This window comes from Sciurus carolinensis, chromosome 1 (genome assembly GCF_902686445.1).
Source record: "Sciurus carolinensis chromosome 1, mSciCar1.2, whole genome shotgun sequence".
NCBI classification, from domain to species: domain Eukaryota; kingdom Metazoa; phylum Chordata; class Mammalia; order Rodentia; family Sciuridae; genus Sciurus; species Sciurus carolinensis.
Window position 1 is genome coordinate 116,632,362 of NC_062213.1, and position 144,179 is coordinate 116,776,540.

Consider the following 144,179-nt stretch of genomic DNA (forward strand, 5'->3'; position numbering starts at 1 on the left):
AGAATAAACTTCAGGCAACCATACAACTAAAAGAGAATTTAATAATTGAATGTGGCAGAAAAGGAAATAACTGGTTATAAGATGTGATGGAAAGGATCTCAAAAATGCAGCACAGAAATGTTGAGTGATCCATAATAAGGAAAAGAAACTAAGAGACATGGAAGATGAATGAATGAATGAATGAATGAATGAATGAATGAATGAATGAATAATTACAACGTATGTCTAACAAAGAAGATATCATGACATTGTGCGGGAGGGGTGAGGGCAAGGGAGATATACCCAGAATCAACCAAGATATTTTATGCAACCAGGAAAAAATTATACAGGTTGAAATTTTTCATTACAGATAATATAATAAGTTTTTAATGAATATCTAGACACGTCATAGAAAAATGCCAGATAAAAAGTAAAGAAAATACCATAAATCATCAGAAAATAAAGGTAGATGCCATGATAAAGGTGCTGAGGATAGAACTACATGTGAAAAAATACTTACATATTATATAATTATGAGTATATTAAAAGACATTTTAACACATTTAGAATCCAAAGTCATCCTTTTAACACAAAGAAAACTAAAGCCAGACAGATTTAACCAGCAACCGTGACAAAATAATTAAAATAATTCATTAAAATATAGTAGTGAGAAACATGATTAAAAAATAAAATCAACACATTCAAGAGAAACAAAAAAAAAAGGATTTTGAAAAGAAAAATTAAATTGACAAACCACATAAAAGACTAAAATTAAAATAGAATGCTAAATGAAATAATATTAGTAATAAAAAGATATAACTGCACATATAAAAGAGTTGTACATATTTAGACAATTAAAAGTATAGATGAGAAAAAAAATGTATTTTTCCAGAAAAACAACATCACTATAGACACAATAAGAAATAATAACTCTGGATAGATTCAACGCAGTAAAGGAACTGGAGCACGTTTAAATTACACTCCAAAAATTGAGGCGCAAGAAGACCATTTTATTTAATTCCTCATTGATTACCTTTATAGTGTTCTTCCTCTTGCCCCTTGGTGCATGTGAGAAAGGGATTAGGAAATTATATTCTTGAATTATAAAATGAGAAAGATAAAGTCTGGATCTTGTTTACCTTTTGAATCTTTAAACGCACTCCAATTACTAGAAATTAAAAATGTTACGAAGTCAAAGTGGAAGTAAAAATAGTTTTAAAACGACACTTATAATTAGAGTCATAAGGAAAACTTATTAGTCTCTAACCAAAGTTCAAAATTAAGCTGTGTTCTAGTATGCAAAAATAATTTGTATATTTTATAGCTCATGAAAAAATAACTATTCTCCTTAGGGAACCATTCAGTTCATCAATCAATATCCAACATTTCCTTGTAATAGTTTCCTAGAAAAATGAGAAAATTGATCACTATTAATTTGTACCACTTACTTGCACTTAAAAAAAATAACTCACAAACAGCAATTTATATTTGAAAAGTATATAGTTATACTATTAAATCTTAAGTTTTAAAATGTGCTTTCTATCTATAAAGAACTCAAAAAACTCTACACCAAGAATGCAAATAACCCAATAAACAAATGGGCTAAGGAAATGAACAGACACTTCACAGAAGAGGATCTACAAACAATCAACAGATATATGAAAAAATGTTCAACATCTCTAGTAATAAGAGAAATGCAAATCAAAACCACCCTAAGATTCCATCTCACCCCAATTAGAATGGTGATTATTAAGAATACAAGCAACAACAGGTGTTGGTGAGGATGTGGGGAGAAAGGTACACTCATATATTGCTGGTGGGGCTGCAAATTAGTGCAGCCACTCTGGAAAGCAGTGTGGAGATTCCTCAGAAAACTTGAAATGGAAACACCATTTGACCCAGCTATCCCACTCCTTGGCCTATACCCAAAGGACTTAAAATCAGCATACTACAGAGATGCAGCCACATCAATGTTCATAGCTGCTCAATTCACAATAACCAGATTGTGGAACCAACCTAGATGCCCTTCAATTGATGAATGGACAAAGAAAATGTGGTATATATATACAATGGGATATTACTCAGTCATAAAGAATGATAAAATTATGGCATTTTCAGACAAATGGATGAAATTGGAGAATATCATGCTAAGTGAGATAAGCCAATCTCAAAAAACCAAAGGACGAATGATCTTGCTGATAAGTGGATGATGACACATAATGGAGGGTGGGAGGGGTTAGTGTTAGGGTTAGTGTTAGGGTTAGGGAGGGGGGCAAGAATGGAGGAAGGAAGGACTGTATAGAGGGAAAAGAGGGGTGGGAGGGGTGGGGGGAAGGGAAAAAATGGCAGAATGAATCAAACATTACCCTATGTAAATTTATGATTACACAAATGGTATGCTTTTACTCCATGTACAAACAGATAAACAACATGTATCACATTTGTTTACAATAAAAAATAAATAAATAAATAAATTCCAAATTTCAAAAACAAAACAAAAAATAAATAAAATAAAATGTGTTTTCTATATAACACCATATACCTCTAAAATTGTTTAATAGAATTAACATTACCTATGATTTTTGAAAGTATCGATGTTCCAATATTTCAATTGTTAAATATATTTCATAAGTGGTATTCCACATCTGGAAAAAATTGACAGATCAGATGTTATATTGATATGGAGTAGGGGCTCACTGTCTGACATGCATAGAAACTAATGCTGCAGCACCAGTTTGCAATAAGAAAAGAGCTCAGATCTCCTTGATAGATGAGTTGGTAGAGTGAGAATTTATAGGACGATAGGAAGGAGAAGCTGCATGTTGATTGGTTAGTGAGAAAGGGTAGTCAGTAGTTGTTTTCATGCAGAGATAAATGGTCATCATACCTCTTCAGAAACTGGTTGTTTCTTATTCGGGGGGATTTACTGTGCTTTTCATGGGTGATTTTGAGCTTATGACTTCAGTTAGATCATTGTCCTGATAGACTGGATTCTTCTGTGTATGTCTATTTTGTTGTTGTTGTTGTTGTTGTTGTTGTTTTCAAACCATCCTTGAATGAATTATGGGGGAATTTCTCTGAAAAAATCTTAAACACTTTTTTTTTTTTATGCCATTGTGTTCACACTATCAGTATTAATACTTGTTTTTTTCTGTTCTTGTGTTTCATGTATTCCTACCTAAAAGCATTTCTAACACAGCAACAATTAATGTTTTATCTTTGATAATGGATGTTATCAGAAATCACTTCTTTTGTCCAAGCCAAAGGCATCTAATCTGGTTGATCTCTTGAACATATTGATTGTATGCTTATCACAATTTTGTCTCTAATCCAAAACTTTACAGATCTGGGTATGTATATCATCTTCCAACCAGAATTTCTCAAAATAAGAACTCTTTTCAGACCCTGGTTTCCAACAACCTTTTGTGACTTTGGCGCCATGTCACTTCAGTGTTCAAGTCTTCCCTGTTTGGACTATTTGGTTGTCTTCCACAAGAGCTTTCCTCATGAAACAGCAGGTGGCCTGTTAGTCCACTACTCTAATGGGGTTCAGATTTCAGCATCTGCAGTTTAAAAGTGAGCTGAGGATTTCATGAAGAATCTTAAGGGGTTCGTTTTCCTGTGTCCAGTGTTTACTGTTTCTCTGCTGTTCCCCTTTGCATTCTTCCTATCAGAATGGCATGGCTTTATTTATCTGCTCTGCCATACATTTCTACAACTGCATTTGCCTTTCAGGCCAAACAAGAGGACAGCAAAACAAGAAAACACCAGCAGCGGCTTGCCCTCACCTTTGGAACCACAGTACCACTGATCAGTGTGCATGTTTGGCGTCTTTGAAATTTTGGATCCTCAGGATTGCTGTCGCCACAGATGGCTTGGGGCTTAGAATGTGAGAGAACTGAGAAAATGAGAGTGGATAAATGGAGATTTCCCATACTCCTTGAATTAGAAGCGTGTGCTTTTGGATCTCTTTTTATCTAGTGCCCTCTGTCTCAGGGTCCACAACTATACTTCAGATTGCATTGGAGTTAAGACCAGGTGATAGGAGAGCAAAAAGGGAACTTACTTCATGTTCCAAATTTGGATCTTCCTCCTCAAACTACCTGCTACTCTTTCTTGTCAGATCCTCAAATAGTTGCTGCACACTTTCTCTTTAGGTTTTACAGATGCATTCAGCAGTAGAGAAGGGTGAAGTGGGCTTACTCCATCTGACTCAGAAAGTGAACCTCTGCAAGAAACTTAGAAAAATAAGTTATACAAATAATAGTTCACAGCACTGCAATTATCTCAAGGTCACAAATAGCATTCCTCTTCCTCTTCCTATAAAACCAATTCTAGTTTTCCCTTCCCCTCAACTACCTCATTTTCTGATCTTTGTTTTTTTCCCTGATAATCTGGGATAAGGGATATGCGCACACAGTAAGTTTTTTTTCATAGTTTGGTTGCCACAGTGGTCTATTTCCCATCAAAATTGGGTAGGGGGAAACCAAGAAGTGTTCATATGGATCACATGGGTAATAAGAAAATTTCTCCTTAACTCAAAGTGTGACAGTCTCATTGCCTCCTCCACTCAATGGGAGTCAATTATAATTGTCGAGCTATCATTACTAATTTTTCTTGAGGGTATTACTTTGAGGGATGTGCTATGGTTTGGAAATGATTCAAGTATATCCCCCAAGTTTTCTGTGCTAAAGGTTTGTTCCCAGCGTAATGACAGTGGTAGAGCCTTTAAATGGTAAGTCCTTGTGGAAGGTGGTTAGGTCACTGAAGCCTCCATTCTTGGGAGTGATGTAGTTCTCACGGGAACTGTATTAGTTGTGTGGAAGAAGGTTGTTATAAAAGAGTATGTCTGGCCCCTGAATCTCAATTGCTTCCTGTCTTACTCTGTGACCTTCTGCACATGCTTCCACCACTGTGATGCCATCTGCAGTGAGACCCTTAACCAGATGATGAACAAACAGGCCTGCCCAGTCTTGGACTGTCAGTCTCCAAAATTCTGAGCTATATAAAGATTTTTTTTCAGTTACAGTTCTCAGACTCAGGCATTTTGTTATAGCAATGGAAAATGTGCTAATACAAAAGGTTACTCCATTATCAACAATTCAGAATGAAAGCAAATAGTGGACTTACTGATCAGAAAAGCCAGTACTCAAAAGCAGGTTACTAATTTGTCACTTTTGTATATTTTTAATGCATCTGATAATGGTTTTGCCAACTATAAACTAGGCATAAAAATAGAACCTGACTATATGGGGTAGTATTTGGATTATATGATTTGACATATGGAAAGTAGTTATCACAGTGTCTGACACATGTAAGTCCATTTAAAATGTTTTCTATTATTTTAATTCACCAGGACACATAACTAGTATAGCTAAAAGAACCCATTTTTCTAAGATGCCCATACTTAGTATACTTAACAATAGTAGTCCTTTTCATTTTGAAAATTATCTAATTGTATATTAATATTTTATGCTTACTACTGCCCTTACAATTAAAGAGAGGGAGAAAGTGATGGATTTTATAAATGTTAACTACCTCCTTAACATGTTAAATGTTAAATGTTAACCACCTCCTTAACATTTATAAAATCCATCACTTTCTCCCTATCTTTTTTTTCTTTGCTTCTGTGAAATTGCTTGGAATAGTTTGCCTGGATTACTGTTATAGCATTTTAGCTAGTCCTATTCCCTTCTATTTTGCTCCTTTGATCCTGCTGCAACACTGACAGCAGAACAAACTTTCTGCATTCAAATAAATTCATATATCACTAAGGTGATTCAAAGACTTTTCCAGGGATGACTTTATACAAATTTTCTATCATGTAAGAAGCAACTTATTAGAATCTAAATTCTGCCTGCACCTTCTCTCAACTGCTCACTGCATGGAAGCCCTGTCTTCTGACCATGATAAAGTAAAGGCATTGACTTTTCTAGGTAACCCAGGTAATCCTTTATCCCAAATTAAACACTCTATGAGAATGCCAACTCCGATGCCATTCCTTATTGGGAAAAATTTAAAAAAAAAAATGAAGAGCTACTTATCCAGCTAAAATTTCTCACTAATTTCTTGAAATTATAACTAAAGCATTAAAAAATTCTTAGATTCATAGCAATTGATAGTGTTAGAAGGTACGATGTTTAAAATGTCTACATCTCATCACTAACCAATTAAAATATTTATTAACAAACCATCAGAGCGCTGCGTACTCCGGCACGCAAGCAGCTTCAGGGACCAGGATAGGGCAGCCAGAGACTTCCGCAACTAGCCTGGACCCCTGCGGTGGGAGGTGCCTTTCAAGGCTAGCTTCTCGGACCAGACCGCCCAGTGAGAGGTTTTCTACATAGAACCAGCCACAAGTCCCCGAACCAACAGAGAGCTTCAATCCGCAAGCTGCCTCTGGGATCAGGGCAGGGCAGCCAGAGATCTCTTCAGGCGGCTCTGCCCACTCCGGCCGCAGGCACTTTTCATGGGGCGATCCAAGATGGCAGCCTAGAGGGTGACTGCATCCCAGTCACTCCAGAACCCAGGAGTTAAGAAGGGGGGGCATTGAGAGACTCGGACTGAAATAGAGCCACGGGTGAGTCTGCCCACTGGGTAAAGATCGGCCCAGGTGGCAGGCACAGATAGGGGTGGCTATCAGAGCAGGGCAGGGCAGCTAGAGTCTTCCCCAGGTAGCCTTCCACACTCCAGCAGTGGGCTCCTCCCACACGGCCAGCTGCATGGTGCAGGCCCCCAGTGAGAGCCTTTCCGCACAGAGCCAGCTCCAAACCCTGGAACCAGTAGGGGGCTAGGGGCAGCTTTCTTCGGATGCACTGCATTATCAAATTTCTCCAAGACATCAGGCTACTGAAGGCTGGGAGGTGATACACTGGAAATCTACAGGGACACTATAAGCCAATAGCGGAAATCTGCAATATCTCAGGGTCCCACTGACGGCTGACCAATATGAGAAAACAAGGGAAGAAAATGTCCCAAACAAACCTAGATACGACATCAATAAAACCCAATGACAGCACAGCAGAAGAAATGTCAGAAAGGAAGTTCAGAATGTACGTAATTAAAATGATCAGGGAAGCAAATGAGGAGTGAAAGAGCAAATGCAGGCATTAAATGATCACACCAATCAACAGTTAAAAGACCAAATATGGGAAGCAAGAGATCATTTCAATAAAGAGTTAGAGATATTGAAAAAAAACCAAACTGAAATACTTGAAATGAAGGAAACAATAAACCAAGTAAAAACTCCATAGAAAGCATAACCAATAGGATAGAACACCTGGAAGACAGAACCACAGACATTGAAGACATATTATTTAATCTTGAAAACAAAGTTGGCCAAACAGAGAAGATGGTAAGAAATCATGAACAGAATCTACAAGAATTATGGGATATCATGAAAAGGACAAATTTAAGAATTATTGGGATTGAGGAAGGCTTAGAGAAACAAACCAAAGGAATGAACAATCTATTCAATGAAATAATATCAGAAAATTTCCCAAATCTGAAGAATGAAATGGAAAACCAAGTACAAGAGGCTTATAGAACTCCAAACATACAAAATTACAACAGACCCACACCAAGGCACATTATTATGAAAATACCTAACATACAAAATAAAGAGAATTTTAAAGGCCGCGAGAGAAAAAAATCAAATTACATTCAGAGGGAAACCAATAAGAATATCAGCAGATTTTTCAATCCAGACCCTAAAAGCTAGAAGGGCCTGGAACAACATATACCAAGCCCTGAAAGAAAACGGATGCCAACCAAGAATCTTATACCCAGCAAAACTTACCTTCAAATTTGACGATGAAATAAGATCCTTCCATGATAAACAAAAGCTAAAGGAATTTACAAAAAGAAAGCCAGCATTACAGAACATGCTCAGCAAAATATTCCATGAGGAAGAGATGAAAAACAACGATGCAAATCAGCAACAGGAGGCGCTAGCCTAAAGGAATAGCCAAATAAAGGAGAAACCAAATCATGTCAAAAACAAATATGAGTCAATTGACTGGGAATACAAATCATATCACAATAATAACTGTGAATGTTAATGGCCTGAACTCATTAATGAAAAGACATAGACTGGCAGATTGGATTAAAAAGAAAGATCCAACAATATGCTGCCTGCAAGAGACTCATCTCATAGAAAGAGATACCCATAGACTAAAGGTGAAAGGATGGGGAAAAACATATCATGCACATGGACACAGCAAAAAAGCTGGAGTATCCATCCTCATTTCAGATAATGTGGACGTCAAACCAGAACTAGTCAGAAGAGATAAAGAAGGACATTACATACTGCTTAAGGGAAGCATAAATCAGCAAGACATAACAATCATAAATATCTATGCCCTGAATATTGGCTCATCCACGTACGTCAAACAAATCCTTCTCAATTCCAGAAATCAAATAGACCACAACACAATAATACTAGGCGATTTTAACACACCTCTCTCACCACTGGATAGATCTTCCAAACAAAAATTGAATAAAGAAACTATAGATCTCAATAACACAATCAACAATTTAGACTTAACAGACATATATAGAATATACCATCCAACAAAGAACGAATACACTTTCTTCTCAGCAGCACCTGGATTCTCCTATAAAATAGACCATATTTTATGCCACAAAGCTACTGTTAGCAAATACAAGAAGATAGAGATACTACCTTGTATTCTATCAGATCATAATGGATTGAAATTAGAAATAAATGACAGAATAAAAAACAGAAACTTCTCCAATACCTGGAGATTAAATAATACACTATTGTATGATGAATGGATAACAGAAGACATCAGGAGGGAAATAAAAAAATTCTTAGAACTAAATGAGAACAAAGACATATCATATCAGAATCTCTGGGAAATTATGAAAGCAATACTTAGAGGAAGATTTATTTCATGGGGCGCATTCAAAAAAAGAAGTAGAAATCAACAAATAAACGACTTAACACTACAGCTCAAAGCCCTAGAAAAAGAAGAGCAGACCAATACCAAAAGTAGTAGAAGACAGGAAATAGTTAAAATCAGAGCCGAAAACAACGAAATTGAAACAAAAGAAACAATTGGAAAAATTAACAAAATAAACAGTTGGTTCTTTGCAAAAATAATAAAATTGATAAAACCTTAGCCACACTAACAAAGAGAAAGAGGGAGAAAACTCAAATTACTAAAATTCGGAATGAACAAGGAAACATCACAACAGACACGAGTAAAATACAAAACATAATTAGAAGCTATTTTGAAAATCTATACTCCAACAAAACAGAAAACCTCGAAGGCATCAACAAATTTCTAGAGACATATGAATTACCTAAGCTGAACGAGGAGGACATACACAACTTAAATAAACCAATTTCAAGCAATGAAATAGAAGAGGTCATCAAAAGCCTACCAACAAAGAAAAGTCCAGGACCAGATGGGTTCTCAGCCCAGTTCTACAAAATCTTTAAAGAAGAGCTCATTCAAATATTCCTCAAAGTATTCCATGAAATAGAAGAGGAGGGAACCCTCCCAAACTCGTTCTATGAAGCCAATATCACCCTGATACCTAAATCAGACAGAGACACATCGAGGAAAAAAATTTCAGACCAATATCCTTAATGAACATCGATGCAAAAATTCTCAACAAAATTTTAGCAAATCGCATACAAATATACATTAAAAAGATAGTGCACCACGATCAAGTGGGTTTTATCCCAGGGATGCAAGGTTGGTTCAACATTCGGAAATCAATAAAAGTCATTCACCATATCAACATACTTAAAGTTAAGAATCACATGATTATTTCAATAGATGCAGAAAAAGCATTTGATAAAATACAGCATCCCTTCATGCTCAAAACACTAGAAAAAATTGGGGTAGTGGGAACATTCCTTAACATTATAAAGGCCATCTATGCTAAGCCCATGGCTATTATCATTCTAAATGGTGAAAAACTGAAAGCTTTCCCCCTAAAAACTGGAACAAGGCAGGGATGTCCTCTTTCACCACTTCTATTCAACATCGTCCTTGAGACTCTAGCCAGAGCAATTAGACAAACCAAAGAAATTAAAGGGATACGAATAGGAAAAGAAGAACTCAAACTATCCCTATTTGCTGATGACATGATTATATATTTAGAGGAACCTGGAAATTCCACCAGAAAACTTTTAGAACTCATAAGTGAATTCAGTAAAGTAGCAGGCTACAAGATCAATGCTCATAAATCCAATGCATTTTTATACATAAGTGATGAATCTTCAGAAAGAGAAATTAGGAAAACTACCCCATTCACATTAGCATCGAAAAAAATAAAATACTTGGGAATCAATCTCACAAAAGAGTTGAAAAACCTCTACAATGAGAACTACAGAACACTAAAGAAAGAAATTAAAGAAAACCTTAGAAGATGGAAACATCTCACATGTTCCTGGATAAGCAGAATTAATATTGTCAAAATGGCCATACTACCTAAAGTGCTATACAGATTCAATGTAATTCCAATTAAAATCCCAATGATGTACCTTGCAGAAATAGAGCAAGCAATTATGAAATTCATCTGGAAGAATAAAAAACCTAGAATAGCTAAAGCAATCCTCAGTAGCAAGAGCGAAGCAGAGGGTATTGCAATACCAGATCTTCAACTCTACTACAAAGCAATAGTAACAAAAACGGCATGGTATTGGTACCAAAATAGACAGGTAGATCAATGGTACAGAATAGAGGACATGGACACAAACCCAAATAAATACAATTTTCTCATACTAGACAAAGGAGCCAAAAATATGCAATGGAGAAAAGATAGCCTCTTCAACAAATGGTGCTGGGAAAACTGGAAAACCATATGCAATAGAATGAAATTAAACCCCTATCTCTCACCCTACACAAAACTCAACTCAAAATAGATCAAGGACCTCGGAATTAGACCAGAGATCCTGCATCTTATAGAAGAAAAAGTAGGTCCAAATCTTCAACTTGTTGGCTTAGGATCAGACTTCCTTAACAGGACTCCCATAGCTCAAGAAATAAAAGCAAGAATCAACAACTGGGATAGATTCAAACTAAAAAGCTTTCTCTCAGCAAAGGAAACTATCAGTAATGTGAAGAGAGAGCCTACAGAGTGGGAGAATATCTTTGCCAACCATACTTCAGATAGAGCGCTAATTTCCAGAATGTATAAGAACTCAAAAAACTCGAAGAATACAAATAATCCAATCAACAAATGGGCTAAGGAAATGAACAGACACTTCACAGAAGATGTACAAGTAATCAACAGACATATGAAAAAATGTTTAACATCCCTAGTAATAAGGGAAATGCAAATCAAAACTACCCTAAGATTTCATCTCACCCCAATTAGAATGGCGATTATCAAGAATACAAGCAACAATAGGTGTTGGCGAGGATGTGGTGAAAAAGGAACTCTCATACATTGCTGCTGGGGTTGCAAATTAGTGCAGCCACTCTGGAAAGCAGTGTGGAGATTCCTCAGAAAACTTGAAATGGAAACACCATTTGACCCAGCTATCCCACTCCTTGGCCTATACCCAAAGGACTTAAAATCAGCATACTACAGAGATGCAGCCACATCAGTGTTCATTGCTGCTCAATTCACCATAGCCAGATTGTGGAACCAACCTAGATGCCCTTCAGTTGATGAATGGATAAAGAAACTGTGGTATATATATACAATGTAATATTACTCCTCAATGAAGAATGATAAAATTATGGCATTTACAGGCAAATGGATGAAATTGGAGAATATCATGCTAAGTGAGATAAGCCAATCTCGAAAAACTAAAGGACGAATGATCTCGCTGATAAGCGGATAATGACACATAATGGGGGGTGGGAGGGGTTAGCATTAGGTTTAGGGTTAGGTTTAGGGTTCGGGATAAGGAGAGCAGTAACAATGAAGGAAAGAAGGACTGTATAGAGGGAAAAGAGGAGTGGGAGGGGTGGGGGGGAAGGAAAAAAAATAATCAAACATCATTGCCCTTTGTAAACGTATGATTACACAAATGGTATGCCTTGACTGTATGTACAAATAGAGAAACAGCATGTATCCCATTTGTATATAATAATAAAAATAAATAAATTAATTAAAAAAAAACAACAAAAAAAACAAACCATCAATTTTTACTCAGTAGCATGTACTATTTGTAGAGCAGGCCATAACCATTGAAATTTACAATAATTTCAAGGCAGAACACACATAAGCAAATGTATCTTTATTAGATCAAAGTAAATAAAAATGTTCAATAAATAAGCAAAACAATTCTCCAAAAATAACATACTCTAAAGTGAGAAGGAAAATTGATGCTTGAAAATAGTTGAGAAGGTTTGAAGCAGGCACAATCTGTCACTGGTTCTGAGAACTTATGATGAGGGCACAATTTCAGGCCAATCAGTCGATTCAGAGGATCTGAGAGTCTCCATTATTTTGCCACATGTGCGAGGACTCTAGGATGGGAAACCTCAGGGAATACTCTGCACAAGTGTTCAATGCTCTTGCAAAAAAAAAAAAAAATTATTGCAAAATGCTTCTGTACTCATATTCTTGTCAGAAATTTTCTTTGTATGGTGTTATGTTGCTTCAGTTTTATCACTTGTTACCTTCTGTATAAATTTTCTTATAATATTTTAACCTTTTAATTTTTGTGACTGGCATAACTCTAGGCAAAAACAAAAGTTGAAAGTGAAAGACACATACTCAGGACAACAAAGTACACAAAGAAAGGCCTAGATCTGGTGTGGGGATGTGGTACCTCTTGCAGCACCAGTAGCAATGGAGACATGTCCACGTTGCGGACATGCAATGTGACTTAAAATCCTCTACGTGTGAATCTGACAGCCTACCAATTGTTTTGGAATATAACTAGAGACTTCTCACACATTGTTTAGGTTTGAGAGCATAAATACAAGTTTTGTTTGTATAAATTTTAACCAAATTTTTTAACTGATAACTATATTTGTTCAGTGAAGTTTATATAGAAAATAAACAGAGGTAATTTATTGGGAAATCATTAACATGAAAATTATTCTGCAGAGAAGACTGTATATGTTCTGCTCCAAATATATTCTAGTTTTCTTTGCTTCTATTCCTGTGAATAATCTCTCTTTGCATATTACCATATTTTTATTCTAGTAAAATATATTTCCATTTTACAAACTATATCTTAGCTTTCATACATATATACCTGAAAATTCAAATATCTGCTTTAATGTGGGTTATATGTATATCCTTTATTCTCTTTTTATCATTCTCTTGTCTATGGCACCACAGTATTTAGTTCTCTGTTTATTTTATTCCATATATTCCTCAAATTCTCTTAGGGTAAAAACTATAGACAGTTCATTTCTAAATACCCATGTCCAGCAGAGTGCCTAGCATGTGGTAGCACTCAAAAAAGTTCTATGAGCTAAGGAAGGGAGGAATCCAACCGAGTAATTATCTATAACAAGCTCAGGAAACAAACTGTAGCTACTGATACATATTTATAAATCTGTTTATAGAGAAGGTGGTTGAAGCCTTTATGAGTGGATAAGATCAGCAGGAAATATATATCAGTTTTTTTCAAATTTGGTAACACTTTAAAATTACCTTAGGAAATTTAAAGAGTGAGAAAGACATCCAGAAATTTTGAAACATCATGGGTGAAGCCAGGCAGTTACATTTTGTAAAAGCTCACCGGGTGCTTATAACATGAACTGAGTGTTAAGAAACAATGGGTGAAATTTAAAAAAAAAAAAAAATCAGTCACCTAATGCAAAAGTCTTTACAATACAAACCTCCAGGATCAGGATAAGGAGTAACCAAAAATAAATAAATACAACAGAAAAAGAAAAGATGAAGGTAAAAAGAAAGGGAGGAAGAAGGGGAAAAATAGGAAGCAAGGAAGGAGGGAGGTAGAGGGAAGGAAAGAAGAAAGAAAAGGAAGAAAGAAGGGAAGGAGAAGGGAGGAGGAAGGAGGAAAGACAACTCCACAAAGTAGGAGCATCTGAGACTGTAGGATCACAAAAACAGGGCAAAGAAGAGGTAAGCAGCAAAGCATAAAATGTCACACAGGCTTCCTGGACGGCGGAAACCAAAATAAAAGCAGCAGCAGAGAGAATTTGGAGGTCACTGGCAACTTTATTAAGAGCTGTGTTATGTGCTAGATAACCAAGAAAAGAGTTGAAGTTACAGAAAATTAAAGAATTCCCCAAAAACCATTAGAAATACTTGTTATAAAATATAGTCAAGAAATTAATTCAATGTTTATCTTTTCTTTAAGATACATTTTTATTATTTCTTAATGTTTTGTATAAATTATCACAGTAAAATGTACTAATATAATCCTAAAAATATAATGTAATCCCCTAAATCATATGAAAACCTTTATAATCAGAAAATAATTTGCTGTGAATCATAAGCATATAAGCAGATATAGAGCTGTGGGAACACAGAAAAAGGAATTAATCTACTTATTAGTTCACTGGGTAACACAAAAGCTAATTTTCATGCATATTTATCAGATAAAGATTATCATCTTACTTTGCCATTACATCAATAGTAAATACTGGGATATTCCTGATCAGAATATCTCATTGATATTATTCTCCAAAACTATGATAGTGTAGATCAAATAATGCAGAAAATTGGGAACACCTCCCAACTGATAAAAAACAGTATCACTAAATAAATCAATATACACTCTGAATTAATTTGTCTCCTGCAGGAAATAGGAGTTTTCAGCCCAGTAAAACTCTATTCAAATAATCTTGAAAGCCTATGTTAAGCCACGACATGCAAATTCTAATTAATTGTTAATATATTTTTATTTGTGTACATTGCTTTGTATAAAATTGAAACTCAAAGAGTATGATTGAAGTTTTTAAATTAATCAGGTATCTGGAAAAGGAAAAGATATGCATATTTTATGGCTATAAATTGTGATTCCCAATCTTTCCAGTTTGAAGCTCATCTGTATATTTTTACTTACATCACACATTTTGGTGCGACACTTTCATTTATTGATCTGAAAACAATGGAATGTTTGTACTATATTTTGTGGTACTGTTATGTAAACACCCAGATCTGGTGGTTTGCAGATTAGGAAACTGCATCAGAAACCCAGGTTTAATTTTCTAATTATTGGTCTCTGAAAGAATATTTTGTTTCAAAAGCACAGAAATAAGATGGAAACCTTTAAGTAATTTAACTAAAAATTTTAATCAAGTAGCTGCATTTCTGGAATTTTCTAAGAGAACATAGCCTCTAATTTCTTGTGATTTTTTCAATATGAATCTTCATCTTCTCAGTTTCAGCTGCTGAGAATGGAAATTCAGGTATATGTGCAAAACTATCCCTTTATAAAAATCAAGAATATGAATAAATAGGTAGTAAATAGACAGAATCAACTCCGTGGGCTTTGAGTGAAAACATTCTCCTTCTTGGGGAAAAATCACACATCTTTCTATCCCTTATCCCTCTATAAACACCACTCCTTTCTTTCTTCTCCTTTGCAGTATTGCTACCTCCTATGCATCCTTTCCTACTATCTTTGAAGTACCTCCAAGAGGATTTCAGTCTGCCTACAAGACTAAAGAAAGACTTGTCAAGATTATTGGTAACAACATACTCTGGAAAGCAGTATGGAGATTCCTCAGAAAACTTGGAATGGAACCACCACTTGACCCAGTTATCCCACTCCTTAGTGTATACACAAAGGACTCAAAATTGGCATTCTGTAGTGATGCAGCCACATTAATGTTTAGAGCAGCTCAATTCACAATAGCTAAGCTATGGTACCAACCTAGGTGCCCTTCAACAGATGAATGGATAATGAAAATGTTGTACATATACACAATGGGATATTACTTAGTCATAAAGAAGAATGAAGTTATGGCATCAACCAGTAAATGGATAGAACTGAAGACTGTCATGCTAAGTGAAATAAGTCAATCCCAAAAAACCAAAGGACAAATTTTCTCTCTGATACACATGCTAAAACACAATAAGAGTGGTGATTAGACAACGGGAAATGAAAGGAATGGAGGGACAATGGGAACAGGAAAGAGAGTAGAATGAACTGAGCATAACTTTCCTCGATCATGTATGAAGACACAACCAGTGAAACTCCACATCATATACAACCACAAGAATTGGGAGTTTCACTCTACGTATTTATAATATGTCAAAATGCACTCCACTATCATGTATATCTAAAAAAATAAAATACAAAATAAAATAAAATTTTAAAAAAGAGATTATTGGTGACAACAATGTGACCAAGTCCAATGTTCATAATTCAGTGCTCCTGGAACTCAGCCTGTCAGCAGAATTTGCTCGTTCCATTGTCTTGGCTCACTTCCTATAATTGCTATTAAGACAACACACTGTCTGAATTCTCCTACTTTACATATTCCTCTTTCCCAATTTCCCTTCTGATTCAACATCATCGTTTTTGTATCTTGAAACTTCAGAAATACAAAGTTTGGCATGTTGAATTGCCTAATCGACATCTCTCTGTATGTTTAATTTGATTTGAAACTTAACCAGGTCCAAGACCAATCTCTTGATTCGCACAATCATTGATAAAAGCAAATTTAAATAGTGTTCCTAAAATCTTGCCACTGCTTCAGGAGTTCAAACATTCTCATCTCATTCTTGAGGGATCTTTCTCTCATACCTCCCAACCAATTCAGAAGCCAATTTATGTTGACTCTGTCCTCAAAACATACCCTTTTCTGATCCCTCTGCTTCAACTCTTAAGACATTACTACAATTCAAGTACCAACATTTCTTGCCTTCATTATTACTTTGTCTTTTTATTATCCTTCTATTTATTATTTCCTCCAACACTTTTAAAATCTCTTATTTATTCAAATTCCTACAGCCTTCTCATATAAGATAAAGTCTTATCTCTTTGAAATCTATGAAATCTAAAATGCATTTGTTCACTAAATGACAACAGAAACCTTTTCTATTTGGCAAGATGTTTTTCAGTCTTGTCCAGATTTCCAGATTATGGAACAACACCATACTTTGTTCCTTATACAATATTTGGCACTACCTGGATCGATAAAATAATCTCTTATTTGAAATTCATAGAATCTCTGAATAAAACTATCCAACCAAAAATGAGATATACAGTGACAAAACAAATCCTATTCTGGCAGCCACCCTAAAAGATGGTCCCCAATTATTCCCTCCTGGTAGTTGCACCATAGTGTCATCCTCTCCCACAGTGTATTACTTTGGTCTGTGTGACTGATACAACATGACAGAAGGGAAGGCATGTGACTTATGAGGCCAAGGTACAGCAGAAATGGTGGCTTCTGCCTGTCTTCTTCTCTTAGATCACTCACTCTGGGGAAAGCTAAGGGTGGGTCATGAGGATACACAGGTAGTCCTACATGGCAGTGAATGGCTGCTTCCTGTCAACCGCCAAGTGACTGGGCCATCTTGTGGTCCTCCACCTCCTGTCAAGCCAGCAGGTGACTAAAGCCCCACCCGGGTCCCTCATAAGACACGGTTAGCGAGAACCACTTGGCAAATCTGTTGATGACCACCTGACCCAGAAAAACTGTAGATGCTTAATAATTATTATTTTATTTATTCACACTTGGCATTAACTTGTTATTTAGTATTAGGTAACAAACACACTTTTCAAAATTAATGTTATATGCTTGCTTAGTGTACCTCTGAATAACCTTCCAGGATGAGACTGCAGCATATGTCTAGGTGATTGCCTCCTGCTATAAATGCCAGAAAGGACAGGTACTCATTATTCCAACAGCTTTCAACACCCAAAATTGCAGGGACTGTAGTAACTTCAGATATCCTGGTGTGCTAGTAGCAACAGAGCCAGCAGCAGTTCCCAGTGTTGAATGCCAGCAGCAATCAAAGTTACAATTTCTCGTGTTCAGCTGTAAAAACGGAAGTGTCATCCCCCTCCTGATTCATCGATGTGATCTGGCTGTCATTTTGACCTTTATCTTTTCATTGTTGCTGCCAGTTTTCCAGTCTGATCAGATGAAATTCCAGCAAATCTGTGGAGGTACCAGTTACTGTAACTATGGCTGCTGTAATAAATCAACTCTAATTTTTAGTTGATTACAACATAGATGTTTATTTCTCATGAATCAACACCTTAGAGGGTGTCTGGGTCCGTAGATGGCTCGGACTGTTTCTGCCTTAAAACTATGCCACCTTCCAGATTTGATCAACAGAAGAACAAGAGAAAAGAGGGAATAGAAGTTACCCCATTTTACCCAGGCACATCGGCACATGCCTGTAATGTCAGCGACTGGGGGAGCTGGTGCAGGGGAATCAAGAATTTGAGGCCAGACTCAGCAATTTAGTAAGACCCTGAGCAACTTAGAAAGACCCTGTCTCAAAAAAAATAAATAAATAAAAATAAAAAGGACTGGATCTGTAACTCTGTGGTGAAGTGCTTCTGGGTTCAATCTCCAGTACAAAACAGATAAATAGACAGATAAATAAATGGACAAATAAAACAAAATCCTTTAGGTGATAAAATGGACTTTGCAATAATGAATATAACACTTTAAAATCTTCATTTTTAAGAAGTGGAATAATTAATGCCTTCACTTGTTAGGGCTAATACAATAGCCTTGGATTAAGTCACAAAGTCAAGAATAGTTTATTTATAGCTTAGAGATGATAAGGGATTCACTACATTTGCCAAGGATAGTTCAATCAGAATATATACTATCAATTAACCAATAAATAATTGTAGAAACTTTTCAAGCTTAAAATAAAGCTCACATACAGAAAAAATACAAGTATCACTTCTGATTAATTTTTGAATTTTTTATTGATTCTTAAAAAAATCAATTATCTTTTTATCTAAGAATAACCATCTCAAAAAGAGAATACTTGAATCTAAAATAATCTATGCCTAGGAATTTTTTCACTCAATAATTAATACAATTATTAAACAAATATTTACCAGTCCCCTAATATGTATGAGACTCTCTACTAGTCACTAGAAAGTTAACATGAAGATAAACACAATGGCAGTCATTGTAGAATTTAAACACTGGTTGAAAGAGTTATAATTCCTCTTTATAAATGACTCATAGATCTGGTTGTGAGACACATGCTTATAACCCCAGCAACTCAGGAGGCTGAGGCAGGAGGATTGCAAGTTAGAAGTCGCCCTCAGCAACTTAGCGGGATCCTAAGCAACTTAGTGAGAACTTGTCTCAAATTTTTAAAAATAAAATAAAATAAAGAGGGCTGAGGATGTGACTCAGTGGAACCCCTGGGTTCATTCCCTGGTACCAAAAAAAAAAAAAAAAAAAAAAAAAAAAAGAAAAGAAAAGAAAAAGAAAAAGAATCTCAGATTTTATCTCTATCAGGAAGAATCAGGTTTAAAGTAACAGGAAGAGCCCAGATAGAGTGACACAATGTACAAGGCTTATTTATCTCATGCATTCCAGGTACAAATAATTGCTGATGTTGCTGATGTTTCCTCTGTACAGTAAAGGTGGGCCTATCACTTTGAGATTTTCTTCAGCTTTCCCAGTGAGTGTTGCCTATGATTGTAAGATGCCTGCTCTATCAATTAATTATCAATGCATAATAATGTACTCATTTTAATGGAAGACTAAGAAAAGGAAAAAAGTCTTTACATGAAAAGAGAAAAATTCCATAGGAAATCCACAGCATACTTTATTTACATTTAATTAGCCTATACCTGGTTTTTATTGTCATTATTGATGGAAACATAACTAAGAAGGGTTGTGTGAGTCAAATAAAAGACTTTTCATGGTTAAGACTAGGCAATTATTGTGTTGTTTTGCAGAGCAACTGACCAGCAGAGAACTTCAGACCAGTCTGCAAAGAACATTTATAGGTAATTCTCCATTTTGACAAGAAAAAAAAAGCATTAAGCGATAAAGAATTAAGAAATATTAATACTAATATTTTTGAAAGTATTTTTAAGATACAATGGTACAATGGAGATTACATATGTACAATGAAGATATAGATACATATATATACATATATGTGTATGTATAACATGTAATGACAACTCTATATTGGTTGTACATTAGATACATATAAATAAATATGAATAAATAAAGATTACTAGATTCTTTAATTACCTCACAGTACAGCGTAAGAGACAGATACATAGGCAGACAGTTACAAGACAGTATTCTGTTCAACATTGAATATTCCAGCAAAATGTGATGTCTCTAAAGTTCTTATACATTCTCAGATACTATTTGAATACTATGCAACATTTTTTAAAGATAGTGCTGGTGTTGTTCCATAATCTGGAAATCTGGACAAGACTGAAAAACATCTTGCTAAATAGAAAAGGTTTCTGTTGTCATTTAGTGAACAAATGCATGTCCTTGAAATGGCTATTAGATTACTTATAATCTTCTGAAAGAAGTACTATTTGTGGGGAGAAGGGAAGTAATTGGAGCCCAATTTCACAAGTTTTCAGATGCTAATACATGAAGGGAAATTATTGTTCTAAAATTTATAAGAATACACATATTTTCAGAGACTTTTTTTCATTCTCTCATCGTTATAATAATGTCTTCAACTTAAGAAATCGTTCCAAGTTGAAGGAGGCTAGGTAGACATAAAAACCACATGCAATAAATAATCTTGAATCACATCTCAGGATAAGTCATGATATTTAATACATCAGAATTATTTTTTGGTTTAGACAATTATATTGTGGTAATCAAAGACATTAACATTTTGAGGAGCTCAGCTTCAGGTACATAAAAATTCTATAATAATTTTTTTAACATTTTATAACTTCTATTTTAAAATAAAGAATTTAAAAATCACAGATGGTAAAAATATGCTACAATTGACATAACTATTTTAATAATGTATTTTCTGTTTCTCTAATTGAATAGTATTTTTAATCACTATAAATTTCATAGTTGGCATATATATATATATATATATATTTCCTTTATACTGCGTATTTTAAATTGTAGAACAATATGAAAGAAAACTTAGACAATTTTTAATTTTATTTGAAGTTTCTGATAGAAAGTCCTATTCTTATAAGTCCCATCACTGTGGTAGTGTTTTTCTGAGGAATCACAATTAACTTTATTTGAATTATTGACCCAATAAAAAATTCTAGACTCTCAATCCAGTCCTGATACCTTTTGGGTGCTAGGGATTGAACCCAGGGGCACTTGACCATTAAGATACATCCTCAGTCCTTTTTTTTCTGTTGTTTTTTATTTTTAAATAGTGTCTTGCTAAATTGTTGAGGTTCTCACTAAGTTGTTTGAGGCAGGCCTCAAGCTTAGGATCCTCCTATCTCAGCCTCCCCAGTTCTGGAATTACAGGAATATGCCACTACTCCAGGCTACCTCTGTTACAGTCTGGTGATTTTTTCCCGTTTCATATAGTGTCTATATTAGTATATAGTAAGTTGTAGAAACTCACGGAACTATTCACATTAAATTGCCTGGATGAACTGTTTAGTGAATCTCTGAAAAAAGAGGTCAACTAGGGCTGTTAAACCTGACATAAAAACATAAGCAGTGGCATATGCTGATGATTGATATATTATCTGAGACCACCCACTGGGATGCACAAACACTATGAAATTCCTCTCTTTCATCTTTTGATGGCAGATAAAAATATGAAAAAAAAAACAAAATTTGTATAAGCAATAGTCCTAAAACATTATTTTTCAATGTTCCCTTAAGAAGGGAGGCAATTTTATTTGCTTTACACAAATCCAAAAAAAGTTAATATTTTGAAAAATTCTTTACTGAAAAAAATGTTTAGCCATCTTAGTGCAATTCCACATTACAATATGGAAACTCTAGTTCATTTATACACATTAACTTCTAAGAGTTGAAAGGTCTAACTTAGATCAGTGAATTTGGTAGTTCTTTGTTGAATATCTATGATTTTCATGAAAATCAAGGGTTGATGCTTTTGATTAAAGAATACAATAAATTATTTGCCATTCCCTTTATTAAGAAGTAGCATCTATTTCTGCATTTCTCCTTGGATGGCCTAATTATTTGTATTGCTCAACACAAACTGACAAGTGATGCTATGCAACTTCTCATGCTGTGCCCAAAGAGATTTGTTATTTATATACACTTGAAATACTCCGTTTTGGAACCTGTCATGCATTAAAACATCCAAGCTTAAGGAAGAGGCTATACACATAATTATAGCACCTTGATCAACAGTCTCAACTGAGTTCTTCCTAGCCAACGTTTATTAGGAAACTTTCGGATATGTAAGTGAATCATCTTAGACATTCCATCTCAGTGAAGCTTAAACATGATTGGCTTTCAGTCAATGTCACTTGGAAGAGAAGATACATTCAGATGATCTCAGAAAAACCACAGAACCTTCAAAGACAATAAAAGGCTTTGTTTTCCATTTCGAGGTTTGTCTTCAAATGAAGATAACTGAAATAAAGAATGTGTATATGAGCTTTTTCATCACAGGGTGCAATTCATGGGATCACAAGGCTGTTACCAATTCACTTTGGTTTTTTGTTTGTTTGTTTGTTTGTTTGTTTTGTACTGGGGACTGAACCCAGGGTACTCTACCACAGAGCCACATCCCCATTCCTGTTTTTTTTTTTTTGAAACAGGGTCTTGCTAAGTTACTTAGAGACTCACTAAATTGCTGAGCTTAGCCTAGAACTTGCAATCTTCCTGTCTGAGCCTCCCAAACCACTGAGATTATGGTGTATGCTACCAAGCCCAGGTGCTATGTCAACTTTTATTCTGCTTCAGCATTAAAGCATTTTCATAAAGTAATAGTAACTATTTTTCTAAGATGAAAATGCATTTTTTAAAGTTTTCCTTAATTTCATTAAAAATATGTGGTGGATTTTATGCTTATCTTTCAGTTTGGTGAAATAGGAAATAATCAAAATATTTTAAGACTGTCTACCATTGAGAACTTTATTAATATTATGGAGACAATTGTGTGTGTGTGTGTGTGTGTGCATGTGTGTGTATAAAAACAATTAAGCAGTAAGAGTGTGTGTGTGTGTGTGTGTGTGCATGTGTGTGTATAAAAACAATTAAGCAGTAAGAAAGAGACTATTTGTAGGTACAAAGGAACATAGAAATTTAAGTGGTACTGAAATGTTTCTGGAAAGCTTTTTTGAAGTGGAAAGCAAGTGTTGAATTCCCCAAATTATGGAGAATTTGAAAAACAGAAGAGGCATGAGTGTGTTCTACATTGAGAGAAAATCATATGCAAATAATGGAGACTCATGAAGGCAAAGAAAACAAAGTTCACTAAAGCAAACTACAAATTTCAGAAAATAGTGAAGAAAAATAATTACAATTCAATTAATTTATGTAAAGGCATATATGAGTTTTGACTTGTTTCAGTGTCGTTTTTGTTCATTATTAAATACCTTTTTGAACATGCTTAAAGAGAAACATGGTTGTTGGCCATCATCACAAATTTTCTCATGTGCAAATAAGCATGCCAATTTTTGCATTTAAAATTCAGGAAGCATAAGTTCATCATTTCAAACAAATCCGAGTTTTCAATGGCACAGATTCCTAACAGCCCAAACAGAGATGGATATTTTGAAATAAATAGAAATTGAAGCATGTAAGTGATCATGAAATGTACATATGCTGAAATATTATTGCATAGCTTTCTTCTTTCTTTTAAACTTCATTTTATATATCTTTTACTGAAAGATATTTTATCTTAATCAGGAAAAGTTATCCTCCAGTGTTTTGTGGCAAAGCAAAAGGAGTACCCACAGAACACCAGTGAAGGACATACACACTCATGAGCCAACCAGACCACTGTTAGTGGTGGGAAATGTGGAAGAAGTCTCAGCTAAATCACTCTTATGCGCATTTAATTGTGACATCACTGCCCCTTTCAATCTTGGTGAAGAATGCTAGCTACTCCAGGAAAATACAATTCACATATGAATTGTATGTATTTGCATACTTTTCTTTTATTGTATGCAAAAAAATGGCATGAAGAATGAGAAGTAATCTTCATTTAAACAAATTAGCTAATTACATGATCAGTTTGGTAATAAAATCATTGGAGTATACATTTTATACTTGATATTTAAAGCTCTTTCAGCAATTTCAAATTTTGATCCCATATTATCTGTCAATACTAAAAGTGTTTCATTTTCATAGTCATGAACGAACACCTCAATCCTATTTCTACTCACTATTCCTTGACTTATTCAAATATTATTAAATATTTACTACAATTATTATAGATACTACAGCACAAAGATAAATGAGATATAGTTGTATGTGTATGTGTATGTGTGTGTGAGTTATGCCACACAGTATGTTTGTAATAGTGCAGATCTATCTCTTAAGAATTAAGTAATATTATCACATTCACTTTTTGATGCAAATTGTTAGCACATAAGTCTTAGGTTGTCTTAATCCTGCAAAAACTATAATCAAAAGGCTCCTATATTTAGAAAATTTGCTTCACATGCATTTATTCTTTCTTTCAACATACATTTACCTAGTATTTATTTCCCAAACAAAGTGCAAAATACTTAAAAGATAAAGATGAGATGTGCAACAAAGCAAAACTTTACAGAAAAAGACTGTCATTGAAGGGAGAGTCAAAGTCAGAGAATGTTTCTATGAAAAGATGAGGGTTGATCTGAGTTTTAAAAACTGATAATACATAAAACATGGAAACAAACATGATAGAGGCCTCAAGAGTCAAAATATGTTACCATCGGAATGACTCAGATTGCTTTTATAAGACGAGAAAAACTTAAATAGTGTTGTAATGTATATCCAAAGTATGACTCAGATATGCTTTGGTGACTTATTTTCCTACAGGATTTTTATTAGTCCTAAGTTTTTTTTGTTTTTTGTTTTTTTTTGTTTTTTTTTTTTTTTTTTTGGATTTTGGGTACTGGGGAATGAATCCCAGGTATTCTACCACTGACCTACATCCTGGCCCTTTTTATTTTTTAGAGTCAGGGTCTCCCTAAATTTTCCAGGCTGGCTTTGAATTTAAGATTCTCCTTCCTTGGTCTCCTGAGTCACTGTGATTACTGGCATGTGCCACTGCACCTGTCTTGTAGTGTGTAAAATAATTCCACTCTTTGATGTAAATCTTTTATCTTCACACAATTTCATATTTGTAAAATAGTGATCAGGTCACCTACTTCCCTAAGTGATTTTTAAAACTTGTTAGAAAGAATGTAATTTTCTTTTGTTCTGAATATTTGTGTAATTGATTTTTAAAGAGAAAAATATATGGAGATACCTGAATAAAAATTTCATTACGTAGAACTCCACTAGTGACCTGGACATTGAGAACACTGTTCAAAAAATAAATGTAATGTATTAATCAGTGTTCTCTAGAGGAACAGAATCAACAGGAAGTATGACTACAAGAAAGGTACTTATGAGATTGGCTTACATGACCAGAAGCTGGATAGTCCACAATGACCTTCTGCAAATGGACAGCTAGAAGAACCAGCAGCTGTGCTGTCCAAGACTCAGAAGCACCAGAAAAAGAAAGGGCAACAGTGCTACACTAGTCCCAGACCAAGGCTTCTGGAAACTCCCTGGAGAATCACTGGCAGAGTCCGCTTTAGAAGAATGAAGAAATGAGAGTCCTCTGATATCCTCAGAGGATTGAAGTAGCAATCAAGAACCTGTTCAAGAAGAATCAAACTTGCATCTGTATCTGCTTCCTTGTTCTTCCAACTTTTATTCCATCCTATTGGGCAGTGCTGCACATGCTCAGGGAGGGTCTCCACTTCAGTTCACTATCCCACATTCCAATCAATTCTAGATATACCCTCAATGACACATCCAGAAGCCTCTTAATCATGGGCATCTCTTAATCCAATCAAGTCAACAATTTAAATTAACCATTACATATAATGATGACAGATGTTCCCATCAAGTCATTGGAAGGTGTAATTAGAGAATCAAAAACAGCACTTATGTCACCAGGTATTTTTATACCAATGCACATGCTCTAGATATTAGAGATGAAATTGTAAAAACTGTAACAATAGCATCATAGGTACTTCGATGGGTTTCAAAAGTAAACAAAAATAACAAAAAGTAATGCCTAATTTAAAAGAAAGGTATGCATTAGCAAGAGAACTAGTTCTAGTGTTATGTAAAAAGAGAGTGTGTTCATCAGTAAAAAAGGATGAAAAGAATAATTAAGGTAAAAAAGAATATATTTGGATGAAATAAAAGAAAAAGTAGCAATTGTACTTTTGCAAAATTATGCTAGACAACATATTTTTATAAAAATACACTATGAAATCAGGTGAAAGAGCTCATACTTTGCATACAACTGCTAAAGAAACAAAATACTGAAGGGGATTCCACCAGTAAAATACCTATTTGGCTTATCATTTGGCATGTCTTTTGATGAACATTTAGCTTGACTTCATGAAAATTTTCCCTCTTAGATAGTGGTCTATTCAAGAAGGAGTGATATGTCAGTTCACATTTCTTCATTTTAAACCGATGTGTAGATTAGTAAATATTTCTCATTGTCCTCTCTTACTAGGGAAGGGCTACCATAAGGATCCCACAGACTGGCTGGCTTACAATAGAAATGTATTTTCTCATAATTCTGGAGTCTAGAAGTCTCAGGCATGTGGTCTTGCCTCATTCTGTACTTGTTGTCTGTGTTAGTCAGTTTTCTATAGCTGTGACAAAATGCCTGAAAAATCAATATAAGAGGAGGAATGGTTTGTTTTGGCTCATGGTTTCAGTTCATGATTGATTGGCTATGTTGCTACTAACAGGGTGCCCTGGAGCTCTTTTCAAATAAAAAGTTTACACTTTTCATAGTTTTGAGTATACCATGAATAGGGTCTTGCAAATTCCTAAAATGACTTCTAGGCATCTTTCAAATTTTCCTGGAGCAAAGCTCTTGGCTTCTTTTAATGGTACTAGTTTCCATACCACCCTTGGCGACAATTTGAAACATTCTCCCTTTTTTGACCCAACTAAGAGTTTTTTCAAATCATTCTGCTCTGATTTGGGGTGCCAATTCTCACTTTAAATCTGAGAAAAAGCACTAACACCCTTGCCATAGCCAGAATTCTGTGCTATCTTGAAATTTTCTCCACCATATTCATTAGTCTGTCACCTTTAAACTTAGTATTCCACAAAGTCTCAGGGCATGGACAAAGGGTAGACAAGTCCTCTGCCAGAATGTAGCACAGTTGACCCCTAATCTGATTCCCAATAGAGTGGTCATTTTCATCTGAATCTTTGTCAGTCCAGCCTTTTACTATCAACATTTCTATCAGAATTTCTCATGAAGTCATGCTTAGAGCATTCTAGGCTTTCTGTACCTTGCTTCTACAAACTTTTTAAAATTCCTTCCACAAACCATTTCCAAGGACTTCTAACCCACATTGTCAGGTACAGTTGCAACAATGACCCTATTTCTTGAAATTTGCTTCCTATGTTAGGAAGCTTTTCATCACTGTAATAAAATACCTGAGAAAATTAGCTTAAAAATTTTAATGACTTATTTTGGTTCTCTCTGTAGTTTTTGGATTTGTTATTAGGCAGGACATCTTTGTGGGGAATATAAAAAAAACAAAGTTGCTTATCTCCCAATGGTTAAGAAGGATGAGAGAGAGGAAGGGACAAGAAACCCAATGTCATTTCTAAGGCAAATCCTCAGAGACCTAAATTCCTCCCACTAGTCTCTAAAATTGATGGAGCCCCTTAATGATTCCACTATTTTCCAATAGTACCACATGCTGACAACCAAGTCTTCAGCATACAGATCTTTGGGAAAAACTGAAAATCCAAACTGTAATCATTCTCTATGTCCAAATCTTATTAGCACAGTAGTCAAACTGACTTAAGGCCAAACCTACCACTGCTATTTTAATATAGTTACCTTTTTAAATGATCTATCTCCAAACAGAATCACGTGCTGAGGTACTGAGGGTAAGGGCTTTTACACATAATGCTTGAGGGGACACAGTTTATCCTCCAGCCCCCATCTTAAGAAATGGGTTGAGAATATGAAATAATATCACCAAAGTGCCCAAATATTAAACTTAGAAATTTGTTTTATTTTTTGAAAGCTCTCCCTGTGGTTCTACTGTCAATGATAATGTTGATCAAAATTTGTGTTGGTTTAAATGCAAAGTGTGGAGAGCAGTGATTTGAATCATGGTCTTTCTGACTCTCTTGTGGCTGTTTTTACTGTGAATTTCCTGTGCAAAGGTACAGGTCAAGATGGTACAGTTGCTATAGTGACACTGGCCAGAGAAGGCTACATGCAAGGGTGCATAGCTGTATAAGTCTAGATCTTGAGCTCAGACACCAACCCACAGAGATAGAAAAGTCTAAACATAACAAGATAACCTTAATGTCTTGCCAGTTCTGTGTCCTTACCAGATTACATGTTTTGCAGAAACTCCCCCACCAATAACCTTTTGATGACAAAACCTATGTAATAAATGTGCTGAGCTAGGGGGTCAGTCAAACTCCATCAGAGCTTGGCCTTCCACTTGGTCCCAGATTTTTCTATGTGTGTCTGTTTGTCTTTTCTTCATCCCCTATTGCCCCTCGCTGGTTTCTGAATTAATGGAATTAATGGTCATGCTGGTTGTAGCAGCAAAGATTCAACTACTATGGGCAGGAGTTTAACCCAAGTTCATGTGATATCTTTTCTAGGCACTTTACTTGCTTATTTCATGTTACTATCATTATTACAACTCTAAAGATTTGAAATAAAGGAAAGTAATTTGGGGTCAGATGCTCACTTCAGTTGGTAATGTCTGTCTGAAAAACTGTGTTAAGAGTTGAGAGATCATATCCAGGCTCCGTGGGAAAGGGTCATAATGTATTAACCTATCTTTGTCCTGGAAAAGAGAGAAAGGGCTAGCTTTGCAGGTGGTCTGTATGCACTTTCCTTGTAATAGCCAATCTTTGATTCCAAGGAAAACATCAGTTCCAAATGTATAACACCCTGGAGCAATTTTGGACTTTACTAGAAATTTTCATATTACCATCTTAGCTAAAACAATGCCCACATTAAAAATGTGACCGCCTGGAAAACAATCAGGATCCAAGATGGCAGACTAGAGGGTGACTGCATCTCCTGTCACTCCAGAACCCAGGATTCAAGAAGGGGAGGCATTGAGAGATTCGGACTGACATAGAGCCACGGGGTGAGTCTCCCCCACTGGGTGAAGCTCGGTCCAGGTGGCAGGCACGGATAGGGGTGGCTTCTCAGAGCAGGATAGGGCAGCTAGAGTCTTCCCCAGGCAGCCCTGCTCCCTCTGGCGCGGGCTCCTTCCCATGGCCAGCTTCTCGGAGCAGGTGGCCGAGTGAGAGCCTTTCTGCACAGAGCCAGCTCCAAGTCCTGGAGCCAGCAGAGAGCTCCGGCCCGCAGGCAGCCTCTGGGACCAGGGTAGGGTAGCCAGAGACGTCTCCAAGAAGCCCTGCTCCCTCCGGCGGCAGGCTCCTTCCACTGGCAATCCAAGATGGTGGACTAGAGGGTGACTGTATCTCCTGTTGCTCCAGAACCCAGGAATCAAAAGGGGAGGCATTGAGAGACTCGAACTAACATAGAGCCATGGGGCAAGTCTCCCCCACCGGGTGAAGCTCAGCCTGGGCAGCAGGCCCAGACAGGGGCGGCTTCTCAGAGAAAGGTAGGGCAGCTAGAGTCTTCCCCAGGCAGTCCTGCTTACTCCTGCGGCGTGTTCCTTCCAAAGCAGGCTTCTCGAAGCAGACCGCCCAGTGAGAGCCTTTCTGCACAGAGCCAGCTCCAAGCCCCGGAACCAGTAGCGGGCTAGGGACAGCTTTCTTAGGAAGCACTGCATTATCAAGTTCCTCCAAGACTTCAGGCTACTGAAGGCTAGGAGGTGATACACTGGAAATCTACAGGAACACTATAAGCGAATAGAGGAAATCTGCAATATCTCAGAGTCCCACTGATATCTGACCAATATGAGAAAACAAGGGAAGAAAATGTCCCAAACAAACCTAGATACTATATCAATAAAACCCAATGACAGCACAGCAGAAGAAAAGTCAGAAAGGGAGATCAGAATGTACATAATTAAAACAATCAGGGAAGCAAACGAGGAGTGAAAGAGCAAATGCAGGCATTAAAGGAGGAGATGAAAGAGCAAATGCAGGCACTAAATGAGCGCACCAATCAACAGTTAAAAGAGCAAATGCGGGAAGCAAGAAATCATTTCATTAAAGAGTTAGAGATACTGAAAAAAAAACAAACAAACTGAAATCCTGGAAATGAAGGAAACAATAAACCAAGTTAAAAACTCCATAGAAAGCATAACCAATAGGATAGAACACCTGAAAGACAGAACCTCAGACATTGAAGACAAAATATTTAACCTTGAAAGCAAAGTTGAACAAACAGAGAAGATGGTAATAAATCATGAACAGAATCTACAAGAATTATGGGATATCATGAAAAGGCCAAATTTAAGAATTATTGGGATTGAGGAAGTCTTAGAGAAACAAACCAAAGGAATGTACAATCTATTCAATGAAATAATATCAGAAAATTTCCCAAATCTGAAGAATTAAATGGAAAACCAAATACAAGAGACTTATAGGACTCCAAATATACAAAATTGCAACAGACCCACACCAAGGCACATTATGAAAGTACCCAACATACGAAATAAAGAAAGAATTTTAAAGGTCACGAGAGGAAAGAATCAAATTACATTCAGGGGGAAAACAATAAGAATATCAGCAGATTTTTCAATCCAGACCCTAAAAACTAGAAGGGCCTGGAACAACATTTACTAAGCACTGAAAGAAAATGGATGCCTACCAAGAATCTTATACCCAGGAAAACTTACCTTCAAATTTGACGACAAAATAAGATCCTTCCATGATAAAAAAGAGTTAAAGGAATGTACAAAAAGAAAGCCAGCATTACAGAACATTCTCAGCAAAATATTCCATGAGGAAGAGATGAAAAACAATGATGTAAATCAGCAACGGGAGGAACTATAATAAAGGAATAGCCAAATAAAGGAGAAACCAAATCATGTCAAAAAACAAAAATGAGTCAAATGACTGGGAATACAAATCTTATCACAATAATAACCCTGAATGTTAATGGCCTGAACTCATCAATCAACAGAAATAGACAGGCAGATTGGATTAAAAAGAAAAATCCAACAATATGCTGCCTGCAAGAGACTCATCTCATAGAAAGAGATACCCATAGACTAAAGGTGAAAGGATGGGAGAAAACATACCATGCACATGGACAAAGCAAAAAAGTTGGAGTATCCATCCTCATTTCAGACAATGTGGACTTCAAGCCAAAACTAGTCAGAAGGGATAAAGAAGGACATTACATACTGCTTAAAGGAAGCATAAATCCAGCAAGACATAACAATCATAAATATCTATGCCCCGAACATTGGCTCATTCATGTACGTCAAACAAATCCTTCTTAATTCTAGAAATCAAATAGACCACAACACAATAATACTAGGTGATTTTAACACACCTCCCTCACCACTGGATAGATCATCCAAACAAAAAGTGAATAAAGAAACCATAGATCTCAATAACACAATCAGCAATTTAGACTTAACAGACATATATAGAATATACCATCCAACAAAGAACAAATACACTTTCTTCTCAGCAGCACATGGATCCTTCTCTAAAATAGACCATATTTTATGCCACAAAGCTAATGTTAGCAAATACAAGAAGATAGAGACACTACCTTGTATTCTATCAGATCATAATGTATTGAAATTAGAAATAAATGACAGAATAAAAAACATATCATGCACATGGACACAGCAAAAAAGCTGGAGTTTCCATCCTCATTTCAGACAATGTGAACTTCAAGCCAAAACTAGTCAGAAGGGATAAAGAAGGACATTACACACTGCTTAAGGGAAGCATAAATCAGCAAGACATAACAATCATAAATATCTATGCCCCGAACATTGGCTCATTCATGTAGGTCAAACAAATCCTTCTCCAATACTTGGAGATTAAACAATATACTATTATATGATGAATGGATAACAGAAGACATCAGGAGGGAAATAAAAAAATTCTTAGAAGTAAATGAGAACAAAGACACATCATATCAGAATCTCTGGGACACTATGAAAACAGTACTTAGAGGAAGATTTATTTCATGGGGCGCATTCAAAAGAAGTAGAAATCAACAAATAAACTACTTAACATTACAGCTCAAAGTCCTAGAAAAAGAATAGCACACCAACACCAAGGTAGTAGAACACAGGAAATAGTTAAAATCAGAGCCGAAATCAATGAAATTGAAACAAAAGAAACAATCGGAAAAATTAACAAAATAAATAATTGGTTCTTTGAAAAGAAAAACAAAATTGATAAACCCTTAGGCACACTAACAAAGAGAAAGAGGGAGAAAACTCAAATTACTAAAATTCAGAATGAACAAGGAAATAGCACAAGAGACACGAGTGAAATACAACGCGTAATGAGAAGCTATTTTGAAAATCTATATTCCAATAAAACAGAAAATCTCAAAGACATCAACAAGTTTCTAGAGACATATGAAGTACCTAAACTGAACGAGGAGGATATACACAACTTAAATAAATCAATTTCAAGCAATGAAATAGAAGAGGTCATCAAAAGCCTACCAACAAAGAAAAGTCCAGAACCAGATGGGTTCTCAGCCGAGTTCTACAAAACCTTTAAAGAAGAGCTCATTCCAATACTCCTCAAAGTATTCCATGAAATAGAAGAGGAGGGAACCCTCCCAAACTCATTCTGAAGCCAATATTACCCTGATACCTAAACCAGACAGAGACACATCGAGGAAAGAAAATTTCAGACCAATATCCTTAATGAACATCGACGCAGAAATTCTCAACAAAATTTTAGCAAATCGCATACAAATATATATTTAAAAGATAGTGCACCATGATCAAGTGGGTTTTATCCCAGGGATGCAAAGTTGGTTCAACATCCAGAAATCAATAAATGTCATTCACCATATCAACAGACTTAAAGTTAAGAACCGCATGATTATTTCGATAGATGCAGAAAAAGCATTTGATAAAATACAGCATCCCTTCATACTCAAAACACTAGAAAAAATAGGGATAGTGGGAACATTCCTTAACATTGTAAAGGCCATCTAAGCTAAGTCCATGGCCAATATTCTAAAGGGTGAAAAACTGAAAGCATTCCCCCTAAAAACTGGAACAAGGCAGGGCTGTCCTCTTTCACCACTTCTATTCACATCGCCCTTGAAACTCTAGCCAGAGCAATTAGACAAACCAAAGAAATTAAAAGGGATATGAATTGGAAAAGAAGAACTCAAACTATCCCTGTTCGCTGATGACATAATTATATATTTAGAGGAACCAGGAAATTCCACCAGAAAACTTTTAGAGCTCCTAAGTGAATTCAGTAAAGTAGCAGGTTACAAGATCAATGCTCATAAATCCAATGCATTTTTATACATAAGTGATGAATCTTCAGAAAGAAATTAGGAAAACTACCCCATTCACAATAGCATCATAAAAAAATAAAATACTTTGGAATCAATCTCACAAAAGAGGTGAAAGACCTCTACAATGAGAACTACAGAACACTAAAGAAAGAAATTCAAGAAAACCTTAGAAGATGGAAAGATCTCCCATGTTCTTGGATAGGCAGAATTAATATTGTCAAAATGGCCATACTACCAAAAGTGCTATACAGATTCAATGCAATTCCAATTAAAATCCCAATGACATACCTTACAGAAATAGAGCAAGCAATTATGAAATTCACCTAAAGAATAAGAAACGCAGAATAGCTAAAGCAATCCTCAATAGAAAGAGTGAAGCAGGGGGTTTTGCAATACCAGATCTTCAACTCTACTACAAAGCAATAGTAAGAAAAACGGCATGGTATTTGTACCAAAATAGACAGGTAGATCAATGGTACAGAATAGAGGACACGGACACTAACCCAAATAAATACAATTTTCTCATACTAGACAAAGGAGTCAAAAATATGCAATGGAGAAAAGATAGCCTCTTCAACAAATGGTGCTGGGAAAACTGGAAAACCATATGCAATAGAATGAAATTAAACCCCTATCTCTCACTCTGCACAAAACTCAACTCAAAGTGGATCAAGGACCTCGGAATCAGACCAGAGACCCTTCATTTTATAGAAGAAAAAGTAGGTCCAAATCTTCAACATGTTGACTTAGGATCAGACTTCCTTAACAGGACTCCCATAGCTCAAGAAATAAAAGCAAGAATCAGCAACTGGGATAGATTCAAACTAAAAAGCTTTCTCTTAGCAAAGGAAACTATCAGTAATGTGAAGAGAGAGCCTACAGAGTGGGAGAATATCTTTGCCACTCATACTTCAGATAGAGCGCTAATTTCCAGAATATATAAAGAACTCAAAAAACTCTACACCAAGAATACAAATAATCTAATCAACAAATGGGCTAAAGAAATGAACAGACACTTCACAGAAGAAGATGTAGAAGCAATTAACAGATATATGAAAAAATGTTCCACTTTTCTAGTAATAAGAGAAATGCAAATCAAAACTACCCTAAGATTCTATCTCCCCCCAATTAGAATGGTGATTATCAAGAACACAAGCAACAATAGGTGTTGGGCAAGGTGTGGGGAAAAAGGTACACTCATACATTGCTGGTGGGGTTGCAAATTAGTGCAGCCACTCTGGAAAGCAGTATGGAGATTCCTCAGAAAGCTTGGATTGGAACCACCATTTGACCCAGCTATCCCACTACTTGGCCTAAACCCAAAGGACTTAAAATCAGCATACTACAGAGATACAGCCACATCAATGTTCATTGCTGCTCAATTCACCATAGCCAGATTGTGGAACCAACATAGATGTCCTTCAATTGATGAATGGATAAAGAAACTGTGGTATATATACGATGGAATATTACTCAGTCATAAAGAATGATAAAATCTTGGCATTTTCAGGCAAATGGATGAAATTGGAGAATATGCTAAGTGAGATAAGCCAATCTCAAAAAACCAAAGGAGGAATTATCTCGCTGATAAGCGGATGATGACACATAATGGGAGGTGGGAGGGTTTAGCGTTAGTGTTAGGGTTAGGGTTAGTGTTAGGGTTAAGGTGGGTGGCAAGAATGGAGGAAGGAAGGACTGTATAGAGGGAAAAGAGGGGTGGGAGGGGTGGGGGGAAGGAAAAAAATAACAGAATGAATCAAACAACATTACCCTATGTAAATTTATGATTACACAAATGGTATGCCTTGACTCCATGTACAGAAAAATAGCATGATGTATCCCATTTGTTTACAATGAAAAAAATAAAAAGAATCAAGTCATTTATAAAAAAAAAAAAAAAATGTGACCGATATTTCCTTCCCAGTTCCTCTAGCACTTTCTTTCCAGGTTCTTCCACTTATTTTTTTTTTATTTTATGGACACATAATTAGCTTTCCCCATTATTCTTCAGACTAAAATCCTCCCCGTTCTTTGAATTAACCCAATCCTTATTGTCATGCCTTCTGTCATGATGCCTTCTCCATCTCCTTTCACAGAGCAATCCACTCTGCTTTCTTAGGCTCTCCCTTTCTGCTCCATCCCTTCTTATTCCTTCTTTAAATTTCACTGTATAATTCACACTAATTTGGGGGCACAGATAAACATTTAACACAAATTTTCATGACATCTAATAGATTTTCATTAAATAATCACACAGATTTCTAAGAGTAATTTGGGGCATTAGGAAGAATGTTTAAATATTTTCATTTAAAAGATATTTGGCTTACCAAATTATAAAAATTCTATTTTTGTAGTAAACACTATGTTTGAAAATAGCAGAAGCATTTATAAAATGATAAGATAAATACTTGTTTAAGTTTAAGAATACATCTTCATGCTAAATTATGGATTTGAAGAAGAAATTAATTTTCTTTCAAGATATTATGGTTTAATTTGTTATTGTGCACCCATGGACTATGTACAGATTAAATTGAAGGGAATTTGACCAAAGCAAATATTTTTAATTCACTCAAGTTGAGAAGACATAAATTAAAAAAAAAATAATGTGTTGCATCTTATAGTCCAGCAGTGACATTCAATACAGAACAGAAAAACAGAATAAGAAAGTAAGATTTTCATTAACTTTGCATTGAATAAGATAGCTACAAAAAAAAAAACACTTTTTAAATCAGACTTAAATCTTATAGTAATTTTTTTTTCACTTTGTAGAAAATTATTCTTGCAAATATTGTCCCTTTGTCTCTATAAATCATTAAAAAGAATTGCAATGTTTTGCTAAACTATAGTCTAATTCAGTTACTGCTTTTTGTGTAGAGAAGCATCACAAAACATTTTAGCAGACCAAACATCGAAGGTTTTGTTAAGAAAATATGTTCAATGCATATCTGCTTTATGTCACATGCGAAAGCAACCACTGAGCACTACTTTAGAACTTCAGTCTATGAGCATTTGTTCCAAAGTTGTAGGAGATAGATGCTAATCATATATCTTAATTAAAGATCCTTGTGACTGTGTATACCTGTAAGAAAGTTGATTAGGATTAAAAATGCAGTCAGTAGTGAAGGAAGAAAACAAAGCAAATAATTCCATTTCAAGACTAAACCCCTTATTCAGGGTGCTAAACAACTGATCTAACCAACATCCTCAAATGAGTTACAGAATGCTGTAATACATCATTAGATTAATATGATCATTGATAATCCAATGTAGCACAGACACTTTTAACTAAATATATCACAAAGTAATTTATTATTTTCTCATCCAAACTAATTTTCTCTTCTGTATTCTTGCTTTCAATAAATAACTTAGGGAAAAATATACAAAAGATAAAAACATAAACAAAGACACACTTGAGAGTAACAGGGGTCAATGCTTATAAGTATGTATAAAAGGGTGATTCAGAAAAACTTGAACTATCCCAGGAAAGCTGGGATGGTTGCTCAGACTATTTCTGAATACTTGAGTCATTCCTCAGCATCCATGGGGAATTAAGTGCAACACGGCAGCAGATCCAAAATCTGAATATGCCTATGTCCCTTATAGAAAATGATGCAATATTTGAATATAAGTTATGTGCATCATCTTACATAATTTAAAAAATCTCTATACTACTTATGATATCTAAATGGCTGTTACTATGTATTATTTAGAGAATAATAACAAGAAATAATTCTCTGTATGGTCAGTAGACACAATTTTTTCTCGATATTTTCCATGTGCAGTTGTTTGAATCCATGGATAAAGAACTCACAATATGGAGAGTTGACTATATAATCATCTATTACTTGACTAATCCAAAATAAGATGTGTCATTTCTTGTCCCATTTTCCCTCAACATAAATCAGTTAGAAATATCTGCTTATTTCACCTTCTATTTTTTTTTTTTTTTTAATTTTCCTTGGGTGAAGCTCTTTCATCATTCTTTTCTCACATAGGACTTTCAGCCTCTAAGTCATTCATTAACTACTACCAAAGTGATTGATTTGCAAATAAAAAATGTGATCTGATCATGAGATTGTCCCAGTTAAAACAAAAATAAAAATATAGGGAGCTATTCCTCTTTAAGAATAAAACTTCCAGATGAAGTTTTAAGACCTTCATGTAAGACCCTTTATGACCCCTTTCCTGTGAACAGTGCATACTGTTGCTGCACCCACATCATCTAATATTCGGTTTAACACTACATTCTACCTTCCAGCTTCCTCTGAGGCATCACCCTCTCAGATTCAGGTCCTAATTTTATTTGCACAAAGTATCTCTTTACATCACACACACTCACTCATGCACACATTCTACAATTAAAACAATAGATTTTTATTTCTCCTTTATATTACTTCATGTTTTTGCTCTGAATCCTTCTCTAAAAACACTTTCCATCCTTGAGGAAAATTAGTGATCTTACACTTCTAACTTATGGTTATAGGAAGGAATGATAATTATAGAAATAATTTCCTGGTCATTGTTGATTTCCTTGGTAGGCATACATTCCAAGCAATGTCCAGTAGTCTGTCTTCATAATTTTGTTGACATAGCTGAATGAAGAGACTCAGATCCTATTTTGATGACTTAAGCTATGCAACAGGAGGAATGTAGGCTGCCAGAAGCCAAGTTCCTAAAATGAAGCAATTTAAAAACTGCATCAACAATATGGAAAGGGTTTGTAATGTTAAATAGAACCTGAGCACTTAAAACATTCTTATTCCAAGTCCCACTTGTCTCTGAAGCCTATACTTCCCATGAATATATGAAATTTTAAATAAACAAAATAACATCAAGTAAAATAAATATATCTACTTTATTTGCTTTTGTATTTTCTGATTGCAAATAAGTGTTACCTAGTAAGAATCATCTGCCCTGGTTATCTCAAACTGAGGGAAGTTTACTCTAATCTTCCATTTTGTACAGCAATGGGGTTTATATTAAGTAAAAGCATCCACATATGATCATGAAGAAACTAAAAATATTAGCATTTAAAATGATGTGGACAATCATAATCAGTGAACACAGATCTTAATGAGTATGTGAGATCTGATTCTCCCTCATTTTCAGTATTTCTGTGTCTCTCGGTGTGGGGTATTTTTTTTTCTTCTGAATGTGATTCTTATTTTTTAATGCAAGATACAAGTTTTAAACTCAAAAGGTCTTAGAATAAATTCACAGCACCTTTATTGTGGTTTCTAAATGTCATTTGTCAATAAATTAACTGGAACTTCTTGGAGAAGTGATCACTTTTAGGACTAGGGTAAAGAATATACAAGATGTGCTTGGTTCCAGAAAGCAAGGAAATACTCTAAAACAATGAAGGCTTTTCAATTCTTTTTTTTTTTTATTGTAAACAAATGGGATACAAGTTGTTTCTCTGTTTGTACGTGGAGTAAAGGCATACCATTTGTGTAATCATAAATTTACATAGGGTAATGTTGTTTGATTCATTCTGCCATTTTTTTTACCTTCCCCCCACCCCTCCCACCCCTCTTTTCCCTCTATACAGTCCTTCCTTCCTCCATTCTTGTCCCCTTCCCTAACCCTAACACTAACCCTAACCCTAACACTAACCCCTCCCACCCCCCATTATGTGTCATCATCCGCTTATCAGCGAGATCATTTGTCCTATGGATTTTTGAGATTGGCTTATCTCACTTAGCATGATATTCTCCAGTTTCATCCATTTGCCTGAAAATGCCATAATTTTATCATTCTTTATGACTGAGTAATATTCCATCGTATATATATACCACAGTTTCTTTATCCATTCATCAATTGAAGGACATCTAGGTTGGTTCCAAAATCTGGCTATTGTGAATTGAGCAGCTATGAACATTGATATGGCTGCATCTCTGTAGTATGCTGATTTTAAGTTCTTTGGGTATAGGCCAAGGAGTGGGATAGCTGGGTCAAATGGTGGTTCCAATCCAAGCTTTCTGAGGAATCTCCATACTGCTTTCCAGAGTGGCTGCACTAATTTGCAACCCCACCAGCAATGTATGAATGTACCTTTTTCCCCACATCCTTGCCAACACCTATTGTTGCTTGTGTTCTTGATAATCGTCATTCTAATTGGGGGGAGATGGAATCTTAGGGTAGTTTTGATTTGCATTTCTCTTATTACTAGAGATGTTGAACATTTTTTCATATATCTGTTAATTGCTTCTACATCTTCTTCTGTGAAGTGTCTGTTCATTTCCTTAGCCCATTTGTTGATTAGATTATTTGTTGTCTGGTGTAGAATTTTTTGAGTTCTTTATATATTCTGGAAATAAGTGCTCTATCTGAAGTATGAATGGCAAAGATATTCTCCCACTCTGTAGGCTCTCTCTTCACATTACTGATAGTTTCCTTTGCTGAGAGAAAGCTTTTTAGTTTGAATCTATCCCAGTTGTTGATTCTTGCTTTTATTTATTCTGCTATGCAAGTCCTGTTAAGGAAGTCTGATCCTAAGTCGACATGTTGAAGGTTTGGACCTACTTTTTCTTCTATAAGATGAAAGGTCTCTGGTCTGATTCCGAGGTCCTTGATCCACTTTGAGTTGAGTTTTGTATAGGGTGAGAGATAGGGGTTTAATTTCATTCTGTTGCATATGGATTTCCAGTTTTCCCAGCACCATTTGTTGAAGAGGCTATCTTTTCTCCATTGCATATTTTTGGCACCTTTGTCTAGTATGAGAAAATTGTATTTATTTGGGTTTGTGTCCATGTCCTCTATTCTGTACCATTGATCTACCTGTCTATTTTGGTACCAATACCATGCCATTTTTGTTACTATTGCTTTGTAGTAGAGTTGAAGATCTGGTATTGCAAAACCCCGTGCTTCACTCTTTCTACTGAGGATTGCTTTAGCTATTCTGCATTTCTTATTCTTCAGATGAATTTCATAATTGCTTGCTCTATTTCTGTAAGGTATGTCATTGGGATTTTAATTGGAATTGCATTGAATCTGTATAGCACTTTTGGTAGTATGGCCATTTTGACAATATTAATTCTGCCTATCCAAGAACATGTGAGATGTTTCCATCTTCTAAGGTTTACTTTAATTTCTTTCTTTAGTGTTCTGTAGTTCTCATTGTAGAGGTCTTTCACCTCTTTTGGCAAATCACATTCAAAAATATATTAAAAAGATAGTGTACCACGATCAAGTGGGTTTTATCCCAGGGATGCAAGGTTGGTTCAACATCCAGAAATCAATAAATGTCATTCACCATATCAACAGACTTAAAGTTAAGAATCACATGATTATTTTGATAGATGCAGAAAAAGCATTTGATAAAATACAGCATCCCTTCATGCTCAAAACACTAGAAAAAATAGGGATAGTGGGAACATTCCTTAACATTGTAAAGGCCATCTATGCTAAGCCCATGACCAATATCATTCTAAAGGGTGAAAAACTGAAAGCATTCCCCCTAAAAACTTGAACAAGGCAGGGATACCATCTTTCACCACTTCTATTCAACATCATCCTTGAAACTCTAACCAGAGCAATTAGACAAACCAAAGAAATTAAAGGGATACGAATAGGAAAAGAAGAACTCAAACTATCCCTATTTGCTGATGACATGATTATATATTTAGAGGAACCTGGAAATTCCACCACAAAACTTTTAGAACTCATAAGTGAATTCAGTAAAGTAACAGGTTACAAGATCAATGCTCATAAATCCAATGCATTTTTATACATAAGTGATGAATTTTCAGAAAGAGAAGTTAGGAAAACTACCCCATTCACAATAGCCTCAAAAAAAAAAAAAAAAAAAAAAAACTTGGGAAGCAATTCTTTTAAATTGAAAACAATTAAACAGAAATGAAGTGAACTTTTCTCTAAGAAAGCATAGTAATCTTTCATAAGCGTTTGCCTAATATCAAAATATATGAACTAAAGAAAAGCAATAAAATTGAAAAGATAAATACATAAGTTCACTATTTTAGTTAGAGACTTCAACATCCCTCTATTAGTACATAGCCAGTAGGTATAGACATCAGTAACTATATAATTCAATTCAACAGCACCATTGATCAATTTGATAAAACTGGCACCTGTACCATTTCATCTGATGATAGCAAAATATGTATTCTTCTGAAAGTCACAAGGAACATTGACTAGGGATAGATCATTTCAAGGGAAGTAAAACACCTACATTCGTTTAGAATAACAGAAATCATATGAAATATGCTCTCAGGCCACAATGGAATTAAACTAGAAGGAACTAGCAAAAAGATGACTGGAAATCCCCCAAGTAATTGGAGATTTAATGACACACTTCAAATAACTACATAGGTCAATTACAAAATCTTGAGAAACTGTATAAAAATAAAAATGCAACTCACCAAAATTGTAAAATGTGGAAAAGCAGTGCAGAGATGGAAATTTGTGGAATTGAGAACATATATTTAAAAAGAGAAAGATCTAAAGTTAATAACTTAATCTTTCACATTAGGAAACTAGAAAATAAGAAAATAAATTTAAGGTAAGCAGGAGAAAAAATAATAAACAGCAGAAATCAATAAAATTGAAAGCAAAATTCACAACGAAAATCATGGAAATAATGACCTGCTTCTTTGAAAACATCAATAAAGTAAATAAACATCTAAGAAATTAAAAAGACACAATTTATTAATATAAAATATTGAAGAAGGCCCATAATGTCTGACATTATGGATAGCTAAAGGAAATTAAATTAATCTTTAACAAATCTGTACCTGCAAATTTAATAAATGAGAGAAAATTGGCTAGTTTCTTGAGACACAATCTACAAAAATCCATACTAAAGAAATGTATAATTTGAATATCACATGTTTTAATCATATTAAATCAATAATTAATAATTTCAAAATATAAAGAGCACACCCAGATCATTGAATTCTACCTAAAATTTAAGAATTTATACAAATTCTCTATAATAATTTAAAGAAGTTAAAAGCAGAAGGAATACTTTCTAATTCTTTCTATAAGACCAGTATTACTTTAATACCAAAACCAGATAAAATATTACAGTAAAAGAAAACTACAGACCAATGTTACTAATGAACATAGATGCAAAAATCCTCAACAAAAAATCTATAAGTTGAATCCAAAAATGTATAAAAATTATGTACCATAAGCAAATAATACATATGCCAGGTGTGCAAGACTAGTTCAACATTTGAAAAGCAATTATTGTAATCTATAACATAGACTTAAAGCAAAAGAGTCATATGGTAATATCCAATAAATGGAGAGAAAATATTTTTAAAATTCCATACACATTCATGATAAAAACTGTCATCAAACAAGGAACATAAGGAATTTCCTCAACTTGAGGGAAATTTTCCTTTACTTGATAAAAAAAAAACATTACAGACAATCTATAGCTAATAGAATACCTAGTGGTGATAAATGTAGGCTTTCCTCTAACATCAGAAATAAGGCAAGAATACCCCCTCCCATTATTCCTACGCAACATTACACTGAATACAATAAGACAATAAAAGTGAAAGTATCTGAATTTGGAAGTAAGAAATAAATTTGTCTTTGTTTGATATGACACGCTTATCTATGGAAAATCACAAAGAATCAACAAAAATCTGTTAGAACTAATAAGTGATTATATCAATGGTGTAAGATTAAAGTTCAGTATACCAAAGTCAATTACATTAAGATATACCAAGAATGAACATTTGAAATTATAAATGCAATATCACATGTTAGTACCCCCCAAAATGGAAAATATTTATGTATTAATTTTATAAATATATGTAAGATCAATATAAGGAAAACAATAAAAATCTACAAAAAAAATCAAAGAATGTCTAAATCAATGAGGAGACATCCCACGGTCATGGGTAGTAAGAATCAGTTTTCTCCAGACTCGTATAAATGTAATCAGTCTGCTGATCTTTGACAAGGAAGCAAATGAAATAATCTTCCCAACAAATAATTCTAGTTTAGATGATCTTGCATTTGGCAAAGACTTTTTAGATACAACACAAAAGATACGATCCATCAAAGAAATATTTGATAAACTGAATTTTATTTAAATTAAAATGTTCTTCTCTGCAAGAAATATCAAGAAAATGAAACAGATAATCTGCAGACTTAGAGAAAACTCCCAACTCATAAATCATTTACAGCTAATATACAAAAACAAAGCAAAACAAAATAAAATCTCTTAAAATCAGTACAAAATAACACAACAGAAAAAGTTCCAGTATCTGAGTATCTGAATAAATATCTTACCAAGAAAAATACATAGATGGAAAATAAGTATATAAAAAGATGTTTCAAACTCATATGGCATTGGACAATTGCAAGGTAATTTAGTATTACAATGGCTAAAATCCAAAATACTAACAATACTAAATGCTGGTGTTGCAACAACGAGATTAAAAAGGAATTCTGTTGCATTGCTGATAGGAATGTAAAATGGTCTAACCACTCTAAAATAGTTTGGCAGTTTCTTATAATCCTCTTCCTGTACAACCCAGCTTCTTAGGATTTATACAACAAACCTAAAATGTTATGTCCTCACAAGAAACTTGCATCTGGACATGTACAGCACTGTTAGTCAAAACTTGGCAATAACCAAGGTGTTCTTCAATAAGTGAATGAATAAACTATGGTATATCAGACAATGGAATATTATAATCTCAAAAAGAAATGAGCTTTCAAGTAATGAAAAGACTTGTGGAAAACAAGTGCATGTTACTAAAGAAAAAAGTAAATCTAAAAAGGCTACATGCTGTATGTTTTCGACCATATGACATTCTGCATGAGGTCAAATTACAAGGATAGTAAAAAATTAGTGGTTGCCAGAAGTTAAAGGGGCGAGACCAGTAGGAGGAAGACAAGAACTTTTAGTGTTAAAATACTTCGTATGATAGTATAATGGTGGATACATGTGATACATTTGCTCAGACCCTTAAAATGCACACAATAAATGCACACTAATATATACTACTGACTTTGTGTAATAATGAAGCATCAGTGTAGTTTCATCAATTGTAACAAATGCACTACTGCTGGTGTTTGTTATAATAAGGGAAGATACGTGAGGGTTGAGGTTACATCTGAAGTCTCTGTACCTTTTTCTAAATTTTGCTAACTACCAAATACCTCTCAAAAAATCATAAAATAGGAGCTTTTTACTATACAAAAAGTATACCTCCATAACGTTGACTTTAAGAATTTCAATGGCAATCATGATAAAATTTTATATACCCATAAATCCCATATACATCTTTACTTTCCCCTTTATCTCTTCACTAAATACCAATCCTAGTTAAATATAAATCCTTACCTACTCCCTGTATACATTTTTTCAACCAAATGTGGCTTAAAAAAAATCTTATGCTAACTATTCTCACTTCAAATATATCATTCTAACCATGTCCTCATTTCTTAAATCTCCAGTGCCTCTTTTGCATCTGATTTTCCTACTTCTCTAAGAAAATATGAGCAACGACGAGATAACTTTCACAAGCTCTCCCACTACGCCCATCCTTTCTCATGTATCTGACCCACACATCCTAATTCAATAGATAAATATTTAATAATAATGTGATTTTCCTTACTTACAAATGACATTTCCTAGTGGTCCATAGATAATTTACTTTTTATTATAATCTGGTAGTTTTGCCATAAGGTCTGTGTTTATTTTCCCATGCAAGTTTTCCCAGATGTATGGCATAGTCTTTCACTATTTCACACTGGATCTTTGTTTATAAGAAAAAAAATTAGAAATCATAATTTAAAATTTGTGAATTTGCATAAATTTATTTTATGTACATTAATTTTAAAATATTTGAATTTAAATTTTAGTACTTATTTGTGCTATGATTTTATTTACTTCCTTGGAGTCTCTAAACAGAATGTTTTTTTCACTTGTAATTGTAAATCAGTGTAAGTTGATCCAGAAATTATATGAAGTTTATACAAAATGGAATGAATCAAAATATTAAAGCCTGGAAATAACAGACCAAATATGATTTCTTTTCCAGTCTTTCTACTGAAACATTTTTATAAAACTCGCTAATGATTTGCTTGCCTTCATACCAGTAGCTTCTTTTGAATTATCATTCTACCTGAGTTCATCTCTGATGAATTTGTTTGCTGAATACTTTACATTCTTTGAGTGCACCCTCCTGATTCTTCTGTATTTCCCAATTTTTCCTTGTACTCTATTTCTCTAGCTCTTAAATGACTGACTCCCTAGGGTTCAGTCTTAATCATTTTTTTCTTTCTCATTACATGTATCCTATTGGGATGTCATCTGCTTCTAACTCTTTAGCTGCATTCTATCTGATGACTTTGTAACTTTTATTTCATGCTCTAATATGTAGTTTCATCTGTTTACTGAGCATTGTTATTCTAATAATAACACAAACTTAATATGTTGCTGATACATCTCATGTTCTCTCCCAAATTCCATACCTGCTTTTCATATGCTATTTACATCAGAGTTAATTTTGCAATTATCTAAGAATACTGGATTCCACCTTCCAATTAAGCTATGTCCAGTTTATTTCTTTAAAATCCTTCCTAAATGCATTCATTAAATCTATACTACCACTTCCTTTAATTGAGACTATTCAAATTCTCTTCTTCCTAAATGGCTTCCCTGCATAACACTATACTCTCTTCAAGCTACATCTTCTCCATATTATCATAAGAACAGCAATATAAAACATAATTCAGCATAGCATTCCCCTGCTTTGAAGTTCTTTGAAATTCCCCATTGTATACAGCAATGGCTATCAATTTATTTGCTAATTATTTTTTTTAAACAATGACTCTTTATTATTTGCTCTTCAGCGAACTCTAAAGATTTAGAAAGTTTCTCTGGTCAAAGCAGAAAGAGCATGATAGAGAATGGAGGGCATATTTTGCCTCCTGAATCTTCTGGTCCTTTGCATCCTGGAGCATCAACAATGAATTCAAGGAATTCAGAATGAAGGATCTGAACTTCTCTGGTCAAAAGCCTCACCCTTTCTAGCATGTTATTGATAACATTCAGTTTAAATATTTCAGCATGCTTTCGAAGAGGCTTCATAAGCTGGTTCTACCTAACTGCTCTTTCTTCCATTCTCACACCATTTATCTTAATTTTTTTGCAACACCCAACTGACTCACAATTCACTGACTATACTGTGTATTTTCATGACTATCCTACTATGCTTTTTCTTCTCTTTTCAATTTCTATGCTTACTAACTTCCTTTAAAGAGTAGTTTAAATATCTCCAATTCTTTAAAGCCTTCTCTCAAGAGCACTTTACACGAATGTTTCCCACAACACTGATTATCTTGTACTGCCATGTATTGTGCATAAATCTTAAGTAAAATGATACATATGAATACAGTCTTTGTTTTACTCAGTCTCATCTATACCTTCCCAAAGCTCCCATACCACTCCTGGGATGTATGCATAAGCTATTTATTAATATGGGCATAAGAACAGACAAGTATACAGAATTAAACATAAAATTTTTATTATGTATTCATGGTCTAGGAAATTTACACAGAAGTTAATTTTCATTCTATTTCCCACTCCTATCCAACCTCAGTGATCTTCTCACATGTCTGAAAGTTTCTTTCATATTCAATTTTGAGGCATATTGTATTTTCCAATGATGTCTGCAACAGTATATTACTGCCTGCAACTTCTTCTAAAATAGATATCAACAAACTATTGTCTGCAGACCAAATTCACATCCATGTGAATTTGTACTGCCTGTTTACCTGTTTATTCTCTCTCTTTTTTTTTTAGTTCATGAATTAAGAATTTTATTCTTTGTTTTTTGTTTTTGTTTGTTTGTTTTGTTTTGTTTTGTTTTTGGTGCTGGGGATTGAACCCAGGGCCTTGTGCTTATGAGACAAGCACTCTATCAATTGAGCTATCTCCCCAGTCCTCTACATTTTTAAATGGTTATAAAATAATGACAAATATGTGGCACATTTTTGAGACCCATAAAATCTAAAATATTTATTTTGTCTTTTGTAGAAATTTTGCCATTCTCTGTTCTAGATATCTGAGTCTCCTTAAACGAAGGAATCTCCTTTCCTTGCTCTGAAATCAGGTAGGTTTATGACTTCCTTGGAACCAATAAATTGTGATGAGTGTGGTGCTGCACAATCCCCAAGACTAAATAAGAAAAGACGGGTAATGCTGACCTTGTTCACGAAAGTACCCTGACTGAAGGCCAGAAGCTGCCACAATGAAAGGAATAGAAAATGTAAAAATTAGCCCCAACTAGATGGTGCTTTTTTAGATTATCTATTTAACAATGCAGTTGAGCATTGATTATCCATCTGTACCTTCTCAAATATTCTCAAATATTACCTGTTATTTTAAATATCCTTGCAAAATCTGATGGTTATAATATTGGAAGCCAGACAGAAAACAAATGGAATACTTTAGATTCCAGTTCTATAATTTTCAGGAAAGTAAAAATTATTTCTGTTGTTGTAACTCAGGATAACATTCCCCTTAAGAAGGGATACTGATGCAAAGAATATGTGAAAGGAACATCTGGGTTGCAGGGAATGATCTGTTTCTTAATCTGAGTTAAGTGCACATAGTCGTGCACTTGTGGAACTTCACTGAAACACATGCATATTATGTGTTTGCTACCATAGTTCAACTTTGAAAGTGTCTATTTTAAGGCACCAATTATCTGTAGTTCTGTATTTGTTAAGTGCAAAATGCCTACAGAACAAGAGGGATTAAAATTTACAAAAAGGTGAGAAAGAGAGAAGACATAAAAGATCATGTAATGCAATCACAACTTCATAAAAATAAACCACTTTCTATCTGAATTAAGCACCATATACAAAAGGCCTGGAGCAATTTAGGAGGTAGCTTAGTAGATTTTATGACCCCTAGTTTTATGGTAAATAAAAAAATGGTTTTTGTTATATTGCAGTAAGAAAATAATTTTAACAATTAATTTCTACTTCTATATAACAATATTTAAGATCTGAACATACTTATAACTCCTATATATGCTTCTAGCTTTCGTAAAAGCAGTCTTTTTCTGTTCACTGCTGACTCAGCAAGTTGCTGGAAGCTTGACCTCAGAAGACCCTTCTGATCGTAAAGACCTTGTAACTATCTGAACGTAAGAGATCCTGTAACTCTGCTGAAAAGTCATAGCCTCTTGGTTATTTCCATTAAAGAAGTGTAAAAGCTGAGATTTCAGTCTGTTCTCTCTCGGCAGGCACCAAGGCTTCATTAGGTATTTTTCCTAGTACATAAGCCAGGACTTCATCAAACTGCATCCCACTGGGTGCAAAGAATGTTCTTAAGTTTCTCTCTAGAGAAGTATCTTTTGCAATGATTCCTCTGTCCTTTTTCACATTTCTAGGTCACCTTTAAATTATGCTTTACAATACATGGAGATTAATCAGCTAGCTTTTCTAAGAGCCACGCTCTGTTAATCAGAACAGCTCTGCTGTGCTTTGGCTCTGTGGTTGTCTGTTAGCTGCTCACTATTCCTTTTGACTCGGTACCATTTCTTCTCATCAATAGGCCATTTAACATTTCATGATATTTTTACATTAAAACTTGGAAGTTTAATTTTTTCACTTTTATGGTTTTGATTTTTGTCCAAGAGTAACGTAGACCCAGTTTAAAAAATTGGGAAATAAAGAAATCATCATAATAACAATATCAGAACAATTATAATAGATAACATGTATTTACAGCATACAACAAAGTCATATTTGTAGTAATTTATTTACACATATTAATAACTACATATTTACGTCTTGTTTAGTTTTACCATATCCCATTGAGGCAGAAACAGATATGGTTAAAGCTGACAAAACTGAGGCATAAAAGCTAAATTATTTGCCTTGAAATTACATGACTAGAGAGTGACTGATCAGGGAATTGAGTCTAGATCATCTGAATACCAAGTGCACTTGCTCTCTTAAATTTCCTATTTAAAAATAAGCATTATTTTCATTTTAGTGATTTTCCTTCATGTAATAAACTCATATAACTCTTAAAAATAATTTTACATAATTGAAACCATTCAATATTAAACATCAAATCCTGCTGTTATCACTGAGAATTATAATTTTTTTTCATTTTATTGAAAGTTAAGATATTTGGAATTCGCTATTTTCTGAGTTGCAAGGTATTAAAACAGTTTTTTTTTTAATCTTAATATTTAACAACTCTATTTCTCATACACGTCAATGAGATTTTCTGTTCAATGGTGACTCTGTTGGGTTCTGCTTTGGATAAACTAAACTTAGCTCCATACGTCTTCCCAGTACAGAATTTGGGATGAAGGAAGTACTTCTATTTAGGAAAAGTGCTTGTGAGGGAGTGTTAAAGGGAAGGAATGCTAACAAAACCATTCAGCTGCAGTTAAACCATCTGCCAGATGTGTCAAAAGGCACAAACGTGCATATTGAATTGGCAAATGTATTCCTCATGACCAGCCCTGAAGTCAATAGTATGAGAAAGCATGACAAGGGTAAGGAAAGAGTGAATGTAAACCAACAATACAAACTGCATAGTACTCATCTGCATACTGCAAACAAAATATATACTTGCTCCCTCCTCAAGTCACTGAAATGGTTCACTTAATAATAAAAGCAGGTCCAAAGACCAGAACTTTAATCCAAATTATGTGTTGTGGGGCTGTTCTTGATGTGAAGTACTTTCAATTAAAAAGTCGAGCTACTTGCCATCTCCATATCTAACATACAGTAAGGAAAAGGGGACAAGGCAGCTATAATGAATATCTCCATAGGAGCAAAAGGAAATCCATATGTTCACAGAAAGCACTCATTCTTTAGAATTTCTTAAATCACACTGAGGAAATGTGGGGTTGCCTTTAACCTGGTACAGGATAGAATTCTTGATTAATTTCTTATTTAACCCATAAACAATTTTGTCCATGGTTCTCTAAGCATTTGGCTGCGTCTTTGGGAATATCCTCCTTAGTTTAGGAGGATAGGAGATGTGCCCTCCGTGTCACTAAACAAACTTTTGTCTTCTAATTACTTGCAGAAAGTTGGGTCCAAGAGATATTTTACACTAGAATAGAGTTTTTTTTAAAGTCAAGCTAGATAGCACTGCTGGTAATATATCTCTCAAAGGTTTTGCTAACATTTTGGCTTCTATTTTGTTTTGTTTTATTTATAGTCAGGTCTATGTGTCAATAGCTACACTAACATTTTTTTCTAAACATAACCTCTCTCACTCACTTTTTAGTTTAAATTATAATACTTTGAATTTATCAGGTGGATTGAACTGTGCTCACAACTAAATTCTTATGTTGAAACTCCAGTGAGACGGAATTTACAGATGGGGCAGTGGGGAGGTAATTAGATATAGAGGAGGTCACGAAAGTGGTGTCCTCATTTTGGGATCAGAGCCCTGAAGAGAGGAGTCACAAGTTGTCTGCTATCTGACTCTTTCCACTGTGTGAGGATTTAACAAGGTGAATTGCTATAAGCCAGAAACAGCCCTCATCAGATCTTGACTGCACCACAGTGATTCAGACTTCCTGCCTCCAGAATTGTGGAAAATGAGTTTTAAGCTACCCAGTCTATGTTATTTTGCTATGCAGCCAGAGCTGACAAATACCTTGGACTCCATGAGACCACACAGTGCACTCTCATGTTTAAGAAATTTTGTCCAAATGAAATTATTTACTAATGTTCCCTTAATACAGTCAGACTTTAGTAGAGTTTTGATCCCTATGTCTTTTATTTAGTCTTCATGTTCAAGTTATGCTTCTGCAGGCACATTTTTAGGTTGTTTTATCCCTTTAGATTTTACCTTAATTTGAGAATCTTTTACCAAGTGGAGATGAAGGAGAAATTCATGTTTTGATTCTGCCTGTCTGTGGTACAGTATTTTCCCTCCTCTACTTGAACATAGATTTTGGTTAGTTTCCCCTGAATTCATTTCTTGATTTAATTACCATTTTAAATGGAGGACATGATGGTTAACTCAGACTACCAATATTTTACTCAAAAGTATTTCATCAAAAGTTCAAATTTTAATAAGCACATATTCTCTCTTCCAAGTGATCATTTAACCCAATGTGTCACTCCCCTGGTTGGTCTAGACTCCTATTACTGTTCTCCTATTTATGTTCTCACTGCCTCCCTCCTGTCTCTTCAGCTAATACCACATACTCTGGCACTTGGTGATCACAGCACTCCATTCATAGACAGCCAATTCTACATTCAGTTTTCTCTAAGCTAAAATGAAGACGGAAACCCATAAATATCAAAGGCTTAAAATGATAGGTAATTATTTCTTTTTAACAAGGGGTGATGAGAGCTGCAAGTTCACCTGAGCTCTGATGGACAAAGAAGGAAGGGGAATAAGTGCTTTCAATTGTGCCTGAAAAGTGCCACTTCCTAGACTTTTAATGCATGTGAACTAATAAATTCTCTGATAGCTTTAGTCAGTTGGGCTTGACTTTTCTGTCACTTGTTCCTAAGAGAACTCAACTGATTCACTTTATTAAGGAATTTGACCTTTATCCTAAGAGCATAGCAGACATTGAAAGGTTTCCTTTAGAGAGAGAACATATGAACAGCATTTTGAAAAAGTCACTCTGCTGCAGTATGGAGGATGGAAAAGGGCACAAGTGGGCAGGGACAGACCAGTTTCTAGACCAATGGAAAAATCCAAATGACAGAGAATTTTAGCTTGAAGTTGAGTGGCAGCATGTGAGAAGGAGATGTGTTCAGATTAAAGATATTTAACAACTAAATGAGGCAAGAATTGGTGGTAAATTAGACATGTGGGAGAGGAAGAAATAAATATTATAGCTGACTGAAAGAACACAATTTTATTTATTTATTTATTTATTTATTTATTTATTTATTTATTTATTTATTTTTGGTAACTGGATGCATGGTTAGACCAGTTAATGTGATAAGGAACATTGGAACAGAAGATGTTTTACTAGAAAGAAAATAAAATAATAGTTACAGGGATGGTAGTGGGGGATTGGGGAAATGTAGACCAAAAGATACAACATAGCAAATATGTGGGATGAAAAAGAAAAGGATATACAACTTGAGAATTGTAGTGAAAGATAGAATATTATATTCAGAAGTCTTGCTAAAAGAATAAATTACAGGTGGTTTTGGCATGGGGGTGGGTGTGTTGTAAAGAATGGGTAATTAGGTGAGATGATCAATATATTAATTTATCCTAGATTAGCCATTTTAACATACTATATATGTATCATAATATTTATAACTTAAATATACATGATAAAAATTATTCAATTATTGTCTCAATTTTGAAAACATGAGTATTTAGTCATGTTGAATATTATATGCCTTTGAAACACTGAAGAGATATTACTGAAAAAGTATATAGAGTTGAATATTTGAAACGCAGAAAATAAGTTTTGGTTGGAAATATAAATTCGTGAGTCTTTATATTAAACTTGGAATGAATAAATTCTTAATGGCACTTAACCTGTTCTGTGATCATTTTAGAATCTCTTGGATAATAGAAAAGCTAGACTTAACAGCTATTCTATATATACAGACATTTACATATAAACAGAATATGGAATAATAAAAGAATATTCATATATACAGAATATAAACAAGAGTTTATAATCTCTTGGAGGACAGGAAATTGACTTCTAGTATCTAGAACAGTGACTTGCATTTGTTGAGGGGTTAATAGGATTTATTTCATGAGTAAAGATTGCAAATAATGTCATACATCTAGAATCTCAACCTGAGATCTTTTTCTGTTCTTTTTATTTTTTTTAAATTTTTTATTTGTTTTAGTTAGTTATACATGACAGTAGAATGCACTTTGATATATCATATATAATGGAGTATAATTTCTCATTTTCTGGCTATACATGAAACCCATTCATGGTATAGTTATACATGTACAATAATGTCTGTTTCACTCTACTATCCTTCGTATCCCTAGGCCCTCTCCTCTCCCTTCACTCACCTCTACCTAACTAAAGTAACTCTATTCTTCCCTAGCCGCCCCACATTGTGAATTAGCATCTGCATATCAGTGAAAACATTGGACTTGTGGTTTTTTGTGATTGACTTGTTTCGCTTAGCATGATATTCTCCAGCTCCATCCATTTACTGGCAAATGCCATCATTTCACTCTTCTTCAGACTGAGTAATATTAAATGTGATTTTTTAAAGTGTCTTTGTTCCAACTCTCTCCCATGTGTCTCCATCCTTTTTGCTTTGCTTTTATCTTATGTATATACTAATACAAATGGTCATTTATAATCAACTCTAGTTTCATCTTTCCCTACACATAACAAAAAAAATCAGAGTGTATTTATATAAATATTTTCCATTCAAAATTTTGTGGTTACTTTGAAGCAAAGCAGAGAAGCAGAAGATGGGAAAGATTCAACTTGCATGTGGATTTGGAAAAGAAATTTTTTAAAGTATTTTATTCCTCAGCTGACAGTACAGACTTTTCAGAAGAAAAGTATTAAGAATGGATTGTGTATGTGCAAAACGTGATCAATCCCGGGGGCTGTATTTCAATGTTCATGAATACTTCAAAGGAACTGGAGGAATATTAAGATGTGACCCACTTGAAGGTTTTACAGATAGTCTCTTCCATTTATATAGCAGAAGCATCTGCCAGATGACTAACATAAAGTGGATTTAATTCAAATAGTAGCAGCAACTACTTTGCTTGCCGTTTATTGCCACAACTGCAATGTGAACTGATATAGCAGGGCCTCTACCCCACAGATACACATAGAAGTCCAAAAGGAGCTAGCCAAGCAGACAGGAGTTACATTAAACTGGCCTCAGCTGCAAGCCCCTCCTGCATATCTTCCCACAGCAGAATGGACTTCACTGCCAAAACCCATGCAATCATTTGTCATGCAAATGCTACATTTCTGGATGCCAAAGACCAAAAAGACAATGACACCTGGAACCATAGCATACTCACCAAAGACCCATTATAAAATGAGATCATGTTGGAAAATATGCAGGTGTTGATCTCCAACAGCTTTATTTAGGGAAGTAAAATGATTGGGCATGGAGTCCCAGGTGCTCGGTTTAGCCTTTTCTTTTTTTGTGCTTTAACTGCCTACTAGCATATTAGTCTTGGATGGACTGTATTTTCATGGTTTCATTGCCTTAAAATCCTTTTTCATGGAACTAAAAATTGCAACACAATGGATTACTGGTCACACTAATATGGTAGGATAGAATTTACAAAATGGTGAATTTATTCACTTCCAACCTTTTGAAATAATCCTCATAGACATAGCAACGAATTTGTTCCCAGAATTATATCTTAACTCATGTGTAATTTGATTAAGAGTATGTTTTTGACATTTTATGACTGTAACTTCTCTTGATCATACCATTCCTACCCATTTGGGCTTCCCCAAGACATGGGGAGCCACAGAAGATGCTGACTAAACTCTCTAAACAGTTTCTCTCAACAGCCTCATCAAACTTCGGACATATTCCATGCCATCTCTTGTACTGCAGGTCAGTTAGGAGACTCAACTTTCAGAGGTGGTTTCAAAATTTCTTTGAATGTCTTCAGTAAGTCATCTGGCAAAGCATTCAGTCTATAAGGGCATACTGTACCCAGCAAATTAGCATTTGAAACATCTGCTGAAAATTTGAAATAAATGGGGAAATCGTGTGTTGCATGCTATTAGAGTCAATTTTTTTTCACCTTTGTTAGTATAACTCATTTTAGGAAGCAGTGTAAGAGGAGCAAGCTAACATGGGGTAAATTTGAACTCTGGAGAAAAGAGCAGTGATTGACAAAGTTTCTAAGTCCTTTCTTGCCACTTCTCTATTGTAACTCACTGAATAATATTTAAATTGCTGTTTTCTATTAGTGAAATGAAATTAAAATTTTATTTCTTGAGTCCCCTCCCTTTTTTTTCTTGTTGACAATTAAGAAGCAGATTATAGATGCTGGTGTATAGGACAAAGGAGAATTTTAAAAAAGAAAAGTCTGAACTGGGGCATTGAAATATTAGTAAAATATCTACATAAAATTAAGTTTTTGAGCAAATTGGTGATTTGTATTTGTTATTCATCAACTTTTTTTCTATTTTGTCTTTTGTAAAATCATTCTCACATCAAATTCCCCTTTTCAACCCATCACCACACACTAAAAAGATTAATGTAGGTGAAAGTCTTTAAAACTATCTCATCCAGATACCACATGGATCTCCTGCCTTGGAAGGTTTTAAATTTTTACTTAAAATATTGAAAATAGTAATAATTACATATCTCTCACGTTAGTAACTCAGCAGAAAATAAAAGCTATATGTGACAAAATAACAGATCATTTCATAAAAACTGTGGGAATATGTAAATCAAAAACCTACTTTCTTCTTTTGATGAAGAGATTGAGCTGTGCAGACCTCTATTAAACGTGGCAGAAAGAAAAATATTATGAGAATTATTCTCTTCACTCAAATATTTGCAAAAATAGAAGATCAAGATAAAAATCATATCCCAGTGTTCTCTATTTAGAGTGTACATTGAACTCGATGCTTAGACTTTAAAAGTATTACTCATACATAGCATGAACTCATTGTAAAAAAAATAAAAAAATAAATCTCTAAACTTTTCATTAGGTTGTTTTGGTTGGCTAAACTTCCAAAAGAGGAAGTAGTTATTATCAGATTATGGATTTAGAAACAAGGTTAAACATTTGCTGCATTTTTTTCTTTCCAGAGAGGTATCATTCTCACAGTAATCTAGTTAATGGCAACTGGTGAGCAAAAAAACATTGAGGCAATGCCCATCTGCAGAGAAAACCTGGTAGTAAATATAATGAAAACAGCAATTCACTGTTAGATAGTACTTTACAAAGCATTTTCACATTTTAATCTTGTATTTTCAAAGTAAGTTTTAAAGTAGACATTAACATCCTGACTTCACAGAAAAAAATAAATCAAGCTCAAAGTGAGACTGGGTCCTTGCCAGTGCCCCCTTTGTTCTCTCAAGAAATCCCATTCAACATGGAAAGGAAGACAGTTGTTTCTGTTTCATTTAGACCTTATTCCATCTGTACATAGCACTGATTTCCTTCTGTATCATGGTGTGTAACTATTGGTACTTTATCTCATCAAATTCTCTTTCTTTCTGCTAGCATCAAATTTCTTTGAGGTTGGGGCCCCAATTTACTTATCTATGTAATTCCCAAATGCTTGCTGTGGTTCTGGTAGAAATACCTATTGGATAAATATATTAAATAAATGATTCATGATGGGCACAGTGGTACACACCTGTAATCCCAGCAACTTGGGAGTTGAGACAGGAGAATTGCAAGTTCCAAAACCAGCTCAGCAACTTAGCAAGACTCTCAGTAATTAGGCAAGACCGTCTCTCAAAATAAAAAATAAAAAATAAAAAATGTAGCTCAGTGAAAATGTGCCTCTGGGTTCAATCCCCCGTACCAACATATGTTATAATTCATTTAGCATTTGGTGTTACAAATGTTTAACAAACAAAAAATACCTTTCGAATGTAAGCATAAACAACTTTTCTTTAGTTTGTTTTCATGAGAAGTTATCTTCAATTATTCTAGATTTAGTTTTGAGATTTTCCTTTTAGTATAAAATGATCTAAGTCACTGCTTAGAAGTTTGTACTAAAGTTCTATCAGAATGGCAAATTTGCATAAGCTGTAATAGATATGCATCTATGCTGCCACGTACACATGCAGTGAATAAGATGATCATACCAAAGAATGAAGGACAGCAGGAATTTCTAAACTCAGATCCTGCTCTGTGACAACGGATTTACTGAGCTCAATTTTACAAATACTATTCCCTACAGTATCCATATACAGGTGCACAATATTTTCTCAGTCTAATAAATATAGAGACATTTTATATATTTCAGAAAACTAGCCAATTTTTGTATCTCCTGAGGGTCTATAAGTTGCTATTTTGATGATAAATAAAAATCTCTCCATAAGCAATCTTTTTCTAGATTTTGGAAAGTGGCACAACTGTCTTAGTGATTTTTATAACCAAGTGAATAATTTGAGCATAAATATCCTAGTAAAGGACAAATAAAGGAATCATCTATAGAACATGTGGTACAATGTAGTGGTTAGAAGAATATGTGCTCTAAGAGAAGCTTACAGCTACTATGGTACCAACCAAGGGAATCTGGGGGTGAAATGGAAGTGAGAACAGAAAGATTGATGTTGTGCTAGCTTGGTTCCAAGGAGCTACTATTAGGAGCAAAGCCAGATTCATTAAAACAGAGTCATTAATTTGATGACAACTTTTCAAAATGATTTAAGTACTGTTTAGGTTGAATCGTATTCTCCAAAAGATACATTGAAGTCATACTTCCCTCACCTCATCAACTGTGAATGTGACCTTAGGAACAAGGTCACTACAGATATGATAAGTTTAGAAGAAGCCATACCAGATTAAGTTAAACCCTTAATTCACCACAAACAGTCCTTATAAAAAGAGGGAAACTTAGAAACACACACAAGGAGAAGACAGTCATATCACCACTGGAAGAGGATGAGATTAGAATGATGCATCTACAAGCCAAGGAATGCAGGGGACCAGTGGAAACAGGAATAGGCAAAGAACTTTCTCTAGAGACTTTGGAGTCCTCCAGAACTGGGAGAGAGCAAATTTCTGTTGTTATAAGATACCTAATTTGTGGCACTTTGTACAACACCTCTGGGAAACTAGCACAAGTAACTTCCTGTGTACTAAAGTACTTTAAGGACTATCTTATGTAGTTGTTCTAATCAATTTCTCAAGAGTGGATTCTATATTAGTATGGGAAGAGAAAAAAAACTGAACTCTGTGGTTTGGTTGTTATGAAAACTGTAAAAATCTGGCTAATGATAGTATGATTGTCATGTACCTGGAGCAAGATCTTTGGTGTCCTCCACAACCACAGGTGATAGGTAATACTTTATAGGAGATGGAAATGAGGCAGATCAGGAATTATCCCAAGTTAAGAAGTTGTGCTTCAAACACAGATCTACCTACACATGCATTGTTCTTTGCATATTGCCTTTATCTCTTCTTATAAATCTACATAATAATTACAAAAAACAAGTCATCTGGTTTTTATTAATTGAATTGACTGGACAGTTAAAGTTACATTCTATGACAAATCAATGAAATGGAAATTGCCCAAACATAACAAGCATCTATCTGAACTGTTAGTCCTGTCAATCAACATAATTACAAGATTTATTTTGTTTCTTCTCCTACACACTACATTCGACTCCATGTGTCTAATGTATGTCCTACTTTTTCCAAAACTCAAATAATTCTGACTTGTCTCTTCTGGAAAATGGAAAGCATATTACTTAATAAAAATGGACTTTGATGTGCTCTAGTCCCTGTGTTTCAGGTTCAATTCTGCCTCTTAGTAGCTGTGGAAATGCAGCTGTTTAATGCATCCTCAAGTCCCAGTTTCCTCATTTGTAAAATGAAGTTCATAATAATTACTTCACAGCACTACCACAGAGGTCCGTTGCTTATCCTGGCAGTGGGTACATATACTAAGTTATCACTACAGTCATGCCTCCAGTGATATACTTTACTTAGAACTGGGAAAATGTGTTGATTATGTGAAATTGACCACAAATGTATTGTGAATTATAACAATATATATTATTATTTAAATCATAGCTTTATAGTTTCTACCATCAAAATGCATTTTGAAAAACAAGATATCAAAGAAGACATTTCCTTCCTATGTTATTTAAAGAATTTTCCTATAAAATCAAAACACAAAATAGATCTGAAAAGTCAATCTTAACAATAAGAATGAATCTGTAAAGGTTCAAATTCTAAACAGAAAGAATATAACTTATTATATAAGTAGAGCCACAGTGGCAGTAGGGAGAGAAGCGTAGTGTTTGACAGTATGGACTGTGTAATTGGAGGTTGGGGTTATTACCCCCTCTCTACTGCTTACCAGTCGTGAGGACTTGGAGCAGCCACACACTCATCAATTCCTCTGCTTCTTTGTGTGCAAAATACCATATGAATCATTATAATTTCATGAAATAACAGAAAGGATTACATAGATATACATAAAATGCTATAAGATAGGGTCTAGAACATAGATATGTACCAATGTAATATTAGCAATTATTATTATAATTAATATTAACTTTTCTAATGTATCTCAGGAAAAGAAAATGCCTACTAGATATTTTTAAATAAATAATAAAAACAATTGCAGTGTATTGAGCACTTGTTCTGTGCTAGGTCCTACAATGAACACTTTTACATGAATGTTCTTCTGTTGCATACACACTATTATTTTTGGGATTTGGCAGATAACAGAAATAAGTCTTGTAAGGATCTTTCCCCCTACATTCTAGCACCTGAAAGAGCCAGGCTTGTTTTCCCGTTGCTCACCTGTGTGCCAAGAACTGAGAGGAACATCATGGTGTATTAGGCACTATCTCCTGCCTCCAGGATACAGACAGAATTTTCATTCTGAACATGATTCTCAAGTTGAGTTCTCTTAGAATCAGAGACTAAAATAGATTTTTGTGAAAATCATTCATGAAAGTGACAGAGAGAGAGCACTTTTAAGAAAAGGAAAAGGAGAAAAGCAACATAGGCAGGGAAGTAGCCTCAGCTATAGATTAGCTTCACCCTGGAGTGTCAGTTATGCCACACAGTTGGTCCCACCTCAGGACAAAGCAGGCAGCACTTTGTACCCTATGTTAGTTAGTCAGTAGCTTCTGATAGCTTGAGGAGTAAGGGATGGAGAGGTTCATAATCTCCTGAGCAAGGCAGCTCTCATTCCTCCAAAATGAATACTCTGTGCTCTCCCTACTCCCCAAATCTGGAGAAAGTGCCCTGATCCAATGAAGTGAACCTGGGAAGCACACCAACAGCATAGACTGTCTCTCTGCCCTTATTTCAAGGACATTTTTATAGATACCCAATGTCTGTCACTTCACTCAGTGAGTTTTATATTTGAGCAATAGTTCAAGTTAAGAAGTTAAGATTTTTACTAGTCAGTGATTTCAGCATTCTGCTTATTCATATGCATATACACACAGACACACACACACACACACACACACATACACACACTCGTGTGATACATGCATGGTAAATACATCAGTAACTTTGTTGCCTGTCTACCCATCTTGACCTGGTCCATCATGAGCTATTAGCATTTCCATAGATCACAGTGAGACAGGTATCCCTGGTTGTTGTTCTGACTTTGCTGCCTATTGTTATGCTGGGATCTTATTATCCCACTGATACAGGGAGTATATGCTATTAATGACATCTCCAGTCATCAGCTCGGTTGTAGGACAACTATGATCTCAGTGGTGTTGTGCCCACCTTACAAACACACAGTTACTTGGGAAATAATTTTGTTGTGGGTTTCCAATATTTTAGGGTAATGGCCCAGTCTAGTGTGCCATTACTTTGAGTTATTTTATCCTTTTAATCCAGTCTGTCACAGATTACTAGCTTTTCTATTTAATTAAGTATATTTTTTAAGATAATAAGAGCCAATCAGATGGTATATTATAATATCTTTCCAAATGCCTTGTCAGAGTGTTAAATCCTGTGCCATGGGAGGATGTTCCATTATCAGAAAACTACAGTTTTTCAATCATTCTCTCCCCTTTGATCCAGCCCTTTCAGAATACACTCCTGGGCATGTTTTCCTTCTTCCCACTGATACACGTTAACTGGTCTTGCAGCTCCTTTGGCATATAAATCCATATTCTCCTTTAGGAGGTCAACCACTTTCACAGTCAGGATTTGCTTAATGCTAGTCTCATTAACATGGTTCATATTAAGTAAAATAAATAAAGGTTAATTTTCCCATAGTGATTTTTGCATTTTAATCATAAATACTATTTGCGAAAATAATTTGTTTTACCCAAATGCTTCCCTAACTCAGAAAACTGGTTCTCTTGAAAAATTTTCACAATCTTTCTGTAATTACACATGAATAAAGTAGGTAAGGATAAATTCCCAAAAAGGTTTACATTGTTATCAGGCATCTCTCTCATTCAAGACTTCACCACAGCACAGTCTACATATTAAGGCCAAGGGATCTCCGTTTTCCAGGTTCTCAAGAACATCTACCTAGTTAGGAGAATCTGAAATCTCAGGATCCACTCCTTGTTGATTAGGCTATAGTTTTTGCATAGGATACTTGCCTACCCTAACATTTGACCTTCTGTACAGATCTTTCATTCTTACAATCAGGTCCTTCCTGGTCTTCATCTCTGTCTGATCTCTAGCTGTGCACAAAGAAAGTCTCCAAAAGAGTTGCTAAGGAGACTCTCTCACCCTTCCACAAAGCTGGTCATAGATGTGAGTCTCTAGTGGCACTTAGCAACAGTCACAAAATTTCACAGTCCTTATAATTATATTTTGTATCACACCTCTGAAGATTAAAAGACTGTGCACCACCTAGAGAATCCCCTTCCATAAACAGTCTCTTCTAGTTAATCAATAGTGAGTCTTAGCAGTCACACAGCTGTGGTATCACAGGCACTGATGATATGTCACCTATCTTATTGAGGTGTGTATTGCCATACTGCTAGCAAGTAATTCCACCTTTGGAACCTTATTCTTAGAGTCTGGTTCTGAGTATCACTTTTTGTACAATCTTAGGACATAGATTTGAGAAAAAAGATGAATCTTCCTATTAAACCTGGCATTTGAGGACCTCAGTGTTATACCTGGAGACACTACATTCTCCACTACACACACCCCTAAAAAATGAAACACCTCAGTTACATATATGTATTATAATTGAAAACAAATGAGTTATTTTTTTTAAATTTGTACTTCTGTAAGAAAGAATATAAACTACTGCATGCATTTGATCTGTGAAATTTTAGTAACAATGTATCAATGCATTTGTGCACAGGTTAATGCAAAGAAACTCTATAATATTTCAGAAGATTATAGTCTGAAACTTCCCTACAATTGCTTTCAATGACATGTTAGAAATGTAATCTCTATTCTTAAAGTACGTGATCAGACTATTAACACCTGTGCATAAAGAAAATTTTTCTCTAAGGAATCACACAGAAATCACCAGTAAAGTGTATGTTATGCAATCATATTTTTGTTTGCTCAATATTTAATAGGTTCTGGGTAAAGTCTCTGTGTCCTTCCATATAAATGCATTATAATTTCCTATGGTACAAAAGATTATGTCTTCTTTTTAAATGTTTAATAAATTAAATTATCTTAGCTGCTTCAGGTTTGGATGCTGGCTGCCAAAACTATCGATAAGTCTGAACTATGGCTGAGGTGAACCTTTTGGCTCTCACCTCAAGCCACCTAAAATGAAGTCTTCCAAGTGTGGTGCTTTCTGGACGTGAGCAGAGTTCTCAGTCAATTCTTTAATCCTTGAGTATGCATTCTGAGGAAATTAAATGACATAACATTACTATATCAACAGTGCTTAATCCTTCATTCATTAATGTAAATTTCCATTCATACTTTCAGGAAAATCAAGCACAAGATAGGGATCACATTTAAAAAGACAAGGGTCTCTCGCATCAGTGGTGAAAGTACTAGAAGCAGAAGGGTCTTCCTAGATGCACTGCTGAGGACTCATATTGTTTTAAAGCCATCAAGAGCTTTAGGTGAGAAACTTAATGGGGACTAGTTTTAGACATACATATTTCAACAGTGATCCAAGATCTCCATCTTTTGAATACACACCATCAACAAAGAACTTGTTATGGGGGATTAAACATTTAGTGTCATAGTCCATCATTCTCAAAGTATCTTTGAATTCTGACACCCACCCTCCTTACCAGAAACTTGGACATATGGGGAAGAGCCTTGGAATCTTGCATTTAACTTTCTCATTAGCCTGAATGTTTCCAGTATTGGAAAACATGGTTCTCCAAGGCTTTGCCCAGACTTGCCTTTATGAGCCCTAATCTGTATAAAAAGTTAGCTTTTTAGCCACTACAGAAGAAAAGCCAGTTTTTCTCTAGGGTTGATCTCTACAACAACACAGTAAACTGTAGCTAGTAGGTATTTATTGTCTTGAAATTGTCAACACCTTAAATTCTTCAAATGAGAAATGTTTCTCTCTAACTCTGCAGTTTAAAAATTAGGTCCCCTAGAAGTTTTTATGTCTATTTTAGAGGTACAACTTATCATCAAATTCCTGTTTATTGTAAACGTTTTCTTGGCAATTGACTTGTCATAACAGTCTATTGTACTGACAAACTCAGCTGGCAATAGTGTGTGTTTATTCTCATGTACCTATGAATTTGTGAAAAGATGCAGTGACAATAAAGGTAAAAAAACTTATGGCTCTCAAACCTCCAGATGGTGAGATTTGTTTTGTTGTAATTCCATATTCCAAGGTATGAACTAAATCCAAAGTTCAGAAAGAGAAATACATTATGATTTTATCATGCTGTGAGAAAATAACTGACTTGAAATTAGTCAGCCCATCCGAGGAATCACATAAAAATGTTGCTTTTGGGTATGTGAAACAAACAGGAAAATGTGTTTGTGAAAGGTAAATCAGTATGAGAAAAAAAATTTAGTTTTTAATTTTTCAATGTAGAACCTTTAAAAGAGAGAAAATGAAATTTTGGAAATAGAAAAGTTTGTCTACTAACAGATACAGCTGTGAAAAGTGAGATAAGGAAATAGCACATGTCCATACCACATTTTAATTTTTTTAAAGTTTCCATATTGCTCAAGATTTTCAGACTTTTTGTGTCAAAGTAGCCTGCCATATATCAACGATAATATTGAATTATGGGCAGAGGCATTTATATTGCAAGAACATTAATTGATTAATTGCATAGTGTATCCAATATACATTTACTAAGTGTCCATTTTGTACAAATCACTGTGATAAGGATTTCTGCTCTCATTCTAAAATCTCATCACCATTACTGAGAAATCTACTTTTTTTTTTTTCATTTTTGCCTGATGGTAACATAAAGTTCATGATAAATAATTACAAATAAAACATTTTATCATGCAGCATCAAGCAGTTTTTCATTGACTTCATATTAACTTATGAAATTTGTTTCTCTGAAAGAATCCTGAGAAGTTTCTTCTGCTTAGAATCCTCTATAACATATTCAGTTTTCAAAACAATGCCTTTCAACTTGTATTCTCAGATTTGTTAAACCTAAATAAAATTAGATGAGTCATATGGAAAGCATGGAAAGATAATGTACTTCAAATTTAAGTTTTCACATTTTTAAACCATATTTCCTGAAATTTTGAGCAACACATATACTAATTCACATATACAATTTGTATTATATGTATATAAGGTCTATTATATTAATAGCCCATAACTCAGAGGTTGAAAGGACATTTTAAAAATAAAGTATAAACTAGTTTAAAACTTTAATTTTGCTGCTAAAGGAAAACTTAGAAGACAAATTATTTCAAGGGACCCTTTTTCAATTCTATAACAAATGTTTCCTTCTGATAGTCTATGAAATTAAAATTTTTACAGATAATGCATAATAACATACATGCCATTTTTTCAAGGAAAATATTCATTCAACTCAATAACTTAAGTCAAAATCACTTCAAATATTTCCTATTTCATGCTAGAAATGGTGTGATGGTGAATTTTACCAGTAATCTTGACTAGGTTGGGGGATACACAGTTGGTAAAACATCTGTGAAGGTGTTCCTGGAACAGATGACTTTTGAGTTGGTAGACTGAGAAAAGATCCTCTCTCCTAGTCAAGCATCAGCAATGTATTAGGGGTCTGTACAGAACTAAAGAGGCAGAGGAAATACAAATTCAGTCTATATTCTTGAGCTGAGACTTGCATCTTTTCCTGCATTGGACATTGGATCTCCTGGCTTATTCTTCAAAATACATACTCCATTGGTTGTGTGTTTCTAGGATACCTTGACTAATATGTATGACTGATCTTACTAATTGATTTCTATAAAAAATTTCAGTAAAGAAAACAAATGCCCATCTAAGTATTGTTTTATATACTTCATACTTTGATAACATGCTACTGAACATTTAAGGAAGATGAAATAGGGTTTAAAATTGTACTATGTGGAAAAATTATTCTTGGTAGTTATGGTTTATAAAGTCACTGTGAGCATTGAATTAGCAGATGCTGAGTCTTTGACCTTTGGGAAAATACAGGGTTAGTTTCAACACATAAACTTTTTCTACCTGTGTTTCTATTTAAAGACACAGAAATGAACAGTATTGAGTTATTAATATTGAATTCATGGCCAACAGCACAATCACGCCTTAATGAGGTTTATCTAGCACATGTATTTTCTCCATTTACAGACAACACATCACAGACATCACAACCTTCTTGCATTTAAGAACACTAGAGAATTCGTCAGCACTATTTAACAGGCATTTTAACAACAAAATCACGTTAAAAGGCACAAGAACATAAAAAAATCACATCAAATGTGACCACGAAAATAACACTTTTTTACAATATGAGAGCTGAAACAGAGCATCACCTTTCTTGATTATAGGTGAAATCCTGCCCTTTAGGAAACTCATTGCTTTTGCGGCTCTTGCCACGTCTCAAGTGACTATGAAATTACAGTACTGATTTGGGGTTTATATATAAGTCTTATTATATAGGCAAATTTATAAATATCAAATCTGGAATAATAGGGATTAAATATGGTTTTAGCAGTAAAAGTCACCTGTTAGACATCAATTAGGAAATCTAAATAAGAATTCAACTTATCTTTCTACAAGAAAAGGAAAAGGGAAAGAGAATAAGAGGAAAAATGAAGAAGAGAAATTGGAATATGAAACTCATTTTCATTCAAATAAAATTATTTCATTATTGCAAGTATATCAATGAAATAATACTCAACCTGAAATAATCATCAATGCATTGCTAATAAATTTCTAATGTCTAAAATATTCATTGGTCTAGAGAATAATTTGAAGAATTCTGTACAATCACCCTTTAAAATAGCTTTCTCAATGACCTACCCAAACATATTTCTTAAATAGAAAATAGATATTTTTAATGTAAATTATTAAAATTTTTTATTTGATATGTATTTATAATGATATACATATCATATTTATGCATGTTTGTAATGTGTATGTAATGCACAACATACCTACAACTATATACCAACAACTATGAGAAGGCACTAAAAATATTTAAAGTATGTAGAACCTCTTGTTAAGCTGACAATTAGAAGATGGAAACGTTATCCTTAATGATGTTCCCATGTTACAGTTTTTCTTTTTTTTCTTTACTTCAACCAGAAGCTACTTGATGCCAATGATAAATTTGGATAGAATTTTAAAAAACCTTTTTGTTTAAGAACTCAAAAGACATAAGTTGATTTGATCATAGCAACTAGAAAGTAAGGTAAAAACACTGGGAAGTAAATAGAGACCAAGACGGAGCCTCAAATTGTGCATATAAACTCTTCCCAAATTACTGTCAGACTGTGAATTACTCTAGTCTGTGGTGCTAAAGTCAGCTGCTGTCCATCACATGGGAGAGAGTATCTGGAGTATGATTTCAGAAAAATTAACTGCCAGCTAAAATAAAAATTTCTAGAAATTTTTAGAGAAACAAAGCATAATCCTCAATAACCTGATAAATACAAACAAGATTGTAGAATTTATACTAGCTGATTTCAAGACAGAGTAATATAGTAATCAAGTAGTCCAACCGGAAATGCTATAAAGAAAGACAAATAGATCAATAAAATAGAACAGATGGCAGGAATAGATCTGCATTTCATTTGATTTTCTTTAAACAAACAAACAAACAAAAAGTCCAAATAAATCTAATAGGGAAAGTTAAGTTCTGGTGGCAGGGTGGAGGTGAGAGTGAGAGCAGGAAGGATCCTGAATAACTGCACATCCTTTTAGGAAAAAAGAATATTGACCCTATCTCACATTATATATGGAAAGTAATATGAGAATCATATAAAGCAAAATGTAAACCTCAGGAAATTCCAGACTTCCTTCTTTACTTAATTTTTCATCATCTGATACAGTAAGAGTTTTACCTATGTATTGAATTATATGTATTTGTTTGTTTGCAATGTTGGAGTTTGAACCCAGGGTCTTACATGTGCTTTGCAAGTGCACTACCATTGAGCTTCATCCACAGCCTGAACTACGTATTTTTAAGTCTCCTAAGTATTTGTTTCTTCCATCTAGAATATAAGTTGTAGAAAAATTACATTTTATTGGTGCTTCTCTTTTACATACATGGCACAAATAATATGCTCAATGATATGTACTAAATGAATGAATGACTTCAGAAATTTCCCTCAGTAACTAGAGGTAACCAGGATCACAATGTGGTACAATGTTCCTTATCTAATCCATTAAATAATTATGAATCTTCCAGATTCCCATCAATCTCTACATATGAATAGCAATATCATTGTTATTTATTATGGACTTCCTGAACACTAGTGACCATGTGAGATGTGGTACTTATACATAATCATATTTTACTTTATAATTCTCTTTGATAGGACTCCTAATTGTTGAACAACTTGCCTACAATCACACAAGCAAATGGTTGGATGTGGACTTAATCTGGGTATATTGAAACAAACTCCAGTTTTCTGTTCTCTAAGGGAACCTCAATATATATTGATGTACTTGAATATACCAGGCAACACTTTAAGTGATATGAAATCACAAGACAATTTATTTTCAATTCAAATGTACTTCTATAATAGAATAGAAGTCATGGAATAATCTCAAGCTAATTTTATCTGAAAAAAAATTCTTTCCTATCATTGTCAGATTAAACTAGCAAACATACTGATAAAGCTGAATCTGAGAAATTATATATCTCAACAGTGATGTTATTTTATAATAAGGGTAGTATTAAATATATTGAAACAGCAAATAATTTCACAGTTATAATCAGAAAATTCTATAATAGACATGACTTGGTTCGCTAAATTTATTTAATATTTCAAGTCAATGTTTACTCAATCAATTCATCCAACAACTATTTCAGAGCATCAGTGTCTTGTGATTTCATACCACTTAAAGTGTTGCCTGGTATCTTCAAGTACATCAATATACATTGGGAAAAAGACAATGAACCCACCTGTAAAATGGTAGTCACATTGGCAAAGATATAACCAAAACACAGAAAGAAAAACGTATGGACTCTCAGAAACTCCACAACTAAATAATTGATCTATCAGAGTCCATGTTTTCCAGAAGAGTAGCAAAAAGCAAGGCAGTTGAACAGATGCTGCAAGTTGTGTAAGTTAGAGAAAAAAGGTCTGAGAAGAAACTGACTGTAGCTCAGAGATAGTAGATGTACAGTAGCATGAACACAGTTTTAAAGGAGCTTAAAATTTCCTTTTTTCTTTTAATCTAAAGGAAAACTCAGAATCATAATGCTGCCTGAAACAGTTTCTCCACCTCAGCTCTGTGAGCAAAGGGTGATTTAGTTTGTTGTGGGGTGACTTGTACATGTGGGAAGTTTAGTAGTGTCTCTGGCTTCTGCCTATTAGATGCCAATGACACCCTTCCATAAGTTGTGACACCTAAAAATGGCCCAGAAACTGCTGAGTGTCCCCTAGTGGAAAAAATTATTCTGCATAAAGTTGATTCAATATGTTGATCTGTTTTAAAATTCTGATTGTTTGTAACTAAATCTCATGCTCTGACTATTAAGCAAAAACATGTGTCTCACACAAGTACTTCTGATAAGAAGTTGAGGGTCTTTTTGAAACTAAAGTTGCTGTATATTTGTGGCAACATTTATCATATTCGTGGTCTATGATTTTATATTTATCAGATAATGAAACTAATTTGTTAAAATTATACCCAGCATTGTAATCTCTAAAGTCATGTTATCCATTCTCTCAACTAAAAATAAATCTTTCTTTTAATGACCATTATTTTATTGAAATTGGGTACAAAATATGTTTTTCTTAAAAATATTCTTATATACTAACTGTATATCTGAAATAAAGGTGAGATATGCATCTTAATATATAATGAATTTATTTATTGTCATCCAAAAAAATTTTGCTTTATAGTGCTGAAATTAAAGGCAGTAGGTTCAAAGAGTCAGTGATACATTAGAGAGGAAATTCCTACCGCAATTTATTCATTACTGTAGTTGTTCACCAAATAATAATGAACATTTTCCTTGTATTATGCATTGTTTCTCAGGAAACAAAAAAAAAGAACCCGATAGCCAAAATACCTCATGGAGTTCAAGGCCTCATTAAGGAGTAAATAATTAGCAAATAAACAAATAGAATAAAAAACAATCCTACGCTGATAAGTCAATTTTAGATAATAAAGCGGCGTAAGGGAAAAGAACTTCACAGGAAATATTCTGTTCCTAGATGACATTTGAGCAGAACTCTGAATAAAGTAAGAGAATGACTTTGTGGGGAGTGGTGAGCAGAACCTCCCAAGCAGAGAAGAAACAAAGTATAAAATCTGAAGTTAGAATTGGCCTGGTCTATCAAAGATTAGCAGGAAACTGTGTCCAAATGAAGAGAATCAACTAGAAATGCATGGGAGGGGAGACAGAGGGACAGCATGAGTCAGGTCATGCAGAGCCCTTTATTTGAGATCAAATTTGCCGTTTCCTGAGAGTGGATAAGACACCAGAGGATCTGAGTGGAGGAGTGATGTGACCTGATTTACATTGATAAAGATCAGTCTGGCTGCTGTATGGAAGATCATCTCTAGAGAGAGAAGAGTTGAAACAGTAAGCATCATTACAAAGACATTGCCTGGTCTGAAAAGAGTGAACGTGGTTAAAAAAAAAAAAAAAAAAAAAAAGCAGAAACACTGGAGTCAGTGAGAAGTAAGCATATTAAGAATATATTTTGAAGATAAAATCTACAGGACTTGCTATGGAATTGAATATGCAGTATGACTGAAGTATTTAAAAACAGTTTCTAGGCCTTAGGTCTGAATGAAAATGTGAAAATTATGTCATTTTCCAAGTTGGGGAAGATGAGAAAGAACAGATGGGGTATGAGTACAAGAGGGCACTCAGTTTGTTTTCCATACATGTTAAATTTGTGGGGATGTATAAATATTAAAGCAGTATCATTTTAGCTAAAGAGTTGATCAGGTTTTTTCCTCTTTCTGTTCTCTTACTGATTGTAATGTTTTTGCCCATGCGATAGTAAGGTGTTATAACAACTTTCTTATTCATCCATGATTTATTTATTTTCTTATCTTCTTACTGAGCCATAGAAAATACAGGAGTATTTTTACAGGTTTATCACAGTTCTTTTTCTTCAAATACAACTTTATCTTTCCAAGTCTGAGTAGCTTAAAAATAAAGCTCAGAAAAAAAAAAAGCACGACATGAGTAAATTGAATTGAAGAGGTCTGCCTTCTTCAGGCAACTACTAAATACTGACAAACATTATTTAAAAATGCAATTGTTTACTTACTAAAGTCTTAATTCTCACACCATTTATAAGTGGATAAATAGTAGAATCTCTTTGCAAAAATTTATAGTTTGCCGTGATAAAAATTCAAGAGTATTCACTGGATGTATAAAGAAGCAACAAATCTAAGTTTAAGTATTATGTTAACCAGTTTTCCATTACTATAACAAATACCACAGTGACTATCACCATCATGTAGATCCACAAGAAGTTAACTAAAAAAAAAAAAAAAAAAAAAAAAACTATTGGTAAATGGCAGAAAGATCAATAGAGGGAAGGGAGAAGAGTATGGGGAGAGGGAAGAGGAAAGAGAAGTACTGGGGATTGAATTAGAATAAGATACATTCCATGCTTTCAAAATTATGTCAAAATGGATTCTACTGTCATGTATAACTAAAGAGAACCAATAAAATATATCTGAGATAATTGACTTGAAAACAAGAGTGACGATTTTGTGGGTTTCAGTCCATAGCTGGTCCCATTGCTTCTGGGTTTGTGGCAAAGCAGAGTATCCCAGAAGATGCCCATGTCACTGAAGAATGGAATCAAAAGAAAAATAAAAAGAGGAAGAGATCCAAGATCTCCTTCAATAATATATTCCTAATGACCTAAAACCTCTCACTTTTCCTCCTAAATTTTACACCATATCCCAGTAGTTCTGAGGTGGGAAACAAGCTTTGGGGAACATTCCAGATCCAAACTATAATATTCTTCTGCTGGTTTAGATTCATCTCACAATGCAAAATGTGTTTTAGTCCATTTCCAAATGTCCCCAAAGTCTTAACTATTCCTGCTTTATTCATTCCAAGTCCAAAGTCTCTAAGACTAAAAGTAAACTCAGTTGTGAGTCTCTGTAAAAATCAAAAGTACAAGTTACACACATTCAAGGTAAAATGGCACAGGTAAATGTGCCAAAAGGAAAGAATAGGAGAATAGCAAGAGGGATTGAAACAAAACAAGACTAAAATTAAGCAGGGCAAACATTACATCCTAGCCTCCATGTCCAGTATTTGGGGCATACTGTGGAGGAATGTAGGTTTCTAAATGACTAGGCAGCACCAACCACTTCTCTGGCTTTGTTGATTACAGCCCACTTGGTAAATCCCTTAGGTTGGTTCTACTCTCTTGGGCTTGCTCTTCTCCTTGTTTCTATCGCAGCCTTAGATTAATTCTTATAGTGTCACACATTGCTGCTTGCAGGACTCTGACCCTGCCACACACCACCTGGCTTCCCAGACTTTCCTTTGAAATATCTGTGCAAGATTCCATGACTCACATTCTTCATGCCTGAAACATGAGCATCATGTGGATGATGCCAAGGTCTGATGCTGGCACAACCCATAGTTGGGCCAGCTAAAAATAAGGCTGCGGTGACCTCTGACTGCCTTGACAGAGAAACACTGGGAAGAATCCCAGGGACAAAAAATCCCTTAGGTAGTTCCATGCAAAAAATGCGCCCCAGTGTTCTCTTGCTAAAGGAAGTCTTTGAAATGTGTTTACACTTCTATAGCTTTAACCCTTCATTGGGTGAAGTCTAGAGGATTCCTGAGATATGTTCATATCATCTTTCCTATTATACTAGTGCAAAGTACTAGGTTTCCTTTAATAAGTACTAATCTCTTTTGGCTTCCTGGAAGCACCTTTAAACATAATTCTTTTCTGGCCAAGTTTTCCTACTCTGCTCCTCTACTCCTGATTCTTTCAGTAAATTGTCTGAAAGCACCAAGCAAAACCATGCTGATGCCACCTTGAATTTTCTTTCATCAGATAAATTTGCCCATCACCTTTAAACATGACCTCCTACAAAGTCCTAGGACATGGACATAATGCAGCCAAATTCTTTGTCCTGGTTTAAAAAGATTGGCCTTGGTTCAGATCCTAATAGAATTTTTGCTTCTGTCTGAAACCTCATGAACACAATTTTTACTGTTTACATTTTTATCATTAGTTTGATCTTCCCTCAAATTGTTCAGTAAGCTATTCTTCCAGCATTCTGTCCTTTCTCTGAATTGTTTCACCAAACTTTCTGAAATTCCTTCCAAAAGCTTATTTCTAAAGCTCCTCCTCATATTTTAGATAACATCAAAGGAGCAACCTTACATCTCAGTACCTTTTTCTATGTTAGTATTCTGTTATTGAAAGAAAATACGTGAGATAAGCAACTTAAAAAGAGGAAAAGTTTGCATTGGTTCACAGTTTTGGAGATTTTAAACCATGGTTGGTTGACTCAATTGCTTTTGGGTCTATGGCAACTCAAGATTTAATAAATGTATTGTTTTTATTAAGTTTTATTTAATCAGTGCCTAGTTTTGCTAATAATTTTCAGAGTCAAATATTAAAGAGCTAGTGCAGAGTTTATGGGATTTAATTATTACAATTGCATATTTTATAATAAAAATGTTGATAATTTCTTCACATATAAACGGTTCTTTTACATTCATTTGTGATTATAAAGGCTATTCTTAATCATCACCCCTCCCCCCAATCTTGCTGGCACCAAGATGGAAAATGACATAAAACATTTTCAGACTCCACAGGTCATTTAAAATCATCAAAACTTGGTAGGAACCTGTTATACAGAAAGATGCTCATCTCACGATATCTAGTAAGCAAAAGAACAAGAGGAAGAGATCAGTATCCTACAATCACCTTCAAAATCATATCCCCAATGGCCTAAACTCTACCACTAGGCCCTACTTCCTATAGTTTCCAAGACATTTCAATAGTACTTCACTGGGGACCAAGTCTTTAACATATGGACCTTTATGGGGGTAATATTCCAGATTCAAACTATAATAAGGATATTTGCAACATAAATTCATTGGGAAATTAAAAAATCTGCAGTAAGTGATTTCATGGTAAAGAACTGTGAGGAACATTCCTCAAACTTTGTTGGGACTAATGACATGTTAACTAACTCAGGCTGACTCCTTACTTCCTGGTGGGTGAGCAGGATTAGGGCCTCAAAGGCGGTGTCAAGGGTTAATGACGATAATTCAGACCACCGTCAGGGATTGGTTAATAACAGTTCGGTGAACGTGATCACCTCAGTGCTTGCCATATAATCCTATGGGACTCTTGCCTGCATGAACACCCCATGTCTTGCTGACCTTTACACTGATTGGTTCCCGCCTAGCCCCCACCCTACATAAAAGCAGTGTGATTTCCTCAATAAATGAGTTCCTGCTGTGACGGGTCTCCCTGCCACGTCTGATTGTCCTCTGCCAGGAGGGCTAGGAGCGGCGGTCAGTCGGCCCTACCTATCCCGGTCTGACCTTGTTGGGGAGTGTCCCCTTCCCTTGTTGCTGGTTGAGAAGAGCAAGGGGGCTTAAGACCCCGACAAAGCTTATCTGACAGCAATCACTGACACCACGGTCTAAGTATGTCAAATAATCTGAACAGAGAAACTGAGGTAAGGGTAAATACTCGCCATAGAATGAAGGTCTTTGTAGCTGTTGAAGCTGAGTTTGAACTGAGGGAGGCCTCATTCTGTCATGCATCCTAGTAAGCTGTGATGTGAGTTCACCTGCACTGCCTTGCCTCATGCTGTGTGCTGGAGCTTGCCATTTCCCCAGTCCTTTGTCTCAGACCTTTTGCTGGGCAGAATTGCTTAGGCATACTTGGTTTGTTTGTACTACCTCGACCCTTGACATATAGTTCACCTATAGGCTGACTCTATTATACTTTAACAAGCGTGTTACCCTGATTGGATAATGTGTCTATATAAGTCCTGTGCAACTCTAAATAAAATTAGATTCTTGCCTTCAGAGGTCAATCTCCAATGCCTGAGTAAGCAAGCAGGGTAAGGCTAGGTAGGGTAGGTGTCGTTCATCCTCACCCTCAGCAAACCCGTCTCTAAACATCTACAAAGAACTAGCATGATTTTTTACTAAGCATGATTTTTTACTATTATTCACTGATATTTGATTCTCTAATTGAAAATACAACCAATAATAAAGAGCAGGTTAGTATTTATAAAGTTCACCTTGAAATATGTCACCATGAGTTCATGGAAAATTTTCTTTGTGTGTTACCCTTTTTAAGGTAAACTCTCAATCACAAATACTATTTCAGCAAAGAAAGGCAGTATTTTTTTTATCCATTGATATCTTAGGAATAGAGATCTCCTGCCAAGCAAATTTTGAAGATACATGAAATAAAATAAATTGAGAAATTGGACAGATAAGAACCATGGCATATTCCCTACACAGAAACTGCTACACTGGGAAATCTGAAAGCAATTTTATGCTCTGTAAAATTTAGGTAGATGAAGATAGAAGTACATGTATACAGAGAGAAAAAGCAAACAGGAAGACATTGGTCGGCTGCACTATTCCACCTGGGGTCAATTCTGATCTTATATATTAATCTGAATTCTTAGTAAAGAAACAACATGTGAAGTTTGAAAGCAATTATTTCCAGTCTAGTTATTGTCCTTTGAAATTCACTTTTAATGCTCATGAAACAAAGAAAATGAAAATATAGATGAGACAATGTCCTTAGTAAGTCAGATAAATGAATTTTATTGTACTCTGAGCAAGAAAAGTACATTCTATTATTTCATTATGCTAAAAGAAATATTAGTGACTCCTGGGGTTTAGTAATAGGACATAGTCTGTTCTACCTCCAGGTCATTTGATAATTTTAAGTGACCTGTGGAGTCTGAAAATGTTTTATGCCATTTTCCATCTCTGTGCCAGCAGGATTGGGGGGGAAATGATTAAGAACAGCCTTTATGTACAAAATAACCACAAATGAATATAAAAGAACAGTTTATATTTATATGTGAAGGAATTATCATCATTTTTATTATAAAATATGCAATTATAATAATTAAATCCCATAAACTCTGAACTAGTTCTTCAACATTTGACTCTGAAAATCGTTAACAAAACTATATGATGATCAAATAAAACAATAAAAATAGTGCATTTATTAAAGCTTAAAATGAACTCTACCAATGAATGCTAAGTTCACTATAATCACAATAATCATAGAAATCCCTAAAATCTAATATCCAAAATATTCAGTACACTTTAGTTTTTAAAACTACATTTAGACTTTATGTCTAGTACTTTAAAAAATATAAGTGTAATATAAATCAATCATTTTTTTTCACTTGTGTAGCTTTATTTTTGTTTTTTTTGTTTTTTTTTTTTTTTTAAATCTAAGATCTGCAGTGTTAAATCCTACCTGCGGTGCTATGGCAATGATGTTAATGGTGGTGATAGGGTTTCTAGCCTTAAATCATCATTGTACATTTTCTTCTAAATGTCTTTTTAAAATTCCTGCTGGCCCCAGATGGTTTCTGGTAACATATCTTTTCTATGCTTGGTCAGGTCTTCTGATCTTTGACTTTTTCATCCAGAGTGTGAGACTCTTCAGCTAAATTAGCCTTTCCTCAGGTATACTGAAACCCCTATGTTGTGGTGTGAATATGAGATATTCTTCAAAGCTCCCAAAGCTCCTGGGTGAATGCAGGAATGTTCAGAGGTGAAATGATTAGGTTCTGAGATCAGTAACCTAATCAGTGTATTAATCAACTTAGTGGACTAATAGTTTGAAAGGACTAATTGGGTGATAACTGCAGGTTTGTGGGGTATGGCTAGAGTAGGTAGGTCACTGGCAGCCCTACCAACTTGTTCCTCTGGCTCCTCCAGGTGTCTTCCCAGCTGCCATGCAGTGAGCAAATTTCCTCTGCCAAGCCCTTCTTCAATGGTGTTCTGCTTCACCAACTCAGACCCAATAGCATTGGTCAAATACAGACTAACCTTCCAAAACCTTTAGCTCAAAATAAACTTTTACCCTTCTAAGTTGTTCCTGTCATATATTTTGACCACAGTGATGGAAATCTCACTAACATGCCTTATACAAAGTCGAATACTGTTCCCCTCCTTCCTAGAGCACAGAGGTTCAGCAACTGAGGCATGAATATGAGTTTTTCTGGTTTTCAGTGGGAATGTCAAGGTTTCTAGAACATTCCTCAAGCCCTGTTATTTCCTACTTATTCAACTAAAACCCAGGTCTAACTGATCATTAGCTTCAGAAACCACATCATGTGCCTCTCATTCTTCATTTTCCCTACAGCATGACACCCACAATACTCTCATCTTCCAAAATTTCCCCCAAAATTCCTTGGCACCAATAAGATGTAGAACAGTTCTTTCCCTAAATGTCTGTGCTGAACTACCTTGCAAATAATGACTGAACTTGGGGTTTAGCCTCGGAATAAAATTTTGGTTTCTTCATGACAGTTCTAGCAGCTTCTGTAAACCCCAGTACACCGTCTTTGTGGCTTTAAGACATTTTACTATATCTCACGATACTACAGTTCAGAAATTCAAACAGAAATTAGTTGGGAAAATTTTCTTTTGAACATAGTATTGAATGGCTAAGAGTCACTCATTATTTTCACTTTTGGTTGGTCTCCTACAGAGGGTTCAAAAGGTTTTTCTCAAATGCCAAATCCCTTATCAAAGATCATGGGAATGCTGAACTCAGTTGAATCCCTTTCCCTCCTCATGAAAACTCCGTCTCCTCCATAAGGTTTCTTTTATAACAGGTGGATCTCTTACATGGAGGCTAACCTTTCCTCTGTGGTGGACTCTTCTTAACCCAGGAATTAGTTTGAACTTAACATTCAAGTTTTGAACATTTTAAAATTATATTGTGGGGTGTGTGTGTGTGTGTGTGTGTGTGTGTGTGTGTGATTTAATTGTGTTTTTGTTCTTTTTGTGCTCAATCAGTAGAATTTCAATGTTTTAAAGTTGAGGTTTCTCAGCATATGGTCTATTTGTACTGTAAAAACTGGACTAAATAATGTACACATAGTTAAATAAATGTTCACATATTCTAAAAATTTTGGTGCAGTTTTCTATGTATGTTAGTTAATTGTATGTCACTTCTATCAAGCTTAGCTAAAGTTATGAAGTTGCTTATTTTTCCTTTTAGTTCATTTATATTACTTTATAGTTTTAAATTTTTCTATAGGGATGAGTAAAATAACCATTTTTATGTCTTTCTGCTGAGTTCACATGTTTTATCATTATGAAATTTTCCTCTAATTCTTATTATATTTCTTGCCTTAACATCTAATTTATCTTAAATTAATATTGCCATACCAAACACCTGTTAAAGAGAGAGTAATTTGTTTTTGTAACTTCTAGATAAACAGCCTCAGTCAAAAGTATCCACAAATAGCTATGACATGTAAGACAGTTATAAGACATATTCAAATAAAATATTTTTATTACCCTGAAATATTCTTACAGTTGGCCTAATAATATAGAACTATTTTGTTTATTACTAAGAGTCTCTTTCTCTCTCTCTTTCTCTTATATTATAGTACATAATTATATTTACTATTGACCACACTAATGCAAGTCTTTGACTCCTTTCAGTGGCTGCCTGCTAGTTTGACTTAACTAGTAAAAATTTTAAACCTTCTATGGGACATGAAAAATTATTTAAAAATCCAAATTAAAGAAAAAATGTTTCTGCCCTCTAAAGGAGTTACTTGAAGGTGAGGCAAAATTTTGTACTCCACTCATTAATTCATTTTTCTTATTGGGTTTTGGGATTCTTTTTCTTCTGTTGTTATTTTTGTTTGTTTCTGCTTAAGTAATCTATAGTTAGAGAATAACCCATTTTAGAACAAAAGACTCAGAAGATACTGTTAATGAAAGGAATCTACTGTTGGTTCAGACAGTTTATTACTGATAGTAAAGGTGTTGGTTTGAAACTACTAGCAGTTGCAAGTTTGCTTACAAAACATTATTTCAGTCTGGATACATTTGTGACCCACATATGTCCTTAAAAGTGTTTAAAAAGTGTGATGTTTTGAAATAATATGTTATATGAAAATAATTAATAAATATATATATATGTGTGTGTTTAAATAATCAAATGTTCTTGATCAAATAATAACCCCACTAAAATGAAGTAATTATCAAGTATGAATTAATTATATATATTTTTTCCTTTGAAATGAATTCTTAAAATCTAATAGGTGTGAATTAATGGAGTAAATTATCTGTCTTTGTCTTGCTGCCATAGATTAAAAATGCAGCAGTGTTACAACTATAAATCATTAGTCTGTACTCCCATGCAGATGTGCATGTTGATATGACTCTTTAAGTTCTTAGGAAGTATGACTTGCCACTGTGTGTCTTACATAAAGCACCACATTGTAACCCACAAATATACATAATTATTATTCATCTATTGAATACGTAAAAAAGACAACCATAGCAAAACATCTATTTAGTGAAATGTACTTGGTAATTATGTTAGAAAATAATATGAAGAAGTTAAATGTTTATTTGAATTGGAGTCTATGCAAATGCAAGTGATGGTAATTTGTGAAAAAATGTTAAACAAAATATATTTTTTAATTTTTTAATCATTTTTATTTAGCTTTTAAGTTTTTACAAACTGCATTTTGATTCATTGTACACAAATGGGGTACATAATTTCATTTCTATGGTTGTACACACTGTAGATTCATACCATTCGTGTAATTATACATGTACATAGGGTAATGATGTCTGTCTCATTCCACCACTTTTCATACTCCCCTCCCTCTCATTTTCTTCTACATATTCTAAAGTTCCCCTATTATTCTCTTATTCCCCACCCCCATCCCCATTATATATCATCCTCCACTTATCAGGGAAAACATTCAGCCTTTGGTTTTTGGGGCTTGTCTCATTTCACTTAGCATGATATTCTCCAATTCCATCCATTTATTTGCAAATGCCATAATATTATTCTTCTTTATGGCTGAATAGTATTCCATTGTGTATATATACCAGAGTTTCTTTATCCATTCATCTGTTAAAGGGCATCTAGGTTGGTTCCACAATCTAGCTATTGTGAACTGAGCTGCTATAAACAAAATTTAAGACTGAAGAAATTCATTGAAATTATGTAAAATATACATATACCATCACTGACAATAGCAGCAATACCTATTGCACCTATGACAGCATTTACATGCCATGTATCATGCTGAGGCTCATAAAGTACTATGTCCTTGAATGCTGATAAGAAATGGACAAAATCAATGATTTCACTCTCACTTTACAGATAAGAAAACTGAGGCACAAAGTATTTTTTAAAGGCTTTATGTGTAATAATCAATAGAACTGATATTTGAATTTGGGAATTTTATCTCCAGAACCTGTGTCCATATTCACTATGTTATGAAAATAGTACAAATAGGACATAGTGCAGGACAGGAGGGCAGAGGGGAGCCAGTCAGGGAAATGTGACAGACAAACTCATGGAAAAAGCAGTGATATCATGACTTTGGACAGAAAACCCCTCATCTTAAATTTATAACCCAAAAGAAAATAAAGTCTAAATAAAACCTTAAAGTTAAAATTATAATTAGTGTAATTTTTTTCACCAAGTTTAGCAAAAAGAGATAACAGGAGCACACACTGCTATAAACTCAATTCGTAATGTTGCTTATGTTAGATTACCAACAAGTTTATAGCCAATTAAACAATAGAAGTAAGACATGATTATTAAGCTTTTACTTAAATTAGACTTTTAGTACAATTTTTATGCTGTAAACTTGATTCAGAGTTCATCCTCACTCCATGCATGGAAATTAAGGAGAAATAGCATTTAGGAATAAACTTAATTTCTGACAAGTCCCATACTTTACAAAGTTGCTGGGCAAATTCAAATGCAGAAGCTGCTGTAAGTGGTATAAAAAGATAATTCTCCAGTTGCAGTACAGAGCCCTAATGGTTCAGAGGAAAAGCAAATCTGTGACCAGTAAAGAAGAGTCAGACTTGTTCTTGTCTCAAATTTTTTGCTCGGGAAAATAACACATGTGGTGTAGGAATTCTAGTTTCCATTTTATCTTTCCTGGACTTCTTGGCAATTCTTAAGTTTCTCCCCAATCTCCTAAACACAATCAAATAAGATGCATATATTCTTCTTTACTGATTTATTTTTTTAAAAATTTAAGGTGAGTATACTGAATTAGTAGTACATTTGAGCCAACTAACTATATAGCACATTTAGAGTCCATCCTCTAAATGCAAGTTGAAATATGTGCAATTCTTCATGCATTCAATCAAATATGTTAGTATTCCACAGGTAAAAATATATTTTCCCTCTATCCAACCTCTATTTTCAATCAATTTTAAAGCTTTAAATGATTAAGCTCTAACATAAATGATTAATATGCCTGTGATAAAATGTATTTGGAATAAATAGATGGCAGACACATTTTGCCATTGAAAGCTAAGGAGAATTACCTTGTTAAGAGGTGTAACCTCAATAGAGGTAATAATCTACAAAGGGCTTCTATTTCCTACAACTTCATCACAACATACAATATAATTACTGACTACTGAAATTATGTCAATAACAGTTCACTACCCTGCTAAAATAAGTTTTCCTTTAGTGAACAAAGACCTCATTTAAAATACTATTTTTTAGGTTTTGCCATTTTTCTGGATAGAAATAAACTGTCATTATTCTAAATTACAAAAAAAAAAAATGTTCTCACCTCTTGTTCATAATTACTTTTCAGTTTTTTTATGATTTCCTCCCCTCTTGCCATCTCCATTCTTGCCATCTACTCTAAGTAAGTGATATGAGTCAGTAAGTACACACATAGACACCTTTGATGTTTTATTCTTAAAATGTATAAATTAATGTTAACTTGCAAATATTTGATTCATTCATCATACCAAGAATGCAACTATTTGAATATTATCTTCTTTGAAAAGGGCAAGAATATAAAGATATTCATGAAACAATTTGAGATTTTTTTCTACTATTTTAAGATGTCTCCTAAATTTAAAGCAATTTTTAGGGAACTTTTTTTAAACTTTTCAGTTTTTAATTTGACTTTAATAGATACAATTTTTTCAATTATTTTCATTACTAAATTATGTAATTATACTAATAAATACTACTAGCAAAAACAGGTTTGGGGACCCAACCATACATGACTCTTGATAAGTGCTCCTTTTAATTGTTGCAAGCAAAAAGCATGGCCATGTTAAAGAGAAACCTAGTTACTGGTGTTCAGAATATCGGGAACATTAATTGCAATGATTTATGGAGAGAATAGAGAACTTTAAAGAGTCTATTTTGTTACCTGGAGGTGGGTTATGAGAGATTTCCTATTACCGATTTTCATTACACAGGAAATACTTGTCTTCTTCCCTAGATTTTGAATTCCTTAATGATTTATTGCACTATCAAATGTATTTTTTCTCTCTGTGAGAATCCTTTAAATTGTCTACCAGATTATATGCCCAAAAGTAAGTATATCTTGTTCATCTTTATATATATATTTTTCATCTTCTCCTGACAAAGACCTTGTATACCCTGACTTTTTCTGAATAGATAAGTTTTGTTTTAAAAATATGGAATTGGTTTTCTATTAAATAAAAAATATATGTTTTGGGGTTTTTTTCTTATTTTTGTTTTGTTTTTATTTTCACTTAGAAGTCCTTTCGAAGAACTTAGAAAAAAAGTATGTAATTTGTTACCTAATTTGTACTATTTTCATAAAGAAAATTCAAGGAAGATAAAGATTATCTACAATTCAGAAAAAAATGCTGAGATATTTCTAAAGAGTGCAAGATTATTTTCTGTGCTTAAAAATCATGTGCTTTTAAATTTTAATATTTCAGTTATTTACATATTAGATAAATATATTCTATTAATAATCTGTATTTCTACTCATATAATACTGCATTTTTGCTTTTGGACACAGGTATACTTATTGAGAGCGATCTTTACTGTTGATCAATTTTACTATAAACAAAAAGCAATTACGTTGTTCAAATAGATTCAAATTTATAATTAAACAATGAATCATAGATTTAAGTCATGATAAATGTTCCAAAGTCAAGGAAATATGAAAATTGTATAAGAATTCTGTTTGCCTTTATCATTTGTTATTTTTTTCTTTCCCTGCAGTCAGTGGTTGAGTTGACCTTTCTTTTTTTTTTTTTTTTTTTGGTTCTCAACCTAATTTTATTGATATAAGAAAGCTACTGAATCAATGTTGAGAAATCAGAAAATGTTAGTAAAATGATTTTACAGAACATTCCAGTTAACGTATTATTAATTCTTTTTTTTTTCGTTTTTTTTTAATTTTTTTTATTTATTTATTTATTTTTTATGTTTACATAGGGTAATGATGTTTATTTTATTTTTCCCCTCCCCCCACCCCTCCCACCCCTCTTTTCCCTCTACACAGTCCTTCTTTCCTTCATTCTTACCACTCTCCTTAGCCTAACTCTAAACCTAACCCTAAACCTAATGCTAGCCCCTCCCACCCCCCATTATATGTCCTCATCCACTTATCAGCGAGATCATTCGTCCTTTAGTTTTTTGAGATTGGCTTATCTCACTTAGCATGATATTCTCCAATTTCATCCATTTGCCTGAAAATGCCATAATTTTAACATTCTTTATGACTGAGTAATATTCCATTGTATATGTATGCCACAGTTTCTTTATCCATTCATCAACTGAAGGGCATCTAGGTTGGTTCCACAATCTGGCTATGGTGAATTGAGCAGAAATGAACATTGATGTGGCTGTATCTCTGTAGTATGCTGATTTTAAGTCCTTTGGGTATAGGCCAAGGAGTGGGATAGCTGGGTCAAATGGTGTTTCCATTCCAAGCTTTCTGAGGAATCTCCACACTGCTTTCCAGAGTGGCTGCACTAATTTGCAACCCCAGCAGCAATGTATGAGTGTTCCTTTTTCACCACATCCTCGCCAACACCTATTGTTGCTTGTATTCTTGATAATCACCATTCTAATTGGGGTGAGATGAAAGAGTTGACCTTTCTTTTGTAAGGCAAATGTTCATTGTACCTCTGAACCCTAGCACCAGTAAACCACTAAACTGAATTTGAATTATTCAGTGCTCTATGATAGCTATCAGAGTTCCTGGTAAAGATTATTTAATACCTGTTTCTAAATATATTGATTAATTTATTTGATTATTACATTAGTCACTTAGTAGCTATCTCAATTACCAGACTATAATACTGCAGCAATTGTGTTTAAGGAACTCTTATTTTACTTAACAATGGCATTTAAGTACAAAAGTAGTGATACTAGCATGACAATGAAAAGATGACAATGAAAAGCCATAATATACTTTTTTTAAGTGAAAAGCTGAAAGTTACCAACATAATAAGGATAAAAGAAAAATCATATGCTGAGATTCCTAAGGTCTATTATATGAACAAATTTTCTAGCTGTGATATTGTGAGGGATAAAGAAATCATCCAGTTTTTCTGCCACACCTCAAACTACAAAAGTTATGGCAATAGTGGTTAAGATGAAAAAGGAATTAAACTTGTGGTTGGAAAATAAAAGCAGAAAATGTGTTCCAACTGAAAGCAATATGTTGCACCACAAAATAGCAAGCTGGTTTTATGACTTCTTGTTGTTAATCCCTTACTCTGTTTAATTCATAAATTTAACTTTGGTGTGTTAGTCATCTTTCACTGCTATGATAAAATACCAGAGAAAATCAAATTAAAGGGAAGATTTATTTGGGTTATGATTTCAGTCCATGATCTGTGGGCTCCATTGTGGCAAGGCGAAACATGGTGGGAAGTATGAGGTGGAGCAAAGATATTCATATTATGGTGACCAGGAAACACACACACACACACACACACACACACACACACATCATACATACACAGAGAGATAAAGAAAGAAAATTAAAAGCAAACAAAAATCAGAGAGACAGCCCAGTCTCCCAAAGCTTCCACCATATCCCAGTAGCACCACAGGCTGGTGACCACGCTTCCAACACATGGCCTCTGGGGGACATTTACTATCCAAACCATAACACTCTACTCCTTATCCCCAAAGACTCACAATGAAAAATGTATTCAATCAATCCTAAGAACCCTGTTGTCTTAACAGTTCCAATATTACTATAAAGTCCAACTCCAAAGTTTTTGCTGAGATTCAAGAAAAACTCTATTGTGATTCCTTGGAAATTTTTTAAAACAATTTACATACTTTCAAGATATATAGTAGCGGATGAGCTGGCAGCTGAGTCAGGCTGCCTACATTTCGGAGGTAAACGGCGGGCAGATAATCCGCCCAGCCAGCAGACCAAGGACAGATGTCATAACTGATCGACCCCGCCTGACCCCAGCACCTAGGTCAGTGCCATCACTGGTTGGTCGCAGTCACGGAGTGAGCTGGGGGGTGAGCCAGGCCACCTACATCTCGGAGGTAGGCAGTGGGCAACTATCCTGCCCAGCCAGCAGGACAAGGACAGACGTCATAACTGATCGACCCCACCTGACCCCTGCACCTAAGTTGGTGCCATCACTGGTTGGTAGTAGTTGTGGAGCAAGCTGACTGGTGAGTCACGCCAATTGCATCACGGAGGTAGCAGGAAGGCACCCAACCAGCCTGCCTTGTGGAGCTGGACGGCCGGTAGCCAACCCACCCAACTACCAGGACAAGACAGATGCCACCGCTGAACAACCCCACCTGACCACCAAGCCCACCACTCCAAGGTTTGTCACCATCACGGAGTTAGCCAGAGGCTTCTTTATAGGCTGGTGCAAGCATTTTGAATTACTCCTGATGGTGTGGCCATCATCATTGGAAGGGCAACTCCCTTCCTGAGACACCTACAGGAGGCTAGAGGACCTTTGACAAGACCCAGGAGCCAAGAAGAGGAGGTATTGAGAGACTCAGGACCAACTCAGAGCCACTGGGGAATATACCCCACCTGAAGGCCACCATTCCAAGAAAGCAAGCTTCCGAGTGGAGCACCCCATTTTCAAGTTCCTCCAAGACTTCAGGCTATTGAAGGTTAAGAGGTGAGTTATTGGAAATCTACAGAGACAATATTACTCAATAGAGGAAATCTTCAATATCCCAGAGTTTCACTACTAGAGGGGTAGATACCTGAGGAATATGAGAAAACATGGAAGAAAATGTCCCAAACAAACCTAGCAATAAAATCCAATGACAACATGGCAGAAGAAATGTCAGAAAGGGAGTTGAGAATGTACATAATCAAAAAGATCAGGGAAACAAACGAGGAGATGAAAGAGCAAATGCAGGCATTGAAGGATGAGATGAAAAGGCAAAGGCAGGCATTGAATGATCGCACCAATTGACAGTTAAAAGAGCAAATACAGGAAGCAAAAGATCATTTCAATAAAGAGTTAGAGATATTGAAAAAAAACCAAATTGAAATGAAAGAAACAACAAACCAAATTAAAAACTCCATAGAAAGCATAACCAAATAGGATAGAACACCTGGAAGACAAAACCTCAGATATCGAAGACAAAATATTTAATTTTGAAAACAAAGTTGACCAAACAGAGAAGATGATAAGAAATCATGAACAGAATCTACAAGAATTATGGGATATCATGAAAAGGCCAAATTTAAGAATTATTGGGATTGAGGAATGCTTTGAGAAACAAACCAATGGAATGAACAATCTATTCAATGAAATAATATCAGAAAATTTTCCAAATCTGAAGAATGAAATGGAAAATCAAGTACAAGAGGCTTATAGGACTCCAAATACACAAAATTACAATAGACCCATACCAAGGCACATTATAATGAAAATACCTAACATACAAAATAAAAACAGAATTTTAAAGGCTGCAAGAGAAAAGACTCAAATTACATTCAGGGGAAAACCAATACGGATATCAGATTTTTCAATCCAGACCCTAAAACCTAAAAGGGCCTGGAACAATATTTTTCAAGCTCTGAAATAAAATGGATGACAACCAAGAATCTTATACCCAGCAAAACTTACCTTCAGATTTTACAACAAAATAAAATCCTTCCATGATAAACAAAAGCTAAAAGAATTTACAAAAAGAAAGCTGGCACTACAGAACATTCTCAACAAAATATTCCATGAGGAAGAGATGAAAAACAATGATGTAAATCAGCAAAGGTTGGAACTACCCTAAAGGAACAGCCAAATGGAGAAATCAAGTCGTGTCAAAAAAAAAAAAAAAAAAAAAGGGCCAAATAACCGGGAATACAAATCATATCTCAATAATAACCCTGAATGTTAATGACCTGAACTCATCAATCAAAACACATAGACTGGCAGATTGGATTAAAAAGAAAGATCCAACAATATGCTGCCTGCAAGAAATTCATCTTATATAAAGAGATACTCACAGACTAAAGGTGAAAGGATGGGAAAAAACATACCATGCACATGGACACAGCGAAAAAGCTGGAGTATCCATCCTCAGATCAGATAATGTGGGCTTCAAGCCAAAGTTAGTCAGAAGGGATAAAGAAGGACATTTCATAATGCTTAAGGGAAACATAAATCAGCAAGACATAACAATCATAAATATCTATGCCCCAAACAGTGGCTCATCCATATATGTCAAATAAATCCTTCTCAAATTCATAAATCAAATAGACCATGACAAAATAATACTAGGTGATTTTAACACACCACTCTCACCACTGGACAGATTCTCCAAACAAAAATTGAACAAAGAAACCAGAGATCTCAAAAACACAATCAATAATTTAGACTTAATGGACACTTATACAATATACCATCCAACAAAGAGCGAATAAACTTTCTTCTCAGCAGCACATGGATCCTTCTCTAAAATAGACCATATATTATGCCACAAAGTTACTGTTAGCAAATACAAGAAGATAGAGACACTACCTTGTATTATATCAGATCATAATGGGTTGATAATTATAATCACTATTAGAAATAAATGACAGAGTAAAAAACAGAAACTACTCCAACACCTGGAGATTAAATAATACGCTATTGTATGATGAATGGATTAACAGAAGATATCAGGAGAAATTTAAAAATTATTAAATGTAAATGAGAACAAAGAAACAACATATCAAAATCTCTGGGACACTATGAAAGCAATACTTAGAGGAACATTTATTTCATGGAGCGCATTCAAAAAAAGAAAAAAAAAATCAACAAATAAACGACCTGACATATGGCTCAAAGCCCTTGAAAAAAGAACAGAGCAACACCAAAAGTAGTAGAAGACAGGAAAGAGTTAAAAACAGACCTGAAATCAATGAAATTGGAACAAAAGAAACATTGAAAAAATTGACAAAATAAATAGTTGGTTCTTTGTAAAAATAAACAAAATTGATAAACCCTTAGCCACACTAACAAAGAGAAGAGAAAAAAACCCAAATTTCTAAAATTCGTAATGAACAAGTAAATATCACAACAGACACGATTGATATACAAAACATAATTAGAAGCTATTTTGAAAATCTATACTCCAACAAAATAGAAAATCTCGAAGACATCAACAGCTTTCTAGAGACATATGAATTACCTAAACTGAACCAGGAGGACATACACAATTTAAATAGATCAATTTCAAGCAATGAAATAGAAGAAGTCATCAAAAGTCTACCAACAAAGAAGAGAAAGGGACCAGATGGGTTCTCAGCCGAGTTTTACAAAACCTTTAAAGAAGAGCTCATTCCAATACTCTTCAAAGTATTTCATGAAATAGAAGAGGAGGAAACCCTCCCAAACTCATTCTATGAAGCCAATATCACCCTGCTACCTAAACCAGACAGAGACACATCAAGGAAAGAAAATTTCAGACCAATATCCTTAATGAACATCGACGCAAAAATTCTCAACAAAATTTTAGCAAATCGCATACAAAAACATATTAAAAAGATAGAGCACCACGATCAAGTGGGTTTTATCCCAGGGATGCAAGGTTGGGTAAACATCCGGAAATCAAGAAATGTAATTTACCATATCAATAGACTTAAAGTCAAGAATAACAAGATTATTTCAATAGATGCAGATAAAGCATTCGATAAAATACAGCATCCCTTCATGCTCAAAACATTGGAAAAAATAGGGATAGTGGGAACATTCCTTAACATTGTAAAGGCCATCTATGCTAAGCTCATGGCCAATATCATTCTAAATGGTGAAAAACTGAAAGCATTCTCCCTAAAAACTGGAACAAGGCAGGGATACCCTCTTTCACCACTTCTATTCAACATTGTCCTTGAAACTCTAGTCAGAGCAATTAGACAGACCAAGGAAATTAAAGGAATACGAATAGGAAAAGAAGAACTCAAACTATCTATATTTGCTTATGACATGATAATATATTTAGAGGAACCTGGAAATTTCACCAGAAAACTTTTAGAACTCATAAGTGAATTCAGTAAAGAAATAAGATATAAGATTAATGCTCATAAATCCAATGCATTTTTAGACGTAAGTGATGAATCCTCAGAAAGAGAAGTTAGGAAAACTACCCCATTCACAATAGCATCGAAAAAAATAAAATACTTGGGAATTGATCTAACAAAAGAGGTGAAAGTTTTCTACAATGAGAACTACAGAACACTAAAGAAAGAAATTCAAGAAAACCTTAGAAGATGGAAAGATCTCCCATATTCTTGAATCGGCAGAACTAATATTGTCAAAATGGCCATACTACCAAAAGTGCTATACAGATTCAATGCAATTCCAATTAAAATCCCAATGACATACATTACAGAAATAGAGCAAGCAATCATGAAATTCTTCTAGAAGAATAAGAAACCCAGAATAGCTAAAGCAATCCTTAGCAGGAAGAGTGAAGCAGGGGATATTGCAATACCAGACCTTCAACTATACTACAAAGTAATAGTAACAAAAATGGCATGGTATTGACCCCAAAATAGGCAGGTGGATCAATGGTACAGAACAGAGGACATGGACACAAACCCAAATAAATACAATTTTCTCATACTAGACAAAGGTGCCAAAAATATGCAATGGAGAAAAGATAGCCTCTTGAACAAATGGTGCTGGGAAAACTGGAAATCCACATGCAACAGAACGAAACTAAACCCATATCTCTCACCCTGCACAAAAATCAACTCAAAATGGATCAGGACCTTGAAATCAGACCAGAGACCCTGCATCTTATAGAAGAAAATGTAGGTCCAAATCTTCATCTTGTTGGCTTAGGATCAGACTTCCTTAACAGGACTCCCATAGAACAAGAAATAAAAGCAAGAATCAACAACTGGGACAGATTCAGACTAAAAAGCAAAGTAAACTATCAGCAATGGGAAGAGAGAGCCTACAGAGTGGGAGAAAATCTTTGCCACTCATACTTCAGATAGAGCACTAATTTCCAGAATATATAAAGAACTCAAAAAACTCTGCACAAAGAATACAAATAACCCAATCAACAAATGGGATAAGGAGATCTACAAGCAATCAACAAACATGTGAAAAAATGTTCACCATCTTTAGTAATAAGAGAAATGAAAATCAAAACTACCCTAAGCTTCCATCTCACCCCAATTAGAATGGTGATTATCAAGAATATAAGCAACAGTAGGTGTTGGAGAGGATGTGGGGAAAAAGAAACACTCATACATCGCTGGTGGGGTTGCAAATTAGTGCAGCCACTCTGGAAAGCAGTGTGGAGATTACTTAGAAAACTTGGAATGGAACCACCATTTGACCCAGTTATCCCACTCTTCGGCCTATCCTCAAAGGACTTAAAATCAGCATACTACAGAGATACAGTCACAACAATGTTCATTGCTGCTCAATTCACAATAGCCAGATTGTGGAACCAACCTAGATGCCCCTCAATTGATAAATGGATAAAGAAACTGTGGTACATATGCAATGGAATATTACTCAGCCATAAAGAATAATAAAATTATGGCATTTTCAGGCAAATGGATGAAATTGGAGAATATCATGCTAAGTGAGATAAATCAATCTCAAAAAACCAAAGGACGAATGATCTCACTGATAAGTGGATGATGACACAAATAGGGGTGGGAAGTGGGCAAGAATGGAGGAAGGAGGGACTCCATAGAGGATAAGAGGGTGGGAGGGGTGGTGGGGGAGGAAAATAAAATAACAGAATGAATCAAGAACTACTACCCTGGGTAAGTGTATGATTACACAAATGGTATGCCTCTACTTCATGTACAAACAGAGAAACAAGATGTAACCCATTTGTTTATAATAAAAACAAATTACAAAATAAAGATATAATGGTACAGGAAACATTCCCATTCCAAAAGGGAAATAAAGGGGCATATGAAGGAAGGATTAGAGCAAAATAAAACCAAAACCCAGAAGGGCAAACATTAAATCTTAAAACTCCATATCCAGCATCTGGGACACAGGAATGACATGAACTCCAAAGGGCTTAGGAACCCTGCCACTACGACCTTGCTAGCTGAGCCCACAAAGCCATCCTCTTGTGCTGGCTCTACTTCCTCTCTGCAGGTTTTCTTGGCATGCATTTCATGTTACTGACATATCTAATTTCTTGGGGTTTCTATTGCAGTTTCAGTTTCACTCTTACAACTTCGCACATTGCCCTTTCAGAGAGTTTACAATGATTGTGACCCTGCAACCCACTGGCTGACCCTTCAAACTTTCCTTTGAAATGTCAGTGGATGCCTCCATGACCCCATAACTCTTGCATTCTGAATGCCTACAAACCAGCAACATGTACATGATAGCCAGTTTTACTGCCATTATGAACTATACCTGGGCTCCCTGGAATCACAGTTGCAGCAGCCTCTGAGTGCCTTTCTGGCTGAACTTTTGGAAAGTCCTATGTAAGAAATACACTGGAGTGGTGTGCAATTTCTCAAAAAAAAAAAAAAAAAAGTCTTTGAGCTTGAGATGGGTGGTATCTTGCTGGTTTCTGAGCTACCCTTCAGTCATGTTTTCTATTGTCTTGATGCCAAGAATTTCACTTCTTTTTAATGGTTCAAATCTCTAGTAACCACACTCACCGCTATTGCAAATTTTAATTTGTTCCTTTTCCAAGAACTGGAAATCTTATAACTCCTTGTCCAGCATCTGGGGCACATGATGACATGAACTCCAAAGGGCTTGGGCAGCCCTGCCACTCAACCTTGCTAGCGGAGCCCACAAGACCCAAAATGCTAGTCTTTCAAATCTTTCTCTTTTGTTATTCCCAATTCTCATGTAAACATGGATGAAAGTAGCCAATAATATCCCATACCACAATCTGAATGCTGTGCTGCCTTGAAAATTACTCCACCAGATTAACTAGCCTATCACCTTTAAACTCTGCCTCACGTAAAGTCTCAGGGCATGAGTAAAATATAGACAAGTTCCTTTCTAGAATGTAACAAAAATGGCCTCTAGTCCCATTTTGAATAGAGTTCTCATTTTCATTGAAACCTCATCAGCACAGCCATATTTCTATATCATTCCAGTCTTCTAAACCCTCATTAGAATTGCATAATAATCTCTAGTTAGAGTACCATTTTTTTTTTTCTCTAGCCTGCTTCCCCAAACTTTTCTGAGCTCCTCTCATAAACCAAAGGCTTAAAGGCTTCTGAACCACATTTTCCCTGATAAGTGGAGAATGATAAATAATGCAGATGGGGGGAGTTGGGGAGGGAGAGAAGAATGGGGGAACTTTAGATTATGTAGAAGGAAGTGAAAGGGGGGGTATAAAAATGGTGGAATGAGACAGACATCATTACTCTATGTACATGTATGATTACACAAATTGTATGAATCTACAACCATAGAAACAAAATGATGTACCCCATTTGTGTACAATGAATCAAAATGCAGCCTGTAAAAAATTAAAAGATAAATAAAAAATAATATATCTCCCCCAAAAGAAAAAGGTTTAAAATCCAGTTAAATATACTTAAATTAAAAAAATAAAGTATAGCCACAGCAATGCCCTTACTCCTCAATACTAATTTTCTGTGTTAACTTTCAGTCATTGTGTCTATTTTGACACAGAAAGAAAAAAAGAAGAAAATTTAAAGGAGGAAATATTTATTTTGGCTTACTGTATCAGAGATTCAGTCCATGGTTGGTTGACTACGTTGTTTGTGGAAAGGTAGAAAATTGCGGCTGGGAGTATGTGATAGAACAAAGATTCTCAACTCATCAGAGTCAGGAAGAGGAAAAAAAAAAAAAAAACAGGAAGAAAAGAAAAGAAAAAAGAAGAAAAAAGGGAAAGACAAGAACTGGGTCCCAACATCTCCTTCAATGGCATGCCTCCAATGATCTGATTTCTTCCACTAGGCCCCACCTCCTAAAGTTTCCGTTACCTTCCAATAGTGCAATTTAGTTGGTGACCAAATTTTCAACACATGGATTTGAGAAAATAATTTCTTTTGTCAATTTTTTTCACCACTGTGACAAAAGACCTGGCAAGAACAATTTTAGAGAAGGAGAAGTTTATTTGGTGCTCACAGTTTCAGAGGTCGCAGCTCAAAAACAGTCAGCTCTATTGCTCTGGGCCTTAGGTGAAGCAGAACATTATGGTAGAAGAGTGTGGTGGAGGAAAGCAGTTCAAGACGTGACTATAAGGAAGCAGAGAGAAAGCTCTGTTCACCAGGAATAAACTATATGTCCTAAAGGTAGAGCACCAGAGATCTACTTCATCTAGTCATATCCAGTCTGCCTGCAGTTACCACCTAGTTAATTCATTCACAAGGATTAATGCACTAATTGAGTTAAGACTTTCCTAAACCATCCTTTCACCTCTAAATTTTCTTGCTTTGTGTCTCATAGGAGGAGCTTTTGGTGGACATCTTGTATCTAAATCATAACATTTAAGAACCAAACCATAACAAGTCATATGCATGTGAAGGAAAAACACAGTACATATAGGAGGCAGTAATATCCATGGTTCACTGCATCTACTGGAGATTTAGAATATCCCTCATGAATAAGAGGAGATCTTATGCATGTGCACAAATTTAGCATTTCTTAATGTTATCAACAGAGTTCATTACAGAAATAAGGAGATATATACAAGAGTGATGGGGACCAAACATTGCATTTTCTATTCTTATTTCTTATAAAATTCTTCAATATTCACACAAGATGCCAGAGAATTTCTAAGATTGTTAATAATCTGGTCCTTCTTACTTTATGAAAATGACTACTGGCAGATCAAATCATGAAAAAAAAAGCAACAAATTACATTAACAAATTACGGTAACCATTGACAATTAAATTAAAAATTTCCATATAAATTATTTGTTCCTATTTTACTCTGTGCATTCCTAATTCTAAATAATCCCCCACACTGTTATTGTAAACTGTTCATAGTTTCTGTCTCAATGTTCATATCATTGTTCACAAAGATAAGCATGGTTTTATTTATTTATGTTTACAGTTAGATGCCTAGCACTGAATTTGCTGCTTGGTGGATAATAGGCATTCAGTACATGTTTGATTAACTATAAGTGACAAATGAAAATCAGTAAATATGAAATGAATTAAAAGTTACAAACAGATGATTGAATGTCCCTGTGAGGTATTAAGAATTCAAAGATAAATTATACATCTACACTGAAGTAATATATTCATTATGTTTTAAAGAAGACAAACAGATACACAATTCATCAATACTGAAAGTTGGGCTGTTCATAAATCCAGCAAGATTATTCATAAAAGTTTTAGAGGAAGACAGGCAAGATAATGATGAATTCTGGTAGTAGTCAATATGGTATAGGAATCGAGAAGATCTTGGCAGAGAGACTGATACTTGAGTCAAGTTTGGAAAGATATACAGGAGTTTTGCATCAGGTGAAAAAGAGAGACGTCTGGTCAAAAATTTCAGACAGAGATAAAACACCATAGCGCACACACACACACACACACACACACACACACACACACAAAATCTCACTAAGGTGTGCAATGTACATATGCTTAGTACTTTGTATTGTAATCCCATTCCCTATGAACACTTAGCATGTAAATATTATCCCATTTTTTTCTATCTAGTAACACCATTATTTTCAGAGTACTTCTTAAAATGTACTGAGCATTTCTCTTGTTGATTTAGCTTTGCGGTAGGGTCTCTTTCACTGTTGTGGAGAAAAAGTTTCCACAATGTATCTCTGCAAATACAGTATGAAGAAGTGGTGTCCCATACTCTAATAAGAACTCAATGAAATGCATTATAAAAAATTGTTTGCCTACCATAAGAAAAAAAAAATCTGCAGATTTATCAGGGCTCTCAGTGGCTCATTTCTCTTCACTGATATTAAAATATAATCTTTCTTTTTTATGTATAGTAAATTCAGGGAAGTAATAAACTTTCCATTTTGTATATCTATGAGATGTTGACCTGGCTTGCTATAGATTTATATCTTCTCCTAGAAAACTCATCCTATGTTTCTTCAAAATGAAGCATTCTGACACAGGAGAATGGACCTAAGAAGGTGGCAGAGAAAAATGCACCAAAAAATTTCTCTCCCTACCTAGACAACAATTGAATGGGAACTGATATAATCATTCCGCTGAAGTCATTTTGGAATTCCATAGTCAATCAAAGGCTTGCAAGTTCCAGGGGGAAGTCTTGGACTGTGAAATATGATTACTTTGAGTTAATTTCAACTCTTAGCATAGTGGTAGCTACCTATCCCCCACCACAAGCCCAGATACGTATTTCTGGAGCAGCTTGCTGAAGATTTGCAGCAACCAGGTGGACAAAAAGAGCTCTGACTCCAAATGTTACCAGTCCATACTTTTATCACTGATTGCTGCTTCTCATCACAAAAGTGCAAATAAAAAATGTTACATTGTTGTTAGACTTTCTCACATTGTTATAAGTCCTATAGGCTGTATGACTTCCAAGGAATTTAAGAGCCATGGACTTTTCCCTTTCATTTTTCTCTTTTTCCCCGTTTGGGAGCCAAACCCTAAAGACTTGGTGTATTAGTTCAGGTTCTCTAGAGAAACAGAATCAACAGGAAGTATGATTATAAAATGGGGATTTATTAAATTGGCTTACATGACCAGAAACTGGATAGTCCACAGTGACCATCTGCAGGCTGGAGAGCTGGAAGAACCAGTAGTTGTGCAGTCTGTCCAAGAGGCAGAAACCCCAGAACAAGAGGGATCAGTTGTGCTACCCTAGTCCAAGACCAAATCTTCTGGAAACTACCTGGAGAATCACTGGCAGAGTCCACTTTGGAAGAGTGAAGAAGTGAGAATCCAATATCTTCAGATGATCAAAGCAGCAATCAAGAACCTGTTCAAGAAGAATCGAGCTTGCATCTGCATCTGCTTCCTTGTTCTTTCAACTTTTATTCCATCCAAGTCCCCATGCTATTGGGTGGTGCTGCTCACACTTAGAGAGGGTCTCCACTTCAGTTCACTATCCCACATTCCATTCATTTCTAGACACACCCTCATTGACATTCCCAGAAGCCTCTTAATCATCGGCATCTCTTAATCCAATCAAGTTCATAATTCAAATTAACCATTATATTTGACCATTCAAAAACAACCACATACTGGAAGAAATTAGAATGTCACATTTCCCCAGGAAGGTGCAGGCTCAGAAAAGCACTAAGAAGACATCTGATTTATAGTTCAGGTTTATCCTTAGCATAGAGAGCACCAATAACTATGATGAAAGTGAAAAATAGAAAAACAAGATGCAGAAAAAGGAAAGAATGTGATTTCCAGAGTTGCCAATGGTAGAAAAAATGAATCAGTGAATTTGAAGATAAGACAGTGAGAACTTTAGTCTGAGAACATAAAGTAAACATAGACTGTAAAATAACATCAAGCACACATTGTCAGAGTACTAGAAGAAGAGAGATGAAAGAGGAAGAAAGATACTTGAAGAAAGGAGATCTGAAAGCTCCCCAAATTTGATGAAAAATATGAATGCACACTTTTAAGAGGCTTAACAAACTCTAAGTATTGAAGGTCCCCATACCAAGACACATTACAAATTCTTGAAAGCTTAAGAATCTTGAAAATAGTGAAAGAAGCAATGCATCTTGCACAGGGGATCCATAATAAGAGTATTAAAAAAAATTTATCAGAAACTTTGGAGCTTAGAAGACTGTAGGGTGGTATATTCAAAATGCTAAAAGAGTCCACTAACCAAAAAGTTTGTATCTGTGAAAACTAACTTTAAAAAGTAGAAGAAAAAATGAGATATTCTGAGGTTAATAAAAGTTAAGGAAATATGACACCACTAGATCTGCCCTGCAAGATATGCTAAATGGAGACATACAGGTTGAAATAAAATGTCTACAGACACTAAATCATAGCAATGAAGATCCCAGTAAAGGTGAGTTCACAGGAAATTTTTAAATCTCCTGTTCTTTAACAATGATGTATGATTCTACTTTTTGTTTCCTAAATGATTTAAGAGACTAATGCATTAAAATAATAGTATAGTTTATACCTTTGGACAAAAACTATGATGTAATTTTGTGACATCAAAACTGAAAGGGAACTCTTAAATAAGCAGAGTTTGCATGCTATTTATAATGCAATTCCCACGGTCCCACAAATAGAATAGCTAAATAGTATACATAAAAAGAAATAAGAAAGGATTGTAAAGGTTTCACCTCCTCCTAAACGAAAACAACTAAGCACAAAAGGAGAGAGTCATGTGATGAAGGAGGACATAAATATATAAAAGACATGTAGAAAAAAGCAAAATGGCAAAAGAAAATTCCTCCATATCAACAATTACTTTAAATGTAAATGAATTAACTTCTCCAATAAGAAAATACAGATTGGCAGAATGGATTAAGAAAACATAATCAAGTATGTATGGTCTACAAGAGATTCATGTTAAAGGTAAAGATGCAAATATGTTAAGAGTGAAACAATGAAAAAATAAATGCCATACATATAGGAATCAAAAGAAAGAAGTAGTAATATAGAACGCTATATTATTAAACAAATCAGCCTTCATGCCACAAAAGGGTTACACATAATAAATAAGGAAATTGTGCATAATAAAATTTTCAATATAGCATGCCAATATATTAAGTATAGTCTATAAATAAAATACAATCAAAATATGTGATGCAAAAATTGACAGATATAGACCACATATTTCTCTAAAGATTTCATCTAAATATCTTTGTGTATGAATTTTTTTTTTATTGCTGAGCAGCATTCAATAGATTGGATATACCACAATGTACCTAAGCTTTCACCCACTGAATGACATCTGCATTATTTTTTCTATTACAAATAAAGCTGCTATGAAAATTTGTATACAGATTTTATGTAAAAATGATATTTATACATTCTTTAAGATAAATACTCAGGAGTACAATTGGTAGATGGGATAGTAATTTAATGTTTTAATTTTTTTGTTTAATAATCTGCCGAAGTGTTTTCCATAATAGCTAAACTATTTCAGATTTTCACTACTCTAAAAGTAATCCCATTTCTCTGAATTCTCCCAAGCATTTGATGTTGTTTGTTTGTATTTTGTCAGTTAGGTGTGTAATGATATACCATAGTAGTTTAAATTTGTACATTCCTAATGACTAATGATGTTAAACCTCATTTAATCTGCTTACTTGCTATTTATATATTCTCTTTGGTGTGATACCTCTTCATGTCCTTTGCCCATTTTCTACTTGGATAACTTGCTTTCTTCCTGTTCAGTTTTGAGTGTTCTTTATATATTCCAGGCACTACTCTTTCATTGAACATCTGTTTTTTAAATTTTTTTTGTATTCAATAGGTTGTCCTCTTAGTCTTTCAACAGTCTTTCACAGTGAAAGAAAGTTTTTATTTGAACAAAACTTGATTTTTCATTTTTTTCTTTTGTGTACAGTGTTTTTGCTATCAAACATATGTTATGTGGTTAGCTCAAGGTCTTAAATATTTATTTATATTTCACTGATATTTTTCAAAATCTTATAGTTTTACATTTTACATTAATTCTATCAAGCATCTTCAGTTAATTTTTGTATAAGCAGTGATAATTAGATAATGTTTTTACATTCATTTGTGTGTTTTACCTTTTGGTCTGTGGATTTTCAACTGCCATAGCAACATTTGTTGAAAGATTATCTTTCTCTTGTTTTGGATACTTGCAAAAAATAACTTGAGGATATTTTTGTGTATTTTGTGTGGACTTTCTATGTTGTCCCATTAATCTATATTATCAAATATAACTACAATAATACCTCCTTGTTATTCATATTTATAAACTTGAAATCTGGTTGAATGATTTTTCCTACTTTGTTCTTCTTTTTGTCAGATTTATATATACTTCCTTTGCCTTTTCATACAAATTTTATAATAATGTTGTAAATAACTGTAAAAATATTGCTAGGATTTTGCAAAGAATTGAGTTAAATCTGTTTATAAATTTGGAGAATATGAATATCTTTACTCTAATGGTCTTTAGATGCATGAACATAATGCCACTTTATTTACTTCTTTATTTTCCCACTTTTAAATTTTCAGCATACAAATGTTATCCATGTTTCGTCATATTTACGACTAAGTATTTCGTTTTCAGTTATTATAGATACACTATATTTTTTTTTAATTTCAGTGTCCACCTTTTCATGGTTAGTGTTATAAATACAGTGGCTATGTAAATATTAATCTTGTGACCTTACAAAATTTATATTTTAGTTCAAGAATTGTTTTTAGATTCTTTGGGATTTTTACTTAGAAATGTTTAAGAAAACATAGGTATTTTTTTCTTTGGACCCCATGGGAGACTCAGTTCACACAAGCCCCTGCCCATACAGGGTTGCTCACCTTGGCTTAGACCCCATGCACAATGATAATCCAGGAAGTTTCCTTTCTTTGCTTTCTCAAACTATTTTTTGACCTGCTTAGGAGGTCTGTCCTGCAACAGCATCCTAAATTGTGTAACTAATAAAATTTCTCATATTTCATGTGTGTCATCATCAGTCTAGACATGAGAAACAACTTCTGGATTGCAAAGGGATCTTCTTCTAACTTTAAACTGGTCAAAAATGTCTTTCTTTCCTTTTTTTTTTAATTGTGTTTTTTTTTTTTTTTTTTTTTTTTTTTGTCATTCTAGGAATGGAAGCAGGACTAGGTAATTATCCTATCACTGAGCTATACCCCCAGTCCAAACAACAATTTTTATGCTTTTTATCTCTTTTCATTGTTCTTTTTTGCTATTTCACTAGCTAGCACTTATATAGCACTATGTTGGATAAAAACGAGGAGAGCAGATACATTCATGATCATAAAGAACAAATATTCAGTCCTTCAACATCAAGTCCTTCTTTTAATCATGATTGTGAAGATGCTTTTCCCAAATAAACTAACATTCCCATTTTCAGGGATTTGACCTGAATACAATTTTTCAGGCTACCACCACTTTTATAGGGTAAGTTTTCTGTTTTTTAGTTTGATTTTGTTTTATATTATAAGAGTTATATTAGCTTCATAAAATTAGTTAAAATTTTTTTCATTATCTTCTACTTTCTGGAAGAGATTGTATTGAATTATTTTTAATTTTTTAAATGCTTCCTAAAATTTTCCAGTGAAATTATCTGAATTTGATACTTCTTTTGGGGAAGTTTTAAAATTAAGAATGCACATTTATATTATATGAGCTAAAATTGTTTGCAGCTTTTGAGGAAATGTTTCATTTCAGTTTCCTTAATAACTTATGTGTATAGAGGTCTTTTTGGTAGTATTCTCTTTGGTCTTTTTAATGTTTGACAGGTATGTAGTGATTTCTATTATTTAAACTAGAAATTTGCATCTTCTCATTTGCTGTGTGCATGTGCCTTGCTATGCCTTGAATATTTATTTTGAATATTCTTTGTTTCATTAGTTTACTCTATTATTTTGTTTAAATTTTCATTTTTGTTCTTTTTTTTAAATCATTTCCCCTTCTGCTTGATTTGAATTTCTTTTGTGCTTTTTCAAGGTGCCTGAGATAGAAGCTTAGTTTAGATTGACAGCTTACTTACACTAATGTATTCATTTAGTGCTGTAAATTTCCTTTTTCACAATACTTCTGTTGTGTAACACAAATTTTGATATGTGCTTTCATTTTCATACAGTTTAATGTTTAGTGCTATTTTCTAGAGATGTTCTTTATGACCTATGCATCATTTAGAAAGGTGTATTTGTTTCCAAATGTCTGATTATTTTCATATTATTTTGCTGAGCATTATTTTTTGTTTCATTCCTTTGTGGACAGAGAAGACACTCTTTATGATTTCAATTTTTGTGAGTTTATTGATGTTTGTTTTATGACCTAGGATATGGTTTATCTATGAATAAATTCCATGAGAACTTGAAAAGATTATACATTGTGTTGTTATTGAGTGGGTTGTTCTATAAATACTGCATCCTGTTGGTTGATGGTGTGGTTTAATTCTTCAGTACTATTCTTGTTGATTTAATGTCCACTAACTATGGGCAGGGATGGAATTTCTGGCTTTCTGCTCTTGGACACAACTCTGGCAGAAAGGACAGAAGGTGCCTTGTTAAAACTTGGCAAAGGTGAAAGTCTTCCACTTGACCTTTACTAGTATGAGAGCAGTTAGGGTCACAACTATGGCTTGTATATTTTGGGATACAATACAATGGTTATTTGTTAGAAGTTCTCTGTATTTTCAAGTTTCCTTCTTCCTTGTCCTTTTGATGAGGTTAATTTGTGTGTGTTTGTTTTGTCTTCATTAATTAACATTTCTGAGATGCCATCTTCTCCAACATCCTGTCAGAGATACATGGTACCAAAAAAAAACCCTTCAGGGAACTCACCACCATATGACCTCAGCTTCCCAACCAGTCTCTCTTCTTTCTGCCACTTTTAGAATCTTATGTTTGCTTTATACATACATTCCATGCTTTTTATTCTTTGTGTGAGCCAATTTGTTGTTTTGGTAAATGAAATAGCAGAAATGATACATGGCAGTTCAAAGATCGAAGTTTTAGAGCAACCAAGTGATTTCATCTTCATACTCTTATTTTTGACCTAAGAAGGTGATTCAGCTGGGCACGGTGGTGCATACATGTCATCCCGGCGACTCCAGAGACTGAGGCAGGAGAGGCTGAGGGAGGAGGATCACAAGTTCAAAGACAGCCTCAGCAACTTAGAGAGGCACTAAGCAACTCAGAGAGACCCTGCCTCTAAATAAAATACAAAATAGGGTTGCGGATGTGGTTCAGTGATGGAGTGCCCCTGAATTCAATCTCGTAACACCTACCCTGCCTTGCCCCACCACCAAAAAAAAAAAAAAGGCAATTCGGATCAAAGCTATTCTTCCTGGATTCTAAGCAGTAGACCACAGGGAACAGGGTTGTAGCCTATCTACAGCTATCACGTCAGGTAAAAGAAAATGTGATTCAGAGAACAATAGAGGACTTAGCCATTGATAGAATAGTCACTCCCACAATTTTATTAATTAGAGAAAGCATAAATTCAGGCAATGATAGATGGAACTTTAACCTTCATATTGGGAAGACAAAACCATCATGTGGGATCCATTGTAGTTCATTACAGGTTTTCTTAATGATAAATTATAATTAATTAACTAAAAGTGAGGTGGGAGAGTACATGGAAAATATGAAATATTTATCTCAAGATAAATAAAAGTGTCTCAAAAAGGTAACAATTAGTAATAGTATTTATGTTACATACTTTATGATATGCAGGAAAAATAAAGTGTCAAGTTGAAGTACTAAATCAAATATGAAAGGAAACTAGCCTTCTCAGTCGTGGGCTATCCTTCAATGTGTATAACTGACTTATGCAGTCCCCAAAAGGATAGGTATCATTTTCCATTTAGAAATAGAGATTTTCCCAGGAATTTAATATTAGAGTGAGACAGAGAGAGAAAAATTGAGAACATATATATATGTATATATATATATATTATATATATATATATATATATGTTTATTTTTATTGCTGGGCATGGACTCCAGGGTTTTGTGTATGCCTGGAAAATGCTCTACCACTGACCCACATCCCCAGTCAAACTTGAGAATATTTTTGAGGGAGTAATTATGAGGAGAAACATCAGATTTTAGAAGTGATATGGAGGGAAGAAAAATCAGAATATTGTAACAGAATAATGGAACAACAGCAATGATTTTTCTTTTCACAATTGCTCACATTAATGAACAGAAATAAAAAATTATTGATCATGTTTTCCTTATTCTTAAATCCTTTGAACAATTAATAATTAATAGTATTAATAGTTAAGTTATAGCAGAGAAAGGATTTTATAAAATCTGACATTCACAGCCCTTAAAATTTTTCAACAAACTAGGAATCAAAGGGCTCTTTCTCAACCACATAAAGGACATCTTGAAGCCTACAACTAACATCATACTCAGTTGTGAAAGACTTAATATTTCCCCTTAAGATCAGGGACAGAGAAAGGCTATCTACTTTTACCAGTTCAATTCAGATTTGTACTGGAGGTTCCAAGTATGCAATAAGACAAGAAAGAAAAAGAGAAAGCACATACACTAAAATGGAAGAAGTATTTTTATCCATAGACAATATGATTATCTGTTTACAAAATTCAGCAAAATCTAGAAAATAGCCACTATAAATAATAAATTTAACGGTGTTAGACTACGAGATTAATATACTAAAATTCATTTCATTTTGATATGAAGAACAACTTTATATTTAATAAATATGTCATTCATAATAACACCAAAACATTTAATAGAGATAAATCTGACCAAAAATGTACACATTTTATTTTCTGAAAATTATAATACATTGCCAAGAGAAATTAAAGAAGATGATATACAAGTGGAAGAATGTATTATGGTTATGAATTGAAAGAGTCAACATTGTTATGTTAGTTTTCCCACAAATTATCTATAGAGTCAGTTATCCTAACCAAAACCCAAAAGATTATCTTTCATAGAAACAAATTTATTTCTAAATGTATTTAGAAATACAAAGGAGCAGATATTTATGACAGCTCTGAAAAAGGACAAAGTTGAAGGACTAACACTCCTCAGTCAAAACTTATTATTCAGCCGTAATCAGGACAGTGTGATATGGACATAACAATGGTGATCAAAAGAGAAAAATAAAGTATCTAGAAATAGACCAATTCATACACAGACAGCCAACTTTCAAAAAAGATATAAAATCAATTCAATAGGCACTCTTTTCAACAAATTTTAATGAACAATTGTATACTCATATACACATTTTTTTTTAAAAAATCCATATTCTGTGCCATATATAAAGATTAACTCATAATGGACCACAGGTCTAAATATAAAACCTAAAATTTTAAATTTCCACAAGAAAACATAGAAGAGCCAGGTACACAGGAACATACCTGTAATCTCAATGACTAAGGAGGCTGAGGAAAAAGGATTGCAAGTTCAAAGACCAGCTTCAGGAACTTAGCAAGGCCCTAAGCAACTTAGTGAGATCCTGTCTTAAAATAAAAAATAAAATTAAAAAGGACTGAGAAAGTAGCCTGGTGGTAAAGCAGCCCAGTACCAAACTAAAGAAATGAAAAAGAAAGAAAAGAAGGAAAGAATAAATAAAACATAAAGGAATGCTTTTGTGATTAAAAGTACGGTCTATAAAAGAATGGATTTGAAAACCTTTTACAAATTTAACAAGTCCGCTATTTAAAACATTCTAAGAAACAGAAAAGCAAGCTGTAGACTTAGAGCAAATATTTCCAAGTCATATGACTGATAAAGGACTTGCACTTATGATTCAAAAACTTTAGGAACTTGATATAAAGGAAACAATTCATAAGCAAAATGTACAAAAGATTTGAACAGACATTTTAATAAAGAAGATACATGGGGCCAATGTGGTGGTGCATGCTTGTAATCCCAGCAGTTTAGGAGACTGAGCAGGAGGATCGAGAGTTTAACTCAATCCCCAGTGACCTCCCCCAAAAAGGAAAAGGAAGATACATGGGATAGCAAATAAGAACCCTAGAATTAGTCTTAGAAAAATCCACATACAGAGCAAGATAGGGTATTAATGCACACTGATTAAAACAGATGAAATCAAAATGTTGGAACCTATGGAGACTATATGATGAGAATGTGGATCACCGAAGCTCTCAAAGAACCCGTGACAGAATGCAAAATGGTACAAACACTTTGGAAACATTTGTCAGTTTCTTTTTTTTTTTTTTTTTTTTTGTACCAGGAATTGAACCCAGGGGCACTCGACCACTAAGCCACATACCCAGCCCTATTTTGTATTTGTATTTTTTTAAGAGACAGGATCTCACTGAGTTGCTTAGCACCTCACCATTACTGAGGCTGACTTTGAATTGGTGATCTTCCTGCCTCAGCCTCCTGAGCTGCTGGGATTGTAGGCATGCACCACCACACCCAGCTGATTTGTCAGTTTCTTATAAGGTTAAACACATAACTATCATAGGATCTGAAATTCCACTCCTACGACATTTGCCCAAGTAAACTGAAAGTATATGCTCATACAAAAGTTACTCATTAATGTTCACATTTTCCTTGGCAGTAGTTGAAACCATAAAGAACTCAACTGTCCATCAGCAAGTAAATAGACAAAATGACATCACAAATGATGTAATACTGCTCAGCAGTAAAATGGAATAAAATGTTGATATCAGCACAAACATGTATAAATTTAACAAAAGCATGCTAAGCAACATACACCATATAGAAAAGAGCATTTACATCTTGTGTGAATCCTTTTATATATTGTTTTTTTTTAAAATAGGAACTACCGTATCATGGTAAAAAGCAGAACAGATATTTCCTGTGGACTGTACATGAAGCATAGATAAGGAAGTGATTACAAAAAATTACCTGAAAACATCTGAGAGTACTGGATATGTTATCTTACATATGGTGATGGATGAAAATACCTCAACAAAAATTTATCAAACGGAAAACTTTATGTGAAGTTTATTGTATGGCAAGTATACCTTGATAAAGTTGATGCAAAACAAACCAAACAAAATAGTTAAGGTCTAAATTGTCAAATAGAAGAAAAAAATCTTTGGAAGACCTGAACTTTTTATTACATCATTTAAATTCTATCACTTGGAAATCTTGGGTTCTTGCTCTTTTTTTAATTGCCTAAAAATGTTCCCTACAATCTATATTCATAAGAGCTTGCAGCACACTTAAAAATAATATGCAAGCTAAATTATAGGAAGAACTTCATCATTTTGTCAATATCATAACATAAAACAGAAAATGCAAGCAGGTGGAGAAGGTGTTAATGGGTTTTTAGAAAACACATGTATAAAAATAACCCCAAAGTTTTATTATTATCAAAATTATGGAAGTACAAACATTTATGCAGCTATATCAGAGTGCAATATGTTCTTCATTTACATCTTAACAGTACTAAATGTGTTTATTTCATAGTTTAGCCAGCCTGAGAGAATTTTCTGCCATTGTTTCTTTTCTTTTTCCACATTAATGTAATGTATGGAAATGTACATTTAGGACTTTTATGCTAACACCTAAAAACTTTGCATATAAAACCTTAACAACAATTTCCCTAAACTATAAAACATATGAGTCACATGACTCTCCTGAAATAGATGACCAGATAGTTGAGAGCTACTGGAGCACACTACTGAAATTCTTCCATTAAACAGGCACAATTCTATGTTACTTTTTTAATGTTAATTTTTAATTTTGCCATGACATTTCAGTGCTACAGGTAATGCTTAGTTGTAGATGTCACAACGCTCTCCAATGTGCCATTTCACCTAACATCTAAAAAATACTGACCCCAAACTGTCTGCTGAAAATAAATATAATACAAACTCTGGTTAATTTGAGTTAAAAACATTTTCCCTGACATGTTTACTAAATTTATTAATATCAGAATTATCATGTTTACCCACCACCAATAATGCTTATTATATGCCAGGTGTCATTGTATGTGCTATGTAGGTATTAGTTCTCTCAATACTTGTTAAATACATTGTAAGACGATAATAATGTTTTTCTAATTTTAAGAGATACAAAAATTTTACTTAGGGAGGTTATTGTAAGGAGTTGTAAGGGTAGAGTTATATTCCCTACCTACTAATATGTTGAAGTCCTAACTGTCTGTACTTCAGAATGTGAACTTATTTGCAAATCAGATCCCTGTAGATCTCAATGGTTAAGATGAGGTCATACTTGAGTAGGGAGGATCCCTAGTCCAATATGACAGCCACCCAAAGGGGAAATTTAGAGCTAGTAGTAATGCACACAAGAAGAAGGCCACGTGAAGATGAAGGCAGATGATGGTGATGCATCAAAAGCCAAAGACTACTTAATTCTACAGGGAAACAATAAAAAAAGAAAAGCAAGATAAAGTGGGAACAAGACATGAAGCAGATTTTCCCTCAATGCTCCATCAATGTAATGAACTTATACTAATAGCACCTAGATTGAGGCCAAAGAACTATTTAAGACAACAAATTTCTGCTGGGAAAATCTTCCACTTTGTAGTACTTTGTCATTAACTCTAGCAACCAATGCAAGAATGGAATCCAGAAATCTGACTCCAGAATATGTACTGGGTATTTAATTACATTAGTATGTATTAATTACATTGCAATTCTGTGTCAGAAAGGAAAATATCTCAGTTCTGAGAAGGGGACACAGAAATAAGTCAGAAGGAAGAAATTCTGGAGGCAGGAATATTTGTATGTACTGCAGTACAAATTATAGGACATTTAAACATTTTGAATAAAGGAACAGTTAGAGGTTTCTCATTGTTGGAGATTGTTTTAGTCACCTTTTTTGCTGCTGTGACTAAAGAATCTGACCAGAACAATTTTAGAAGAGGAAAAGTTCTGGGGGGCTCACAGTTTCAGAGATCTTAGTTCATAGAAGGAGGTTCCATTCATTGGGGCTCAAGGTGAGGCTGAATATCATGGTAGAAGAGTATAGCAGAGGGAAGCAGCTTGCATGGTGATCGGGAAGCAGAGAGAGGTCTCCATTTGCCAGATACAATTATATACCCCGAAGTGTGCCCTCAATCCCTACCTCCTCCAACCACACCCTACCACTTCAATTACCACTCAATTAATCCCTATCAGGGAATTAATTCACTGATGGGGTCAAGACTCTTATAACCCAATCATTTCTCCTCTGAACCTTCTTGCATTGACTCACACGTGAGCTTTTTGGAGAACACCTCACATCCAAAACATTACAGAGACAAAGTAGGGCAAAGGAAAGGGAACCTAGTGACAAATAAAGACAATTACACTAAAAGACAGGTAGAAAGAACTGACCAAAGTCTCACTTATTTTTCAAATGTGTCTAAAAGTTCAGCTATGCCTAATTCCTTGCATGACAAGAGATCCCAAAAAAAACAGGTGAAAATATACTTTATTGCAAAACCAAGGTAACTAGAATTACAGTAAATTGCTTCTGTGGCAGAATAGCTCTCCTAAATAACCCGAAGCAAGGCTGATGTAAAATTTCAAGCAGATTGACCCGAAAGAGTCAATGACATCTGCAAATAGCTTACAACTAAAAAACAACTTGCTCTGAGAAATCTGATGAGTTAAAAAATTTAAAAACATTATTATTAACATTCAGTGTTTCTTTATCCATTCATCTGTTGAAGGGTATCTAGGTTAGTTCCACAATCTAGCTATTGTGAATTGAGCTGCTGTAACCATTGATGTGGCTGCACCACTGTAGAATGCTGATTTTAAGTCCTTTGGGTATAAACCAAGGAGTGGGATAACTGGGTCAAAAGGTGGGTCAATTCCAAGTTTTTTGAGGATTCTCCACACTGCTTTTCAGAGTATCTGCACCAATTTACCAATTTACCATCAGTAATGTAAAAGTATGCCTTTTCCCCCACATCCATGCCAACACTTATTATTGTTTGTGTTCTTGATAATAGCCATTCTAATAGGAGATAAAATCTTAGAGTTGTTTTAATTTGCATTTCTCTAATTACTAGAGATGTTGAACACTTTTTCATGTATTTATTAATCACCTATATATCTTCTTCTGTAAAGTGTCTGCCCAATTCCTTGGCACATTTATTGATTGGATTCTTTATATTTTTGGTGTAAAGTTTGAGGAGTGAGAGAAGAATGGAGAAACTTTAGATTACAGAGAGGGAAATGAGAGGGAGGGGGTATGAAAAATGGTGGAATGAGACAAACATCATTACCCTATGTACATGTATGATTACATGAGTGGTATGAATCTAAATTGTGCATAACCATAGAAATGAAAGATATACCCCATTTGTGTACAATGAATCAAAATGCAGTCTGTAAAATAAAAAAATAAATTAAAAAATAACATTTAGTGTTGCCAAAAGGAAATATTAATAAAGATAACACTTTTGTTGTGTTGGGTTTTGTATGTTTAGTTTTAGTAGAGAAACATTATTCTTTCTGGAAGTGTTGGAATTTTTCCTTTTCAAGATAAACTGATATCTGAACTAACAGTTATCATACATCTGACATGTACTTGTACAATGAACTTGCTCTTATTCCACAACACTGAGTTCAGGAATGTTCTTACAAACAGATAGGATTACTAAAAAGATGATGATTAAGAGTGTTATTCATGGACTATCATGTGCAATATTTTAACTTCTATGTTAATGATGTACTCATGGTCCAAGTCAGGTGGTCTCCAGCGCCTATCTGACCTATGATACAAAGGGAGTACTATAGCCTCATGCACTATGTACCAAAGGCTGACTCTGCCAAGTGTTGTGCTCCTAGAAATTATTACATGACTTTTACTCATCAAGACTTCTCTGAGATTACACAGTGTGACTCTACATTGTGTACCACCAGAGAAATGAAAAGTTGTATCCATTTTGTATACAATGAATCAATAAAATAAAATAAAGACTTCTCTGAAACTATGCATTTGTGGGCAAGAATTTTATAAGACAGGAAGCTCTTTCCTTTCTCAGAGAATGTTGCTGTTCTCTGTACTGTTTCATAGCCTGACTGCCAGACAGAAGCATTCCTTTTATACTGTAAATTAAGTGGAACACTCTTTCACAGTGTTACTTAAAAAAAAAAATCAATGACTTATAGATTTTTGAGTCATGTATTTGAGATTCCTTGATGGTTATCCTATGATAACAACTCTTTTAGAGTGCTGAAATTTTTTTTTTACTCTGAGTCCTAAAACTTAAATTACTTCAAAATCAAATATCCACTTATATATAATTTTCTTCCTGGAATACAAATAAAAATTATTCATTAATGTTATCAACTATGTTGATGATGTCCTTTATATTTGAAATCAATTTCCTTGAAAAACAGGATAAATCAAATATAGAGGTTATTTTTTTATTTGAGGGTAATGTGGTTGAAAGAAAATAGCACAAAGTCATACATTCTTTTCCTCTATGAAGTTGCCAAGCTGTGTAGTTCCAAAACAAAATAGTAGAGCAGGTATAAGATAGATATTCCCATTCCAAAAGGGACCATAGGCAAGAAGAAATAAATCCAAAGAGATAAGTCCAAAATTCAATGGGAAAGCAACATTAAGCCTCAAAGCTGGAAAACTGCCACTGACTCCATGTCTTATATCCCAGGTACACTGGGGCAGAGATCAGGCTCCAAGAACTAGCCCATCTGCTCCTATGTCTTTGCTTGTCAGGGGTGGGCTCTGAGGGCCCCAGAGCCGCACCCTGGTCTGATCTCTAAGATGGCACCTGGCAGCTTTCCAGACATAGCTGCACTCATAAACAAGTTTTAGGAAGTAACTCTGGTTGGCTGTTGTACATGAGGCCATCCTAGTATCTGCCTGGAGGCTGTTCCTTGATAGGCTGACTTTCCTGGTAGTCTACTCTCTGATAGACTGATGTTCTCGATATAAGTCTGAGACTTGCGGAATAAATGGCTTTTGGTTCCTGTGATCAAGAAGAGCGTACACGTTGTGATTGTCCCCGCGGGCGGTGGGTGATCATAAGTGGTGCCAAAACCCGGGAACTCGATTTACAAAGAAGGAACTGATCAGGAAAATACAGGGTAAGTAAAGTACAGTCTGGCCAGGTTAAAGTTCGCGGAATAAGCCACAGAGATTGAGTGTTTGTAAGTGCTTTTGCTTTTGTTTTGCTAGTTAAAGTGCTTTGCATTCTGTTCATTTAATAGAGAAATATGGGCACTGAAATGTCACGAATGTGCATGGAAGGTCCCTTAAAGGATTTGCTCCAGGCCAATGGAATTCCTCTTGAAACTAAAATAGCCCGAAACTTTTAACATCCCTACAGACCTAAAAGGTTCCTTACCTCCTGATACTGTTGGAATTTTATCAGGTAGGAGCTCTAGTGCACTCAGGGGACTTATAGTTATCCCTGGAGTTATTGACTCTGATTTTACAGGAGAAATTAAGGTTCTTGCACATTCTCCTCAAGGAATTATCTCCGTATCACCTGGGGACCGCATAGCTCAGCTTTTGATTATTCCCAGCCTTCATAATAATTTTCCATCAACCACAGCAACTAGGGGAACTGCAGGTTTGGGATCTTCTGGAGTTGATTTTGCCTGTCTTACCATGGACTTAAAAAATAGGCCAATGCTTAAAATAAAGATTAAAAATAGAGAATTTTTGGGACTCCTAGATACAGGAGCTGATACTAGCATTATTATCCTAAAAGATTGGCCAAAAGAATGGCCTCTACAAGTAGCAGAACAAACCCTGAGGGGATTGGGTGTAGCTACTAGCCCACAAAGGAGTAGTTCTGTATTGACATGGAAAAATGATGAGGGCCAACAGGGAACATTTCAACCTTATGTCTTAGACCATTTACCTGTTAATTTATGGGGCAGAGATATTCTCATGCAAATGGATTTAGTACTCACTACAGAAGGCCATTATAGCCAAAAGGCTCAAAATCTAATGGTAAAACAAGGTCATGAATGGGACAAGGGGCTTGGCCGCTATGGCCAGGGAAATACCCAGCCAATTAGTGTTAAGGGCAATCAAGGTCGCCAAGGCTTGGGTTTTTCCTTGGGGCCACTGAACAAAAGTATGTAAAAATAACTTGGAAATCCAATGCACCAGTGTGGGTCTCTCAGTGGCCCCTGACATTAGAAAAACTTAAAGCGACCCAAGAACTGGTACAACAACAATTAGAAGTAAATCATATTAGACCTTCAACTTCTCCTTGGAATATCCCTATTTTTGTCATAAAAAAGAAATCAGGAAAATGGAGGCTCCTTCATGACTTAAGAGCTATTAATGCTACTATGCAATCTATGGGGCCAACTCAGTTAGGGCTTCCAGTCCTTACTGCTTTACCAAAAGATTGGCCTACAATAATTATAGACATAAAAGAATCTTAAAGGCACTTAAATCATCTATCACAGTGTTTGGAATTCATCCAGCTACTATCATTATTCCCTATGATAAGCATCAACTTTCTTGGTTATGTAATTTCATGGATTCTTGGACTGTTGTTAGATGCTCCACACAAGCTAACTTTGATATTCACTATCCTAAACATCCTTATATACAATTTTGTAGTAATAATTCTGTAATATTCCCAAGAGTTACCAGACAACAACCTATCCCTAAGGCTCCTGTGATTTTCACTGATGGATCCAAAACAGGGACTGGAGCTATTTGTTATCAAGATAAAGTCCAAACATTCCTTTTCCCTAACTCTTCTGCTCAACAAACAGAACTCTTAACAGTTCTTGAAGTTTTTAAAATGTTCCCTAATATTCCATTCAATGTTTACTCAGATTGTTTATATGTAGTTCAAGCTCTCAGTAACTTAGAATGTGCAGGGCTTATTGCCTCAAACTCTACTATTTTTCATCCTTTATGGACTTTACAACAAATGATTTGGGATTGTTATAATCCTTTCTTTATTGGACATTTCAGAGCTCATACCAATTTACCTGGACCTTTAGCTCTAGGGAATAATGTAGCAGACATAGCAACTAAGGATCCCCACATTTTTTCTGCATTTGAGGCAGCATAAAATTATCATCAACAATTCCATGTTAATTCTACAACATTAAAACTGAAGTTTCCCATTACTAAAGAAACTGCACGTACTATTGTTAAATCTTGTGGCCAGTGTACAGTCCTCCATCATCCACCTCCTATAGGAGTTAATCCTAAATGATTGTTACCTAATCATCTATGGCAAATGGATGTTACTCACATTCCTAAATTTGGTAACCTTAAATATGTACATGTATCTGTAGACACATGTTCAGGTATCATCTTTGCGTCGCTACACAGTGGAGAAAAAGTCAAAGATGTCATTTCCCACTGTCTCCAGGCTTTCGCAGCCTGGGGACTTCCTAAAGAACTTAAAACAGACAATGGCTCTGCTTATACTTCAACCTCTTTTAACCAATTTCTCACTAAATTTGACATAACTCTAACCACAGGTATACCTTATAACCTACAAGGACAAGGTATTGTTGAACGTGCACATCTCACCCTCAAAAATACTCTTTATAAACAAAAAGGGGGAATAGGGGAGACCTTCAGGTCCCCTAAAGATAAACTTTCTCTTTGCCTCTTTATTTTAAAATATTTAACTCTGGATAATGAGGGTCGCTCTGCCGCTGAGAGACATGGCAATCATAAACACATGATAGAGCGACGGTAAAATGGAAGGATGTTCTTACAGGACAATGGAAGGGCCTGGACCCGGTGCTTTACTGGAGCCACAGTTCGGTTTGTGTGTTTCCACAGGATAAAACATTGCCTATCTGGGTTCCTGAGTGACTAACTTGCCCAGTGCCAATGCTACCAACAATTAACTCAGACCAACAAAATGAAGATGCTGAACATACTCCTGATGACCATGATGCTCGTAGCCTTTCCCCCCTTGAACTAACTTACAACCTCTTTTTAGTATCTTAGGAGGAACAGTTCAACTATGTACCTTTCCACCTACCCCAGTTTGTGTGTTTCCCCCTTTTATGTTTCTGCTAACTAATGAAACAACTGCTTCTCTCAATTGTACTTCAGACTTGTGCTATCTCTCTCAATGTTGGAATGCTTCTAGGTTCCCACTGGCAGTCTTAATGTGTGTTCCTACCTTCCTACCAGTCCCAGTCTCTGTTACAGATGCGGAATTGCCAGTGTACTATCAAGAAACAGGAGAGATTTTGGCATCACAGCGGCTGTGGTCGCCACGGTAGCAGTCTCTGCAGCGGTAGCCGCAACCGCAGCAGCAGCATTGACACAACCATACAGACAGCAACAACAGTCAATCACTTGGCCAAAAATACAGCTGCAGCCTTACAGACTAAAGAGACCCTAAACCAACATCTAAGAGCAGGCATACTCCTTGTAAATCAAAGAGTGGACTTACTACAAGAACAAGTGGACGTCTTACAAGAACTTTTGGGACTGGGATGTGTTTATCCTTTAAGAGCAGTGTGTGTCACCCCTATTGCGTATAATAACCTTAGCTCTGCAGTTATGTTATCTAAAAATCTCTCTGTCTACCTTACTGGCAATTGGTCATCTACGTTTGATAATTTAACCAGTCACTTACGAGCTGAAACACTCAGAGTCAATGCCACCAGGGTTCAAGTTGCATCGGTATCCGAGATGTTCTCTTTGTTATCTAAAGCCCTGGGATTGACAAAACAGTGGGCTGGAACAGTAGCTGTTCTGATTATTATCTGCTTAGGGATAGCCTATGTTGTACGCAGCCAAATCAGAGCTCGCCAAGATGCCTGACATCATCGACGGGCTATAGTACAGGCTTTGACAGCCATTGAGACAGGCACACCCCCCCAAGTATGGCTAAGTATGCTGGACCAGTAGTCAAAGACGGGTAAGATCCGTGGAAATGCATACCAACCTAAGACAGGGTTCTGACGCCTGGAGGTCAGAATTCCAATGACGGGTAAGGATGTAATTTGCCATGGACAACCTAAGACAGGCATGGTCCCAAGTCATCTTTTCTTTATTTAAAGAATAAGGGGGAGATGTCAGGGGCGGGCTCTGAGGCCCCCAGAGCCGCACCCTGGCCTGATCTCTAAGATGGCGCCTGGCAGCTTGCCAGACATAGCTGCACTCATAAACAAGTTTTAGGAAGTAACTCTGGTTGACTGTTGTACATGAGGCGATCCTGGTATCTGCCTGGAGGCTGTTCCTTGATAGGCTGACTTTCCTGGTAGTCTACTCTCTGATAGGCTGATGTTCTCGATATAAGTCTGAGACTTGTGGAATAAATGGCTTTTGGTTCCTGTGATCAAGAAGAGCGTACGCATTGTGATTGTCCCCGCGGGCGGTGGGCAATCATATTTGCTGTGCTCAGTCTACCCACGAAGCTCTCATAGGGTGTGCTTTCATGCAGCTTTTTTCCCCTGTATTTTTTATTGGTGCATTATGTTTGTACATAATGGTAGGACCAGTTGTTACATATTCATACATGCATACAATACAATAAAATTGAACCAAAGTAATTCCCCAGTATTTCCCCTTTCCCTCTCCTCCTCCCTCCTCCAGTCTTCTTCCTCCACCCCTACTGATCTCTCTTCAATTTCATGATATTCTCCTCATTCCCAGTCACATTTCTTTTCCTTTTTACTTTCCATCTTTCACATAGAAGAAAAACAAGAAACCCTTGACTTTCTGAATTTGACTAATTTCACTCAACAGAGATGTCTCAAGTTTCTACCATATTCCTGCAAATGACAAAATTTTATTCTTTATGGATGAATAAAACTCCATTGTGTGTGTGTGTGTGTGTGTGTATTTATCCATATATTCATTGATGGACATCTAGGCTGGTTCAATGGTTTGGCTATTGTGAGTTTTGCACCAACAAACCTGGGTAAGCTTATGTCACTATAGTATGTTGACTTTTAATTCATGAGGATAAATACTGAGTAATAGTACAACTGGGTCATATGGATAGTGGATTCCTAATCTTTTGAGGAACCTCCAGACTGATTTCCATAGTGTTTGTACTAATTTACAATCTCATCAACAGGGTAAAAGTGTTCCTCCTTTTCCACATCCTTTCCAGCATTTATTATTGTTTGTATTCCTGATGATTGATATTTTAGCTAGATTATAATGGGCTCAGTATAGTTTTGATTTGCATTTCCCTAATAGCTAATAATCTGGAGCATTTTTTCAAATATTTTTGGTCATTGTATTTCTTTTGAGAAGTGTCTGTTTAGTTCATTTACCCATGTATTAATTGGGTTTTTTTATGGTATAAATTTTTTTGAGTTTTTTATATATTCTGAATATTAATCCTCTGCTGGAAGAGTAGCTAGCAAAGATTTGCTCCCATTCTGTAGCTTCTCTTTTTACACTCCTAATGATTTCCTTTGCCGTGTACAAACTTTTAATTTGATGTCATCCCATTTATTAACTCTTGGCACTTTTTCCTGAGCTTTAGTGATCCTATTGAGAAAGTTGTTGCCTGTGCCTATATGTCAGAGCATGTTAACCCTGTGCTTTCTTCTAAAAGTTGCATCATTTCTAAGTCTTTGATCCATTTTCAATTGGCTTTTGTGTATGTTGAAAGACTTATCTAGTCTCCTTCTATGTGTGGATAACAAGTTTTCCCAGCACAATTTGTTAAAAAGCTGTCTTTTCAATTATGCCGATTTTGGCATCTTTGTCAAGGATCAGAAAACTGTAAATATATGAATTTGTCTCTGTGTCATCTATTCTGTACCATTGAGATATATATATATATATATATATATATATATATATATATATATATTTTTTTTTTTTTTTTTAACACCACTACCATGCAGTTTTTGTTATAGCTTATAATGTAATTTGAAGTCAGGTATTGAGATGCCTTCAGCATTGCTTTTTTGGCTTAGAATTGCTTTGGATATTCTGGATTTTTTATTCTTCCAAATGAATTTTAGGATTTTTTTCCCCCTAGCTCTGTGAAGAATGTCTTTGGTATTTTGATGGGGATTGAATGGAATCTCTATATTGCTTTTGATAGTACGGTCATTTTAACAATATTAATTTTGGCTATCCATGATCATGGAAGGTCTTTCCATCTTCTTGTTTCTTCTTCAATTTCTTTCACCAATATTCTATAATTTTAATTGTAGCAATCTTTCACCTCCTTGGTGAGATTTATTTATAGGTTTTTTTTTAAGGTTTTCAAGAATGAGATTGTTTCCTTCATTTCTTTCTGAGAAGAATCATTTTTCTGCTTTCATTATGATGTTGGCTTTGGGCTTGTCATATATCCTTTTTCATACTAAGGTTCATCTTACTATATGTAGTTCATCAGTGTTTTTAACATGAATGGGTGCCAACTTGTGTCAGAGGCTTTCTCTGAATCTATTGAGGTGAATATGTGGTTTTTGTCCTTAATTTTATTTATACGGTGAATTACAGTTGATGATTTGTTTATGTTAAACCATCCTTGCATCCCTGAGATAAAACCAACTTGGTCGTGATGTACAAACTTCTTAATACATTGTGGAATTTGATTTGCAAATATTTTACTAAGGATTTTTACATCTAAGATCATCAGGGACATTGATATATCCGTGTCTTGCTTTGGAATGCAGGGAATGCTGCCTGCAGCTTTTTTAAGCTTGATTTGCACAATGGTGGATCTATAGTTATGTAGTTTTGGGGGCTATCCACTTCCATTGCTCTACCAAGTATTGCCTTAGTGGGAGCTTTCTGTGGTGGTTCTGTCTCTGTGGCAAGTCTCTGCAGAGGCCCCCAGGTTATCCACATAATTCTTTGAAATCTAAATAGAGCCTATTGCGGCCCCACAACTCCTTTGTTCTGTATGCTTACGAACTAGCACCACAAGGATGCTGCCAAGGTTTACAGTTTATACTCCTATAGTAGACATTAGAGCCACAGCTAGGCCCACTTAATCAATAAGGCATCCCCCCATTCCTCACCAAGGGGTTGTACCAATTAATCTCATTATACAATAGCCCTTGAAAGATCTGAGTATTTTTTTCTTCCCCAGTATATTGTTGCCACAGCCAAAAGTCATAGATATTTCTGGGGAATGACCTGAAGAATTTATACTATATATACTAGTCATGGTGGCATTGTTCCTCACAAGAATCTGGTTTTTTATTCTGCTTCTGGGTTTGAAAGACAGATTATGACCACAAATTAATCAAGGCATAATGTCTTTCCTTTAAGGAAGTTGATGTCAGATTTCTGTTCATCCATTCTTGATCTCTTTTCATTATATTAAACAATACCATTATTGACTTTCTATGGATTTTGTTGCTAGAAACATTGTGTTTCTTTAGCCAATATCATAAGTCTTTGCAGGTCAGGGTCCTGGCTAATATTCTGACCTCTTTGCCTACTCTGCTTCTAATACACAGATGTTACTTTGAGACCTTGTCTGATCTGGGATTCTGGCTTTCTCATTGTTACCAGGGAGGCGAAACTGTTTAACAGCATCTTCTACTATCAGCCCTGTCCTACAGAGGATAGCTACTATCAAACTTCTCAGCAAGCTTCTCTTGCTCTACTTTCAGTACATTCTTTATTGCTTTAGTAAAGTGAATGTCCGATTGGCTCTCCTGAGGAACATAGACAGCTGCTATGTATCCTGTCCCAGGTAGTAAACCCAATCTAGCATGGCTACTTCTCCAAATATTTTTTATTCATTTTCCACAGTCTTCCAAGGCCATTCTGGAATCTCTACTTCATTTAATTGGACCATAAACTTTTTTAAAGCATATTCATTACAGGAGAATATTAGAACCAACTGCTGCAGCATTTTCCAGGATTATAAACCCTCTTTCATCATAGTATTCTCCATGTCAACAAATTCCTTGTTTTGCAATTTATCGAAGTCCTTTAATGTATACTCCTATAAGGTATACTCCCAGACATTCTTTACCAGTTACTACTACATATGTTAACTAGTTTTTGTTCTTTTGATGGATAAACCCTTTCATGTCTAAGCATAACAGGAAACCATAAACATGCTTAGCATATGTTGAAACTTGACTCTAATCTTTGGTTTTTGCCAGGAAGAAAAAGGGAGTTATATCTTGAGAAGGACAAGCATTGTCTCTGAAAGCATCTGAATTTGGAAACCTACGTAATATTCAAATGAGGGTGAGTGAAGGAATATGACCACTCCTTTAACACGGTTAAAATGAGCATTTTGTAGACCTGGAGAGTTCAGGAGAATTTTGGAGATCAGTCTTCTCATGGAAATATACCCAGATATTCATCCCCACCTTTAGTTTCAAAGTTTCACACAGGATACTTCACTAAAGCTTATAATTTCAACATTATTTTAAGTTCTACCACTGATCTTTATCCATGACTTCCCTCTGACTGCAGGAGATGAGTGTTTTCTTAAGTGTTCCAAGGAGGCTTTTCAACCTTCACACTTTGCTTTCTGTGTTGATTAGCAAATTAATAAATTCGAGTCTATTATGTTATCTTTTCAATGAATTAGTGGCAGTTAGCAACCATCACCTGTCCTTACTGTTGATAGTTACTTCTCTTATACTTCCCAAGCTCCTGAGGTACTACACCAGCTCCATCTCCCTCCAGTTCACCAATGTGAGAGTCAACCAGGAATGTAGCTATTGTATTATGGAGATTATCAATAATCCATTTATAATCAGTGATGGGATTCTTATTGCTATTTGAAAGGCTAAGCGGTCTATTTCTAAAATCCCTTCTTCAAGTCTACTTCCTATTACCACTCACAATATCAACTACTCTTCACTGAGATTTTCTAGAAGAGTTTGAAAGAGGAATCCTTAAGAAAGTGATTTGTTGATGGCTAGTCTCAGAAAAGGGAGAAAGGAAAGTAAAGTAGGGCAGGAAGAGAAAGCTAAACAAGATTCAACTTCGTCACTTAGAGATTCAATGTTTTTGTCACTTAGAGAGTTCTGGATCATAAAGTGTTTCACTGAGTTTGTACTATATTAGGCACTGGGTCATTCACTTATTGACCATTGGGCCCTGGAGTGGAAAGTGTGGGATATAGCATATAGTTCTGGGCAAGCTGGATTCTATTCAGCCAAGAACAATATTTGGAGAAGGAAAAGGATATGACCATTAGAATACAAGATCCACATATTTTAATAGATGGATGCATGGTTGTGGCAAAGTACATCTGGATGGGAAGTTAATAGTATCTGGCACTAAGACTGGAAAGTCAAGGTCAGTAAGAAAGCAGAGAATTTACCTATTTGATATACTGTTATCCTAGGGGCATGTGAAAGTCCGGAGATAATGGTAGGTGTGTAGTGGATTTATATAAAAGAGATGTTTCCTGTGTTTTGATGAGGGCATCTTGTACAAAGAGAAAAAAATATTTTTATTATTATAAATCTTTGTGCTGTGAAAGTCATTCTACTGGTACTTAGGACTTTATTTTTTTTAATTGTAAACTAATGGGGTACAAATTGTTTCTCTGTTTCTACATGAAGTAAAGTCATACCATTTGTGTAATCATACATCTACATAGGGTAATGGGGTTTGATTCATTCTGTTATTTTTTTTTTCTTCCCCCTACTCTTCCCACCCGACTTTTCCCTCTATACAGTCCCTCCTGCCTCTATTCTCCCCTCCATCCCACCCCCCATTATGTATCATCATCCAATTATCAGCAAAAATCATTTGTCTTTGGTTTTTGAGATTGGCTTATCTCTCTTAGCATGATAGTCTCCAATTTCATCCATTTGCCTGCAAATGCCATAATTTTATTATTCTTTATGGCTGTGTAATAGTCCATTGTGTGTGTGTGTGTGTGTGTGTGTGTGTGTGTGTGTGTGTATATATATATATATATAGAGAGAGAGAGAGAGAGAGATATTGATATAGATATAGATATATCAAAGTTTCTTTATCCATCAACTGAGGGCATCTACTTTGGTTCCACAATTTGGCTATTGTACATTGAGCAGCTATGAACATTGATGTGGCTGCATCACTGTAGTATGCTGATTTTAAGTCTTTGAGTATAGGCCAAGGAGTGGGATAGCTGGGTCAAATGGTGGTTCCATTCTAAGTTTTCTAAGGAATCCCCACATTACTTTTCAGAGTGGCTGCACTAATTTGCAAACCAATCAGCAATGTATGAGTGTACCTTTTTCCCCACATCCTCTCCAACACCTATTGTTGCTTGTATTCTTGATAATCACCATTCTAGTTGAGGTGAGATGGAATCTTAGGGCGGTTTGATTTGCATTTCTCTTATTACTAGAGATGTTGAACATTTTTTCATATATCTGTTGATTGTTTGTAGATCTTCTTCTGTGAAGTGTCTGCTCATTTCTTTAGCCCATTTGTTGATTGGATTATTTGTATTCTTCATGTAAAGTTTTTTGAGTTCTTTATATATTCTGGAAATTAGTGTTCTATCCGAAAAATGAGTGACAAAAATTTTCTCCCACTCTGTAGGCTCTCTCTTCACACTGCTGATAGTACCCTTTGCTGAGAGAAAGCTTTTTAGTTTGAATCTATTCCAGTTGTTGATTCTTGCTTTCATTTCTTGTTCTATGGGAGTCCTGTTAAGGAAGTCTGATCCTAAGCCGACATGTTGAAGATTTGGACCTACCTTTTCTTCTATAAGAAGCAGGGTCTCTAGTCTGATTTCAATGTCCTTGATCCATTGTGAGTTGAGTTTTGTGCAGGGTGAGAGATAGTGGTTTAGTGTCATTTTGCTGCATAGGAATTTCCAGTTTTCCCAGCACCATTTGTTGAAGAGGCTATCTTTTCTCCTTTGCATGTTTCTGGCACCTTTGTCAAGTATGAGAAACTTGTATTTATTTGGGTTTGTGTCTGTGTCCTCTATTCTGTACCATTGACCTGTCTGATTTGGTGCCAATACCATACCATTTTTGTTACTATTGCTCTGGAGTATAGTTTAAGACTTGGCATTGTAATACCTCCTGCTTCTCTCTTTCTGCTCAGAATTGTTTTGGCTATTCCAGTTTTCTTATTCTTCCAGATGAGGTTCATGATTGCTTTCTGAATTTCTATGAGGAATGTCATTTGGATTTTAATTGGAATTGCATTGTATCTGTAGAGCACCTTTGATAGAATGGTCTTTTGACAATATTAATTCTGCCTACCCAAGAATATGGGAGATCTTTCCATCTTCTAAGGTTTTCTTTAATTTCTTTCTTTAGTGTTCTGTAGTTCTCATTGTAGAGGTCTTTCACCTCTTTCATTAGATAAATTCCCAAGTGTTTTATTTTTTTCGAGGCTATTATGAATGGGGTAGATTTCCTAACTTCTCTTTCTGAGGATTCATCACTTATGTATAAAAATGCATTAGATTTATGAGCATTGATCTTATATCATACTACCTTATTGAATTCACTTATGAGTTCTAAAAGTTTTCTGGTGGAATTCCCCGGCTCCTCTAAATATATAATCATGTCATCAGCAAATAGGAATACTTTGAGTTATTCTTTTCCTATTCATATCACTTTAATTTATTTGGTCTGTCTAATTGCTCTGGCTAGAGTTTCACAGACAATGTTGAATAGAAGTGGTGAAAGAGGGCATCCCTGCCTTGTTCCAGTTTTTAGGGGGAATGCTTTCAGTTTTTCACCATTCAAAATGGTATTACCCATGGGCTTAGCATAGATAGCATTTACAATGTTAAGGAATGTTCACACTATCCCTGTTTTTTCCAGTGTTTTGAGCATGAAGGGATGCTGTATTTTATCAAATGCTTTTTCTGCATCTATCAAAATAATCATGTGATTATTTACTTTAAGTCTGTTGATATGGTGAATAACATTTATTGATTTCCGGATGTTGAACCAACTTTTTATCCCAGGGATAAAACCCACTCAATCATGGTGCACTATCTTTTAAATATATTTTTGTATGCGATTTGCTAAAATTTTGTTGAGAATTTTTGCATCAATGTTCATTAAGGATATTGGTCTGAAATTTTCTTTCCTCAATGTATCTCTGTCTGGTTTAGGTATCAGGGTGATATTGGCTTCATAGAATGAGTTTGGGAGGGTTTCCTCCTCTTCTATTTCATGGAATACTTGAGAAATATTGGAATGAGCTCTTCTTTAAAGGTTTTGTAGTGCCAAGCTGAAAAACATCTGGTCCTGGACTCTTCTTTGTTGGTAGGCTTTTGATGACTTCTATTTCATTACTTGAAATTGATAAATTGTGTATGTCCTCCTTGTTCAGTTTAAGTAATTCATATGTCTCTAGAAACCTGTTGATGTCTTCAAGATTTTCTATTTTTTTGGAATATAGATTTTCAAAATAGCTTCTAATTACATTTTGTATTTCAATTGTGTATGTCATGCTATTTCTTGTTTATTACAAATTTTAGTAATTTGAGTTTTCTCTCTCCTCTTGTTAGTGTGACTAAGGGTTTATAGATTTTGTTTATTTTTTCAAAGAACCAACTGTTTATTTTGTCAATTTTTTTGAATGTAATTTTGTTGTAATTTTGTATATTTGGAGTCCTATAAGTCTCTTGTACTTGATTTTCCATTTCATTCTTCAAATTTGGAAAATTTTCTGATATTATTTCATTGAATAGATTGTTCATTCCATTGGTTTGTTTCTCTGTGACTTCCTCAATTGCAATAATTCTTAAATTTCACCTTTTCATGATATCCCATAATTCTTGTAGATTCTGTTCATGATTTCTTACCATCTTCTATGTTTGGTCAACTTTCTTTTCAACATTAAATATTTTGTCTTCAATGTCTGAGATTCTATCTTTCAGGTGTTCTATGCTATTGATTATGATTTCTATGGAGTTTTTAATTTGATTTTTTGTTTCCTTCATTTCAAGGATTTCTGTTTGTTTGTTTTTTCAATATAACTCTTTATTGAAATGATCTTTTGCTTCCATATTGCTCTTTTTTAAATTTATTTTTGTTGTAAACAAATGGGATACATGTTGTTTCTGTTTGTCATGGAGTAACGGCATACCATTTGTATAATCATACATTTACATAGGGTAATGGGGTTTGATTCATTCTGTTATTTTTTCCTTCCCCCCAGCCCTCCCATCCCTCTTTTCCCTCTATACAGTCCCTCCTTCCTCCATTCTCACCCCCCTCTCACTCCCCATTATGTATCATCATCCGCTTATCAACGAGATCATTCGTCCTTTTGTTTTTTTGAGATTGGCTTATCTCACTTAGCATGATATTCTCCAATTTCAAACATTTGCCTGCAAATGCCATAATTTTATTATTCTTCATAGCTGAGTAATATTCCATTGTATATATATACCACAGTTTCTTTATGCATTCAATAGTTGATGGACATCTATGTTGGTTCCACAATCTAGCTATTGTGAATCGAGCAGTTATTTAGTTTCATTCTGTTGCACATGGATTTCCAGTTTTCCTAGCACCATTTGTTGAAGAGGCTATCTTTTCTCCATTGCATGTTTTTGGCACCTTTGTCTAGTATGAGAAAACTGTATTTATTTGGGTTTGTGTCCATGTCCTCTATTCTGTACCATTGATCTACCTGTCTATTTTGGTGCCAATACCATGCTGTTTTTGTTACTATTGCTTTGTAGAATAGTTGAAGGTCTGGTATTGCGATACCCCATTTCATTCCTCCTGCTAAGGATTGCTTTTGTTATTCTTGGTTTCTTATTCTTCCAAATGAATTTCATGAGTGCATGCTCTATTTCTGTAAGATACATCATTTGGATTTTAATTGGAATTGCATTGAATCTGTATAACACTTTTGGTAGTATGGTCATTTTGACAATATTAATTCTGCCTATCCAAGAACATGGGAGATCTTTCCATCTTCTAAGGTCTTCCTCAATTTCTTTCTTCAATGTTTTGTAGTTTTCAAGGTAGAGATCTTTTACCTCTTTGATTCCCAAGTATTTTATTTTATTTTTGATACTATTGCAAATGGAGTTGTTTTCCTCATTTCCCTTTCACATGTTTCATCGCTTGTGTATAAAAAAGCTTTAGATTTATTCATGTTGATTTTATAGCCTGTTCTTTTGCTGAATTCCTCGATGAGGTCTAGAAGTTTTCTGGAGGAGCTTTTTGGATCATCTAAAAATAGAATCACATCATCAGCAAATAGTGACAGCTTAAGTTCCTCTTTTCCTATTTGTATCCCTTTAATTTCTTTAGTCTGTCTAATTGCTCTGGCTAGAGTTTCGAGGACAATGTTTAATAGAAGTGGTGAAAGAGGACATCCCTATCTTGTTCTGGCTTTTAAAGGGAATGGTTTCAGTTTTTTTCCATTAAGAATGATGTTGGCCATGGGCTTAGCATGAATAGCCTTTATGATGTTCTGGTATGTTCCTACTATCCCTATTTTTTCTAGTGTTTTGAGCATGAAGGGGTGTTGTATTTTGTTAAACTCTTTTTCTGCATCAGATACAATATCTTATTAATAATTCAAATTCATGGGATATAGCCTTTACTAGTACTTCTGCTGTGTTTGACAATCATTTGCCATCTGATCCTCTTCTCCAATTTTGGAGTCAACATCCTATAATTTTCCCTAAAGTCACCCTAAAAGAACCTATTATAGGAGCTACCCTTATATTTACTGATGGATCAAAAAATGGTATGGGTGCTATTACTATAGATAATGTTACAGAAACATTGCTGTTTAATACTCTATCTGCACAACAAACAGAACTATTAGTAGCTATAGAAGTATTTAAAACCCATCATGAACCTTTTAACCTATTCTCTGATAGCAAATACGTTGTTAATGCTGTTCAAAATTTAGAATTAACTGGTCTGATTTCCCTCACCTCCACGATTACTAAATATTTACAATGCTTACAAAAACTTATCTGGGACAGAAAAGATCCTTTTTTTATTGGGCATGTTTGGACTCATACTGGCCTTCCAGGTCCTCTAAGTTTACACAATGATTTAACAGACACGGCCACCAGAGACCCACACATCTTTAATATGCTTGAAAATGCAAAAACTTTTCATTCCAAATTTCACGTAAATGCTTCCACTCTACGTACACGCTATAAAATTATTAAGGCAACAGCTCGGGACATAGTCAAGTCTTGTGCTAAATGTGCTATACTTATTCCTAACCCCTCATTAGGAGTAAATCCAAAAGGGCTTCAGCCCAATCATATTTGGCAAATGGATGTAACTCATTATTCAGAATTTGGAAAACTACAATCCATTCATGTGTCTATTGATATCTTTTCAGGATTTATTATGACCTCTGTTCATAATGGAGAAAAAACCAAAGATGTAATAACACACTGTTTACACTCTTTCTCCATCCTGGGGGCTCCCAAACAAATTAAAACAGATAATGGTCCTGGATATACGTACCAGGCCTTTAAACAATTTTGTTCAACCTTTGGTATTCAACATGCCACAGGAATTCCCTATAATCCTACTGGACAAAGCATTGTTGAGCGTGCCCATTTAACGCTTAAAAACATGCTTTATAAACAAAAAGGGAGAGTAGGGGCATCGTACAGATCCCCAAAAGACAAATTATCTGTTGTCTTGTTGATCTTAAATTTTTTAAATCTCGAATCTGAGGGCCGATCGGCTGCTGACCATCATTCAGAGCCTAATAAAAAACATCTACCTCAAGTGCTCTGGAAGGACATTCTATCGGGACAATGGAAAAGCCCGGATCCAGTGTTAATCTGGACCCGAGGATCTGTTTGTGTTTTCCCACAGGACACAAGATTGCCAATTTGGGTGCCGGAGAGATTGGTCAAGGCCTCAACAGAGACCCCAAAACAGGAAGAAGATGAGGAGGCTTCTCCCGCTGATGGTGTTGGTGATTTCTCACCAAGTTAATGGAGGAGACTCGCATGAACTATGGGGGATAGTAAAGACGTGTCCCTATCCTGTACCCCTTACCAACTCTTCTATTCTACATCCTCCTATTTTTTACAACAATTGGCCACATTTCTTCAGTCCACTATTTAATGGGGAAAAGAATGGTTTGGGTTTTTGTTGGTGGGAGGTCTATTGTGTGTTGTATCTGTTTTGTGCATACAGTGTTTATACAAAATGCGTATACATCGGCACAGAGAAACAGCCATTATTCGCCAAGCTCTTGTCGCAATTGATGCTGGCTCATCCCCCCAAGTCTGGTTTAGTATGCTGGACCGGTAGTCAAAGAAGGGTAAGATTCATGGGGAGCTCATACCGACCTAAGACAGGAAATGAGGGCTAGAGCCTCATTGTCCGATGATGGGTAAGGATGTTGCTCTGCTGCGGACAACCTAAGATAGGCATGGTCTCTTTTATAAACAGAAAGGGGGAAATGTGGCGGGCGAGACCCAAGGCCCAGGGTTACACCACATGCATCCAAGATGGCGACTGGCAGAGAGCCAAAGGGTGTGCTGAATGCACCTTGAGAAAAACAGGAAGCATTTACCATTGGCTGTATGATAATTAGTTCAGCCGCCTAGCGCGTGGACAGGTATATCTTACATGTATGCTTGAGCTCGTGATCACTTGACATTTAATAGGATTGGATGGACATATCTGGTTACAATTGCATATGCATGAGACCACTTATATATTAAGGGTGTTATCTGAATAAAGCGGAAGCTGGTTCATGAACTTCTGATGAGTACGTGTTGTTTGTCCCGCTGGTTGGCGGCAAGCAGCAGGTCCTAGGCTTTTCTCGGTGGTAGGTTTGTAATGGCTTCTTCTATTTCATTGCTTGATATTGATCTGTTTAAATTGTGTATGTCCTCCTGGTTCAGTTTGGGAGGAGCATATGTCTCTAGAAATTTGTCAATGTCTTCCGTAGTTTCTATTTTGTTGGAATATTTTGTCAAAGTAGCTTCTCATTATGTTATGTATCTCAGTGGCGTCTGTCGTGATGTTTCCTTTTTCATCACGAATTTTAGTAATTTGAGTTTTCTCTCTCCTTCTCTTTGTTAGTGTGGCTAAGGGTTAGTCTATTTTGTTTACTTTCTCAAAGAACCAACTTTTTGTTTTGCCAATTTTTTGAATTGTTGCTTTTGTTTCAAATTCATTGATTTCAGCTCTGATTTTAATTATTTCCTGTCTTCTACTTTTGCTGTTATTCCGTTCTCCTTTTTCTAGGGCTTTGAGCTGTAATGTTAGGTCATTTAGTTGTTGACTTTTCATTCTTTTCTGGAATGTGCTCCATGCAAAGAATTTTCCACTTAGTACCACTTTCATACTGTCCCAGAGATTTTGATATGTTGTATCATCATTCTCATTGACCTCTAAGAATTTTTTTATGTCTTCTCTGATGTTTTCTGTTATCCATGTTTCATTCAATAGCATATCATTTAGTCTCCAGGTGTTGGAGTAATTTCTGTTTTTTATTTTGTCATTGATTTCTACTCTCAGTCCATTATGATCTGATGGAACACAAGGCAGTATCTCAATTTTTTTGCATTTCCTAAGGGCTGCTTTGTGGCATAACATATGGTCTATTTTCGAGAAGGTTCCATGTGCTGCTGAGAAGAAAGTGAATCCACTCATTGATGGATGGAATCTTTTATATATGTCTATTAAGTTTAGGTTATTGATTGTGTTATTGAGTTCTATGGTTTCTTTGTTTGGTTTCTGTTTGGAAGATCTATCTAGTGGTGACAGCGGTGTGTCAAAGTCACCCATAATTATTGTGTTGTGGTCTATTTGATTCCTGAAACTGAGAAGGATTTGTTTGATGTTCAGGGATGCACCATTGTTTGGAGCATAAATATTTACTATCGTTATGTCTTCCTGATTTATGTTTCCCTTAAGCAGTATGAAATGTCCTTCTTTATCCCTTCTGACTAACTTTGGCTTGAAGTCCACTTTATCTGATATGAGGATGGAAACCCCCGCTTTTTTACAGAGTCCATGTGTGTGGTAGGTTTTTTTCCCTTCCTTTCACCTTTAGTCTGTGGATGTCTTTTTCTATAAGATGAGTCTCTTGCAGGCAGCATATTGTTGGGTCTTTCTTTTTAATCCATTCTGCCAGTCTATGTCTTTTGATTGATGAGTTTAGGCCATTAACGTTCAGGGTTATTAGTGAGGATGATTTTCAAAATGTTGTTCATAGCCTGAAGCAGAGGGAGGATTTATGTACTCAGGGCTCATAATCACTTCCAGATCATGAGTTAAACCTGCAGGATTGAATCAAAAACAGTATCATCTCCCCTGTTCTATCATTATCCAAGAACTCACTGCTTCTGGGCAATTCAAATCTGTGGCACAGGTGATGGAGCTGTACCATCCACATGTAGTCATATTAATGTATAGAGTACAGAACTCTCAGCAAATCTTGTAGGTTTGAGCCCCAGGTTAGACCTCACCTTGTGAAATTATGGCGACACAGCCTTTTATTGAACATATTAGTGAGCAGGCTTTATATGGAAATCTCACAAGCCTAGATTCCATTTGAGAAGCATGTATCCCTAATTTCAACATATATATTCTATAGTTTAATAGTTTGTAATGTATTTACTTTCTCTTTGGTAAAATAACATTCATTACTCAGAAACATATGAATTTACATGAAGTAATCTCAGCAGGAAGAACAAAACAGGTACTGTTTACCCTGTTTTGATTTCATGCCTCTTAAACATTATGTTTTTATTTTTTCTCTTGATAGAAACATTTCTGAAACCTTTTGTCAGCAGTCATATCTTTGAGTCAGGACATGATTCAAGCCTAGAGTAACATCTCCTCAATCTCTTTCTTTCCCCCACCAAGCCAATGAGATGGGGTTTTCTTCATTTACAGTTCCCTTGTCCAACATTTTATTAGATGAAAACTTATCATCAGATTTGGATTCTCTTCATATAAATAGGCTAAATCAATGCATGGAATGACCAGTAGAAGTTGATGACCCGTTCTCTCACTTTTTCAGTAACCCATAGGTCCTGGATAATTTCTAGCAGGAAATATAGAAAATAAACTTCCAAGGATACCTGACATGAAGAAAATAAACTGAAAGGGAGTGATCAAGGGTAAACTTTATTAAATGAGGTGGTCAGGGAAAAATCTTTAAGAGGTTACACCTGGAACCTGTTACAGACCTAAGCTATATAGAGCAGAGTGCAAAAGACTTGATTTGGGCTTTTAGAATATGGTATTATGATTATTACACACTGTATACATATATCAAATTTTTACACTTTTTCCTCATAAAACATTTAAAACTAAAATAATAATAAAATTCAAAGATATTTTTAAAAACCCCAAGACTTATTGAGCTTTTCACAGTGGAAGATTTTCTTCTAGCATGACAGTAATTGGTTCCCTCTTTAGCCATTTCATGAATGGGTTGTTCATAAGTCAGTGTAAAATAGAAATTAGTTACATCTAAACCACAACTATCACCTAAGACATGTTTCTATCAATGACTGTTGGTACCAGGACTGACAAGATGGTATCATCCTCTTATACAATCAATACTTATTAAAATTCACTCACATTATTGTTTTCATTTCCTTTTTTCATATTTATGATTTTCCAATGAGTTGAGGTATTTTTATGTCTGATGTATTGCTTTTAGGGAGAATTTGTGATGACAAACTATATAACAATAATTTTTCAAACATTTTTGCTTCATATACAGTTATTACTTTCTAGTTATTTTCTTTCATTGTATTAATATCAAACACTTGTTGTTGTTGTTTTTTTTTTTTTTTTGCCTTTCATTGTCTTTGCTGAGAAGTCAGATATTAGCTTTAGTAGTATCTCACTGAGGATAACATTTTTCTTTCCTTTGACTATATTTAAGCTGTTCTGCAATATTTATTGTGACATGCAAAATATTTAATCAGTTCTTAAGAGTCAGTGCAGTTGGAGGCTGTAGGTTGACTTGCTATAGTTCCAGAGAAAGGGCAAGAAGATAACAATGAATTTGTATATGTTTAAGTAGTTTATTAATTACACATATGGCAAAAGGAAAATCACCATGGTATCATCTCCCTGTATTCCTTGTTCCACAGAATTAGACTGGGCTAGAGTGGGGAGATAAAAAAAAGACTGAAGCAGAAGGCCACTTTCCCACCAAGAAAAAAACTCTAAACTATGAATTGATTTTAATTTTTAGTTGTATCTGAAAGAGAGAAAAGGATGGTAAAAAATCACACACCTTACCATAAACAACAGAAAAAAAAAATAAAAATGATCTCATGGAAACCACCTACAAGTTAGAGAGGCAAGTGATAACAGACTTTCAACAGACCCCCCCTCACAATTTTGCCTATTTTTCCATATTCCAGGGCAAATCACAGGGCATTCCACCAAGACAAGAGACAGACTGCTATCAAGTCTTGTGTTCAAGGCCTATGTGAAGACACAGATGGAGGTCTTTAAGGTGCTATAGTATAGCTACTTCTCTACAAATTATGCTTAAGATATTTTTGTTTGTATGCATGTATTTATTTATTAGTAGGAATGCTTCATTTTACTCTTGAATATATGACTAAAGGATATACATCAGCTTTGGAATTTTATCAACCATTATTTCTTCAGATATTGTTTCTCATTGATTATTTCTCTCTATTTCTGAAACTCAAATTTTATATATGTAAGGATTTTATAATTTTATAATGCAAGCCTCTTCTTTTCTTGTATTCTACATCCATTTTAGTCATTATATACTTTATTTTCTTCTGGCATAGATTCCAAATGAGAAATATTTCCTTCAGCTACTTGTAATCACTGTTAACTTTTCTATAGAGATTTTTAACACCTTTATTGAGATGGATTCATATACCATGCAATTCACCAATTTAAACAGTACAATTCAACTATTTTTAATGTAATCACAGACTTGCACGGCTATACTGTACTCTAATTTTAGAACATTTTTATCATTCCACACTGAAACCTTGTAATCAAAGTCTTTCCCCATCATCTCTTTCACTCCAACTGACTTTCTCAGCCTTAGGCAACTAATAATTTTCTGTCTCCAGATATTTTCTACCATTATGTGAGCTGGCTGCTCACATTCTTTTTTATTTTTTTAACTTTAGCCAGAATAGGTTTTATTGATGATTTCTCTTTTATTGATGATATTCTCTTGCAGAATAATTCTAAATTTGGGGAAATGAGTTATGCCACAAGCAGAGATGTAGGTTTTACAGAAAAGGTCCCATCTGGATTATGGATAATCAGATTATGGAGATGAGAGTTGGAATGAAAGGAAAAATATGAAAAAGCAGAGGAACTTCTGTGAAGATAGCACATATGTGAAAAGACTATTAAAAACAGAAAGTGACCTCGTATGTGGTTGTCAGGGGACTGCTCATATTCTTGATGACAATATTTGCAAATGAGAATTGTGTTTGTTTTAATTATTTTGGTATTTGGTTTTTATACATTTTTTTTCTTTTATTGCTTGCACTTTTGATGATAAAATAAGAAGTTGGTACTTAATGGAAGATCTAGGATATTTCTTTCTATGTCTTATTCTAAGTTTATAATTTTTTCCCTAAATAATATAAGTTATTTAAGTTAATTTTTTTGTGTTGGTGTAAGGAAGCACTCCAGCTTCATTCTTTTACATGTAGATATTCAGTTCCAGCACAATTGTTGAAATGACCATCCTCTCTCCATTAATTTTTCTTGGTATTTGTTATGAAAACTAATTGAACTTAAATGTAAACTTTTATTTCTGAATTCATAATTCTATTCTGTTGATTTATGTATCTGTCCTTATGTGAGTAACTGTTATGGTTTGGATGCGAGGTGTCCTCCAAAAGCTCACATGTGAGACAATGCAAGAAGGTTTGGAGAAGAAATGATTGTGTTATAGCCTTACTCTAATCAGCAAATTAATCCCTGATGTGATTAACTGAGTGGTAACTTGAGGCAGGTGGGGTCTGACTGGAGGAAGTGGTTCATTGGGAGGAGGGGCAGGGTTAGGGAGTTTATATTTTGAATCTGGACAATAGAGATTCTCTCTCTTTCTCTGCTTCTTGATCACCATGTGAACTGCTTCCCTCTGGTACAAATGTCTGACATGATGTGTGGAGAGTAGTGACAGAGGATGGGAGAGTAGTGACTGAGATCAGGGGTTTCTGATGCCCTCATGGCTGTGGCAAGCCCAGTTCCTGGGAATGTTTCTGTGCAAGGGTACAGGATACTTTGCTGCTGTGGCAATGCCCTGCATAAGGAGGCTCTGTGCAGGAGTCCTATCAACTCTGACCTTGATCTCAGGCACACAGCTCCTGAGAAGGAGGGAATTCTTATGCTAGACAACAACAATGTTTCATCAGTTCTGCTTCTCCAGTTCCTGCCCGCCTTACAGTAACTTTAAACAATGAACTCTTTGAGAGCTATACAAAGCTCTTAACATTGCACTTTACAACTGTGGATTGCAACTGTGGAAAAGCTACACAGATGTCCTACTTTCTGTAACTTCCCCGAATACAAAGAATAATGGTTGCATAGCCTTTAACCTGATAATAAAGCATATATAAATAAAGATTGCTGGCATAACTCTTTAGATCTTCATCTCCATCAGAGAGCAGAGCTCCACCTGATCCCAGATTAATCTTCAAAATCTGTGTCTGTGAATCTTTATTTTCCAATCCCCCTTCACCCCTTGCTGGACCCAGAGTTTGGTTGTGCTGGTCCTGGTAATGATGTTCAGCTTCACCTCAAGTCCTGAGGAATAGAGTCAGTCTCTAAAACCTTGAGTCCTTAAATAAACTTCTCCTCATCTACAATTGTACTGTTGGATCTTTTAGTCACAGCAGTGAAAAAGCTGACTAAAACAGTAACATACTTCTTTGATTGGCATAACCTTGTGCTATGATTTGAAATTGGGAAATGTTAGTTCTAAATATATATTTATTCATTTTACATATTGTTTCGACAATTCTGGGTTTCTTGAATTTTCACATGAAATTTAGGATTAGCTTGCAATTTGCTTTAAACAAGTCATCTGGAAATTGAATGGTTTTGTATTGAAATCATAGATTTACTTGGGGGTATTGCCACCTCAACAATGTTAATTCTTCTGGTTCATGAATACAGGGTGTCTTTCTTTTTATTTAGATCCTAATTTCTTTCAACAAAGTTTTGTAGTTCCTTTTTGCAGTTCCTTTCAGGATTTTCCCCCAAGCATTTTATTCTTTTCAATTCTATAAAAGTAGAATCATGTTTTTATTTTTCTATTGTCATTGCTTCTGTATGGAAACAAAAATTGTATTATTTATATTATATCCCAAAAACTTGTTTTTAAACTTATTTATTAATGATAATAGAGTTTTTGGTCAAATTTGAAGATTTTTGTATGTAAGATTATTTCACGTACAAATATAGTTTTTGCTTCCTTTCCAGTCTTAACACATTTTAATTTATTTTCTTATTTTGTCCATAGAATCTTCAGAATAATATTGAATACAGATGGCAAGAGAGTACTTCCTTTTCTTCTTCCTGATCTCAGAGAAAAGGATCTGGTTTTCAGCACTAAGTATAATGCTGATTGTGGGTACTCATGGACACTCTTTATCTTACTGAGAAAGTTTAAACTTTTTCCTGTTTTCTAAAATGTTTTTAATCTTTAAAGGCTGTATGAGTTTTGTCAAAGACTGTTTTTGTTTTTCTGTTGAGGTGATTGCGTATTTTTTGTTTTTCCTTAAAAAATATGTTACCTAAATAATTTATACATATTAAACTATTCATACATGTTTTAGGAAAAAAAATCCAAATTTGGTCATAGTACAGTACCTTTTAAAGATGCTATATTTTATTCATGAGTATTTTTTTTTAGAATTTTTCACCTATATTCATAAAATATATTAATCAGGATTTTCTTATGATGTCTTTGATTTTGTCATTAAGAATTTAATATTTTTAATTTCAGATATTTTATTTCTGTTTTAGAATTTTCTTTGAATTACATATTACACATTAATTTTATTATTTTACACATATCTTTCTTCATTTATTTGGCAGGAATGGAAATTGAACCCAGAGAACTACCACTGAGGTATATCCCCAACCCATTTTTTATTTTTTAATTTTAGCAGGGTCTTTCTAAGTTACTGAGATTGTCCTTGAAATTGTGATCTTGAAGTGTCTCAGCTTCTCAAGTTGCTGGGATTACAGTGGTGGGAAAATATATATTTCTAAATATATCATACTTTTTTTTTGAAGATTCAAGATGTTTTATTAACAGCTACTACAAACAGTAAGATAGCTCAATTAGATTACCAAGTACAAAATCAACATACAAAAAAAGCAGTAGTTTACATATATTCAATCTTTTGGAAGAGTTAATGGGAGAAAAGATTTTATATATAAGAGTAATAAACATGTTTGTCAATAAAAATGTGAGACCTTTAAAAAATTAAATACCACTGAAGACAAAAAAAAATAGCCTTTCTACAAAGAGAAGGATCATTATTGTGTAAATTAATTTGTAAGTTTAACAAAATCTCAATGAAAGCTTAACAGTTTTAAGCTATATAACCTGTTGCTAAATTTAGTGGAAAAAAAAAAAAAAAAAAAAAAAAAAACCTAAAAGTGGAACCAGCACTAAAACACAGTAAGGTTTTTTGAAAGTCTAAATAATTTAAGAGTATCATACTGGTCTACTAGCAAAACAGAATGCCCAGAAGTAAGTACACTCAGATACATATGGAAATTGAATGTATAAAGAGGACATCATCTCAAATCACTAGGAAAAAGAAGTAGTCAATAAATATTTTAGGGATAAGTAAAGTAATATCCGTGCCTTAACTCATATAAATTCCATATGTAACAAAGACATTTTTAAAATAATACCACCATTAAATAACAAGAAGAAAACTTGAAAATTTTTTTCTTTACAAATCTGGAGTTAGCGAGAACTATCTAACCTTTCATGTCTCAAAATTCCCAAGTCATAAGTTATTTCACTGGTACTTTTTGTTACATAAAAATAAATTTTTAATGGAAAAAAGCATCATAAGTAAACTTTCAAAAAAGAAACTAAGGTAGATATTTACAGCTTATATTGCAAATAGCTATTCTTCCCAACATGTAAATTGACAAAATGATAATCCTGTCAAAACATACAAAAATGAAACAAAATTTGCTATTAATAAACAGCAAGATAGTTAACTTTGCTCATTAAAAAAAGGGAAATATAAATTAAAACTGCAGATGAAAGACCCTTTTCTCTCTCTCCATTGGCAAAAATTCAAAGTTAGATAATATACTCTATGGATAGGTCTCTGGAGGGGAAACCATTTTCTCATGCATTCTGACAGCAGTGTGTTAAAGTCACCTGGAATTATTGTGTTGTGGACTATTTGATTCCTGGAATTTAGAAGAACTTTTTGATGTACATGGATGCACTGTTGTTTGGGGCATAAATATTTATGATTGTTAAGTCTTCCTGATTTATGGTTCCCTTAAGCAGTTTGAAATGTCCTTCTTTGTCCCTTCTGACTAACTTTGGCTTGAAGTCCACTTTATCTGATATATGGATGGAAACCCCCACCTTTTCACTGAGTCCATGTGTATGGTATGTTTTTTCCAATCCTTTCATCTTTAGTCTGTGGATGTTCTTTTCTCTGAGATGAGTCTCTTGAAAGGAGTATATTATTGGGTCTTTGTTTTTCATACAATATGCAAGTCTATGTCTTTTGATTGATGAGTTTAGGCCATTAACATTCATTGTTATTATTGAGATATGATTTGTATTCCTAGTCATTTTGGCTTATTTTTGGTTTTTAACTTGGTTTCTCCTTTACTGACTTTTCCTTTAAAGTACTTCCTCCCTTTGCTGACCTACAATGTTGTTTTTCATTTCTTTCTCATGGAATATTTTGCTGAGAATGTTCTGTAGCACAGGTTTTCTATGTGTAAATTCTTTTAAATTTTGTTTATCATGGAAAGTTTTTATTTCATCTTTAAATCTGAAGCTTAGTTTGTTGGACAAAAGATTCTTGATTGGCAAACATGTTCTTTCAGATCTTGGTATATATTGTTCCAGGACCTCCTGGCATTGATAGTCTGGATTGAGAAATCTGCTGATATCTGAATTGATTACCCCCTATATGTAATCAGATACTTTCCTCTCATGGCCTTTAAAATTCTATCCTTATTTTGTATGCTGGGTGTTTTCATTACAATGTGCCTTAGTGTGAATCTCTTATAATTTATACATTTTGTGTTCTATAAGCCTCTTGCATTTGATTTTCCATTTCATTCTTCAGGTTTGGGAAATTTTCTGATATTATTTCATTGAACAGATTGTTCATTCCTTTGATTTGTATCTCTGTGCCTTCCTTAATCCCAATGATTCTTAAATTTTGTCTTTTCATGTTATCCCATAATTCTTGGCGGTTCTGTTCATGATTTCTTACCATCTTCTCTGTGTGGTCAACTTCATTTTCAAGATCAAATATTTTGTCTTCATTGTCTGAGGTTCTGTCTCTGAAGTGATCTAGTCTGTTGGTGATGCTTTCTTTCCATTGAGTTTTTTATTTGGTTTATTGTTTCCTTCATTTCAAGGATTTCTGTTTGTTTGTTTGTTTGTTTGTTTTTCAGAATCTCTATATCTTTGTTGAAATAATCTTTTGCTTCCTGCAGTTGCTCTTTCAACTATTTATTGGAGTGATCATTCATTGCCTATATTTGCTCTCTTATCTCTTCCTTTGCTTTGTGAATCATTTTAATTAAGTATATTCTGAACTCCTTTTCTGACATTTTTTTTCTACTATGCTATCATTGGAGCCTATTAATATAGAATCTTGGTTTGGTTGGAACACTTTCTTCCTTTGTTCTTTCATGTTGTTCATGTATCTTCCCCTCTAGCAGTGCAGATCTGGGGTATTGCAATTTCCCCCCTATAGGCTTATAGTGACCCTGAAGGTTTCTAAAACCTCTTCTTTAAGGGGGAGATCAATCTTAGCAGCACCCAGTACAGATAATATGCAGCCCCTAAACCAAATAGACCCTATGAAGATGATAGCAATATTGTCATAATAAACAGAGAGCATGAATTCAATTATTATCTACAGTATAACAAATGAGTCTACATTTTCTAATGTTGGAAAAACGTTCTTAGAATTTCCGCTTAGTTACTCAAACTCTCCTTTTCGACTTATGAATCATTTAACTGGTAAAAGTGAAAAGAGTTTGGGCTCTAGTTTGGAGATTTCTCATCTTTTCCTATCCAGGATCCTGGACCCTCATGTATTGGCTCATTAATATTTGAATTCCAATTTTTTTTACTTGCCTCATGAAACTCCTACAAAATCTGATCAGCTCCTTTGCCCCTCAATAGTTACTGTCTGCTCAACTTCTTAGTCTCTTGGCTATATAGTTTATATATTAGAAGGACTTGGATAGTTGTAAAATTTGGAAAGAATGTTACAAAAGCTTCAATGAGTTTACCTTATTTTGGGCTTTGTTTGTTTGTTTTTTAGCCTTGGTAGGGTTTCAATGCTACAAAATAGATATTTTAAAAATTCTACATGCCTTTTCTATTTTTTACTCACTGAGTGGAAAGGTCACAAATATTTTGAAAATGGATTTCTTATGGTTGAAGCTTAATTGAAAGTGAAAACTTTAAATTTTTTGGAAATGTGGTCAAAGCTCCTGGCAATACAGACAAGAGAGAAATTGCATTATTCAAGGTAAGAGATATTCTTCCAATTTGATGTCCTTTGACAACTCAAAAAATTAATTTTAGTTATTGTTAAGATAAACACAAATTCCAAAAATCATGCAATTGTTTAGAATTAAAATTTCTGAAAACTTAAAGGACAAATAAAATTGAGAGGTGGAAATCTTCTACAAACAAAATTATTTTTATTTTAAATTTAAAATGCCAAGTACTGACTCACAAATCATGAATAGCTTTGCTTTCCCAGTGATTGTGACCCTACTCTAAATTTTCAAAGCTTTTTGAGAATCATATTACTCACAGGATAAGTATCTCCTTATAATGGATCTCCATTGAATATAGTAATCTAGCCACATTTGACACTGAGAATAATTGAGGACAATATGGCTCATTACTTTTAAATCTATAGAAAAAAATTTTTTAACTACTCCAGATGATGACACAATAAGATTTTTATCTTAACATATTCAGGAATCTAAGCTAAGGGAGCATGATACTCATCAATATCAGGATCTAAAATTAGTTGTGTTTATTGTAATGTCTTCATTGTGTCTTGGTTTGTTTCTTCTGAAAGGAAAACAAACAAAGAAAAAAACCCAGCTTTTTTCCTGAATCATGTGATTTTGTCCCATTCATGTAACCTGTTATATGTAAACATATTTAACTCTCAATATAACCCTTTTACTAACCTTCACATCTTCCCCCTAGTAACATGCATTATTAAAGATTGGCTATAAAAAACATAAAAAAATATATTAATTATTTACTTAACACCAAATGAAGAATTTATGGAGTCTTATCTACAGTTTTCAAAGGCAAGTGGAATCCAAAATCTTAAATGTGGCCTCTTATTTAGACTAAACCTCTGTTCTACTCTTGCATGAAAATTGAAAAAAAAATTGATCTTTCTTTGATTCAGTACCTGACTTTAGTTCCTCTACCTTTAACATGATGCTGTAATACTAACCTGATAATATCTCTAGAACAAAAATATTTTAGTCACTCTTATTCCAGAGAATCCACAGTTCCCAGTCGTGAGTTTCATTGAGTAAACAATCGTTAGCTTATCAGTGTAAGCTTGTGTCACAAGGACATAAGCTTTGCATGTTTATTTCACTGTATAACAGCATCTTCCTATGCTAGAATAAGTTAGCAAACTTTAATCCAAAAAATCATTTTCCTAACACGTCTTAGGTCTGTGTAAATAACAATATACTTCACTAATTTGAAGACTCAATCAGTAAGTTTCAAAGCTCATTCCATGGGCTGATGTCCCATGAGGTGCTAGTGTTTTGTCTGTCATTTTTAATATGACTTATGAGGTCTAATATATTTTGGAATGTAACTGGAGTAGTGAAGTTAAATTTGTTTGACTTTTACACAGAAATCATAAAAACCTTTACTATAACAAAGAGTAGAAAGAATAGCAGTTCCTAATCCTTTCATTGTTTAAGGAAACTAAATTTTCTTTGACAGGAAGCTGGCCAAGATTTAATGGTGAGTAAAGTGACATAGTATCTACATTAGTGAATTCTCAAGTCTTAAATTGTGGCTCTGCTGTAAATATCTTCTTTCCAATTGTGCATAGTGTTCTTACACAAGAAACAAAGAATCCTTATGAGTGGAATTTTAAAAGTACCTCTCATAGCAGAACAAAAAGAAAGCATTATGACCAAGTGAAGTTACTTAAAATGTTCTTACCACCTCCATCTCATTGCCTACAGAGAGAATTTTTACATCTTAAAATAACATAATTGTATTAATACTCAACCTTCTACTTGAATTTATATTTCTAGTTTTATATAGTACAAAAAGTTTATAAAATGTCATGTCTACTCAGTAAAATAATAACTTTTAAGCCACCCATGTGTGATTTTAAAAAATGGCATAGCTGAGTGCCTGGAATAATTATTTTTAGTAGCTTTGGATTTTGAGAAATTAGCTTTTGTATTTTCAAGAGCTTAAGAGAAATGAGAAAAGAAAAACACTTTTATGAAGTTAAATTTCCTAGATGGAAAATACATGCAAAAAATAACTACAAATAAATTAAATTCCCATTTGGAATTGCCTAATATATAAATAAGTAAAGAGTTCTTCAAAATTAAACTATAATAAAAATTCTCTGTGTAGATATATTATGGAAAATGGTAAAGTAGAGCTAATATTTATTCATGTTGAACTACATTTAGGGAAAATGTTTCTTTTAAGACTATTAGCACATAGATACAAATTATTCACTGCAGCTAAGGTAGAAATACATGATTAATGGGAGTTAGCTTCAAATGCTTCAATATAATGATTCCATTAAGGAAAGAGAATGTGGATGGTGGGAGTGTTCTAGACACGCAGCAAAATGGAAGAAGAAGATCATGAGCAAAATAACGAACATTCACTACTCTAAGGTAGTAGTTTGGACTAAACTTTTTAATAAAAGTAATACAAAATGAAGATGAGAATAAATATGTTCCCCCTTTACTTTGCTACATAGTCTTAAGTCCAAGAGGTAGTTGGTCCATATCTGGAAGGTAATCTCTACCACAACTGTTATATTTAGTCCAAAGAGTAAAAGATGTGACTGTAGCTAACAGTCACAATGATGTCTGAGAAACCTAAGTAGATGAGTATTTTTTCCCAAATATTTCATCAAGCAACACACACATTCTACTTCTATGATATTAATTCACAGTTTAATTCTAAGTGTAGGTGGGGAGACCTTTACTCAGGGTCTGCTCAGCTAACACTTAACATCTCTTCTGGCCTGGAGTCTAGCAGTGAGTTTAACTATTTTCAAAGCTGTTAGATAACAAAGTAGAAGTGATATATGTTGGTTATCACATTATGACTGTGGAAATAAGCCACCTTGCATGTCTTTCCAAAGTCTAATTTTCCTTTCTTGACACCCTGAATTCATTTATCTGATTGCCCATAGGTCCCAAAGAAGTTTTTAGATAGTTATCAACATCACACTGTATTTTCCATTGATTCAGAATTACACAGGAATTGACTTAAAAATTATTACAATCTGATTAACATAATTTTGCTCACAAGTTACTATACAAAATAAAATATAAACTATTTTATCTATTTATTTTATTATTATTATTATTATTATTATTATTAGTTTTAGTTTTTGCTTTTGATGTTGCTTGGGTGTTCTACATTGATCCCAGTCATAGGGAAAATAGTATATTTTAGCATATTATTTTAGTGCGATCTTCCCTAAAACTAAACTTTACCAGGTCGTCCATGAGCTTGGACAATCTTGTACAGTCAGAAAATGAAGTATCTTTAATGAAAATGTAAACATCAAGTTTAATTACACAAAAGGGTTACAAAATCTCCAAATACAAATAAAATCTTACTACATATTTTTAGATATTAAGCTCTTATGAGGTAAATGAAGTGCAAGGTCCCTTAATTTATTTAGAAAACTTGATTTCAAATCCCCCCAAAATAGTTGCTAGATGTGAGTCATGAGTAAAGCACTAATCTCTCTGTAGTTAAGTTTAGCCATCTGCAGAAAGGGGAATAGTATTCATGCCTGACTTCTTATTGCTGGTAGAACAATCATTGGAGGAAATGAGTGCCCTTACTTCATAAATTCTGAAGAAATATATACTGAAGTTTATGTTCTTTGATTAATGCTTCCAAGGAGTCAGCTATATTGTTTTCTTGTGCAAAAAGTCTGAGATATATTCAAAAAATTGACATGACAAGTGAGATGGATCTATATCTTTAGCCCAGAGAATGTCTCAATAAATCAAATGATAAATGTGGAATGATGGAGTCTATTCCAGTGTGACAACAATTTCCTGTAGTCTATTGATCTTTTAGAGCAATTTATTACTCTTTAGGTAGTAAAGATGGAGTTGAGACTTTGCTATCATCATTCTAATTGCATGAGTACCAACTTCATGAAGGTGATACCATCACTCTGAGTAATTTTTCTTTCATTAAATTTAAGGAAAATTAGTATAACTTGATTAGTTTTCAGTAAAAATCTAAACAATAGTGTGGGGACAGGGAGAATAACCTGTGGGTTACATTTCATTTTACTTAGAGAACTTTAATCATTTAAAAGATACAAGAAACTCTTTCAACTAATTTACCCTGAAGGCATTATCTCAAATGAAGAAATATGCATTCAATGAATGAAATTATTTTTAGTATGTATAAAAACCTTAAAATTTTGAAAACAAGTTAATACATTTAAATGACATTCCAAAATGATATTTTAACTAAATAAGACCTCATACTTATAAGCATTTTTATCATGGTATCGGAAAAAAATCTGAAGATAATAATGATAATCTTAAAGAATGTCAAATTAAAAAAAAAAACAATGTCAGATCTCATTTCTTTTAATACTGAAATCTCTAAGGGTGATATTTTATGCTATAGTCTTGACAATTTTTGATTAACGCAATACACTGATCATTTAATCTTTATTTTTAAAGCAGTTGTTACTATATAAACAATATTTATCTTTGGATAATTAACACAAATATTTTAAATTGTGTCTTGTGTTTTATAATGTCAATGATTTGTGGATTAAATTGAAATAATCAGAGGTATTTTATGAATCCACATTTTATTCTGAAGAAATTTATAAACCTAAAAATATGATATCATACTTTGGTTGAATGTATGTTATTTGAATCACATCAACTATACCCTTGTTAGAGAATTGAAAATATCATTTTATTATAAATAAAGGAGAATGGAAAGATAAATTGACTAAAACTCTTAAATTCTTTGCAAAATTCTTAAAATCTGAACTGAATACTAATATTCTTGTTACTAAATCTTTATTATTATTCAGAAATATTGACATGCTTTCAAATGGCCTAAATAGTAACTGGAAGCATTTTATAAAACTATACTTATAAAAAATCCAACATTGTATACCAGACCATATAAAAAATAATAAATAAAAACATGACCTCATTTTCTGATTTTTTTTTTTACATTCCAATATGGAACAAATTAATTTGAATTTATGTGAAAATTTTGTATTAATAACCTGAAATATTAAGTAAATATACAAAATAATTAAAAATGAACTGTTGTAATATATTTATATTCTGCGATAACTAAAACCAATGTCAAACGTGGAGCTAGAGGCTGAGGACAACCAATCTTGGGAATCTCTGGTACAGACATGAACCAGGAGTCCATGGAGAAGTGCTCTTGTTTGAGCACTGCTAGATGCAAAGAATGTCAGCACACAGATAGGGATCCCACAACCATTCCACTTTATAGTTATAAGAAAATTACAAAGGATCAAGAAGCAACATACTGATCATTTTATGATAGCTTTGTGACCAGGGTATGGTTAGAGAGGCAAACAAAGCTCTCTGGCATGGCATCCATGCCATGAAATTCATCCACCAGTCCTGGTGTCAACCAGAGAAGGAATCTCTAGGTCAACATACTTTTGTCAGGCCACCTTCTTGGTGGGCAACCTGGGGTGGGGTTGGTGACCATCCACCAGAATTTTCTCAGTAAGGGGATTTTTTAAATGAAGTGCAGTAGTAGAATCATTTCACCTCTGAAAAATGCACTTAACGTAGAATCAAGAGTCATGATCAGGTCTTAGTTACTCCATAAAGTTTGGGTCAGTAAGAAAACTAAAAAATGAAAGACTCAAATGGAGTAATAACATATGACACTGGAATCCATGCAACACCTAAAAATAAAGTACATAGTGTACTCAGTAGAATTTCCTATGGCACTAAGGATCACTTGGGTTTTCTTGGCAGTTAATAAAGCCCACTCTTTTTGGTTAATGTTGACCTTTAAAATATACTTATATTTTTATTTACTATAATGTAAGCAGATAAAATTAGTGTAAATATTATAATTTCATTTAATTCAGCAAGAAGAAAGGAGAATTTAATACTTTGTTAATTCTCCAGCTTCACAAACCTCTCTGTTTCACTTTTAGGTCATTTTCTCCTTTGTATTATCCTTGCACAGATAGAGACTAAAGTAATATCATTATTCTTGAAAGCTTGTTC